The sequence below is a fragment of the Tiliqua scincoides genome, chromosome 5 (genome assembly GCF_035046505.1).
Source record: "Tiliqua scincoides isolate rTilSci1 chromosome 5, rTilSci1.hap2, whole genome shotgun sequence".
Taxonomy (NCBI): Eukaryota; Metazoa; Chordata; class Lepidosauria; order Squamata; family Scincidae; genus Tiliqua; species Tiliqua scincoides.
In genome coordinates this window covers 136,374,531-136,517,258 of record NC_089825.1, presented here as the reverse complement: position 1 = coordinate 136,517,258, position 142,728 = coordinate 136,374,531, and the positions used below count along the sequence as shown (strand labels likewise).

Below are 142,728 nucleotides of genomic sequence, written 5' to 3'. Positions count from 1 at the left end.
GCAATAGATAGGAATTATAGGTGAAACACGAGGTGAGCGTTCTGTGTGACATGCTGGGTTTCATTTTGCAGGGGATATTTTATTTACTGACTAAAAGTGCATTCTAATGTATAACGCATGGCCCCTTGGGCAAGTGGTGCCGTCTCAGACAGTCTTAACTGCTGGATCTTTTGGAATGCAGAGTTTTCTGTTTTGTCCCATTGCGCTTGTGTTTGGCCCCAATCCTACTGAGGTCTTATGCTAATGGAACCAGCATTTCAAGGAGGCAGCTGAAGCCTCGTCCAGTGCTGGTCAGTTGGCAGCAGATGCATGACCTGAGCGGGGAGGGAGAGTTTGGGGGAGGATGGGGGAGGGCGCCCCTTCTTTCTCACTCCACTCTGCCCCCTATCTCTCCTTGGACTGGTAGAGACCCATTGTTGATTTGGTAGCCCCGGTCCTGCTGGCTGCCTTATACAGCTGCCTATCACTGGATACTGAACACACTCTGTTGGTGCTGGGGCATCAGTGCCAATGGTGGGGGATAGGATTGGGCAGCAAGTTTCTTAGTTCCAGCACATTTCAAACTAAACAAAATTTGGAAGGAACAATCCAAATAGATTTTACTTCTGACAATTGTAATCATTGAATTTCATCTTCCTTTCATGTGACAGTTAAGAATTTGCACATGTCAGATAAAAAAAATACATCCGTTTAGATATTTATATCCTATTACTTTCAAATTAACAGATGGCATTGGGAAAAGCGGATAGCTACGAGATCTTTCGATGGCATGAACGCTGAACAACTCCTGGGGCAAGCATGCCTTCAGTCAGATTCAGCAGATGAAAAGGTTTTATTTTAGTGTGAATTACAGTGCATTATGCAGATTTCCAAGCCTCCATGCCTCAGTATGGACTTGCCTGTTTTCAGATATATTCAGTCTCAACTTGAGGAGAAGCAGCCCCATTTCATTAGATCATAAGAACAAAGACATTTTTAATTCATTTGTAAATATGTTCTTATTGCAAAAAATACATATTCTCATCTTTTGCTATAAAAGCAACCCAAGGCAGGTAACGATAATCCTCAGGGCAAATCTCAGTTTGGTCAGAGAGAGAATACTTCCCTCTCAGAGAGAGAGAGAGAGATGACTCTCCATGAGACAGAAACATCATGTTGCTGGATAGACCCACAGGTGATGGAACTTGAACTCTATTCACATCATATCTATCGACATATCTTCTTAATTCTTCTTTCCAATTGTTTTCAGCTCATATACGGCTCTGCTCCAGAGATGAGTAATGAAGCACAAATTCCGTTTCTTCATCAGATGTTTCCAAGTGGGGACCAGCAATACAGGGGGATTCTCCAGTTACTGCTTCATTTCAGCTGGACATGGATTGGGGTGGTTTATATTGATGATAATTCTCTGTATTCATCGGCGATGTGCTTCCCATATTTTCCCATGCTGGCATTTGCTTTGACTTCGAAGAAAAATTCCCATCTTTGACGAGTATGAGTCAAGTCAGTGATATGGTGGAGGAAGGGTTTAAAACAGTACGAGTTGTTTGGAAGAGCAGTGCCAATGTTGTGCTCGTACATGGAGAAATTCACACCATGATGATACTCAGGATGGTGCCTCAGGCATTTGAATTTCAGAATAGAAAAATGACATCGAAAGTCTGTATTCTGACAGCTCAGATGGACTTCACCTCATTTCCCTTCCAAAACAGTTGGAGTCTCGACTTCCTCCATGGCGCTCTGTCTTTTGCCATCCACTCAAAGCAGGTGTTTGGATTCCAGTCGTTCCTTCGGAAGAGAAAGCCCACCTTGCACAAAGAAGATGGCTTCATCAGGGAATTCTGGGAAGAGGCTTTTGCCTGTGCATTCCCCAGCTCTGTAGCAGAGTAGGAGAGCAGGGAGATCTGCACTGGAGAGGAGGAGCTGGAGACTCTGCCTGGGTCTGTGTTTGAAACGAGCATGACCGGCCACAGCTACAGCGTCTACAATGCTGTCTGTGCTGTGGCACATGCTTTGCATTCCATGTACTCATCCCATTTCAAACACAGAACAATGATGAGTTATGCGAGAAGCACATTTTCCAATCACCAGCCGTGGCAGGTAATAACTTGACCCGATAAGCGCCAAAGCAGTCATCGTATTTGTAGAAATGAGCCTAAGATCACATTTTGACTGTCCGTCACTGTGCAAAGAGCGGTCTATCCACACTCTCATCAGGTGCTGTGATTTTCCTGTCTTCTAATGTACTACCAGTTGACCGACTTTCCACATGAGGAGCATAATAGGTATTATAAGCTCACACAGCACCGTCACTGATTCCTCTTACACACCCCTCGAACACTCTGTGAACGCTCATCTTTGCCCATCCTATGGTCACTTTTTAATTGCTCAGAGGATTTGTGCTGGACGCTGTGAGAAACAGGATGCCAGACTAGCTGGACCGTTGACCTTCTAGGGGGGATTTCAAATGCTCTTGTGTTCCCTGCCTTGTATGTCACACATATATGCATTGCTGTTGGTGGAAGAGGGTTGTCAGGATGAGATCTGTGCTGTACTGAATCAGTCATTGAAGGTGTAGAAAGTGTTTCAAGTTGTCCCCAGACTGTTCCTCTGAGAGAGGAGATTTGCCTGTTCTTTACGGTTTAATTACGGTTTATTAGTAATATTTATTATTAAGAATGTCTGTGATTTGCAAGAATTTATTCTCCCTTTCTCTCCTAAGCTCCATGATTTTCTGAGAAGCATATCCTTTAACAACAGTGTTGGGGAAAAAATGTCCTTTGACCAACATGGAGAACTTGTTTTGGCTTTGATAATCTCAACTAGGTGACCTTCCCAAACCAGTCCTTTCAGAGAGTCAACGATGGATCCATGGAACCACAAGCAAACACAGAGAAAGTGCTCAAAATCCACGAGGATATCATTTTGTGGCCCAACTGGTTTAATCAGGTAGGCCTGATGGACTGTTGATGGTGTGACCATTTTGTTTTCCAGTGTGCGCTGTTACTCAGGTGCTGTCAAAACTATGCCTGAAATAAATGTAATGGAGGACACTAATTGGGTGGGTCAGATTGCACTACAAAACTATTACATAAAGTAAAGTGCATGGTGTGTGTGTGTGTGTGTGTGTGTGTGTGTGTGAGAGAGAGAGAGAGAGAGAATATACATACAATCTATTCGTATGTATGTATATATATGTATGTACACTGAACTTCTGAACTTTCTGAAAACGCTTCTATTATTCAAGGTCAGCAGCAACCCAAGGTTTATTGTGAACCTACCAGATACTTACAAATTCCCAAAAAAGCTTTTAAAGAATCAAACCACTCTCCTCTTTCCTTTATGAACAGGCCCGGCCGCTATCTCTTTGCAACAACCTCTGCCTTCCTGGCTATAGTAAGACCAAAATAGAAGGGAAGCAATTTTGCTGTTACAATTGTCTTCCATGTCCAGAAGGAAAGATTTCAAACCAGCTGGGAAAGATATACGATTTCCAATATGAACTATATGTACTGCAACCCAGCATGTGCTCACCGCTGCAGAAGTTGCACAGTAAAGGGGGCCACCAGCATGAATGGGTGGCAACAACCCTGCATGCACACCCACATAGCACCCAGCCAGTACTGGTGCTGATAAATTGCTGGGAGGCATGGGCTATAGGCAGGAAGGGGGGTTATCAGGTAGGGATTGGGGCCAGCTGGAAATGTGTTGGGGGAGGGCAGGATGCGGATATCTGTGAGAGCAGCACCACTTATCTCCTCTGCTTCCTTTCTGTCCTCGACATGCCCCCTTTGGCCAACTGGACTAGTGAAAGTGCTGGCACAGACCTGAATAGACCCATTGGGGACAATGATGCAGTTGAGTAACTCAATCATATCCCCCACCAATGCAGCTGAACCAAGAAGGTTTGGATTGTATCCAGCATGGAGGAGGGAATAGAGAGGTTTGTTTATATTTTCCTTCTACAAATAAAACGGAAGGAAAAGGAAGCATGCCAGTAGATACTGGAGGGCATAGCATCGGCCTCATGTCACCCACATCAGCAGCCACCCTCTCCATCATGCCCTTTAACCTCCACCTCTTCCTTCCCGCACACATTGTATTTTATGTACAGTTTTGTGTACATTAAAAAAAAAATCTTCTCTTACAGACATGGACAACTGTGTTCAATGCCCAGAAGATCAGTACCCCAACAAGGACCAGGATTCATGTACTCCAAAATATATCATCTTCTTATCTTATGAAGAACCTTTGGGGATCTCTTTGTCTACTTGTGCTCTTTCCTTGTCCTTCATCACTGCTTAGGTGCTTGGGATCTTCATGAAGCACCAGGACACTCCCATCGTGAAAGCTAACAACAGGAACTTCACCTACACTCTTCTCGCCTCCCTCCTGCTCTGCTTCCTTTCCGTGTTTCTCTTCATTGGCCAGCCACAAAAGTTATCATGCCTTTTCCAACAAATACTTTTGGTATCATCTTCTCAATGGCTGTTTCTTGTGTGTTGGCCAAGACCATCACGGTTGTTTTGGCATTTGTGGCCACCAAGCCAGGATCCAGGATCAGAACGTGGGTGGGGAAAGGACTGTCAACCTTCATTGTCCTTCCCTGCACCCTTCTTCAAGCCACTCTTTGTACTGTGTGGTTAGCAACCTCTCCCCCATTCCCAGATTTGGACATGCACTCATTTGCTAAAGAAATTGTACTGAAATGTAATGAAGGGTCACCTCTCATGTTTTACTCTGTGTTGGGCTACTTGGGTGTTCCTCTCCCTTGTCAGCTTCTCTGTGGCCTTTCTAGCCAGGAAGTTGCCAGACAGTTTCAATGAAGCCAAGTTCATCACCTTCAGCATGCTGGTCTTTTGCAGTGTGTGGTTGTCCTTTGTTCCTTCTTACCTGAGCACCAAGGGAAAATACATGGTGGCTGTGGAAATTTTCTCTGTTCAAGTATCCAGTTTTAGGTTACTATTTTGTATCTTTTCCCCCAAATGCTACTTTATTATAGTGAGACCTGAATTAAACGGAAAGGAGCAGCTAATGAGAAGGAATATTAAATGAGATGCTAATATTCCACATCGAATGGTATATAGCATAGTGGTATTATTCAAATATACCAATCTTTTCACAATTTTGGCTCCTAGCATCAAGCTCAGGTTGTTGCTTCCTAGCTTGTTGCCCAGAGCAATTGCCACCCTCAGCACCCCTTTAGCTACAGCACTGCTTTTTTTCATTTATTATTATGAGCTACTTCCAATTTTAAAGAGAACAGGACATGCATTTGTTAAAATAAATAAAAATACTTTGTATTGAAGGTGCTTTGGACATATAAAGGGTTAGGATTGGGCCCAACATTGTATTGAAGGTGCTTTCGAAATATAAAATGGTGGAATTGCTTCCTTTCTTGCCTCTGCTAAGCTCAAGCTTTCTGTCCTCAGTCACTATTCAAGGGTTAGGTTTCAACACCATTGCTTTGGGTCATCTTAAACAACATTGAGTTCAGATTTTTGTAATTCAGTCCTCATGGGGCTGCCCCTGAAGATGACCTAGAACAGCCTGTGGAAGCTTTTTATCCAGCCCTCAGGCTCTCAGCTGCAGAGGTGATCTAGCTGAAATGGCAGCCCACTTGAAAATTGGGCTTTCCCAAATCTTGAAATTTGATCAAGATTTGTGTTCTCTCATTTGCAGTTAATGAGTTTCTATATGAGGTCTGATTTCTGATAATTAGCTGCTTAATTAAGTCACTTTCTGCTTAATGACATCACTTCTAGCCCTCAGCTGGAGTCCTGAATGCAAACTTCAGCCCTCTGTATGAAACGTGTTTGACACCCCTGATCTAGAACCTGCTGTTGGGACAGAATGTGGCTGACAAGGTTCTCCCTTAAGTTCATTGCTCTGGCTGCAGACAGCTTCAAGCACATCAGCTAATCATTTGAAAAAAAAAAATGATTGCAGGCCTGTGGAAAAAAATAAATAGTAGGAAAACCTTGATTACTCCCTACGAATGAAACTTCCTAGTTTGAACTTCTGCAAAACACTATGATCTCTTCAAAAAATCTTTTAAAAAAGTTTTTCTTTGAGGTACTTAAAAAAACTATTCTGAATGCCATTCTCCTTACTTAGTTTATTTCACACTTTTTGCTCACCCCCCCCCCCCCGGACGTCAGCAGAAAACTTTTGTGAAGACCCGACCAGCATGTTTTCTGTTGCAATGTCCCAAAGAAATTTCAGCTCTGAGAACGTGATTATCACCCCTGTCATTGTTAAATTAACCCTAACTACTTCTGCTTCTTCACATCCTTAGGGAGAATCACATCCACAATTAGAGAACAACAGTGAAGGATGTTGTCAATATCCCCTGGATCATTCCAAGATGATGCTAGGGACAGGCAGAGTTCTATCAATCTATGACTCTTTAAAGTATCTGAAATCTCAATCAGCGGAATGAATGGTGATTCATAAGAGGCACTAGAGCTGAGGCACCTCTGCAAGACAGTGTGGGATCCGAGGAAATAGTGTCTCAAAGCCACATTTTCCTGTGAGATGTTCATGTTTGCAGTCTTGGCATTTCTGCTGCCTCAGGTGGGGCTCAGTGTTCCTGCTGGTAAATGCACCATCAGTGACCCTCTTCCCATTCTTCACCAATATTATTGGTCCGGAGACCTCGTCATTGCTGCTGTTGTCTCTCAGATCTACAGATTTTCCAACACAATAACTTTTGAAAAAACTCCATCTCAGGAACTCTTTGATGAGCTCATGTAAGGGAGATTCTGTTTTTTATAACCTTGTTTCATCTCTGAGTTGAATTATTCTTCTCCAGCCCACTTCTATCAACTGAAATTAGTTGGAATTTCACATCTGGGGAATGTAGTATTCTTGAAACTATGTATTTCTCTAGTTTAGTGCGTTTAGTGTAGTTTGTGTCAAATAGTGTTAACTACATCTTCTGAACATACTGGACACATGCAGAAAGATGTGCCATTTTCCCTTTGAGTTCCATAAGAACAACAGGATGAAGTCTCCCCACTTTGCTTCCAGGCATTTGGAATAACCACTGATGTTGATCTCACTCTGAGCATCCAGACACATTTATTTTCATTAGTGCAGAACTACGTCTTGGGATCTGTTTTCAGCTTCTTTTCTTTTCCGAAATATAGGTTGTATCAATGATTATTATTCCATTCTGGGATGGTGTTTTGCACAGGCAGAAGTAACAGTGGAAGATTCTTGAATAGATAAATCCAAATTAAATTCTGGCTTTGCTTTCTACTTGAGAAACATGTTTATCAACACAATGCACAAGTTGCCACATAACAAATTTGTGTACACTCTCTTCCTCATGTGCTTGCAGAAGTGCAGATTGGACAATCGAAAAATGTACCTCATTTCCTCTTGTGATCCCTAATATTCAACCCTATATTTACACGGTACAGCACCACTGGGAAATAGATGATCTCACAGAATTCTGTTCCCCCAAATTGTGCCTGCAGTATAGCAATCTGTTTTCCTATCTCAGAGTTTCCAACCAGGAGAAAGTTTCCACCCACAATCCACATCACAATCCAGCATTGTGATGTTCAAGAATTCAAATAACATGATATTTGTCGGTGCAGAACATTCTGAACATACTAATCAACAGGGGCTTGACTCAAGTTGATTCATTGCTCCCCCTACTCTAAAAGGAGTCCTCAAGGGGGTACATTCTGGGCCTCCGAGTCACCTTTTAGTGACTCTAATAGATCTGAGTCAAATTGCCCCCTCTTCAAAAAGCCCCCCTTTAAAAAGTGGGGAAAATGGAGCTACATCAGGGAGTGTGTGCATGTATTGGAGCTCTCTGAACACTGCCCTGCTGTTCCTGCCCATTTGTAGAGAGGGTAGTAGGGGTGGAAGGGACTGAGTGAGAACTGGGACAGAAGCAGCAGCAACTGGGAGGCTTACCAGGACAACCTGATCCTTGAGAGCCCTACTCACAAATATTTCCATTTGCATTGAATCTATATGCTGTTCGTTTCATTAATGGCAGGATGATGACTCAAATTTACCAGCACATCCCAGCTTTGGAATTTGCAGTAAAGGAGATCAATGGAAATCCCCACATCCTCCCCAACCTCACCCTGGGTTTCCACATCTATAATAGCCATTTCCGTCCATGGTGGACCTTTCATGCCTCAATGGAACTTCTCTCCAGACGGGGCAGATTTACTCCTAACTACAAGTGTGATGCTGAGAACATTCCAGCAGCTGTCATTGGTGGTCCTAATTTTGAGGTCGGTCTCCACATGGCAACCATCCTGGGTATTTACAAGATGCCACAAGTAAGGTTTGCACATGAAGTGTTGCAGTTTAGCAAATTGTTCACATCTGTTTTGACTTTCAGGTGTGATTTTGCAATTTGAGGTTCAGAAATGGTGATTTTTTTTTAAGGCAACAGGATGCATCCTGAGTGTCGGTTAAAGATCTGGTTGGTACTTGGGATAAAAGAAAAGAATACTTTGCAGCTTAATCCTGTGCAATGTACTCAGCTACACTGGCGTCCCTAGGGGTGTGCAGGGTGTGTGTGTGTGTGTGTGTGTGTGTGTGGGCTGCAGCAGGTGATGCACCTGGTTATATTTTCTGAGGCAGTTTGGGAGGTTAAATTTGTCACAGCAGCTGCTTGTGTCTTACTATCGTTGCACCATTGAGAGTGTCCTAACCTATGATATCTTGGTGTGGCACGGAAATTGCTCTGCAGGGGACAAAAAAGCTCTGCAGAGAATTATTAAGATTGCGCAGCACATCCTCAACCTTCATCTACCAGCTTTGGAGGACATCTATACATCTGGCTGTCTGCAGAAGTCACATAATATTCTGAGAGACCCCTTTCCATCTGTTTCATAAGTTCTTTGAACTGTTGCCTTCGGGTAGACGATACAGAACTATGAGAGCAGCACCACACAATTCCTGAACAATTTTTATCCCACAGTCATAATTACGTTGAATAAGGCGATATATTTGTTACCATACTGCTGGGCATTATGGTCTGTTATACTGTTTTTATATTATGATGCAGGTCATAAAGAATGTGTGGGTGAGTGTGCAGAGTGTGATTGTTGGAACTGTAGTATATATTTATGCTTGTATCTCAAAGGTGCATAAATTTCGTTGTGCTGTAGCACAATGACAAGGATGTTACTACTACTACTACTACTACTACTACTACTACTACTACTACTACTACTAGGATTGGGCTCACAGGCTGCAATCCTACCAACACTTTCCTAAGAGTAAGCCCCATTGACCACTATGGGACTTACTTCAGAGTAGACATGCATAGGATTGGCCTCACAGGCTGCAATCCTACCCACACTTTCCTGAGAGTAAGCCCCATTGACCACAATAGGACTTACTTCAGAGTAGATTCATTTGGTGGTACAGGACTGGCTTCCTCTTAATTATTTCTTTTATTTTAAGTGAATTATTTATAATTATTTCAATTTGCTTGATGATGTCACTTCTGCCCATGCCATCACTTCCAATGGGTCCTGGACAGATTGTCATTCTAAAAAGTGGGTCCCCGTGCTAAAAGTTTGAGAACTGCTGCAATAAGGTGTTAGTAAGTTGACACGGGGAGGGTGTGTGTGTGTGAGGGGTGTCAACCATTAGGCCCGGGGGCCAGATGCAGCTCGCAGAAGCTTTTTATGCAGCCCTCAGGCTCTCAGCTGTTGAGCACTGCTGAGGAGTTACTGCTGAAAGGGCAGCCCACATGAAAATTGGGCTCTCCCATATCTTGAAATATAATCAAGATTCATATATTTTATCTTCTGTCATTTGCAGCTAATGAGTTCCTAAGTGAGAAAAAAGTGTTTCTTTTTGGTTATGACCTGTTTAATGACATCACTTCTTGCCTAATGACATCACGTCTGACCCTCAGCAGGCATCCTGAATGCTATGTGGCCCTCTGTATGAAATGTGTTTGACACCCCTGCTCTACAAGTTTTCAACATCACTAAAATCAGAATTTGGAGGAATAACATCCTCATGTTATCTATCAATCAATGCGTAATTTCATGCAGAATGCAATGAAACAAACCACATTGAAATATCTGTGTTCTAACAAAAGGTATAGCCACAAAACCAGTGGGGTCGGGGCAATGGCACATCACCACACCCACCATCTGGGGCGTTGCCCCACCCACTGCATGGTGTGACGCGTAGGCCTCCCACACCTGGTGACACAAATCTTAGTGACACAACTGCTCAGCAATAAATGTGACTTTGTTAAATGGGGTTCATGCCCAGCAATGTTTAGATTAATTCAGACCTTTGAAAGGAAATTTGACATGAAATTTCAATGTTTTCATTTTTGAATTCACAGCCGTCGGCATGAGAATGGATAACATTTCTGCAATCCTGAGATTGACCTGAACTGCACCACAGAATCATAGAATTAGAAGGGGACTAATGGGGTCATTTTACAGCTCAATTTTACATACCATTTTGCAGCTCAGTTGCTGGTGCAATCGGCATTGACACAGGCCCTGGAAGGGGGTCTGAATTTGGCAAGCACCACACTTGCCAATGCGGTCCCGATCCCAGGCCTGATTGCCCTCTTCCCTGCCTCATTACCCCCACATTCTGCCCACTCTCTCTTCCGTTCCACCCATCCTGCCTTTCCCCTCCCTGTTCCAACCCTTTCCTGACATGTTTTGTACAGTAGGGCACTGATGATGGCGTGTGGATATATCCACATCCTTAGCTAAAGGAACAGAAATGCTACTTAAAACAGTGTGATATCTAACAACAGATCTTCCTCTTTCTTCTTTTTTTATTGTCTGTAGCTCACATATGGATCTGCTCCAGTGATGAGTACCAAAGAACAACTTGCTTTCTTCTATCGAGTGTTCCCAAGTTCAAATCAGCAATATATGGGGATTCTCAAGTTACTGCTTCATTTCAGCTGGACATGGATTGGAGTGATCTATGTAGATGATGACTGTGGAGAACAGTTTATACAAGATGTGCTTCCCACATTTTCCCAGAAAGGGATTTGCTATGACTTCATAGAAATATCCCCCAAAATAGCATCTGCAAGTCAAGTCACTGAAATGGTGGGAGAAGGGTTTGAAACCGTCAGAGTTGTTTTGGGGAGCAGTGCCAACACTGTGCTTGTACATGGGGGAATTCAAACCATGATGATACTAAGAATAATGCCTCATATTCTTGAATTTGAGAATAGACAAATGATGTCTAAAGTCTGGCTTCTGACAGCCCAGATGGACTTCACTTCATTTCCCTTCCAAAGAAGTTGGGACATCAACTTCCTCCATGGTGCTCTGTCTTTTGCCATCCACTCAAAGCAGGTGCCTGGATTCCAGACGTCCCTTCGGAAGAGAAGCCCCGCCTTGTACAAAGAAGATGGCTTCATCAGGGAATTCTGGGAAGAGGCTTTTGCCTGTGCATTCCCCAGCTCTGTAGCAGAGAAGGAGGGCAGGGAGATCTGCACTGGAGAGGAGAAGCTGGAGACTCTGCCTGAGTCTGTCTTTGAAACAAGCATGACTGGCCACAGCTACAGTGTCTACAATGCTGTCTGTGCTGTGGCACATGCCTTGCATTCCATGTACTCATCCCAATTCAGACACAGTACCAGGATAAGTCTTTGGAGAAGAAGGCCTCTGGATCATCAGCCGTGGCAGGTAATATCTTGGCCAGATAAAGGTAGCAAAGTATAACTGTTTTAAAGTAAGCACATCAATCTATTGCTTACTTTCAACCCCACCGTGGCAGGAGATATTTTGACAGGTGATAAGATCCATGATGAACGTGTAAGAACAGTCCCTTCAGTGTGCACAAAGCTGTTTTCTATCCGCTGCTTTCATATCTTTCATTTTACTGCCACCTAGCTGAATCATTTGAAGATCTTATTAAGAGTTGGGGCAGATGGGAGGCGTTCCTGGGCAGGGAGGGTGTGGAAAGTTGGGGCAGGGGATGGGAGCGGGCCGGGAGGGAGGTGGGACTGGCACAGCTCTGTGCCGCCAGATCCAGAACCCTGCGTTAAGCCTCCTGGTCCAAAACGGGGCCTCTCAACTCTGCCTCAGCTAAATAGCTGGCTCAGACCTGAGTAGCCCATTGCGGGGCATGCTTGCTTACATGGGGGGAGGGGGACAAATGTCCCTTCGCCAGAGGAGTTGGCAATGGCTGTCGGGTGTGCATTGGATACACTCGCAGTCATTTTGGTGCTGCTGTTCCTCTGGGTAGCTCAGGATTGGGCTACGAAACTCCTTGTTCACCTTTTTCTAGTTCTGTTTCTGTTACGATCACCACAAGTACTTTGATCCAGTGAGCCACTATGAATCAGTTAAATCATCAATTCCCCTACGGTTTATTAGTAATATTTATGATGAAGAACATCTATGAGTGCAAACATTTATTGTCCCATTTTCCCTTTAAACAAGCTCCATGGCTTTCTGAGAAGTGTATCCTTTAACAACAGTGCTGGGGAAAAAGAGTCCTTTGACCAAGTTGGAGAACTTGTTGCTGGTTTTGATATTCTTAACTGGGTGGCATTCCCAAACCAGTCCTTTCAGAGAGTCAAACTTGGAACCATTGAACCACAAGCTCCCCCAGACAAAGTGCTCAAAATTCATAAGCATGTCATTGTGTGGCCCAGCCAGTTTAACCAGGTAGGTACTACAGACAATCCATGGGGTAATCATGCAGTCTATACAGTTATTCTGGCACTGATATGACATTTGGAAGGCAGAAGGCTTCCTTGTGCCTCACAAATCTTCCTGGATGAGACGGATTTGCTTCCAAGGACCATGTTCTGCAAGATCCAGCAACAGCTAGATCCACGTGTTCAGTTAAAAATGGTTTGGAGATAGATATTTTCTTGAGTAAGTTCTGCTTCTGAGTAAGATTTAGATAAGGATATATGTACAAGTACTGCTCCAAAAGCTATCTCTTACAGTCATTGGTGCTCATGCAGCACACTTCTCTTTTAGGTATTTGGAAACACCTTGATTTTCTTTTCTGAAGGCATCTGCCTCCACTTGGAGGTCTTCTGAAACTGGGACAAAAACACAGCTCTGGAAGTAGTGTGTAAACACACACTTGGTTGAATGTTAAACCACTGTCCTCTTTCATTTCTGAACAGACACGACCTCTTTCTCTTTGCAACAACAATTGCCCTCCTGGATACAGTAAGACCAAAATAGAAGGGAAGCCCTCTTGCTGTTACGATTGCCTTCCATGTCCAGAAGGAAAGATTTCAAACCAGGAGGGTAAGACCTATTGTGTTCACTATGAGCTAGATGAACTGTAATCCAGCACACACACACCCAGGGACACCGCAGACCAGTGACTTTCAACTTTTTCATGTCAAGGCACACTGACAAGGTGCTAAACTTGTCAAGGCCCGCCACCGGGTTGTTGACCATTGACAAGACACACCAAGCTGCATCCTCTCAACAGTCCTGCGCTGCGATTCAGGAGGCCAGTGCTGCATCCACCACATCCAATGTGGGACTAGAGGCTGCTGGAGGTCAACTTGGGGTAGGAACATTTGTCCCCTTCAGCTTTACTCTATGGGGCTACTCAGATCTGTGACAATGATATTCCTGCTGCAAAATCTGAGCAGCCCCGAGTGGAGCTTTCAGGCCCAAGGGGTTGGATGCTGTGGAAGCTGCAGCTGCCGTTCTCCCAATGTCCCTTGCCTGAACCATCTCCACAACTTTGCTTTCTATACTTTGTCTTTACAGGCATGAGAAAGGAATAATGTATTTTTATTTTCCAATCCAGATTGCAAGTCCCTAATGGCAGAAATTGTTTTTTCCAGTCTATGAACAGCACCTTGCGCACAGATGGAATAATAATAATAATAATTATATTTTTTTCTGCAAGAAACAGTACAGAAAACTTATATTTCTCTTACAGACATGGATGATTGTGTTCAATGTCCAGAGGATCAGTATCCCAACAAGGACCGGGATTCCTGTTTTCCAAAAGATATCAGCTTCTTGTCCTATACAGAACCTTTGGGGATTTCTCTGTCCACTTGTGCTCTTTCCTTGTCCTTCATCACCACTTTGGTGCTTGGGATCTTCATGAAGCACCAGGATACTCCCATCGTCAAAGCCAACAACAGGAAACTCACTTACACTCTTCTCACCTCTCTCCTGCTCTGCTTCCTTTCCGTGTTTCTCTTCATTGGCCAGCCACAAAAGTTATCATGCCTTTTTCAACAGACTACTTTTGGTATCATCTTTTGAATGGCTGTTTCTTGTGTGTTGGCCAAGACCATCACTGTTGTTTTGGCATTCAGGGCCACCAAGCCAGGATCCAGGATCAGGACGTGGGTGGGGAAAGGACTGTCAACCTTCATTGTCCTTCCCTGCACCCTTCTTCAAGCCACTCTTTGTACTGTGTGGTTAGCAACCTCTCCCCCATTCCCAGATTTGGACATGCACTCATTTGTCAAAGAAATTGTACTGAAATGTAACGAAGGGTCACCTCCCATGTTTTACTCTGTGTTGGGCTACTTGGGTGTCCTCTCCCTTGTCAGTTTCTCTGTGGCCTTTCTAGCCAGGAAGTTGCCCGACAGTTTCAATGAAGCCAAGTTCATCACCTTCAGCATGCTGGTCTTTTGCAGTGTGTGGTTGTCCTTTGTTCCTTCTTACCTGAGCACCAAAGGGAAGTACATGGTGGCTGTGGAGATCTTCTCTATCTTAGCCTCCAGTTCTGGGCTCCTGTTTTGTATCTTTTCCCCCAAGTGCTACATTATTCTAGTGAGACCTGAACTGAACAAAAAAGACCAGTTAATGAGAAGGAACCATTAAATAATGGATTAATGTTAAGTAATGCCCTAATATTATGTTGATTTTGATTAAACTGCATTACATACAAGATTTCTGTTACTCAGAAGCGACAATTTCTTTCAGACAGCCTGAATGTTCAGGGAAGCATTAGAAGACCTTCTCTGTGAGGGCCTCTCCTTACAGAACCCCCTCACATGGGGATGATTTCTTGGATTATATTTCATTTTATGCTGCTGCTTTGCAAATATTTTTAATGCTTTTTCATATTATTATTGTCAGTAACTGTGAGGTTGTAGCTTATTGTTACTGGCTCGACAACAGAAGAGGATCCTGGGCAAGTTAATCAGCTGCCTTGTCATCTTTCCCTCAGTCTGCAGTTGGAAGCTCCCACCCACCCAAGTGGCCATCCAGGATTAGGTGGTCATCTGTAGGAGGGAGAGTAGGATATTTTGCTCTCCTACCACCGTGACTGCAGAATGGGAGATTTTTCACCTTAGCCGGACTGGCAAAAGTCCTAGGTGAAATTTCTTAGCTAAGTGCTCCTTGACACTTATGGTAGAGATTAGATTTAGGAATTGATGTGCATTCTGGAGACATCAAGAAGGGGGGGCAAATAGTCCCAATAGCCTTCTCATCTCAGGGAAGTTACCAGACAGTTTCAACGAAGCCAAGTTCATCACCTTCAGCATGCTGGTCTTTTGCAGTGTGTGGTTGTCCTTTGCTCCTTCTTACCTGAGCACCAAGGGAAAATACATGGTGGCTGTGGAGATTTTCTCTGTTCTAGTATCCAGTTTTAGGTTACTATTTTGTATCTTTTCCCCCAAATGCTACATTATTCTAGTGAGACCTGAATTAAACAGAGGGGAGCAGCTAATGAGAAGGACTATTAAATGAAACTCTAATATTCCACATCAAATGGTATATAGCATAGTGGTATTATTCAAATATACCAATCTTTTCACAATTTTGGCCGCTAACGTCAAGCTCAGGTTGTTGCTTCCTAAAGCTTGTTGCCCAGAGCAATTGCCACCCTCAGCACCCCCTTAGCTACAGCACTGCTTTCTTCATTTATTATTATGAGCTACTTCAAATTATAAAGAGGAAAGCAGGACATGCATCTATTAAAATAAATAAAATACTTTTTTATAGATTTCCTCAGTAGCATATTTAGAAAAAACTGCCAATGCTTACAGCTTTCACAACTGTTTCACATCAGCCTTTCCTGCTCTGCCTTCACTGGAGTGACCAGGAAATGTATCTCCATCACTAGTGCTCGGGGATGCCTATTGGCAGAATCATTTCTTCTTCCAAAAACTTGCAGTAGGACACTATATAATGACACAACAGGCCCAATCCTAACCCTTATGTCAGGGCTTTCTAGGGATGTGTGCTGCATGCTGCACTTGGGGGGCACTCATGGAGGCCTCCTCAAATAAAGGGAATGTTTGTTCCCTTACCTCAGAGCTGCTTTGCCCTTATGTCAGTGCTGGAAAGCTGGAGTCCTGAATGCAAACTTCAGTCCTCTGTATGAAACGCCTTTGACACCCCTGATCTAGAACTTGTTGTAGGGACAGAATGTGGCAGACAAGGTTCTCCCTTAAGTTCAGTGCTCTGACTGCAGACACCTTCAAGCACATCGGCTAATCATTTGAAACAAAAAATGATTGCAGTCCTGTGACAAAAATAAATAGGAAAATCTTGATTACTCCCTGCGAATAAAACTTCCTGGTTTGATCTTCTGCAAAACACTATGATCTCTTCAAAAAATCTTTAAAAAAACATTTTTCTTTGAGGTATTTAAAAAAAAACTATTCTGAATGCCATTCTCCTTACTTAGTTCATTTCACACTTTTTGCTCCCCCCCCCCCAGGAGGTCAGCAGAAAACTTTTGTGAAGACCTGACCAGCATATTTTCTGATGCAATGTCCCAAAGAAACTTCAGCTCTGAGAATGTGATTGTCACCCCTTTCATTATTAAATTAACGCTAACTACTTCTGCTTCTTCACATCCTCAGGGAAATTCACTCCCACAATTAGAGAACAACAGTGAAGGATGTTGTCAATATCCTCTGGATCATTCCAAGATGATGCCAGGGACAGGCAGAGTTCTATCCATCCAACAGATTACTCTTTAAAATATCTGAAACCTCAATCAGCTGAATGAATGGTGATTCATAAGAGGCACTAGAGCTGAGGCACCTCTGCATGACAGTGTGGGATCTGATGAAATAGTGTCTCAAAACCACATTTTCCTGCGAGATGGTCATGTTTGCAGTCTTGGCATTTCTGTTGCCTCAGGTGGGGCTCAGTGTTCCTGCTGGTAAATGCACCATCAGTGACCCTCTTCCCATCCTCCACCAATATTATTGTTCCGGAGACCTTGTCATTGCTGCTGTTGTCTCTGAGATCTACAGATTTTCAAACACAATAATTTATGAAAAACATCCGTCCCAGGAACTCTTCAATGAGCTCATGTAAGGGAGATTCTGTTTTTGATGATAACCTTGTCATGTCTCTGTGATGAATTTATTCTTCTCCAGCCCAGTTCAATCAACTGAAATTAGTTGGAATTTCACATCTGGGGAATGTAGAATTCTTGAAACTATGTATTTCTCTAGTTTAGTTTGCTCTAGTTTAGTTTGTTTAGTGTAGTGTGTGTCAAATAGTGTTAACTACATCTTCTGAACATACTGGACACATGCAGAAAGTTGTGCCATTTTCCCCTTGAGTTCCATCAGAACAACAGGATGAAGTCTCTCCACTTTGCTTCCGGGCATTTGGAACAACCACTGATGCTGATCTCATTTTGAGCATCCAGACACAGTTATTTTCATTAGTGCAGAACTACGTCTTGGGATCTGTTTTCAGCTTCTTTTGTTTTCCGAACTATGGGTTGTATCTCTGGTTATTTTTCCACTCCGGGATGGTGTCTTGCACAGGCAGAAGTCATAGTAGAAGATTCTCAAATAGATAAATCCAAATTAAATTCTGGCTTTCTACTTGAGAAATTCTACTTGAGAAACATGTTTATCAACACAATGCACAAGTTGCCACACAACCAATTTGTGTGCACTCTCTTCCTCATGTGCTTGCAGAAGTGCACATTGGACAATCAAAAAATGTACCACATGTCCTCTTGTGATCCCTAATATTCAACCCTATATGTACACGGTACAGCACCGCTGGGAAATAGATGATTTCACAGAATTTTGTTCCACCAAATTGTGCCTGCAGTATAGCAATCTGTTTTCCTATCTAAAAGTTTCCACCCAGGAGAAAGTTTCCACCCACAATTCAGCATTGTGATGTTCAAGAATTCAAATAAAATGATATTTGTCAGTGCAGAACATTCTGAACATACTAATCAACAGGGTCTTGCCTCAAGTTCAGTTGCCGAGTCACTGCCCCCCTACTCTAAAAGCAGTCCTCATGGGGGTACTTTCTGGGCCTCTGAAGTCTATTAGTGACTCTAATAGACTTGAGTCAAACTGCCCCCTCTTCAAAAAGCCCCCCTTTAAAAAGTGGGAAAAATGGAGCTACATCAGGGAGTGTGTGCATGCATTGGAGCTCTCTGAACACTGCCCTGCTGTCCCTGCCCATTTGTAGAGAGGGTAGTAGGGGTGGAAGGGACTGAGTGAGAACTGGGACAGAAGCTGCAGCAGCTGGGAGGCTTGCCAGGACAACCTGATCCTTGGCAGCCCTACTCACAAGTAGTTCCATTTGCACCAGCCATTCCATGAGGGTGCACTCCTCTGCTCCTAGACAGCAATAACAATCCCTACTATTTAAAAAAAAAATGCCCACAAAGGATATCCAAGAGCAATGGAAGCTGACCATTCTGTCACATCTTCAGATGTTCAGTTCAAGCCCTGACAGCATGTGTTCAGAGAGGGGGCTGATTGTCATTGATCCAAGAGGGAATTCCACAACACCAAGAACACCTTCCTGTGAATGCCACCCCCTTGCTTCAGTCCAAAGATTTGACAGTTAAACGTGACAAACTGTAAACTGTGTGGAGGTAGGAAGCAATACAACCCAGTGATGAGAGATATTTGAAAGAATCAGCTGAATTTCCTAAATATGAGATATAGCAAGAAGACAATATACATTGCAGTGACGTGTGTGCAAACACTCCAACTCATAGTTTGCATAGGACAGCCAGGAGACGGGTTGGAGTTCATGGGGGTGCCCAGGATGATGTGCCTTTTTTTCCTCTCTCTTCACTAGGGCACTGACCATAGCAACACAGTAACATTGGGGCTCTTCAGTCTAGAAAAGAGCTGCCTGAGGGGGCATGTGATTAAGACATACAAAATTATACAGGGTATGGATAGAGTGGATAGAGAGAGACACTCTTTTCTCTTTCACATAGCACCAGAACCAGGGGACATCTGCTAAAATTGAGTGTTGGGAGAGTTAGGAAAGAAAAAGAAAATATTTTTTTGCCCAGCGTGTAATTAGTTTGTGGAACTTCTTGCCACAGGAAGTAGTGATGACATCTTGCCTAGATGCCTTTAAAAGGGGATTGGAGAAATTTCTGGAGCAAATAGGATCTAGTGGGCTCTTCTAATGTTCTTATATTCTTACAGATTGCATTCAAATTCAAACTTAGAAAATGGCATTGAATCTATATGCTGTTTGTTTCATTAATGGCAGGATGATGACTCAAATGTACCAGCACATCCCAGCCTTGGAATTTGCAGTAAAGGAGATCAATGAAAATCCCCACATCCTCCCCATCCTCACCCTGGGCTTCCACATCTATAATAGCGATTTCCGTCCAAGGTGGACCTTTCATGCCTCAATGGGACTTCTCTCCAGACGGGGCAGATTTACTCCTAACTACAAGTGTGATGCTGAGAACATTCCAGTAGCTGTCATTGGTGGTCCTAATTTTGACGTCGGTCTCCACATGGCAACCATCCTGGGTATTTACAAGATGCCACAAGTAAGGTTTGCACATGAAGCGTTGCAGTTTAGCAAATTGTTCACATCTGTTTTGACTTTCAGGTGTGATTTTGCAGTTTGAGGTTCAGAAATGGTGATTTTTTTTTTAAGGCAACAGGATGCATCCTGAGTGTCGGTTAAAGATCTGGTTGGTACTTGGGATAAAAAAAAGAATACTTTGCAGCTTAATCCTGGGCAATGTACCCTAGGGGTGTGCAGGGTGTGTGTGTGTGTGTGTGTGTGTGTGTGTGTGTGGGCTGCAGCAGGTGATGCGCCTGGTTATATTTTCTGAGGAACTTTGGGAGGTTAAATTTGTCACAGCAGCTGCTTGTGTCTTACTATCGTTGCACCATTGAGAGTGTCCTAACCTATGATATCTTGGTGTGGCACGGAAATTGCTCTGCAGGGGACAAAAAAGCTCTGCAGAGAATTATTAAGATTGCACAGCACATCCTCAACCTTCATCTACCAGCTTTGGAGGACATCTATACATCTGGCTGTCTGCAGAAGTCACATAGTATTCTGAGAGACCAGTTTGAGTTCTTTGAACTATTGCCTTCAGGTAGACGATACAGAACTATGAGAGCAGCACCACACGATTTCTGAACAGTTTTTATCTCACAGCTATAATTACGTTGATAAGGGGATAAAGTTGTTACCTTGCTCCTGGGCATTATGATCTGTTATACTGTTTTTATATTATGATGTATGTTGTATATTACGTACGGTTGAGTGTGCAGAGTGTGATTGTTGGAACTGTAGTATTTATTTATGCTTGTATCTCAGAGGTGCATAAATTTTGTTGTGCTGTAGCACAATGATAAAAAAGTTACTATTACTACTACTACTACTACTACTACTACTACTACTACTACTACTAGGATTGGGCTCACAGGCTGCAATCTTACCCACACGTTCATGATAGTAAGCCACATTGACCACTATGGGACTTACTTCAGAGTAGAGATCCATAGGATTGGGCTCACAGGCTGCAATCCTACCCACACTTCCTGAGAGTAAGCCCCATTGACTACAATAGGACTTACTTCAGAGTAGATTCACTTGGGGGAACAGGACCTGCTCCCCCATAATTAATTATTTCTTTTATTTTAAGTGAATTATTTATAATTATTTTAATTTGCTTGATGATGTCACTTCTGCCCATGATATCACTTCCAATGGGTCCTGGACAGATTGTCATTCTAAAAAGTGGGTCCCGTGCTAAAAGTTTGAGAACAGCTGCAATAAGGTGTTAGTAAGTTGACACGGGGTGTGTGTGTGTGAGACTCTACAACAGGGGTGTCAAACATAAGGCCCAGGGGCTGGATGCGGCACGCGGAAGCTATTTATGCGGCCCTCAGGCTCTCAGCTGTTGAGCACTGCTGAGGTGTTACTGCTGAAAGGGCAGACCACATGAAAATTGGGCTCTCCCATATCTTGAAATATGATCAAGATTCATATATTTTCTCTTCTTTCATTTGCAGCTAATGAGTACCTAAGTGAGAAAAAAGTGTTTCTTTTTGGTTATGACCTGTTTAATGACATCACTTCTTGCCTAATGACATCACTTCTGGCCCTCAGCAGGCATCCTGAATGCTATGTGGCCCTCCGTATGAAATGAGTTTGACATCCCTGCTCTACAAATTTTCAACATCACTAAAATCAGAATTTGGAGGAATAACATCCTCATGTTATCTATCAATCAATGCGTAATTTCATGCAGAATGCAATGAAGCAAACCACATTGAAGTATTTGTGTCACCTACACAGGGTGACACAAATCCTAGTGTCACCACTGCTCAGCAATAAATGTGACTTTGTTAAATGGGGTTCATGCCCAGCAATGTTTAGATTCATTCAGACCTTTGAAAGGAAGTGTTTTTTATTATTTTTGACATGAAATTTCAATGTTTTCATTTTTGAATTCACAGCCGTCTGCATGAGAATGGATAACATTTCTGCAATCCTGAGATTGACCTGAACTGCACCACAGAATCATAGAACTAGAAGGGGACTAATGGGGTCATTTTACAGCTCAATTTAACATACCATTTTGCAGCTCAGTTGCTGGTGCAATCTGCATTGACACAGGCCCTGGAAGGGGGTCGGAATTTGGCAAGCACCACACTTGCCAATGCGGTCCCGATCCCAGGCCTGATTGCCCTCCTCCCTGCCTCATCACCCCCACATTCTGCCCACCCTCTCTTCTGTTCCACCCATCCTGCCTTTCCCCTCCCTGTTCCAACCCTTTCCTGACATGTTTCGTACAGTAGGGCACTGACGATGGTGTGTGGATATGTCCGCATCCTTAGCTGAAGGAACAGAAATGCTACTTAAAACAGTGTGATATCTAACAACAGATCTTCCTCTTTCTTCTTTTTTTATTGTCTGTAGCTCACATATGGAACTGCTCCAGTGATGAGTACCAAAGAACAACTTGCTTACTTCTATCGAGTGTTCCCAAGTTCGAACCAGCAATATATGGGGATTCTCAAGTTACTGCTTCATTTCAGCTGGACATGGATTGGGGTGATCTATGTAGATGATGACTGTGGAGAGAAGTTTATACAAGATGTGCTTCCCACATTTTCCCAGAAAGGGATTTGCTATGACTTCATAGAAACATTCCCCAAAATAGCATCTGCGAGTCAAGTCACTGAAATGGTGGGAGAAGGATTTGAAACCATCAGAGTTGTTTGGGGGAGCAGTGCCAACACTGTGCTTGTACATGGGGAAATTCAAACCATGATGACACTCAGAATAATGCTTCATGTTCTTGAATTTGAGAATAGACAAATGATGTCTAAAGTCTGGCTTCTGACAGCCCAGATGGACTTCACTTCATTTCCCTTCCAAAGAAGTTGGGACATCCACTTCCTCCATGGCGCGCTGTCTTTTGCCATCAACTCAAAGCAGGTGCCTGGATTCCAGACGTCCCTTCAGAAGAGAAGCCCCACCTTGTACAAAGAAGATGGCTTCATCAGGGAATTCTGGGAAGAGGCTTTTGCCTGTGCATTCCCCAGCTCTGTAGCAGAGAAGGAGGGCAGGGAGATCTGCACTGGAGAGGAGAAGCTGGAGACTCTGCCTGGGTCTGTCTTTGAAACGAGCATTACTGGCCACAGCTACAGTGTCTACAATGCTGTCTGTGGTGTGGCACATGCCTTGCATTCCATGTACTCATCCCAAATCAAACACAGTACCAGGATAAGTTACTGGAGAAGAAGGCCTCTGGATCATCAGCCATGGCAGGTAATATCTTGGCCAGATAAAGGTAGCAAAGTATAAATGTTTTAAAATAAGCTCCTCAATCGATTGCTTACTTTCAACCCCACCGTGACAGGTGATATTTTGACAAGATTCATGAGAAATGTGTAAGAACAGGCCCCTCAGTGTGCAAAAAGCTGTTTTGTATCCGCTGCTGTGATTTTCATATCTTTCATTTTACTGCCAGCCAGCTGAATCACACGAAGATCTTATTAAGAGTTGGGGCAGGTGGGAGGCAGGGAGGGTGGGGGAAGTTGGGGCAGGGGATGAGAGCAGGGCGGGAGGGAGGTGGCACAGCTCTGTGCTGCCAGATCCAGAACCCTGCGTTAAGCCTCCTGGTCCAAAACGGGGCCTCTCAACTCTGCCTCAGCTAAATAGCTGGTTCAGACCTGAGTAGTCCATTGCGGGGCATGCTTGCTTACATGGGGGGAGGGGGACAAATGTCCCTTCGTCAGAGGAGTTGGCAATGGCTGCCAGGTGTGCATTGGATCCACTCGCAGCCATTTTGGTGCTGCTGTTCCTCTGGGCAGCTCAGGATTGGGCTACTAAGCTCCTTGTTCACCTTTTTCTAGTTCTGTTTCTGTTACGATCACCACAAGTACTTTGATCCAGTGAGCCACTACGAAGCAGTTAAATCATCAATTCCCCTACGGTTTATTAGTAATATTTATGATGAAGAACATCTATGAGTGCAAACATTTATTGTCCTATTTTCCCCTTAAACAAGCTCCATAGCTTTCTGAGAAGTGTATCCTTTAACAACAGTGCTGGGGAAAAAGTGTCCTTTGACCAAGATGGAGAACTTGTTGCTGGTTTTGATATTCTTAACTGGGTGGTATTCCCAAACCAGTCCTTTCAGAGAGTCAAACTTGGAACCATGGAAACACAAGCTCCCCCAGACAAAGTGCTCAAAATTCATGAGCATGTCATTGTGTGGCCCAGCCAGTTTAACCAGGTAGGTACTACAGACGATCCATGGGGTAATCAGGCAGTCTATACAGTTATTCTGGCACTGATATGACATTTGGAAGGTAGCAGGCTTCCTTGTGCCTCACAAAACCGCCTGGATGAGACTGGAAGTTGCTTCCAAGGACCATGTTCTGCAAGATCCAGCAACAGCTAGACCCACATGTTCAGTTAAAAATGGTTTGGAGGTAGATATTTTCTTGAGTAAGTTCTGCTTCTGAGTAAGATTTAGATAAGGATGTATGTACGAGTACTGCTCCAAAAGCTATCTCTTTACCATCATTGGTGCTCATTCAGCACACTTCTCTTTTAGGTATTTGGAAACACCTTGAATTTCTTTTCTGAAGGCATCTGCCTCCTCTTGCAGGTCTTCTGAAATTGTGGCAAGAACACAGCTCTGGAAGTAGTGTGTAAACACACACTTGGTTGAATGTTAAACCACTGTCCTCTTTCATTTCTGAACAGACACGACCTCTTTCTCTTTGCAACAACTATTGCCCTCCTGGCTACAGTAAGACCAAAATAGAAGGGAAGCCATCTTGCTGTTACGATTGCCTTCCATGTCCAGAAGGAAAGATTGCAAACCAGGAGGGTAAGACCTACTGTGTTCACTATGAGCTAGATGAACTGTAATCCAGCACACGCACACCAGGGGACACCGTAGACCAGTGACTTTCAACCTTTTTCATGTCATGGCACACTGACAAGATGCTAAAATTGTCAAGGCCCGCTGTCAGGTTTCTGACCATTGACAAGACATACCAAGCTGCTTGTTGGGGGCTCACATCCCCCTATAGCCCTACTAATAATTTACTCTCCCCTGAGTCCTGAAGCACACCTGTGGACCATCTACAGCACATGGATGTGCCACAGGACAGTGGTTGAAAATCACTGCTGTAGACAATCATGATTCCAATGCTTAAAGTGTGGTTCCAAAAGCAGTGGGAAGATGACACAGGTTTTATGCAGAAGATTGTACAAGCTAAATCAAATATGCTTATTAAGCAGGAGTCGCCAGACTATGTCATCTAGCCCTCCACCAAATTTTGACTGGCCCACCATGCTCAGAGGCATAATAAATACACATGTGCCCCCTCCTTCCTCTGTTCCCGAAACCACCACCCACCAACACATACCTTTTCCCTCCTTCTGGGTGAAGTGACTTGTAAACCCCAGACAGTGTGCAGGGTCCCCTGGAGCAAACTTTGATGTCTTGTCGAAAACAGAAGCGCGCCAAAGGAAGCATGTTCCGTGTTAGCAGGCAAGTCAGCCTTCTGTGCATTTCAGAAGTACTGGAGTGTTCCAACAAAACCAGACATGGTGCCCATTCTGGAAATTTGCAGCCATCATGACCCTTTGAAGCTGTAATGGCTGCACCCCCTCAAAAGTCCTGCTCTGTGATTCAGGAGGCCAATGCTGCATCCACCACATCCAATGTGGGACTAGAGGCTGCTGGAGGTCAACTTGGGGTAGGAACATTTGTCCCCTTCAGGCTTACTCTATGGGGCTACTCAGATCTGTGACAATGATATTCCTGCTGCAAAATCTGAGCAGCCCCGAGTGGAGCTTTCAGGCCCAAGGGGTTGGATGCTGTGGAAGCTGCAGCTGCTGTTCCCGCAACATCCCAAGCCATAGCCATCTCCACAACTTTGCTTTCCATACTTTGTCTGTACAGGCATCAGAAAGGAATAATTTATTTTTATTTTCCAATCCAGAATGCAAGTCCCTAAGGGCAGAAACTGTTTTTCCAGTTTATGTACAGCACCATGTACACAGATGGAATAATAATAATAGTAATAATCAGGGCTTTTTTGTAATAGAACGCACCGGAACAGTGTTCCGGCACCTTTTTTTTCCTTTTCACTGAGGGAGGGATTCAAACCTCTGACCTCGTGCTCCCCCCTTTTTTTTGGCACCCCAGGCTCTGACCTTGTGCTCCACCTTTTTTTTAAAACTGTGGGCTAGGGAGGGATTTGAACCTCTGACCTCACGCTCCACAGCCCAGCACTCTCTCCATTGGGCTATAGGAAAGCCTATGGTCAAAGTGCTCAGAACTAATATATAAGGTCTTGAGCTCAGCTGGTGGCCATCAGCGCCTCAAGTATTAGTTCCAAACACTTTGAATCTAAGAGTTTATATGGCTCAATTGTTAAAGTGCTGGTCTGTGGAGCCAGAAGCTAGGGGTTCAAATCCCTATGAGGAAGATTTTTTTTTTAGGAGGGGATGTGCTCCATGGCTGCAAAATATAAAGGTTGGTTGCCAGTTGCCAAAAGGGGAGCCAGTTGAGGCTGCAAAACTCCTCGAAGTTCAGCTTAAAAATAAATAAATAAATAAATAAATAAATAAATAAATAAATAAATAAATAAAAGATTAAGTGAGTGAGTGTTAGTATGAATGTGATTGCATGGCCTGAGTGAGAATCGGGCCAGGAGGGTTGAATGGCGTACCTGCCTCTGTGAGACGGGGCAGGGAGGGACGGGCTAGAGAGCACCTCTGCCTCGGTGAGAGAGAGGCAGAGGGGTGCAGCAGCCCAAGCCTCAGTGTGAGGGGGGTAAGGGTTGCTGCATTGGCTGGTTGTGGTGTGTGTGTGTAAGTGTGTGTGTTTCAGTTTTATATTTGTGTGGCTGTTGTTGGTGTGTAGGTCAGACCCGCCGGAACTATGTGTCTGACACCACGGGGGAGCTCAGGGGAGGGGAGGGAGGCCACCATCACTAGTTACGGGCCATGGAAGATATGGTGGTGGGGGGTTGGCCTGGACATTACAGGAGAAGGAGTGTCAGTCGTAGACAGACTGTCCCTCTTTCTGGCCCTCCTCTCATCCCTCTGACCCTTGGCATGCCTGGCAACAGCCCCCTGAGTTTGAAACTGCTGCTTCTGAATGCTAGGTTGGTGACTAATAAGATCTATTTAATCCAGGATTTAATCCTGGAGGAGAAGGCTGACCTGGTATGTATCATGGAGACCTGGTTGGGTGAGCTGGGGGGGGTAGCCTTTCCTAGATTTGTCCACCGGGTTTCTGGGTTCTGCAGCAGCCAAGGCTACAGGGGCGGGGAGTTGGGGTTGCAATGGTCTACCGGGATTCCATCCATCTTACCAGAAACCCTGTTCAGCAGTTCACCGAGTTTGAGTGTCTTTGTGTTGTGTTGGAGGGGCGAGACAGAACAGGGATTCTGTTGGTGTACCACCCACCTTGCTGCCCAACAGACTCCCTGCCTGAGCTGATGGAGTTGGTCTCGAGCGTGGTGCTGGAGTCCCCCCGCCTATTGGTGTTGGGGGACTTTAATGTCCATGCCGAGGCCCCAGGAACAGCTGCGGCTCAGGATTTCATGGCTTCCATGGCAACCATGGGTCTATCTCAAAGAATATCTGCCCCAACACATGTTGCTGGACATACGCTGGACCTGGTGTTTACTGCTGGACCTGGTGTTTACTGCTGGGCAGGCTGATGGTGATCTGGAGGTGGAGGATATTAAGATCACTCCTTTGTCATGGACAGATCACTTTCTGGTGGGTGCTTGTTGCGGCCTCTCACCTCCGCAATGGTGGGGGATCACATTCTATGATCCACCCTTGGAGGCTGATGGATCCAAATGGATTCCTGAGGGCTCTGGGGGATTTTCCTGCTGCCAGAGCTGGAGACCCACCCGGCGCTCTGGTCAATCTCTGGAATTTGGAGATGACCAGGGCCCTGGATGAGATCGCTCCCAAGCATCCTCTGCTCAGTTGCAGAGTCAGAGCGGCTGCTTGGTTTTCTGAGGAGCTGCGGATGATGAAGCAGCAGGGCAGACATCTAGAGCGTCTGTGGCAAAAGACCCATACCGAATCTGACCGTACACGGGCTAGGGCCCAGTTGAGAGTGTATTCTAAGGCGGTGGTGGCAGCTAAAAGGATGCACCTCTCTGCCACCATTGCATCTGCAGAGAACCATCCAGCTGAGCTCTTTCATGTGGTCCATAGCCTTTTACATCTGGCCCCCCTACTGGTGGGGAGGAGCACACGGAGGCTCGCTGTGACGAGTTTGCAAAACATTTTGCAGAGAAGGTCGATCAGATTCTGCATGACTTGGACGCCGCTGTGGGCATGTCTAGTGATGTCCCCGGGGCACCTGTCTACCCTGCTATTTGGGACTCTTTTCAGCTTGTAGAGCCTGAGGATGTGGACAGGATTCTCTGGAGTGTGAGACCTGCTGCTTGCCCGCTCGACCCATTCCCAGCATGTCTAATTAGGGCTGCCCAGGAAGGGCTGGCCGAGTGGATGGGGAGGGTGGTGAACTCATCTCTGAGGGAGGGGGTGCTTCTTCCTGCCTTGAAGCAGGCGATGGTTTGCCCCCTCCTGAAGAAGCACTCCCTAGATCCCACTAATTTAAATAACTTTCGGCCGGTCTCGAATATCCCATTCCTGGTCAGGGTGATTGAGCAGGTGGTGGCGTCCCAGCTTCAGAGGGTACTGGAGGAAACGGATTATCTGGACCCATTCCAAGCTGGCTTCAGGCCAGGGTTCAGGACGGAGACTGCCTTGGTTGCCTTGGTGGATGACCTTCGCTGGGGGATGGACAGGGGGAGTGCAACCCTGTTAGTCCTGCTGGACCTCTTGGTGACTTTTGACACCATCAACCATGGTGTCCTTCTGGGTCGGCTGGCCGGGTTGGGGCTTGGAGGCACTGTTTTGAAGTGGTTTCGCTCCTTCCTGGCTGACAGATCCCAGAAGGTGGTGCTGGCGGACACCTCTTCAGCACCCCGACCTCTTATGTTTGGCATGCCACAGGGTTCCATCTTATCCCCCGTGCTTTTTAACATCTACATGAAGCCACTGGAAGAGGTCATCCGGGGGTTTGGAGGGGGTTGCCATCAGTATGCTGATGACACCCAGCTTTATCTCTCCTTTCCCCCTGATTCTGAGGAGGCGGTTGGGGTCCTGGATCACTGTCTGGAGGCAGTTAGGGGCTGGATGTGGGCGAACAAGCTGAAATTAAATCCGGATAACCCTTTAAAATCTCCATCAATACAGAGGTGATCTTGGTTCAGAAATCCACAGCTCGGGTGCTGGACTATCATCCTGCTCTGAATGGGGTTGCACTCCCTCTGAAGGAGCAGGTCCGCAGCTTGGGGGTTCTCCTGGATCCACAGCTGCTCCTGGAGTCCCAGGTGGCGGCAGTGGCCAGAGGAGCCTTTGCTCAGCTTCGGCTGATTCGCCAGCTGCGACCGTACCTGAGCTGCATGGACCTGGCCACAGTAACCCATGCCCTAGTGACATCCAGATTAGATTATTGCAGTGCGCTCTATGTGGGGCTGCCTTTGAAGACGGACCAGAAATTACAACTAGTACTGAACGCAGCTGCTCGTGTGGTTGCTGGGGCACTTCGGCTTGACTCTGTCGAGCCGTTGCTCCGGCAGCTACACTGGCTGCCGGTTCTGTTCCAGGCCCAATTCAAGGTGCTAGTTTTGACTTTTAAAGCCCTTTACGGCTTCGGTCCGGGGTATTTGAGGGACTGCCTCCTTCCCTACAATCCTGCCCATGCTCTTAGATCATCTGGGGGGGCCCTTTGGACTGTGCCGCCACTAAGAGATGTGAGAGGGGCGGTGGCCAGGAAGAGGGCCTTCTTGGTGGTGGCCCCCGAACTGTGGAATACCCTCCCCTTAGAACTGAGAACTGCTCCCTCGTTGCTAACGTTTCGGCGTGGACTGAAGACCTTTTTCTTTCAAAAAGCTTTTAATTGTTGACAGGCTGGCTGGTGTTCTTGCTTTTTATATGAAAATCCACGGGGTTTGTTTGTTTTTAGATTTCTAATTATTCTAAGTTGTTTTAAGGATTGTTTTTAATGTTGTATTTTAAATTGTTTGTAAGCCGCCTTGTGTGCCCTTTGGGCAAAAAGGCGGGGTATAAATTAATAACAACAACAACAACAACAACAACAACAACAACAAAGTTGTGAGTTCCTGCACCTTTTTTAAAAATTATTTTTTACAAATAAAGCACTGGTAATAATATATTTTTCCTGCAAGAAACTGTTCAGAAAAGTCATATTTCTCTTACAGACATGGATGATTGTGTTCAATGTCCAGAAGATCAGTATCCCAACAAGATCAAGGATTCCTGTCTTCCAAAAGATATCAGCTTCTTGTCCTATACAGAACCTCTGGCGATTTCTCTCTCCACTTGTGCTCTTTCCTTGTCCTTCATCACCACTTTGGTGCTTGGGATCTTCATGAAGCACCAGGACACTCCCATCGTCAAAGCCAACAACAGGAAACTCACTTACACTCTTCTCACCTCCCTCCTGCTCTGCTTCCTTTCCGTGTTTCTTTTCATAGGCCAGCCGCAAAAGTTATCATGCCTTTTCCAACAAACTACTTTTGGTATCATCTTCTCAATGGCTGTTTCTTGTGTGTTGGCCAAGACCATCACAGTTGTTTTGGCATTCGTGGCCACCAAGCCAGGATCCAGAATGAGGACGTGGGTGGGGAAAGGACTGTCAACCTTCATTGTCCTTCCCTGCACCCTTCTTCAAGCCACTCTTTGTACTGTGTGGGTAGCAACCTCTCCCCCATTCCCAGATTTGGACATGCACTCATTTGTCAAAGAAATTGTACTGAAATGTAATGAAGGGTCACCTCTCATGTTTTACTCTGTGTTGGGCTACTTGGGTGTCCTCTCCCTTGTCAGCTTCTCTGTGGCCTTTCTAGCCAAGAAGTTGCCGGACAGTTTCAACGAAGCCAAGTTCATCACCTTCAGCATGCTGGTCTTTTGCAGTGTGTGGTTGTCCTTTGTTCCCTCCTACCTGAGCACCAAGGGAAATTATATGGTGGCTGTGGAGATCTTCTCTATCCTAGCATCCACTTCTGGGCTCCTGTTTTGTATCTTTTCCCCCAAATGCTACATTATTGTGGTGAGGCCTGAACTGAACAAAAGGGAGCAGCTAATGAGAAGGAAATATTAAAAACACTCTTATTATCATCTTCTCAATGGCTGGGCATGCATCTGTTAAAAGGAATAAAAAATGTATGTTTGCCCATACATAGAAAATTCTGCAAATGCTTCCACCTTTCAGAATTGTTCCACATCAGCCTTTCCAGCTCTACCTTCTCTGGAATGACCAGCAAATGTACCTCCATCACTAGCACTTGTAGATGCTGGTTGGTAGAGTCATCTCTTCTGCCAGAGTCTTGTAGTAGAACACTTTATGATGACACAACATTGTATTGAAGGTGTTTTTGACAAATAATAGGGTGAAATTGCTTCCTTTCTTGCCTCTGTAAAGCTCAAACTTTCAGTCCTCAGTCTCTGTTCAAGGGGTGAGGTTCAGCTTATAAACCAGGCAGTTCCACATGCTCTCATTCATCTGGGTCATGCATCAAGGACTTGATAGAGCATGTTCTTTCCCAAGGTCAACAAGACTTTGCATGTGCTATATGTGCATTTGATATTTCTCCAAATGCTCCCGGTAACAGAATCGTTGGGGCTTCATGTGGGGCCAGCAAAATGGGCCCTTGCTTTGGAAGCCCTTGAAAAGTTGCCTCAGTATATAGGTGTGCTTTCCCTGCATTTCAGCTGGGGCAAAAACTGTGTCCATTCGTAAAAAGTCCAGATCTGGCTACTGTCATCGACAGCTTAGCAACACTGAGTTTGGATTCTTGAAATGAATCTGCATGAGGCTGCCCCTGGAGATGATCCAGAACCTGCTGGTGGGGTATAAGGTGGCAGCCAAGATTCTCCCTTGAGATTCTCCATTGCTCTGGCTACATTGTGCTGATGTTTATTCACTTCTCTGGCTCCCACTATCTTTCCAGATCCAGTTTAAATGTCCTGTCATAATAGTTAATGTGGGGTCCTGAATATTTGAAGGACTACCTTCTACCATATGAACTTGCCCTTGTACTGCATTTGGGAGTATATTTAGCACGCTTTCATTGAAAGAGGTGTAGCTCATAGTGACATGCCTAGAGCCCCTCCGTGGAGCACCGTTGGCAGTGAAACTCACTCCTGAGGTTAGCCTGGTTGTCCAGGTCACTGCCTGCTTTTAGTTGGGTGTAGAAAATTCCGTTCTTTCATTGGGCATTCCTTCGATGCTCCACTGGAATTCCTGATTGTCTTCTAGTTTTAGTTTGCTGGATCTTTTAATCTTTTTTAAACTCCTTGATTTTGTATTTTTATTCTGATTAAAATGTATATATATATTTAAGATATGTTTTTAGGCACCCTGGTGGATGGGAAGAATATACATATATAGAATAGATATAAATATTACAAATGCAAAAAATAATCATATTCAAGATCTATTGACTGAGATGCAGAAAGGTTTGTGCTTGGCCATTTCCATCATATCCTGGCTGTCATTCATGCTCTTTCTTTCAAGGGAATGTGCACATGTGCCCCTCCTCCCCACACACATGTGGTCATCAGACGCCTTGAAGCACACCAGCTAATCATTTACAACAAAAATGCAGACCTATGAAGCTGAAATTACACAGTACAAACATCTTAATTAGAAAGGAAGTTTCCTGGTTCAATCTTGTGCAAAACACTATGCTCCTTTTAAAAAAAAATTCTTTTCAGAGATTTTTCTTTAAGATATTGGTATAGCTTATATATGCATGGATTTTTCACATGTGTTTTTATCTCAACAGATGAGAAGTGCTCTTTAAATTAAAGGGGAAAGGTTGTTTAACAAAAGTCTCATTAATGTGAGAGAGTTCTGGAAACAGAACTCTTGCAAATAATAAGACTCAACCTGCACTGAAGGAAAAAAAGAACACTATTCTAAATGCCTTTCTCCTTACTTATTTTCACAAGTTTTTCTCTTCCCTAAGGTTGTCAGCAGAAGATGTTTGAGAAGACGTGACCAGCATGTTTTCTGATGCAATGTCCCAGAGAAACCTCAGCTCTGAGTATGCAATTGTCACCCCTGTCGTGGTTAAATTAACCATAACTACTTCTGCTTCTTCACATCCTTAGGGAGAATCACACCCACAATTAGAGAACAACAATGAAGGATGTTGTCAATATCCCCTGGATTATTCCAAGATGATGCTAGAGACAGGCAGAGTTCTATCCATCCAACAGGTTACTCTTTAAAGTATCTGAAATCTCAATCAGCGGAATGAATGGTGATTCATAAGAGGCACTAGAGCTGAAGCACCTTTACATGACAGTGTGGGATCCGAGAAAATAGTGTCTCAAAGCCACATTTTCCTGTGAGATGTTCATGTTTGCAGTCTTGGCATTTCTGCTGCCTCAGGTGGGGCTCAGTGCTCCTGTTGGTAAATGCACCATCAGTGACCCTCTTCCCATTCTCCACCAATATTATTGTTCCGGAGACCTCGTCATTGCTGCTATTGTCTCTCAGATCTACAGATTTTCAAACACAATAACTTTTGAAAAAACTCCATCTCAGGAACTCTTTGATGAGCTCATGTAAGGGAGATTCTGTTTTTTATGTTAACCTTGTCATGTTGCAGTAATGAAATTATTCTCCTGCAGTCCATTTCAATCAATTGAAATTGGGTGGGATTTCAGATATGTGGAATGTAGAATTCTTGAAACTATGTATTACTCCACTGATCGGGTTTAGTTTGTGTCAATTAGTGTTAACTATGTTTTGTGAACATACAGTATACATGCAAAACGATGTGACATTTTCCCCATTGAATTCCATTACAACAATTGGATGAAGTCTCTCTACTTGGTTTCCAGGCATTTGGTACAACTGCTGGTGCTGACATTGTTTTGACTATGCAGACACTATTTTTTTTTCCTTTCAAGACTAGATATTTGGGATCTGATTTCAGTTTTGTTTTTCTTTTCTGTTTATAAAGGTTGTATCTCAGGTTATCACTCCGTTCAGGGAGGGTGGCTTGCACAAGCAGAAGTAATAGTGAAAGATTCTTGAATAAATAAATCCTAATTACATTAAATTCTGGCTTGGCATTTTACTTGGGCAACAAGTTTATCAACAAGTTGTCACACATCAAATTCGTGTACACTGTCTACCACACGCACTTGAAGAAGTGCACATGGAACAATGAAAAAAATGCACCTTATTTTCTCCTGTGTTCCATAGGATTCAAGCCTCTATGTGCATGGTGTAGCAGACCCTGGGAAACTGATTATTTTGTAGAATTCTGTTCCCCCAAACCGTCTGTAGTAAAGCAATCTTTCATCCTATCTAAAAACATCCTCCCAGGCGAAAGTGGAATTGTTATAGTCAAGAATTCAATCAAAATGATATTTGTAGGTACAGAACGTTCTTTACATTCTAATCAATAGCACAATACATTGTGAACTATATTCTGCACCTTATATGAAAGGGTAGACAGAAATGATATTCTCTATAATTTTTTTTTTTAAATGCCTACAAAGGATATCCAAGAGTAATGGAAACTGACCATGCTATCACATCATTAGATCTTCAAGCCCTGCCAGCAGGTCTTCAGTGATGGGGCTGATTGTAATTCATCCTACAGGGAATGCTGCATTTGTGGGGGGCCACCACCAAGAACACCCTTCCTTGGACTGTTACTCCCTTGCTTCAGTCCAAAGATTTGACAGTCAGATACTACAAACTAGAGCCTGCATTGAGGTAGGAGGCCATATAACCACAAAAGTCAAAGCATTCTAAAGCATCACATGAATTTCTTAAAGTCAAGTTATAGCAATAATAAGATAATGCACATTGCAGTGATGTATATGTAAACACTTCAACTCGTAGTTTCCATAGAGCAGCCAGGAGATGGGCTGGAATTCATAGAGGTGGAGTGTCCAGGATGACGTGCCCATGTCTCTTCTCTCTTCCCTGCCAGACGGAGCATTAGCAACAGGATATCATTGTCCAGATTGCATTCCGTTTCAATTTAGAAATAGACATTAACACTATAATGCTGTTTGTTACATTAATGGCAGGATGATGACTCAGATCTACCAGCAGATCCCAGCCTTGGAATTTGCAGTAAAGGAGATCAACGGAAATCCCCACATCCTACCCAACCTCACCCTGGGCTTCCACATCTATAACAGTCATTTCCGTCCAAGGTGGACCTTTCGTGCCTCAATGGAACTTCTCTCCAGGAGGGGCAGATTTACTCCTAACTACAAGTGTGATGCTGAGAATCTTCCGGCAGCTGTCATTGGCGGACCTAATTCTAATGTCTGTCTTCACATGGCAAACATCCTGTGTATTTACAAGATGCCACAAGTAAGATTTGTGCAGGAAGCGTCAAAGGTTAGCAAACCATTCACATGTGTTGGTCAGTTGGCAGCAGATGGGTGACCTAGGTGGGGAGGGGGAGTTTTGGGGATGATGGGAGGGGGTACCCCTTCTTTCTCATGCCCCCACTCTCCAAACACCCACTCTCCCCCTTTCTCTCCTTGGACTGGTAGAGACCCATAGGTGACTTGGTAGCCTTGGTCATGCTGGCTGTTAGATTGTACAGCCTGTCACTGGATGCAGCCTGCACTCCTTTGATGCCCGGGTATCTGTGCCAGTGGTGGGGGATAGGATGGGGAAGCAAGTTTCTTAGTTCCAGGACATTTTAAACTAAACAAAATGTGGAAGGAACAATCCAAAAAGATTTTTCTTCTCACACACATAGTAATGGGATTCATCTTCCTCTCATGTGACAGTTAAAGAATTTGCACGTCAGATATAAAAAAATACATCAGTTTCGATATTTATATGACATTACTTTCAAATTAACAAATTACATTGGGAAAAATGGATAGCTAACATCTTTCTATGGCATGAACACTGAACAACTCTCGGGGCAAGTATCCCTTCAGTCAGATTCAGCAGATGAAAAGGTTTTATTTTAGTGTGGACTATAGTGCATTATGCGGATTTCCAAGCCTCCTTGCCTTGGTATGGACTTGCCTCTTTCCAGATGAATTCAGTCTCAACTTGAGGACCATTTCAGTACATCATAAGAACACACAAAGACATTTTTAAAATTAATTTGTAAACAAGTTCTTATTGCAAAAAATGTACATTCTCATCTTTTCCTATAAAAGCAGCCCAAGGCAGCTTAAAATAACCCTCAGGGCAAAAATCGGTTTGGCCAGAGAGAGAATACATTATCCTACAAAATATGGCCAATCTATTACACATCTTTAGCCATCAATTAAAGCTGAGAGAGAGAGAGAGAGAGAGAGCGAGAGCGAGAGAGAGAGAGAGAGAGAGAGAGAGAGAGAGAGAGAGAGAGAGAGAGAGAGAAGACTCTCCATGAGACAGAAACATCATGTTGGCTGGATAGACCCACAGGTGATGGAACTTGAATTCTATTCACAATATAATATATATCGAGAAATCTTAATTCTTCTTTTCAATTGTTTTCAGCTCATATACGGCTCTGCTCCAGAGATGAGTAACGAAGCACAAATTCCTTTTTTCCATCGAATGTTTCCAAGTGGGGACCAGCAATATAGGGGGATTCTCCAGTTACTGCTTCATTTCAGCTGGACATGGATTGGGGTGCTTTATATTGAAGATAATACAGAGAGATTCATTGACGATGTGCTTCCCATGTTTTTGCAGAATGGCATTTGCTTTGACTTCATAGAACGATTCCCACCTTTGACAAGCCTGAGCCGAGTCACTGATATGGCGGGAGAAGGTTTTGAAACCGTCAAAGTTGTTTGGGGGAGCAGTGCCAACGCTGTGCTTGTACATGGGGAGATTCAAACCATGATGACGCTGAGAATGGTGCCTCATATTCTTGAATTTGAGAATAGACAAATGATGTCTAAAGTCTGGCTTCTGACAGCCCAGATGGACTTCACTTCATTTCCCTTCCAAAGAAGTTGGGACATCCACTTCCTCCATGGCGCTCTGTCTTTTGCCATCCACTCAAAGCAGGTGTTTGGATTCCAGATGTCCCTTCAGGAGAGAAAGCCCACCTTGCACAAAGAAGATGGCTTCATCAGGGAATTCTGGGAAGAGGCTTTTGCCTGTGCATTCCCCAGCTCTGTAGCAGAGAAGGAGGGCAGGGAGATCTGCACTGGAGAGGAGAAGCTGGAGACTCTGCCTGGGTCTGTCTTTGAAACGAGCATTACTGGCCACAGCTACAGCGTCTACAATGCTGTCTATGCTGTGGCACATGCTTTGCATTCCATGTACTCATCCCAAGTCAAACACAGAAGAATGATGAGACATGGGAGAAGCACATTTTCCAATCACCAGCCGTGGCAGGTAATATCTTGACCTGATAAATGCCAAAGCAGTACAACATTTGTACAACATGCATGTACAACAACAAAGCAGTACAAATTTTTGTACAACTGAGCTTAAGTTCACATTTTGATTGCCCTTCCCTGAGCAAAGAGCTGTGTCTCCACATTGGCGTCACGTTCCATGATGTTTATATCTTCCAATTTGCTGCCAGTTGACGGACTTTGCACATGAAGAGCATAATAAGAGTCAAATAATTACTTCATTTCTGTTGAGCAGAAGTGAATGTTGTCTGCTTTGGCAACCTTGTATTAGTGGGGAAAAGGGCACAAATATTTTCCCTTTCCCCACTACTATAAGGTTCCCAAAGCAAACAACAGCAGACAACGTTCACTTCTACTCCACAGAAATGAAATAAATATTTGACTCTTATTATGTTCCTCATGTGCAAAGTCTGTCAACTGGCAGCAAACTGGAAGATATAAACATCATGGAACCTGACGTTCTATGAATCAATAAATCTGGAGTTGGTGTCTCTTGTTCTGCCCAAAATCTAAAAATTTAGGGCCCAGTCTTCTCCAGCACAGTGCGGCAGCTCCAAATGGCTACTGCTGGATCTAGCACTAGACCCAAATTGGTTGGAGGACTCCTTGGGGGAAGGTCATTCGTCCCCTTCCCCTAAGTAAAGCTGCAGTCTGCACAATGGGTCTTCTTTGGTCTGCACCAGCTAAATCGTGAGCCCCAAAACCACTGTTGGGATTTGGTAGAAAAGACCCAGTCTGGTTCCTCTTCCACCCTCTCCTCCCCTCCCCCACCAAGACAGGCTTCCTCCGTCCTCCCACAAGCCTCCACGTGCCTGTCATCTGCTCACCAGTAGTGGTTGTGGTCAATCTGCAGTGTTGATGGGACCATGCAGGACTCCACGCCAGTGCTGCTTCCTCTCTGGGAGGCACAAACTTGTCTTGCATGTTTTCAACACCCACCCACGGCACTGGGGCTGTGATGAAGGACACTGCCTATGAAGGGCAGACTAGGTTTGAGCTGCCTGTCTCCAATCTTATTCACACACAGCTAGCTGTTGAATGCAGCATAACACTGAATGTAATGGGACCCACTTCTGGGCAGACGTGCATAGGCTTGTGGTGTTAGGTTGCAATCCTATGCATGCTTATGTAACAGTAACAGCCCAAGCCTATGGACCTACTGCACCCCTGGAACTCATGTTCCAGAGGGAACACAATGCATGACACACCATAGAGCACAGCGGTTCCACCCCTGCGAAAGGTGAGTAGATGCCTGGTGCCACTGAAGTTCCAATGAGACATCATAGAGCACAGCCATTCTGCCCCAGTGAAAGGTGAGCAGATGCCCTGGTGCCACTAATGTGTGTAAGGAAACCTGTAAGTAAATGTATGATAAGATCACGCAGCACAGTCACTGAGGCCTCTTCCACACCCCTCAAACACTCTGTCAACTCTCATCTTTGCCCATCCTAAGGTCACTTTTGAATTGCTCAGAGGATTTGGGCTGGACGCTGTGAGAAACAGGATGCCAGACTAGCTGGACCATTGACCTTCTCCTAGGGGGGACTTCTTGTGTTCCCTGCCTTGTATGTCACACGTATATGCATTGCTGTTGGTGGAAGAGGGTTGTTGGGTTGAGACCTGTGCAGTACTGAATCATACTCATTGAAGGTGTAGAAAGTGGTGCAAGTTGTCCCTAGAAGGTTCCACTGAGAGAGGAGATTTGCCTGTTCCTCCATGTTCTGTCACTAGTCCTGTGTCATGCTTTGCTCTCAGTTTCTTCATTCATTTTCCTTCTAGGGTACAAAGTTCTTTGTCCTTTTTCTACTTTGATGCCTGTTACTTATAACTACACGTGTTTTGATCCAGTTAGCCACTAGGAAGCATTTAAAAGCAGCCATCACCCTACAGTTTATTAGTAATATTTATTTTTAAGAATGTCTGTGATTTGCAAGCATTTATTCTCCCTTTCTCTCCTAAGCTCCATGATTTTCTGAGAAGCATATCCTTTAACAACAGTGTTGGGGAAAAAATGTCCTTTGACCAACATGGAGAACTTGTTGTTGGCTTTGATATTCTCAACTGGGTGACCTTCCCAAACCAGTCCTTTCAGAGAGTCAACGTTGGATCCATGGAACCACAAGCAAACACAGAGAAAGTGCTCAAAATTCACGAGGATATCATTGTGTGGCCCAACTGGTTTAATCAGGTAGGCCCGATGGACTGTTGATGGTGTGACCATTTTGTTTTCCAGTGTGCGCTGTTACTCAGGTGCTGTCAAAACTCTGCCTGAAATAAATGTAATGGAGCACACCAGTTAGGTGGGTCAGATTGCACTACAAAACTGTTCTATAAAGTAAATTGCATGGTGTGTGTGTGTGTGTGTGTGTGTGTGAGAGAGAGAGAGAGAGAGAGAGAGAGAAATATATATACAATCTATATGTATGTAAGTATATATGTATGTATACTGAACATCCGAAACTTTCTGAAATCACTTCTATTATTCATGGTCAGCAGCAACCCAGGTTTTATTGTGAACCTACCAGATACTTACAAATTCCCAAAAAAGCTTTTCAAAAATCAAACCACTCTCCTCTTTCCTTTATGAACAGGCCCGGCCCCTATCTCTTTGCAACGATCTTTGCCTTCCTGGCTATAGTAAGACCAAAATAGAAGGGAAGCAATTTTGCTGTTACAATTGTCTTCCGTGTCCAGAAGGAAAGATTTCAAACCAGCTGGGTAAGATATATGATGTCCAGTATGAACTATATGTACTGCAACCCAGCATGTGCTCACTGCTGCAGAAGTTGCACATTAAAGGGGGCCACCAGCATGAATGGGTGGCAACAACCCTGCATGCACACCCACATAGCACCCAGCCAGTACTGGTGCTGATAAGTTGTTGGGAGGCATGGGCCATGGGTGGGAAGAGGGGTTATCAGGTGGGGATTGGGGCCAGCTGGAAATGTGTTGGGGAAGGGCAGGGGTCAAATATCTGTGAGAGCAGCACCACTTATCTCCTCTGCTTCCTTTCTGTCCTCGACATGCCCCCTTTGGCCAACTGGACTAGTGAAAGTGCTGGCACAGACCTAAATAGACCCATTGGGAACAATGATGCAGTTGAGTAGCCCAATCATATCTCCCACCAATGCAGCTGAACCAAGAAGGTTTGCATTGTATCCAGCATGGAGGAGGGAATAGAGAGCTTTATTTATATTTTCCTTCTCCAAGTAAAACAAAAGGGAAAGGAAGCATGCCAGTAGATACTGGAGGGCATAGCATCTGGCTCATGTCACCCACATCAGTAGCCACCCTCTCCATCATGCCCTTTAACCTCCACCTCTTCCTTCCCGCACATATTGTATTTTATGTACAATTTTGTGTCCATAAAAAAGACACATTTTCTGTTACAGATATGAATGACTGTGTTCAATGTCCAAAAGATCAGTATCCCAACAAAGACCAGGATTCCTGTCTTCCAAAAGATATCAGCTTCTTGGCCTACACAGAACCTCTGGGGATTTCTCTGTCCACTTGTGCTCTTTCCTTGTCCTTCATCACCACTTTGGTGCTTGGGATCTTCCTGAAGCACCAGGACACTCCCATTGTCAAAGCCAACAACCGGAACCTCACCTACACTCTTCTCGCCTCCCTCCTGCTCTCCTTCCTTTCCGTGTTTCTCTTCATTGGCCAGCCGCAAAAGTTATCATGCCTTTGTCGACAAACTTCTTTTGGTATCATCTTCTCAGTGGCTGTTTCTTGTGTGTTGGCCAAGACCATCACAGTTGTTTTGGCATTCATGGCCACCAAGCCAGGATCCAGGATGAGGACGTGGGTGGGGAAAGGACTGTCAACCTTCATCGTCCTTCCCTGCACCCTTCTTCAAGCCACTCTTTGTACTGTGTGGTTAGCAACCTCTCCCCCATTCCCAGATTTGGACATGCACTCATTTGTCAAAGAGATTGTACTGAAATGTAACGAAGGGTCACCTCTCATGTTTTACTCTGTGTTGGGCTACTTGGGTGTCCTCTCCCTTGTCAGCTTCTCTGTGGCCTTTCTAGCCAGGAAGTTGCCGGACAGTTTCAACGAAGCCAAGTTCATCACATTCAGCATGCTGGTCTTTTGCAGTGTGTGGTTCTCCTTTATTCCCTCTTACCTGAGCACCAAGGGGAAGTACATGGTGGCTGTGGAGATCTTCTCGATTTTAGTATCCAGTTTTGGGTTACTATTTTGTATCTTTTCCCCCAAATGCTACATTATTATAGTGAGACCTGAATTAAACAGAAGGGAGCAGCTAATGAGAAGGAATATTAAATGAAACTCTAATATTCCATATCAAATTGTATATAGCATAGTGGTATTATTCAAATATACCAATCTTTTCACAAGCGTCAATCTCAGGTTGTTGCTTCCTAAAGCTTTTTGCCCAGAGCAATTGCTACCCTCAGCACCCCCTTAGCTACAGCACTGCTTTCTTCATTTATTATTATGAGCTACTTCAAATTATAAAGAGGAAAGCAGGACATGCATCTATTAAAATAAATAAAATACTTTTTTATAGATTTCCTCAGTAGCATATTTAGAAAAAAACTGCCAATGCTTACAGCTTTCACAACTGTTTCACATCAACCTTTCCTGCTCTGCCTTCTCTGGAGTGACCAGGAAATGTATCTCCATCACTAGTGCTCGGGGATGTCTATTGGCAGAATCATTTCTTCTTCCAAAAATTTGCAGTAGGACACTATATAATGACACAACAGGCCCAATCCTAACCCCTTATGTCAGGGCTTTCTAGCACTGGCATAGCGGTGCCAATGGGATGTGTGCTGCATGCTGCAGTTGGGTGTCACCCATGGAGGCCTCCTCAAAGTAAGGGGATGTTTGTTCCCTTTCCTCAGAACTGCACTGCCCTTATGTCAGTGCTGGAAAGCACTGGCATAAGGGGTTAGGATTGGGCCCAACATTGTATTGAAGGTGCTTTGGACATATAAGGGCTTAGGATTGGGCCCAACATTGTATTGAAGGTGCTTTCGAAATATAAAATGGTGAAATTGCTTCCTTTCTTGCCTCTGCTAAGCTCAAACTTTCTGTCCTCAGTCACTGTTCAAGGGTTAGGTTTCAACACCATTCCTTTGGGTCATCTTAAGCAACATTGAGTTCAGATTTTTGTAATTCAGTCCTCATGGGGCTGCCCCTGAAGATGACCTAGAACAGCCCCCGGAAGCTTTTTATCCGGCCCTCAGGCTCTCAGCTGCAGAGGTGATCTAGCTGAAATGGCAGCCCACTTGAAAATTGGGCTTTCCCAAATCTTGAAAATATGATCAAGATTTCTGTTCTCTCATTTGCAGTTAATGAGTTTCTATATGAGGTCTGATTTCTGATAATTAGCTGCTTAATTATGTCACTTTCTGCTTAATGACATCACTTCTGGCCCTCAGCTGGAGTCCTGAATGCAAACTTCGGCCCTCTGTATGAAATGTGTTTGACACCCCAGATCTAGAAACTGCTGTTGGGACAGAATGTGGCTAACAAGGTTCTCCCTTAAGTTCATTGCTCTGGCTGCAGACACCTTGAAGCACATCAGCTAATCATTTGAAAAAAAAAAAAATAATTGCAGGCCTGTGAAAAAAATAAATAGTAGGAAAACCTTGATTACTCCCTATGAATGAAACTTCCTGGTTTGATCTTCTGCAAAACACTATGATATCTTCAAAAAATCTTTTAAAAAAACATTTTTCTTTGAGGTACTTAAAAAAAACTATTCTGAATGCCATTCTCCTTACTCAGTTTATTTCACACTTTTTGCTCCCCCCGCAAGGAGGTCAGCAGAAAACTTTTGTGAAGACCTGACCAGCATGTTTTCTGATGCAATGTCCCAAAGAAACTTCAGCTCTGAGAATGTGATTATCACCCCTTTCATTATTAAATTAACACTAACTACTTCTGCTTCTCCACATCCTCAGGGAAATTCACTCCCACAATTAGAGAACAACAGTGAAGGATGTTGTCAATATCCCCTGGATCATTCCAAGATGATGCCAGGGACAGGCAGAGTTCTATCCATCTATGACTCTTTAAAGTATCTGAAATTTCAATCAGCGGAATGAATGGTGATTCATAAGAGGCACTAGAGCTGAGGCACCTCTGCAAGACAGTGTGGGATCCGAGGAAATAGTGTCTCAAAGCCACATTTTCCTGTGAGATGTTCATGTTTGCAGTCTTGGCATTTCTGCTGCCTCAGGTGGGACTCAGTGTCCCTGCTGGTAAATGCACCATCAGTGACCCTCTTCCCATTCTCCACCAATATTATCGGTCTGGAGATCTCATCATTGCTGCTGTTGTCTCTCAGATCTACAGATTTTCCAACACAATAATTTATGAAAAACATCCATCCCAGGAACTCTTCAATGAGCTCATGTAAGGGAGATTCTGTTTTTTATGATAACCTTGTTTTGTCTCTGAGTTGAATATATTCTTCTCCAGCCCAGTTCAATCAATTGAAATTAGTTGGAATTTCACATCTAGGGAATATAGAATTCTTGACACTATGTATTTCCCCACTTTAGTTTAGTGTGTTTAGTGTAGTTTGTGTCAAAGAGTGTTAACTACATCTTCTGAACATACTGGTCACATGCAGAAAGATGTGCCATTTTCCCCTTGAGTTCCATCAGAACAACAGGATGAAGTCTCCCCACTTTGCTTCCGGGCATTTGGAACAACCACTGATGCTGATCTCATTTTGAGCACCCAAACACATTTATTTTCATTAGTGCACAACTATGTCTTGGGATCTGTTTTCAGCTTCTTTTCTTTTCTGAACTATAGATTGTATCTCTGGTTATTATTCAATTCCAGGATGGTGTCCTGCACAGGCAGAAGTAACAGTGGAAGATTCTCAACTAGATAAATCCAAATTAAATTCTGGCTTTGCTTTCTACTTGAGAAACATGTTTATCAACACAATGCACAAGTTGCCACACAACCAATTCGTGTGCACTCTCTTCCTCATGTGCTTGCAGAAGTGCAGATTGGACAATCAAAAAATGTACCTCATTTCCTCTTGTGATCCCTAATGTTCAACCCTATATGTACATGGTACAGCACCGCTGGGAAAGAGATGATCTCACAGAATTCTGTTCCCTCAAATTGTGCCTGCAGTATAGCAATCTGTTTTCCTATCTCAAAGTTTCCACCCAGGAGAAAGTGGCATTGTGATGTTCAAGAATTCAAGTAAAATGATATTTCTCGGTGCAGAACATTCTGAACATGCTAATCAACAGGGGCTTGACTCAAGTTGAGTCGCCGAGTCACTGCCCCCCTACTCTAAAAGCAGTCCTAATGGGGGCACTTTCTGGGCCTCTGAGTCACCTTTTAGTGACTCTAATAGACTTGAGTCAAATTGCCCCCTCTTCAAAAAGCCCCCCTTAAAAAAGTGGGAAAAATGGAGCTACGTCAGGGAGTGTGTGCATGTATTGGAGCTCTCTGAACACTGCCCTGATGTCCCTGCCCATCTGTAAAGAGGGCAGAAGGGGTAGAAGGGACTGGGTGAGTGTTGGGACAGAAGCGTCAGCAGCTGGGAGGCTTATCAGGACAACCTGATCCTTGGCAGCCCTACTCACAAGTAGTTCCATTTGCGCCAGCCATTCAATGAGGGTGCCCTCCTCTGCTCCTAGACAGCAATAACAATCCCTACTATTTTTAAAAAAATGCCCACAAAGGATATCCAGGAGCAATGGAAACTGAGCATTCTATCACATCTTCAGATGTTCAGTTCAAGCCCTGACAGCATGTGTTCGGAGAGGGGGCTGATTGATCCAAGAGGGAATGCCACAACACCAAGAACACCCTTCCTGTGAATGCCACCCCCTTGCTTCAGTCCAAAGATTGGACAGCTAAACGTGACAAACTGTAAACTGTGTGGAGGTAGGAAGCAATACAACCCAGTGATGAGAGATATTGGAAAGAATCAGCTGAATTTCTTAAAGATAAGATATAGCAAGAAGACAATATACATTGCGGTGACGTGTATGCAAACACTCCAACTCGTAGTTTCCATAGGACAGCCAGGAGATGGGCTGGAGTTCATGGGGGTGCCCAGGATGATGTGCCTATTTTTCCTCTCTCCTCACTAGGACACAGACCATAGCAACATTGGGGCTCTTCAGTCTAGAAAAGAGCTGCCTGAGGGGGCACGTGATTAAGACATACAAAATTATACAGGGTATGGATATAGTGGATAGAGAGAGATGCTCTTTTCTCTCTCACATAGCACCAGAACTAGGGGACATCTGCTAAAATTGAGTGTTGGGAGAGTTAGGAAAGAAAAAGAAAATATTTTTTTGCCCAGCGTGTAATTAGTTTGTGGAACTACTTGCCACAGGAAGTAGTGATGGCATCTTTCCTAGATGCCTTTAAAAGGGGATTGGAGAAATTTCTGGAGCAAATTGGATCTAGTGGGCTCTTCTATTGTTCTTATGTTCCTACAGATTGCATTCAATTTCAAACTTAGAAAATGGCATTGAATCTATATTCTGTTTGTTTCATTAATGGCAGGATGATGACTCAGTTGTACCAGCACATCCCAGCCCTGGAATTTGCAGTAAAGGAGATCAATGAAAATCCCCACATCCTCCCCAACCTCACGCTGGGCTTCCACATCTATAATAGCCATTTCCGTCCAAGGTGGACCTTACATGCCTCAATGGAACTTCTCTCCAGACGAGGCAGATTTACTCCTAACTACAAGTGTGATGCTGAGAACATTCCAGCAGCTGTCATTGGCGGTCCTAATTTTGAGGTCGGTCTCCAAATGGCAGCCATCCTGGGTATTTACAAGATGCCACAAGTAAGGTTTGCACATGAAGCGTTGCAGTTTAGCAAATTGTTCACATCTGTGTTGACTTTCAGGTGTGATTTTGCAGTTTGAGGTTCAGAAATGGTGATTTTTTTTTAAGGCAACAGGATGCATCCTGAGTGTCGGTTAAAGATCTGATTGTTACCTGGGATAAAAGGAAAGAATACTTTGCAGCTTAATCCTGTGCAATGTACTCAGATACACTGGGGTCCCTAGGGGTGTGCAGGGTGTGTGTGTGTGTGTGTGTGTGTGTGTGTGGGCTGCAGCAGGTGATGCGCCTGGTTATATTTTCTGAGGCAGTTTGGGAGGTTCAATTTGTCACAGCAGCTGCTTGTGTCTTACTATCGTTGCACCATTGAGAGTGTCCTAACCTATGATATCTTGGTGTGGCATGGAAATTGCTCTGCAGGGGACAAAAAAGCTCTGCAGAGAATTATTAAGATTGCGCAGCACATCCTCAACCTTCATCTACCAGCTTTGGAGGACATCTATACATCTGGCTGTCTGCAGAAGTCACATAGTATTCTGAGAGACCCCTTCCATCTGTTTCATAAGTTCTTTGAACTGTTGCCTTCGAGTAGACGATACAGAACTATGAGAGCAGCACCACACGATTTCTGAACAGTTTTTATCCCACAGCCATAATTACGTTGAACAAGGCAATATAGTTGTCATCATGCTCCTGGGCATTATGGTCTGTTATACTGTTTTTATATTATGATACATGTTGTATATAATGTGCGGGTGAATGTGCAGAGTGTGATTGTTGGAACTGTAGTATATATTTATGCTTGTATCTCAAAGGTGCATAAATTTCGTTGTGCTGTAGCACAATGATAAGAAAGCTACTACTACTACTACTACTACTACTAATACTAATACTAATACTACTACTACTACTACTAGGATTGGGCTCACAGGCTGCAATCCTACCAACACTTTCCTGAGAGTAAGCCCCACTGACCACTATGGGACTTACTTCAGAGTAGACATGCATAGGATTGGGCTCACAGGCTGCAATCCTATCAACACTTTCCTGAGAGTAAGCCCCATTGACCACTATGGGACTTACTTCAGAGTAGATTCACTTGGTGGAACAGGACTGGCTCCCCCTTAATTAATTATTTCTTTTATTTTAAGTGAAATATTTATAATTATTTTAATTTGCTTGATGATGTCACTTCTGCCCATGACATCACTTCCAATGGGTCCTGGACAGATTGTCATTTTAAAAAGTGGGTCCCTGTGCTAAACGTTTGAGAACTGCTGCAATAAGGTGTTAGTAAGTTGACACGAGGTTTGTGTGTGTGAGACTCTACAACAGGGGTGTCAAACATAAGGCCCGGGGGCCGGATGTGGCTTGTGGAAGCTTTTTATGCGGCCCTCAGGCTCTCAGCTGTTGAGCACTGCTGAGGTGTTACTGCTGAAAGGGCAGCCCACATGAAAATTGGGCTCTCCCATATCTTGAAATATGATCAAGATTCATATATTTTCTCTTCTGTCATTTGCAGCTAATGAGTTCCTAAGTGAGAAAAAAGTGTTTCTTTTTGGTTATGACCTGTTTAATGACATCACTTCTTGCCTAATGACATCATTTCTGGCCCTCAGCAGGCATCCTGAATGCTATGTGGCCCTCTGTATGAAATGAGTTTGACACCCCTGCTCTACAAGTTTTCAACATCACTAAAATCAGAATTTGGAGGAATAACACCATCATGTTATCTATCAATCAATGCGTATTTTCATGCAGAATGCAATGAAGCAAACCACATTGAAATATCTGTGTTCTAACAAAAGGTATAGCCACAAAACCAGTGTGGCAGGGCTATGGCACATCACCACACCCACCACCTGGGGCGTTGCCCCACCCACTGCATGGGGTGATACTCACTCCTCCCGCACCAGGTGACACAAATCCTAGTGACGCCACTGCTCAGCAATAAATGTGACTTTGTTAAATGGGGTTCATGCCCAGCAATGTTTAGATTTATTCAGACGTTTGAAAGGAAGTGTTTTTTCATTTTTGAAATGAATTTCATTTCATTTTTGAATTCACAGCAGTCGGCATGAGAATGGACAACATTTCTGCAATCCTGAAATTGACCTGACTTGTACCAAAGAATCATAGAATTAGAAGGGGCCTAATAGGGTCATTTTACAGCTCAATTTTACATACCATTTTGCAGCGCAATTGCTGGTGCAATCTGCATTGACACAGGCACTGGAAGGGGGTCGGAATTTGGCAAGCACCACACTTGCCAATGCGGTCCCGATCCCAGGCCTGATTGCCCTCTTCCCTGCCTCATTACCCCCACATTCTGCCCACTCTCTCTTCCGTTCCACCCATCCTGCCTTTCCCCTCCCTGTTCCAACCCTTTCCTGACATGTTTCTGACAGTAGGGCACTGACGATGGTGTGTGGATATGTCCACATCCATAGCTGAAGGAATAGAAATGCTACTTAAAACAGTGTGATATCTAACAACAGATCTTCCTCTTTCTTCTTTTTTTATTGTCTGTAGCTCACGTATGGAACTGCTCCAGTGATGAGTACCAAAGAACAACTTGCTTTCTTCTATCGAGTGTTCCCGAGTTCGAACCAGCAATATATGGGGATTCTCAAATTACTGCTTCATTTCAGCTGGACATGGATTGGGGTGATCTATATAGATGATGACTGTGGAGAGCAGTTTATACAAGATGTGCTTCCCACATTTTCCCAGAAAGGGATTTGCTTTGCCTTCATAGAAACAATCCCCAAAATAACATCTGTGAGTCAAGTCACTGAAATGGTGGGAGAAGGGTTCGAAACCGTCAGAGTTGTTTGGGGGAGCAGTGCCAACATTGTGCTTGTACATGGGGGAATTCAAACCATGATGATACTAAGAATAATGCCTCATATTCTTGAATTTGAGAATAGACATATGTTGTCTAAAGTCTGTATTCTGACAGCCCAGATGGACTTCACTTCATTTCCCTTCCAAAGAAGTTGGGACATCCACTTCCTCCATGGCGCGCTGTCTTTTGCCATCCACTCAAAGCAGGTGCCTGGATTCCAGACATCCCTTCAGAAGAGAAGCCCCACCTTGTACAAAGAAGATGGCTTCATCAGGGAATTCTGGGACGAGGCTTTTGCCTGTGCATTCCCCAGCTCTGTAGCAGAGGAGGAGGGCAGGGAGATCTGCACTGGAGAGGAGAAGCTGGAGACTCTGCCTGAGTCTGTCTTTGAAACAAGCATGACCGGCCACAGCTACAGCGTCTACAATGCTGTCTGTGCTGTGGCACATGCCTTGCATTCCATGTACTCATCCCAAATCAAACACAGTACCAGGATAAGTCTTTGGAGAAGAAGGCCCCTGGATCATCAGCCTTGGCAGGTAATATCTTGGCCAGATAAAGGTAGCAAAGTATAAATGTTTTAAAGTAAGCACATCAATCTATTGGTTACTTTCAACCGCACCGTGGCAGGAGATATTTCTACAAGATCCATGAGAAACGTGTAAGAACAGGGCCCTCAGTGTGCACAGATTTGTTTTGTATCTGCTGCTATGATTTTCATATCTTTCATTTTACTGCCAGCCAGCTGAACCACACGAAGCTCTTATTAAGAGTTGGGGTAGGTGGGAGGCAGGGAGGGTTGGGGATGTTGGGGCAGGGGATGAGAGCGGGGCGAGAGGCAGGTGGGACTGGCACAGCTCTGTACCGCCAGATCCAGAACCCTGCGTTAAGCCTCCTGGTCCAAAACGGGGCCTCTCAACTCTGCCTCAGCTAAATAGCTGGCTCAGACCTGAGTAACCCATTGTGGGGCATGCTTGCTTACGGGGGAGGGGGAGGGGGACAAATGTCCCTTCGCCAGAGGAGTTGGCAATGGCTGCCAGGTGTGCTTTGGATGCACTCGCAGCCATTTTGGTGCTGCTGTTCCTCTGGGCAGCTCAGGATTGGGCTACGAAACTCCTTGTTCACCTTTTTCTAGTTCTGTTTCTGTTACGATCACTACAAGTACTTTGATCCCATGAGCCACTACAAAGCAGTTAAAAACACCAATTCCCCTACGTTTTATTAGTAATATTTATGATGAAGAACATCTATGAGTGCAAATATTTATTGTCCTATTTTCCCTTTAAACAAGCTCCATGGCTTTCTGAGAAGTGTATCCTTTAACAACAGTGCTGGGGAAAAAGTGTCCTTTGACCAAGATGGAGAACTTGTTGCTGGTTTTGATATTCTTAACTGGGTGATATTCCCAAACCAGTCCTTTCAGAGAGTCAAACTTGGAACCATGGAACCACAAGCTCCCCCAGACAAAGTGCTCAAAATTCATGAGCATGTCATTGTGTGGCCCAGCCAGTTTAACCAGGTAGGTACTACAGACAATCCATGGGGTAATCACGTAGTCTATACAGTTATTCTGTCACTGATATGACATTTGGAAGGCAGCAGGCTTCCTTGTGCCTCACAAATCTGCCTGGATGAGACGGATTTGCTTCCAAGGACCATGTTCTGCAAGATCCAGCAACAGCTACACCCACGTGTTCAGTTAAAAATGGTTTGGAGGTAGATATTTTCTTGAGTAAGTTCTGCTTCAGAGTAAGATTTAGATAAGGGTGTATGTACAAGTACTGCTCCAAAAGCAATCTCTTTACAGTCATTGGTGCTCATTCAGCACACTTCTCTTTTAGGTATTTGGAAACACCTTGAATTTCTTTTCTGAAGACATCTGCCTCCACTTGGAGGTCTTCTGAAACTGTGGCAAAAACACAGCTCTGGAAGTAGTGTGTAAACACACACTTGGTTGAATGTTAAACCACTGTCCTCTTTCATTTCTGAACAGACACAACCTCTTTCTCTTTGCAACAACAATTGCCCTCCTGGCTACAGTAAGACCAAAATAGAAGGGAAGCCATCTTGCTGTTACAATTGCCTTCCATGTCCAGAAGGAAAGATTTCCAACCAGGAAGGTAAGACCTACTGTGTTCACTATGAGCTAGATGAACTGTAATCCAGCACACACACACCCAGGGACACCGTAGACCAGTGACTTTCAACCTTTTTCATGTCAAGGCACAGTGACAAGGTGCTAAACATGTCAAGGCCCGCCACCGGGTTGTTGACCATTGACAAGACACACCAAACTGCATCCTCTCAACAGTCCTGCACTGCGATTCAGGAGGCCAATGCTGCATCCACCACATCCAATGTGGGACTAGAGGCTGCTGGAGGTCAGCTTGGGGTAGGAACATTTGTCCCCTTCAGGCTTACTCTATGGGGCTACTCAGATCTGTGACAATGATATTCCTGCTGCAAAATCTGAGCAGCCCCGAGTGGAGCTTTCAGGTCCAAGGGTTGGATGCTGTGGAAGCTGCAGCTGCCGTTCTCCCAATGTCCCAAGCCTGAACCATCTCTACAACTTTGCTTTTCATACTTTGTCTTTACAGGCATCAGAAAGGAATAATTTATTTTTATTTTCCAATCCAGAATGCAAGTTCCTAAGGGCCGAAATTGTTTTTTCCAGTCTATGTACAGCACCATGCACACAGATGGAATAATAATAATAGTAATAATATTATTTTTCCTGCAAGAAACGGTACAGAAAACTTATATTTCTCTTACAGACATGGATGTTTGTGTTCAATGTCCAGAAGATCAGTATCCCAACAAGGACCGGGATTTCTGTCTTCCAAAAGTTATCAGCTTCTTGTCCTATACAGAACCTTTGGGGATTTCTCTGTCTGCTTGTGCTCTTTCCTTGTCCTTCATCACCACTTTGGTGCTTGGGATCTTCATGAAGCACCAGGACACTCCCATCGTCAAAGCCAACAACAGGAAACTCACCTACACTCTTCTCACCTCCCTCCTGGTCTCCTTCCTTTCCGTGTTTCTTTTCATAGGCCAGCCACAAAAGTTATCATGCCTTTTTCAACAAACTACTTTTGGTATCATCTTCTCAATGGCTGTTTCTTGTGTGTTGGCCAAGACCATCATGGTTGTTTTGGCATTCATGGCCACCAAGCCAGGATCCAGGATCAGGACGTGGGTGGGGAAAGGACTGTCAACCTTCATCGTCCTTCCCTGCACCCTTCTTCAAACCACTCTTTGTACTGTGTGGTTAGCAACCTCTCCCCCATTCCCAGATTTGGACATGCACTCATTTGTCAAAGAAATTGTACTGAAATGTAATGAAGGGTCACCTCTCATGTTTTACTCTGTGTTGGGTTACTTGGGTGTCCTCTCCCTTGTCAGCTTCTCTGTGGCCTTTCTAGCCAGGAAGTTGCCGGACAGTTTCAATGAAGCCAAGTTCATCACCTTCAGCATGCTGGTCTTTTCAAGTGTGTGGTTGTCCTTTGTTCCTTCTTACCTGAGCACCAAGGGGAAGTACATGGTGGCTGTGGAGATCTTCTCCATCTTAGCCTCCAGTTCTGGGCTCCTGTTTTGTATCTTTTCCCCCAAGTGCTACATTATTCTAGTGAGACCTGAACTGAACAAAAAAGACCAGTTAATGAGAAGGAACCATTAAATAATGAATTAATATTAAGTAATGCCCTAATATTGTGTTGATTTTGATTAAACTGCATTACATAAAGCTTTCTGATGTACTCAGAAGTGACAATTTCTTTCAGACAGCCTGAATAAATGAGATATGAGTAGCCAGTGCAAGATAGTCCCATATCACACCACATTTGGGCTATTCTGCATAACCCATCAACATTATGCTCTCAGTCTGTTGTCTGTAGACAACACTGTCTGACAGCACTTTAATCTTTTCCCCAAACCCCTGCAGCAGCATGGACGTTTGATGGGAAGGATTTGGTGTGAAGGAACTTATGGTAGAATGAGTCTCACCATAAGTTTTGGTCACTGCTGGACTATTCTAAGCATGCTCAGAAAAGATCATTTTTTCCAAGAAGCCTGGGAACTCAGGAGTGACCAGGAAATGCACTTGCAGTAGAGCACTACATGATGACACAACATTGTCTTTATGGGGACTTTGGAGAAATAAAAGAGTGGAATGGATCACTTCCAATGTTGACTTTGAGGTCTGTATGGCTGAAGTTCTCAGTCCTCAGTCACTCTTCTAGGAGTGAGGTTCAAGACAGAGATCAGTCACACCTGCTCCCATTCCTCTAGTTCATCTTCCAAGGTCCTGAAAGAGCACACTCATTCCCAAGGTGAAAGAGTCTTTGGACAATCTGGTTGTGCATTTCCCTTTACTCCCAATCACTCCTGCTGCTCCTGTCAAAAAAATGCTGGGTGGTCCACATGGGCCAGCACAATTGTCTCTTGTTTTGAAAGCCCTTGAAATTCTTTTAGCTTCCAACTTGCTTCAGCTGGTGCCTCAGCTACACCCACTCATGGAAAAACAAAACTAACAAATAAAAAATAGAACTGACTGCTCTCATCTACATCTTAGCAACACTGAGTTTGGATGACCGTGGGGCACCCTACATGGGGCTCCCCCTGAAGACGATCCAGAACCTGTGGTTGACAGAATGTGGAAGCCAAGCTTCTCTCTAGAGTCCATTGGTCTGATGCATTATGCCAAGGGATGGGAGGGCTTTTCTTTTCCCCTACAGCAAACACTGGGGGGTCCTGGAAATCCTCCGCAGGGCTCCCCTTTCCTGTAAAAATGTAAAAAAGAAAAAAAGAGGGCACTTCCAGTTTTTTGCCATGAAATTGGATGTGTCCATTTTTCCCGTTTTGTTGACTTTTGTCGGCAAGGGGGGCACTGCGGAGGGCTCCCTGGAATCCCTGGACTCCCCAGGACTGCAGCACTGGCTGCAATGAATTAAAAACCCCTCCTATCCCTGGAGATTGTGTTGCTGTCTTCCAAGCCCCCTCTCAAATTTATAGTTTTATAGTTTTTTATAAAACTATATTATAAAATTTATAGTTTTATAGTTTTTTATAGTGTGTGTGTGTGTGTGTGTATTGATATATATGTATTGATATACATACATACATGTATATGTATGTACCTGTATGTACATACATACATACATACATACATGTATTGATATATATGTATTGATATATATGTAATAATAATAATAATAATAATAACTTTATTTCTACCCCGCCTTTCTCCCCGAAGGGACTCAAGGAGGCTTACAACATATTAAAAACAATTTAAAAAACAAATAAAAACATATTAACACATACTAAAAACAGCAGTCAGAGTAAAAATAGGTAAAAAGAGCATAGAGCAGCAGCAAGTCATAAAAGAATCAGGCCTGTAAAAAATATTAAAAGATGTTAAAAAGATGTTAAAAGGCTGAGAACTCAGAAGGCCTGTTTAAACAGAAGGGTCTTCAGGCCTTGCCGAAAGGTCTCAAGAGAGGGAGCCATTCTTAAGTCAAGGGGAAGGGAGTTCCATAGCGTTGGTGCCACTACTGAGAAGGCCCTATTTCTTGCAGCCGGCCCACGTACCTCCCTAGACGGCGGCACTTGTAAAAAGGCCTTCTCTGATGACCTGAGAGGGCGAGCCGGATTGTACGGGAGCAGGCGATCTCTGAGATACCCTGGTCCAGAGCAGTATAGGGCTTTAAAGGTCAATACCAGCACCTTGAATTGGGCCCGGAAACGAATGGGCAGCCAGTGCAGCCGCTGGAGAAGCGGACTGACAGGGTCGAACCGTCTAGCTCCAGTGACCACACGGGCCGCCGCATTCTGCACTAGTTGTATCAATACATAATAATACATGAAATGTATATGTATACACGATAATAATGAAATACATGATAATATATGTATATACAGTGGTGCCTCGCAAGACGAAATTAATTCGTTCCGCGAGTCATTTCGTCTTGTGAAAATTTCGTCTTGCGAAGCGCGGTTTCCCATAGGAATGCATTGAAATTTAATTAATGCGTTCCTATGGGCAAAAAAAAGTCAGAACAAAGTCAAATTTGGTTTACAAAGTGTTTATTAAGTGCTTTTTAAAGGCATACATACTGTACAGAGGATTTCAAAAATTTCAAGCACAAAACTTCAACTTTTTAAACATGACAGAAAAGCATTTAAAAATCAGCGAACATGAGGCAGGACCATCTGACTTGAGGCTCAACACTGAAACTGAACAGAAACAGTCACGAACAGTCCTTGGACTGTGCAAAACTCTTCAGAAAGTACATTTTTAAGGCATGTAAACAGGGACATCATACAGAAACCAATACAGAAACTTTTTAAAATCACCAAAGGACTCTCTAAGGCTCTAGGGGACAATTTTACACAAACATTTTAAGGTGACCAAGTGAGGCTGAAGTGTCTCAACCTACAGGACCAGTCTTTTAAGTCAGGAAACTGGAGGCAGACAGAACTGTCTCCACATCACAGCAGCAGTCTTTTACGTTCCCAGAGCTGCGGAGGGTCTCTCTGGGGATGGCACAAACGCTGGTCAACTGGGAGAAGGCACAGTAGAGTAGGCAGGGACACTGCCATACGTGGGGGATGTGCATGCAGGAACGGTCTCAGGCTGGCTAGCTAGGACAGAAGCAGTTTACAGTTAGCCAAAGCCAACCTGGAGACAGACCCCTCTGTCCCCCAAGTCTCAGCATCACTGCTCTAAGTTACCAGACAACTTGGACAATGCTGGTCAACTGGGAGAAGGCTTCAAGGCTTGACTTCAAGGCTTCTAGGTGGACGAGGAGGAGGAAGAAGGCAACTGGGCACCATTGGTAGAAGCAGCAGGTTCCTCTTCCACTCTTTGCTTCTTCATGAAGAACCTCTCCATGGTCTGCTGCTTCAGCCGCCTTTTCAGCACCCCTCTGAAAGAGGACATGATCCTTGTATCAAACGTGTTTGCAAGGTCACATGCCAGAGCCTTGTCTGGGTGGTGCTGCTGTGCATAAGTCTGCACGTTTTTCCACTGTTGGCAGATGTCCTTCAGTTCCGTGGAGGACAGCTGTTCCTCACTTGTCGCTTCTTCCTCTTCCAAAGAGGGCTGCTCCTGCGTAGCCTCTGCCTGCAGTTTGACCAGCTCCTGGGTGAACAGCTCCTGGTCGTCGTCCTCCACCAGCTCGCAGACGTCCTCCTCTGTGACCTCGAGGCCCATGGTCCTCCCCAAGGAAACAATGTCCTCCAGCACTATTGACTCTGGTGCAGGTGCAGAAGCATCAGAGTCACTTGTTGCCACACAGTCTGGCCACAGGTTGCGCCAAGTGAAATTCAGATTTCTCTGGCTGATCCCGTCCCAGGCCATGGTGATCATATTTACGCAGCTGATGATGTCGAAGTGGTCTCTCCAGAATTCACGCAGGGTGAGGTTGGTGCAATCGGTCACCTCGAAGCAGCGCCTGAAAAGCTCCTTTTTGTAGAGTTTTTTGAAATTGGCGATGACCTGCTGATCCATTGGCTGGAGTAGTGGGGTGGTGTTAGGCGGCAGGAACATGATGTTTATGAAGCGGAAGTCCTCTAACAAGTCTTCCTCAAGGCCTGGAGGATGAGCAGGAGCATTGTCCATCAGAAGCATGGCCTTCAGCGGCAGGTCATTGTCCAGCAGGTACTGCTTGATAGCAGGGCCAAAAGCCAGATTGACCTACTCCACAAACAGGATGCGTGTGACCCAAGCCTTAGCGTTGGATCGCCACAACACGCTCAGCCGGTCTTTGTTTACCTTGTGCTTCTTGAAGGCCCGTGGGTTGTCGGAGTGGTACACCAGCAGGGGCTTTATCTTCAGGTCCCCGCTGGCGATGGCACAGAAGAGGAGGTCCTTCATGGGCTTGTGGCCAGGCAGCTTGGTCTCCTCTTGAGTGAGGAAGGTCCTTTTGGGCATCCGCTTCCAAAACAGCCTGGTCTCATCACAGTTGAAGACCTGCTGTGGAAGGTAGCCCTGTGTAGTCACAACCTCCAGGAACTCCATGGCAAAGTCCTCAGCCACAGGAACCTCGCAACTGGCAGCCTTTCCATGCCTTGTGGTTGGGCTACTTGGGTGTCCTCTCCCTTGTCAGCTTCTCTGTGGCCTTTCTAGCCAAGAAGTTGCCGGACAGTTTCAACGAAGCCAAGTTCATCACCTTCAGCATGCTGGTCTTTTGCAGTGTGTGGTTGTCCTTTGTTCCCTCTTACCTGAGCACCAAGGGGAAGTACATGGTGGCTGTGGAGATCTTCTCTATCCTAGCATCCACTTCTGGGCTCCTGTTTTGTATCTTTTCCCCCAAATGCTACATTATTGTGGTGAGGCCTGAACTGAACAAAAGGGAGCAGCTAATGAGAAGGAAATATTAAAAACACTCTTATTATCATCTTCTCAATGGCTGGGCATGCATCTGTTAAAAGGAATAAAAAATGTATGTTTGCCCATACATAGAAAATTCTGCAAATGCTTCTACCTTTCAGAATTGTTCCACATCAGCCTTTCCAGCTCTACCTTCTCTGGAATGACCAGCAAATGTACCTCCATCACTAGCACTTGTAGATGCTGGTTGGTAGAGTCATCTCTTCTGCCAGAGTCTTGTAGTAGAACACTTTATGATGACACAACATTGTATTGAAGGTGCTTTTGACAAATAATATGGTGAAATTGCTTCCTTTCTTGCCTCTGTGAAGCTCAAACTTTCAGTCCTCAGTCTCTGTTCAAGGGGTGAGGTTCAGCTTATAAACCAGGCAGTTCCACATGCTCTCATTCATCTGGGTCATGCATCAAGGACTTGATAGAGCATGTTCTTTCCCAAGGTCAACAAGACTTTGCATGTGCTATATGTGCATTTGATATTTCTCCAAATGCTCCCGGTAACAGAATCGTTGGGGCTTCATGTGGGGCCAGCAAAATGGGCCCTTGCTTTGGAAGCCCTTGAAAAGTTGCCTCTGTAGATAGGTGTGCTTTCCCTGCATTTCAGCTGGGGCAACAACTGTGTCCATTCGTAAAAAGTCCAGATCTGGCTACTGTCATCGACAGCTTAGCAACACTGAGTTTGGATTCTTGAAATGAATCTGCATGAGGCTGCCCCTGGAGATGATCCAGAACCTGCTGGTGGGGTATAAGGTGGCAGCCAAGATTCTCCCTTGAGATTCTCCATTGCTCTGGCTACATTGTGCTGATGTTTATTCACTTCTCTGGCTCCCACTATCTTTCCAGATCCAGTTTAAATGTCCTGTCATAATAGTTAATGTGGGGTCCTGAATATTTGAAGGACTACCTTCTACCATATGAACTTGCCCTTGTACTGCATTTGGGAGTATATTTAGCACGCTTTCATTGAAAGAGGTGTAGCTCATAGTGACATGCCTAGAGCCCCTCCGTGGAGCACCGTTGGCAGTGAAACTCACTCCTGAGGTTAGCCTGGTTTTCCAGGTCACTGCCTGCTTTTAGATGGGTGTAGAAAATTCTTTTCTTTCATTGGGCATGCCTTTGACGCTCCACTGAATTTCCTGATTGTCTTCTAGTTTTAGTTTGTTGGATCTTTTAATCTTTTTTAAACTCCTTGATTTTGTATTTTTATTCTGATTAAAATGTGTGTGTGTGTGTGTGTGTGTGTGTGTGTATGTATATATATATATATATATATATATATATATATATATATATATATATAATATTTTAAAGATATGTTTTTAGGCACCCTGGTGGATGGGAAGAATATACATATATAGAATAGATATAAATATTACAAATGCAAAAAATAATCATATTCAAGATCTATTGACTGAGATGCAGAAAGGTTTGTGCTTGGCCATTTCCATCATATCCTGGCTGTCATTCATGCTCTTTCTTTCAAGGGAATGTGCACATGTGCCCCTCCTCCCCACACACATGTGGTCATCAGACGCCTTGAAGCACACCAGCTAATCATTTACAACAAAAATGCAGACCTATGAAGCTGAAATTACACAGTACAAACATCTTAATTAGAAAGGAAGTTTCCTGGTTCAATCTTGTGCAAAACACTATGCTCCTTTTAAAAAAAATTCTTTTCAGAGATTTTTCTTTAAGATATTGGTATAGCTTATATATGCATGGATTTTTCACATGTGTTTTTATCTCAACAGATGAGAAGTGCTCTTTAAATTAAAGGGGAAAGGTTGTTTAACAAAAGTCTCATTAATGTGAGAGAGTCCTGGAAACAGAACTCTTGCAAATAATAAGACTCAACCTGCACTGAAGGAAAAAAAAACACTATTCTAAATGCCATTCTCCTTACTTATTTTCACAAGTTTTTCTCTTCCCTAAGGTTGTCAGCAGAAGATGTTTGAGAAGACGTGACCAGCATGTTTTCTGATGCAATGTCCCAGAAAAACCTCAGCTCTGAGTATGCAATTGTCACCCCTGTCCTGGTTAAATTAACCCTAACTACTTCTGCTTCTTCACATCCTTAGGGAGAATCACACCCACAATTAGAGAACAACAGTGAAGGATGTTGTCAATATCCCCTGGATTATTCCAAGATGATGCTAGGGACAGGCAGAGTTCTATCAATCTATGACTCTTTAAAGTATCTGAAATCTCAATCAGCGGAATGAATGGTGATTCATAAGAGGCACTAGAGCTGAGGCACCTCTGCAAGACAGTGTGGGATCTGAGGAAATAGTGTCTCAAAGCCACATTTTCCTGCGAGATGTTCATGTTTGCAGTCTTGGCATTTCTGCTGCCTCAGGTGGGGCTCAGTGTTCCTGCTGGTAAATGCACCATCAGTGACCCTCTTCCCATTCTCCACCAATATTATTGTTCTGGAGACCTCGTCATTGCTGCTATTGTCTCTCAGATCTACAGATTTTCAAACACAATAACTTTTGAAAAAACTCCATCTCAGGAACTCTTTGATGAGCTCATGTAAGGGAGATTCTGTTTTTTATGTTAACCTTGTCATGTTGCAGTAATGAAATTATTATCCTGCAGTCCATTTCAATCAATTGAAATTGGGTGGAATTTCAGATATGTGGAATGTAGAATTCTTGAAACTATGTATTTCTCCACTGATTGGGTTTAGTTTGTGTCAATTAGTGTTAACTATGTTTTGTGAACATACAGTATACATGCAAAACGATGTGACATTTTGCCCATTGAATTCCATTACAACAATTGGATGAAGTCTCTCTACTTGGTTTCCAGGCATTTGGTACAACTGCTGGTGCTTACATTGTTTTGACTATGCAGACACTATTTTTTTTTTCCTTTCAAGACTAGATATTTTGGATATGATTTCAGTTTTGTTTTTATTTTCTGTTTATAAAGGTTGTATCTCAGGTTATCACTCCGTTCAGGGAGGGTGGCTTGCACAAGCAGAAGTAATAGTGAAAGATTCTTGAATAAATAAATCCTAATGACATTAAATTCTGGCTTGGCATTTTTCTTGGGCAACAAGTTTATCAACTAGTTGTCACACATCAAATTCGTGTACACTGTCTACCACATGCACTTGAAGAAGTGCACATGGAACAATGAAAAAAATGCACCTTATTTTCTCTTGTGTTCAATAGGATTCAAGCCTCTATGTGCATGGTGTAGCAGACCCTGGGAAACTGATTATTTTGTAGAATTCTGTTCCCCCAAACCGTCTGTAGTAAAGCAGTCTTTCATCCTATCTAAAAACATCCTCCCAGGCGAAAGTGGAATTGTTATAGTCAAGAATTCAATCAAAATGAAATTTGTAGGTACAGAATGTTCTTTACATTCTAATCAATAACACAATACATTGTGAACTATATTCTGCACCTGATATGAAAGGGTAGACAGAAATGATATTCTCTTTAATTTTTTTTAAAAATGCCTACAAAGGATATCCAAGAGTAATGGAAACTGACCATGCTATAACATCATTAGATCTTCAAGCCCTGCCAGCAGGTCTTCAGTGATGGGGCTGATTGTAATTCATCCTACAGGGAATGCTGCATTTGTGGGGGGCCACCACCAAGAACTCCCTTCCTTGGACTGTTACTCCCTTGCTTCAGTCCAAAGATTTGACAGTTAGATACTACAAACTAGAGCCTGCATTGAGGTAGGAGGCCATATAACTGCAAAAGTCAAAGCATTCTAAAGCATCACATGAATTTCTTAAAGTCAAGTTATAGCAATAATAAGTTAATGCACATTGCAGTGAAGTATATGTAAACACTTCAACTCGTAGTTTCCATAGAGCAGCCAGGAGATGGGCTGGAGTTCATAGAGGTGGAGTGTCCAGGATGACGTGCCCATGTCTCTTCTCTCTTCCCTGCCAGACGGAGCATTAGCAACAGAATATCATTGTCCAGATTGCATTCCGTTTCAATTTAGAAATAGACATTAACACTATAATGCTGTTGGTTACATTAATGGCAGGATGATGACTCAGATCTACCAGCACATCCCAGCCTTGGAATTTGCAGTAAAGGAGATCAACGGAAATCCCCACATCCTACCCAACCTCACCCTGGGCTTCCACATCTATAACAGTCATTTCCGTCCAAGGTGGACCTTTCGTGCCTCAGTGGAACTTCTCTCCAGGAGGGGCAGATTTACTCCTAACTACAAGTGTGATGCTGAGAATCTTCCGGCAGCTGTCATTGGCGGACCTAATTCTAATGTCTGTCTTCACATGGCAAACATCCTGTGTATTTACAAGATGCCACAAGTAAGATTTGTGCAGGAAGCGTCAAAGGTTAGCAAACCATTCACATGTGTTGGTCAGTTGGCAGCAGATGGTTGACCTAGGTGGGGAGGGGGAGTTTTGGGGATGATGGGAGGGGTTACCCCTTCTTTCTCATGCCCCCACTCTCCAAACACCCACTCTCCCCCTTTCTCTCCTTGGACTGGTAGAGACCCATAGGTGACTTGGTAGCCTTGGTCATGCTGGCTGTTAGATTGTACAGCCTGTCACTGGATGCAGCCTGCACTCCTTTGATGCCTGGGTATCTGTGCCAGTGGTGGGGGATAGGATTGGGCAGCAAGTTTCTTCGTTCCAGGACATTTTAAACTAAACAAAATGTGGAAGGAACAATCCAAAAAGATTTTTCTTCTCACACACATAGTAATGGGATTCATCTTCCTTTCATGTGACAGTTAAAGAATTTGCACGTCAGATATAAAAAAATACATCAGTTTCGATATTTATATTACATTACTTTCAAATTAACAAATTACATTGGGAAAAATGGATAGCTAACATCTTTCTATGGCATGAACACTGAACAACTCTCGGGGCAAGTATCCCTTCAGTCAGATTCAGCAGATGAAAAGGTTTTATTTTAGTGTGGACTATAGTGCATTATGCGGATTTCCAAGCCTCCTTGCCTTGGTATGGACTTGCCTCTTTCTAGATGAATTCAGTCTCAACTTGAGGACCATTTCAGTACATCATAAGAACACACAAAGACATTTTTTAAAATTAATTTGTAAACAAGTTCTTATTGCAAAAAAATGTACATTCTCATCTTTTCCTATAAAAGCAGCCCAAGGCAGCTTAAAATAACCCTCAGGGCAAAAATCGGTTTGGCCAGAGAGAGAATACATTATCCTACAAAATATGGCCAATCTATTACACATCTTTAGCCATCAATTAAAGCTGAGAGAGAGAGAGAGAGAGAGAGAGAGAGAGAGAGAGAGAGAGAGAGAGAGAAGACTCTCCATGAGACAGAAACATCATGTTGGCTGGATAGACCCACAGGTGATGGAACTTGAATTCTATTCACAATATAATATATATCGAGAAATCTTCTTAATTCTTCTTTTCAATTGTTTTCAGCTCATATACGGCTCTGCTCCAGAGATGAGTAACGAAGCACAAATTCCTTTTTTCCATCGAATGTTTCCAAGTGGGGACCAGCAATATAGGGGGATTCTCCAGTTACTGCTTCATTTCAGCTGGTCATGGATTGGGGTGCTTTATATTGAAGATAATACAGAGAGATTCATTGACGATGTGCTTCCCATGTTTTTGCAGAATGGCATTTGCTTTGACTTCATAGAACGATTCCCACCTTTGACAAGCCTGAGCCGAGTCACTGATATGGCGGGAGAAGGTTTTGAAACCGTCAAAGTTGTTTGGGGGAGCAGTGCCAACGCTGTGCTTGTACATGGGGAGATTCAAACCATGATGACACTGAGAATGGTGCCTCATATTCTTGAATTTGAGAATAGACAAATGATGTCTAAAGTCTGGCTTCTGACAGCCCAGATGGACTTCACTTCATTTCCCTTCCAAAGAAGTTGGGACATCCAGTTCCTCCATGGCGCTCTGTCTTTTGCCATCCACTCAAAGCAGGTGTTTGGATTCCAGATGTCCCTTCAGGAGAGAAAGCCCACCTTGCACAAAGAAGATGGCTTCATCAGGGAATTCTGGGAAGAGGCTTTTGCCTGTGCATTCCCCAGCTCTGTAGCAGAGAAGGAGGGCAGGGAGATCTGCACTGGAGAGGAGAAGCTGGAGACTCTGCCTGGGTCCATGTTTGAAACGAGCATTACTGGCCACAGCTACAGCGTCTACAATGCTGTCTATGCTGTGGCACATGCTTTGCATTCCCTGTACTCATCCCAAGTCAAACACAGAAGAATGATGAGACATGGGAGAAGCACATTTTCCAATCACCAGCCGTGGCAGGTAATATCTTGACCTGATAAATGCCAAAGCAATACAACATTTGTACAACATGCATGTACAACAGCAAAGCAGTACAAATTTTTGTACAACAGAGCTTAAGTTCACATTTTGATTGCCCTTCCCTGAGCAAAGAGCTGTGTCTCCACATTGGCGTCACGTTCCATGATGTTTATATCTTCCAATTTGCTGCCAGTTGACGGACTTTGCACATTAAGAGCATAATAAGAGTCAAATAATTACTTCATTTCTGTTGAGCAGAAGTGAATGTTGTCTGCTTTGGCAACCTTGTATTAGTGGGGAAAAGGGCACAAATATTTTCCCTTTCCCCACTACTATAAGGTTCCCAAAGCAAACAACAGCGGACAACGTTCACTTCTACTCAACAGAAATGAAATAAATATTTGACTCTTATTATGCTCCTCATGTGCAAAGTCTGTCAACTGGCAGCAAACTGGAAGATATAAACATCATGGAACCTGACGTTCTATGAATCAATAAATCTGGAGTTGGTGTCTCTTGTTCTGCCCAAAATCTAAAAATTTAGGGCCCAATCCTCTCCAGCACAGTGCGGCAGCTCCAAATGGCTACTGCTGGATCTAGCACTAGATCCAAATTGACTGGAGGACTCCTTGGGGGAAGGACATTCGTCCCCTTCCCCTAAGTAAAGCTGCAGTCTGCACAATGGGTCTTCTTTGGTCTGCACCAGCTAAATCGTGAGCCCCAACACCACTGTTGGGATTTGGTGGAAAAGACCCAGTCTGGTTCCTCTTCCACCCTCTCCTCCCCTCCCCCACCAAGACAGGCTTCCTCTGTCCTCCCACAAGCCTCCACGTGCCTGTCATCTGCTCACCAGTAGTGGCTGTGGTCAATCTGCAGTGTTGATGGGACCATGCAAGACTCCACGCCAGTGCTGCTTCCTCTCTGGGAGGCACAAACTTGTCTTGCATGTTTTCAACACCCACCCACGGCACTGGGGCTGTGATACACTGCCTATGAAGGGCAGACTAGGTTTGAGCTGCCTGTCTCCAATCTTATTCACACACAGCTAGCTGTTGAATGCAGCATAACACTGAATGTAATGGGACCCACTTCTGGGCAGACGTGCATAGGCTTGTGGTGTTAGGTTGCAATCCTATGCATGCTTATGTAACAGTAACAGCCCAAGCCTATGGACCTACTGCACCCCTGGAACTCAAGTTCCAGAGGGAACACAATGCATGACACACCATAGAGCACAGCGGTTCCACCCCTGCGAATGGTGAGGAGATGCCTGGTGCCACTGAAGTTCCAAAGAGACATCATAGAGCACAGCCATTCTGCCCCAGTGAAAGGTGAGCGGATGCCCTGGTGCCACTAATGTGTGTAAGGAAACCTGTAAGTAAATGTATGATATGCTCATACAGCACAGTCACTGAGGCCTCTTCAACACCCCTCAAACACTCTGTCAACTCTCATCTTTGCCCATCCTAAGGTCACTTTTGAATTGCTCAGAGGATTTGGGCTGGACGCTGTGAGAAACAGGATGCCAGACTAGCTGGACCATTGACCTTCTCCTAGGGGGGACTTCTTGTGTTCCCTGCCTTGTATGTCACACGTATATGCATTGCTGTTGGTGGAAGAGGGTTGTTGGGTTGAGACCTGTGCAGTACTGAATCATACTCATTGAAGGTGTAGAAAGTGTTGCAAGTTGTCCCTAGAAAGTTCCACTGAGAGAGGAGATTTGCCTGTTCCTCCATGTTCTGTCACTAGTCCTGTGTCATGCTTTGCTCTCAGTTTCTTCATTCATTTTCCTTCTAGGGTACAAAGTTCTTTGTCCTTTTTCTACTTTGATGCCTGTTACTTATAACTACACGTGTTTTGATCCAGTTAGCCACTAGGAAGCATTTAAAAGCAGCCATCACCCTACGGTTTATTAGTAATATTTATTTTTAAGAATGTCTGTGATTTGCAAGCATTTATTCTCCCTTTCTCTCCTAAGCTCCATGATTTTCTGAGAAGCATATCCTTTAACAACAGTGTTGGGGAAAAAATGTCCTTTGACCAACATGGAGAACTTGTTGTTGGCTTTGATATTCTCAACTGGGTGACCTTCCCAAACCAGTCCTTTCAGAGAGTCAACGTTGGATCCATGGAACCACAAGCAAACACAGAGAAAGTGCTCAAAATTCACGAAGATATCATTGTGTGGCCCAACTGGTTTAATCAGGTAGGCCCGATGGACTGTTGATGGTGTGACCATTTTGTTCTCCAGTGTGAGCTGTTACTCAGGTGCTGTCAAAACTCTGCCTGAAATAAATGTAATGGAGGACACCAGTTAGGTGGGTCAGATTGCACTACAAAACTGTTCTATAAAGTAAATTGCATGGTGTGTGTGTGTGTGTGTGTGTGTGTGTTTGTGTGTGTGTGTGTGTGTGAGAGAGAGAGAGAGAGAGAGAGAGAGAGAGAAATATACATACAATCTATATGTATGTAAGTATATATGTATGTATACTGAACATCCGAAACTTTCTGAAATCACTTCTATTATTCAAGGTCAGCAGCAACCCAAGGTTTATTGTGAACCTACCAGATACTTACAAATTCCCAAAAAAGCTTTTCAAAAATCAAACCACTCTCCTCTTTCCTTTATGAACAGGCCCGGCCCCTATCTCTTTGCAACGATCTTTGCCTTCCTGGCTATAGTAAGACCAAAATAGAAGGGAAGCAATTTTGCTGTTACAATTGTCTTCCGTGTCCAGAAGGAAAGATTTCAAACCAGCTCGGTAAGATATATGATGTCCAGTATGAACTATATGTACTGCAACCCAGCATGTGCTCACTGCTGCAGAAGTTGCACATTAAAGGGGGCCACCAGCATGAATGGGTGGCAACAACCCTGCATGCACACCCACATAGCACCCAGCCAGTACTGGTGCTGATAAGTTGTTGGGAGGCAAGGGCCATGGGCAGGAAGGGGGGTTATCAGGTAGGGATCAAGGCCAGCTGGAAATGTGTTGGGGAAGGGCAGGGGGCAGATATATGTGAGAGCAGCACCACTTATATCCTCTGCTTCCTTTCTGGCCTTGACATGCCCCCTTTGGCCAACTGGACTAGTGAAAGTGCTGGCACAGACCTGAATAGACCCATTGGGAACAATGATGCAGTTGAGTAGCCCAATCATATCTCCCACCAATGCAGCTGAACCAAGAATGTTTTGATTGTATCCAGCATGGAGGAGGGAATAGAGAGCTTTATTTATATTTTCCTTCTCCAAGTAAAACACAAGGGAAAGGAAGCATGCCAGTAGATACTGGAGGGCATAGCATCTGGCTCATGTCACCCACATCAGTAGCCACCCTCTCCATCATGCCCTTTAACCTCCACCTCTTCCTTCCCGCACATATTGTATTTTATGTACAATTTTGTGTCCATAAAAAAGACACATTTTCTGTTACAGATATGAATGACTGTGTTCAATGTCTAAAAGATCAGTATCCCAACAAAGACCAGGATTCATGTCTTCCAAAGGATATCAGCTTCTTGGCCTACACAGAACCTCTGGGGATTTCTCTGTCCACTTGTGCTCTTTCCTTGTCCTTCATCACCACTTTGGTGCTTGGGATCTTCATGAAGCACCAGGACACTCCCATTGTCAAAGCCAACAACCGGAACCGGAACCGGAAGATAGGATCTCAAAACACATAGACGAACAGGCCTTGCTGAGGGAGAGTCAGCATGGCTTCTGTAAGGGTAAGTCTTGCCTCACGAACCTTATAGAATTCTTTGAAAAGGTCAACAGGCATGTGGATGCGGGAGAACCTGTGGACATTATATATCTGGACTTTCAGAAGGCGTTTGACACGGTCCCTCACCAAAGGCTACTGAAAAAACTCCACAGTCAGGGAATTAGAGGACAGGTCCTCTCGTGGATTGAGAACTGGTTGGAGGCCAGGAAGCAGAGAGTGGGTGTCAATGGGCAATTTTCACAGTGGAGAGAGGTGAAAAGCGGTGTGCCCCAAGGATCTGTCCTGGGACCGGTGCTTTTCAACCTCTTCATAAATGACCTGGAGACAGGGTTGAGCAGTGAAGTGGCTAAGTTTGCAGACGACACCAAACTTTTCCGAGTGGTAAAGACCAGAAGTGATTGTGAGGAGCTCCAGAAGGATCTCTCCAGACTGGCAGAATGGGCAGCAAAATGGCAGATGCGCTTCAATGTCAGTAAGTGTAAAGTCATGCACATTGGGGCAAAAAATCAAAACTTTAGATATAGGCTGATGGGTTCTGAGCTGTCTGTGACAGATCAGGAGAGAGATCTTGGGGTGGTGGTGGACAGGTCGATGAAAGTGTCGACCCAATGTGCGGCGGCAGTGAAGAAGGCCAATTCTATGCTTGGGATCATTAGGAAGGGTATTGAGAACAAAACGGTTAGTATTATAATGCCGTTGTACAAATCGATGGTAAGGCCACACCTGGAGTATTGTGTCCAGTTCTGGTCGCCGCATCTCAAAAAAGACATAGTGGAAATGGAAAAGGTGCAAAAGAGAGCGACTAAGATGATTACGGGGCTGGGGCACCTTCCTTATGAGGAAAGGCTACGGCGTTTGGGCCTCTTCAGCCTAGAAAAGAGACGCTTGAGGGGGGACATGATTGAGACATACAAAATTATGCAGGGGATGGACAGAGTGGATAGGGAGATGCTCTTTACACTCTCACATAATACCAGAACCAGGGGACATCCACTAAAATTGAGTGTTGGGCGGGTTAGGACAGACAAAAGAAAATATTTCTTTACTCAGCGCGTGGTCAGTCTGTGGAACTCCTTGCCACAGGATGTGGTGCTGGCGTCTAGCCTAGACGCCTTTAAAAGGGGATTGGACGAGTTTCTGGAGGAAAAATCCATTATGGGGTACAAGCCATGATGTGTATGCGCAACCTCCTGATTTTAGGAATGGGTTAAGTCAGAATGCCAGATGTAGGGGAGAGCACCAGGATGAGGTCTCTTGTTATCTGGTGTGCTCCCTGGGGCATTTGGTAGGCCGCTGTGAGATACAGGAAGCTGGACTAGATGGGCCTATGGCCTGATCCAGTGGGGCTGTTCTTATGTTCTTATGTTCTTATGTTAACCTCACCTACACTCTTCTCGCCTCCCTCCTGCTCTCCTTCCTTTCCGTGTTTCTCTTCATTGGCCAGCCGCAATAAGGGTGTATGTACAAGTACTGCTCCAAAAGCAATCTCTTTACAGTCATTGGTGCTCATTCAGCACACTTCTCTTTTAGGTATTTGGAAACACCTTGAATTTCTTTTCTGAAGACATCTGCCTCCACTTGGAGGTCTTCTGAAACTGGGGCAAAAACACAGCTCTGGAAGTAGTGTGTAAACACACACTTGGTTGAATGTTAAACCACTGTCCTCTTTCATTTCTGAACAGACACGACCTCTTTCTCTTTGCAACAACAATTGCCCTCCTGGCTACAGTAAGACCAAAATAGAAGGGAAGCCATCTTGCTGTTACGATTGCCTTCCATGTCCAGAAGGAAAGATTTCAAACCAGGAGGGTAAGACCTACTGTGTTCACTATGAGCTAGATGAACTGTAATCCAGCACACGCACACCCGGGGACACCGTAGACCAGTGACTTTCAACCTTTTTCATGTCAAGGCACAGTGACAAGGTGCTAAACTTGTCAAGGCCCACCACCGGGTTGTTGACCATTGACAAGACACACCAAGCTGCATCCTCTCAACAGTCCTGCGCTGCAATTCAGGAGGCCAGTGCTGCATCCACCACATCCAATGTGGGACTAGAGGCTGCTGGAGGTCAACTTGGGGTAGGAACATTTGTCCCCTTCAGGCTTACTCTATGGGGCTACTCAGATCTGTGACAATGATATTCCTGCTGCAAAATCTGAGCAGCCCCGAGTGGAGCTTTCAGGCCCAAGGGGTTGGATGCTGTGGAAGCTGTAGCTGCCGTTCTCCCAATGTCCCTTGCCTGAACCATCTCTACAACTTTGCTTTTCATACTTTGTCTTTACAGGCATCAGAAAAGAATAATTTATTTTTATTTTCCAATCCAGAATGCAAGTCCCTAAGGGCAGAAATTGTTTTTTCCAGTCTATGTAGAGCACCATGCACACAGGTGGAATAATAATAATAGTAATAATATTTTTTTTCCTGCAAGAAACGGTACAGAAAACTTATATTTCTCTTACCGACATGGATGTTTGTGTTCAATGTCCAGAAGATCAGTATCCCAACAAGGACCGGGATTCCTGTCTTCCAAAAGATATCAGCTTCTTGTCCCATACAGAACCTTTGGGGATTTCTCTGTCCACTTGTGCTCTTTCCTTGTCCTTCATCACCACTTTGGTGCTTGGGATCTTCATGAAGCACCAGGACACTCCCATCGTCAAAGCCAACAACAGGAAACTCACCTACACTCTTCTCGCCTCCCTCCTGCTCTGCTTCCTTTCCGTGTTTCTTTTCATAGGCCAGCCACAAAAGCTATCATGCCTTTTTCAACAAACTTCTTTTGGTATCATCTTCTCAATGGCTGTTTCTTGTGTGTTGGCCAAGACCATCACTGTTGTTTTGGCATTCATGGCCACCAAGCCAGGATCCAGGATCAGGACGTGGGTGGGGAAAGGACTGTCAACCTTCATCGTCCTTCCCTGCACCCTTCTTCAAGCCACTCTTTGTACTGTGTGGTTAGCAACCTCTCCCCCATTCCCAGATTTGGACATGCACTCATTTGTCAAAGAGATTGTACTGAAATGTAACGAAGGGTCACCTCTCATGTTTTACTCTGTGTTGGGCTATTTGGGTGTCCTCTCCCTTGTCAGCTTCTCTGTGGCCTTTCCAGCCAGGAAGTTGCCGGACAGTTTCAATGAAGCCAAGTTCATCACCTTCAGCATGCTGGTCTTTTGCAGTGTGTGGTTGTCCTTTGTCCCTTCTTACCTGAGCACCAAGGGGAAGTACATGGTGGCTGTGGAGATCTTCTCCATTTTAGCCTCCAGTTCTGGGCTCCTGTTTTGTATCTTTTCCCCCAAGTGCTACATTATTCTAGTGAGACCTGAACTGAACAAAAAAGACCAGTTAATGAGAAGGAACCATTAAATAATGAATTAATTTTAAGTAATGCCCTAATATTACGTTGATTTTGATTAAACTGCATTACATACAAGCTTTGTGATGTACTCAGAAGTGACAATTTCTTTCAGACAGCCTGAATGTTCAGGGAAGCATTAGAAGACCTTCTCTGTGAGGGCTTCTCTTTACAGAACCCCCTCACATGGGGAATGATTTCTTGGATTATATTTCATTTTATGCTGCTGCTCTGCAAATATTTTTAATGCTTTTTCATATTATTATTGTCAGTAACAGTGAGGTTGTAGCTTATTGTTGCTGGCTTGACAACAGAAGAGGATCCTGGGCAAGTTAATCAGCTGCCTTGCCTTCTTTCCCTCAGTCTGCAGTTGGAAGCTCTCACCCACCCAAGTGGCCATCCAGGATTAGGTGGTCATCTGTAGGAGGGAGAGTAGGATATTTTGCTCTCCTACCACCATGACTGCAGAATGGGAGATTTTTCACCTCAGCCAGACTGGCAAAAGTCCTAGGTGAAATTTCTTAGCTACGTGCTCCTTTACACTTATGGTAGAGATTAGATTTAGGAATTGATGTGCATTCTGGAGACATCAAGAAGGGGGGGCAAATAGTCCCAACAGCCTTCTCATTTCAGGGATGCTGGTACCAGAATCCCTTGTCCATTAATTGCAAAGTGAACCTCAGAGCTACTTTAGCTTGGGGGGGGGGGTGCTAACTAGATATTCCCCAGTCCCCATAAGATGAAGATGTATTCTATATTGGTTTACACTGCAGTGTTATTGGGCTGTATCTTTTCCTCTCTCACGTCATTTTTCTGAGCCCCCAATTTGGAAATACTTCCAACCACTGAGAGTTAATAAAAAGGAAGAATTAAAGAATACAAGAAGTTTGTATGTATTTGTCCAGCTATACTAGCTTCTATATTAGGTGCAGGCGTGCGTCGCTTAACAACTGTTTGCTTAATGACGGACCACATATATGACGGTGGTCAAAGCACAACAAAGATACTCTTAATGAGGCAATCACTTCTCCCATAGCTTGCAGCAGAGGGTCTGTTTACACAACAGAGAAGCTCTTATTGCAAAGAAGAGGCAATCTATCTCCAGTAACCTGTGAGGCCAGCTCGTGCCTGACAGGGAATGTCTGTTTATGCAACAAAGGCAATAGATTGGACTGAATGCTCACTTAATGACCTAATCGCATAACAATGGGATTGGAGAACGTATCCCTGTCATTATGTGGCACACACCTGTAATTTGATTGTGCAGACAAAATCTGTATATAGGCTTACCCCCGCACCCGCAATAAAGATACCAGACTTCGGCTTGGATGAAAATGGGCCACTTTATTAAGCTTCAACTGCAGCAGGGCAATAAACACTGAACATCAAAACATGTGGGGCTATATGGGGGAAACTGTCCTAGCCGTCTGCCTCCCCCTGCAATCTCATTGGGCTTACCACCTGGCTCGAGGCCCCAGTCATCAATTGCCAGCTTAGGCCTTTCAACACCACCCCCAAAGGGGGCAAGACAGCCGGACTACAGGCCAGCCGGCAGAGCCGCACTATCCTGTCAGTCCAGGCTAGGGGTTTGCCTGCCTGCCTCCTGGAGCCGGTCAGGCATCATGGGAGCGGTTCAGACTTACCCCTCACCCTGCTGCCTTGGACAGACACCAAGCCAAGTCCCTACCTACCCAGCCCCGCACGTAACCTGCCCACAATGGGAGTGACCAGCCCAGCCTAACCTAAACCGCACCGCCTGTTCGCCAGTCTGAGGTAGGCGAAAAAACAGCCAACCAAGGCCAATCAGTCCTTGCGGCCAATCAGACTGCAAAAAATTCCTACCCGGCCCTAAAAAGCGACCAGCTAATCCAAGACTGGTTAATAGGGCGGGGTTGCCAGCTGGGAACGCTCTGAGCCTGGCTGGGGCATGCGCTCCATACCAGGGCTCTAGTCCCGCCTCCCCAGCCGCAAGCCGCAAGCCTCAGCCTCGGTGCACGAGGCAGGGAGAGGGCAATTGGCTGCTAGCACCTGATTGGCGCTAACAGCTTTTACTCCCACACCCGCAATAAAGACACCAGACTTCGGCTTGGATGAAAATGGGCCACTTTATTAAACATTAACTGCAGCAGGGCAATAACACTGAACATCAATCGTGCGGGGCAATATGGGGGAAACGGTCCTAGCTGTCTGCCTCCCCTACATTCTCATTGGGCGTACCACCTGGCTCGAGACCCCAGTCGTCAATCGCCAGCTTAGGTCCTTCAACACCACCCCCAAAGGGGGGCAAGGCAGTCGGACTTCAGGCTAGCCGGCCGAGCCGCACCATCCTGTCTGTCCAGGCCAGGGGTTCGCCTGCCTGCCTCCTGGAGCCGGTCAGGCATCATGGGAGCGGTTCAGACTTACCCCTCACCCTGCTGCCTTGGATAGACACCGAGCCAAGTCCCTACCTACCCAGCCCCGCACGTACCCTGCCATAGGGGAGGACAGCCTAGCACTTGTCCTCACCACTCCCCACGAGGATAAAGTCCTTCAAACCCTGCTGCAGGTCTGCCCAAAACAAATCTTTGCCGACTGGGGACAGATGCACCCAATCACTGTGGAATAGGGCAGGCTCCTTAAACCCAATAGCTGGGTGCCTAATGATTGCCCCGCCCTGCTCGACTACTACCCTCCCCAGGTAATCATTGACCCTCTTCCTTGTAACGTCTATCATATGGACACTACGCGCACCGTGCCAAACGCGCCGCGGGAGGAGGTTGGACCAGAGGATAGCCATCCCCAGGAACCAGCTACGAAGAAGTGAGAACTCCCTACGTGCCTGGAGCCTCAAGGACATCGAAGTTCTCTGGCCCAGGTCGTTCTCGCCAAGATGTACCACAATTACCTGGGGAGGGGGATGCCATTCCAAATAGTGCAGCAGCGTAGGCATGAACTGGCCCCAGCGCATGCCCCTTCTGGCAACCCAGGTGACACTGGCAAGACCCCCCAGTCCCAACTGGGAGCCAAAGCTGCTGGACAATGCTCTTTTCTGGGCCCAAAAGATAATCGAGTATCCGCAGATCAGGACCCTCACTAGAATCAATCAACGCAGACCTGAAACAGAAAAGGCAACATAAGCCATGTGTCAACAACTCACAAGATGCCTGTAGGCAACCCAACCAGGGACCCCCTCCTGACAGTCCCAACTAACACACCAAGGCTGGCCATGCCAGTCAACACACCCCCCCAACCACTGGGGGAAACCGCAGCACCACTGTCCCGGCCCTTCCTACCCACGGGCCTAGCACACATAATACTGAAAGGCACCGGAGCGCCACTGGCCGATCCTTTGAATGGCTCCCGCCAGGAAACCAAGCCTAGCTGCAGTAGACGTGGCACCAATCTGAAGGAGTGCAGGCCGAAGAGGCCAGGCGCAATGCCACGCCTTTGCAAGGCAGCATTAAACACAGCCCTGAACTGATACACGGTCAAAGGATGGGCGTTCTGTCCTTAAGGGTGATAATAAACCTCATCAGGTGTGCAACAGGCAGAGGCCATGCGTCCTCGAGATGCTGCTGCCTGCGAAAAACCAAAAACTCTTGAATCTTCCTTGCATAACTAACCCTGGTGGCGGCAGCCAGAGAAGCCCAGATCATGTCCTGGGTGGTGCTGAGCCAAGGCTCCACAGCCATAGGGGCATGGGTTCTGGGTCCGGCCGTGCCTCTGGTGCCAGCTGCCGGAAACGCTCCTCCTGAAAACAAGAAAGAGCGTCGGCAATGCTGTTTCGCACTCCGGGCACGTGCCTAGCTGGAAAAAAGGACATTAATTGAAAGGCACTGGAGAACAAAAGCTCTCACCAAGCACATGACCCTAGGGGACTTGGAAATCTGGCTATTAATGATCCTGACCACAGCCTGGTTATCACACCAGAAGTGGACAGAGGAATTAGCACACTCCTCTGCCCACACATGCACTGCGACTAAAATGGGAAAAAACTCGAGGAACGTTAAGTCCCGAGTGATGTCCTCCTGCACCCATTCTCCAGGCCATCGGGCAGCACACTACCTACCCCTAAAATAAATTCCAAACCCATGGCCCCCAGCTGCGTCAGATTGTACCTGCAGCTCATCTTCCACCAGGGACTGTGTCCTCCAGAACGACACCCCATTAAACTGGTCTAGGAACGTGAGCCCTACCACCATGTCCTCCTGGAGAGCCGCCGTGACCCGTATACAGTGGGATGGCCTACGCAACCCTGCCATCGCCTCACACATACGCCTGAATAAAGCCCTACCCGGAGCCACCACCCAACAAGCGAAGTTGAGGTGCCCCCACGAGCACCTGCAACTCCCTCAGGGTCAGCTTTTTGGCTTTATGGGCCCCCCGAAGCAAGCCAGACAGCTTGGCTAGCTTAGCCTCCAGGAGCCTACTACATTGATTGATGGTGTCCAACTCTATGCCGAGGTAAGTCAACCTGGCTACAGGGCCCTCAGTCTTGTCATGTGCCAGGGGAACACCCAATTATTCATACAGCGCCACAAACGACGCAAGCAGCATTTCGCATGTCCCAGAACCCGCTGGTCCCATAAATAAAAAATCATCGAGATAATGGGCAGTGGTCACGTGGCCAGTCTGAAATTGGACCACTCACTCCAGAAAGGTGCTGAAACATTCGAAATGGGCACAAGATATCGCACAGCCCATCGGCAACACCCGATCAATGTAGTAGGTGCCCTCAAAGCAAAAACCCAAGCGGCAAAAATCATCAGGGTGGACCGGCAATAGGCGGAACGCTGACTCATTGTCCGCCTTCGCCATCAATGCTCCCACGCCACATGACCGCAACCTCCCCATAGCCTGGTCTAGAGATGTATACCTGACCAAGCATAGCTCGCTGGGGATACCGTCGTTCACAGATGAACCCTCCGGGAAAGACAGGTGATGAATTAGTCGAAATTCCCCGGGAGCCTTCTTAGGGACCACCCCGAGAGGGGAGACCTGCAATTTGGGAATAGGCGGGGCTGAAAGCGATCCAACCACTCTGCCCAGGTCCAACTCCTTACCAATCTTCTTCCTGACCACATGCTCTAACCCTTTAACAGAACGCAAATTCTCGGCTAGCACAGGCGCAACGGGCCGTGCTGCCGGAATTCGAAAACCCTTTGAAAACCCCTCCACCAAACGACCGGCAGCAACTCTGTCCGGATAAACTCGCAGCCATGAACACAGCTGTGGTAACTTAATCGGCGTTGGCCCCCTTTCCATCGGGAGGATAGAATGGGGGCACGCCACCCCGACGGCTGCGCCCTGCCTGCTGCCCAGGGGCCTGTCTTGGTCCGCCCAGTTTAGGGCATGAGGACACGGGGTGTTTTGCACCACATAGGCCGCAGGCGTGCAAGAAGGTGCAATTGTTCCTTCCACACTTTCCTGAGGCGCTGTATTCAAAACAAGTCCGTGGGTTCTGAACCCACTGAGCACCTCTAGGTGCCTTGCTGGGATCAGCCTTGTTCCTTGCGATGAGGTGCCCGCTATCAGAACGGTCACCCCACGCAGGCCAGGATGGAAGGACTAGCTGCGTCCACAATTCCCACTGTGGAACGAGCCAGTCCAGCGCAGGATCATGCGCCACGTGTAGTCTGAAATGGTGGTCATACGCCACCCAAGCTGTACCAGTGTAGTCCCTAAACGCCCTGTGCACTATGTCCAGATATTTAAACAATGCTTGGGCGCGCTTGGGGTACATTTGGAGCACAACAGAGGCATAAATGACGAAGCCATTTAGCCAGTTGGCCCAATTCTTATCAACCTTACGCCTCCTCCCTGACTCCTGATCCCTTATTGGCTCCCCTACCTTTGGCACAGGCTCAGGCTCTATCTGCAAAAGGCTAAACATATCCACATACTCACCTCTCCAGATTTTCTCTTTCACAGACAGAGCCAGATACCCACCAAGAGGAAGAGCAACATCCCCGTATGACACCCAGGGGTGCTCACCTGCCTCAACACAGCCTCCCACTTGCAGCCCGGGGGTAGCCAGCGGGCCCATCAGCTGACCCAGAGGGGGAAAGCCCGGCACACCTGGTCCACCATGCGCCCAAGAAGGAGGCGGGGGGGCGCCAGCCCCGACAGCGGCTGCCGGGGCCAGTGCCCCACCACCAAACACGCCCTGCTGGTAGGCACCCTATGGGTAGTAAGAATTGGCATTCCCCCACTGAGGCCACGGAAACCACTGGGGAGCAAGGGTTCCTCCCCACGCTGAACGTGGGGGAAGAGGGGAGAGGCCGCACGCTGCTCAGAGGCTCCCTGCCGAGGACGCAACCATCCTCGATGCCAGCCGGGAATGCTCTGAGCCTGGCTGGGGTGTGCGCTCCGCCCCAGGGCTCTAGTCCCGCCTCCCCAGCCGCAGGGACCAATTGCAGCTCAAGGCTCAGCCTCGGTGCACGAGGCGTGGAGGGGGCAATCGGCTGCTAGCGCCTGATTGGCGCTAAAAGCTTTTCTTATAAATCAATGGGAAAGGATCAGGAAATAAATGAGATGCGAGGAGCCAGTACAAGATAGTCCCATATCACACCACATTTGGGTTATTCTGCATAACCCGTCAACATTATGCTCTCACTCTGTTGTCTGTAGACAACACTGTCTGACAGCACTTTGATCTTTTACCCAAACCCCTGCAGCAGCATGGACGTTTGATGGGAAGGATTTGGTGTGAAGGAACTTATGGTCGAATGAGTCTCACCATGAGTCTTGGTCACTGCTGGATTATTCTAAACATGCTCAGAAAAGTTCATTTTTTTCCAAGAAGCCTGGGGACTCAGGATGACCAGGAAGTGCACCTTCATTTTTATTGAGGATGCTGGTTGAACTGTGTCATTTTTTCCCCCTGCTGGAGACTTGAAGTACAGCACTACATGATGACACAACATTGTCTTTATGGGGACTTTGGAGAAATAAAAGAGTGGAATGGATCACTTCCAATGTTGACTTTGAGGTCTGTATGGCTGAAGTTCTTGGTCCTCAATCACTCTTCTAGGAGTGAGGTTCAAGACAGAGATCAGTCACACCTGCTCCCATTCCTCTCGTTCATCTCCCAAGGTCCTGAAAGAGCACACTCATTCCCAAGGTGAAAGAGTCTTTGGACATTCTGGTTGTGCATTTCCCTTTACTCCCAATCACTCCTGCTGCTCCTGTCAAAAAAATGCTGGGTGGTCCACATGGGCCAGCACAATTGTCCCTTGTTTTGAAAGCCCTTGAAATTTTTAAGCTTCCAACTTGCTTCAGCTGGTGCCTCAGCTACACCCACTCATGGAAAAACAAAACTAACAAATAAAAAATAGAACTGACCGCTCTCATCTACATCTTAGCAACACTGAGTTTGGATGACCGTGGGGCACCCTACATGGGGCTCCCCCGAAGTCGATCCAGAACCTGTGGTTGACAGAAAGTGGAAGCCAAGGTTCTCTCTAGAGTCCATTGGTCTGATGCATTATGCCAAGGGATGGGAGGACTTTTCTTTTCCCCTACAGCAAACACTGGGGGGTCCTGGAAATCCTCCGCAGGGCTCCCCTTTCCTGTAAAAATGTAAAAAAGAAAAAAAGAGGGCACTTCCAATTTTTTGCCATGAAATTGGATGTGCCCTTTTTTTCCTGTTTTTTAGACTTTTGTCGGCAAGTGGGGCACTGCGGAGGGCTCCCTGGAATCCCAGGACTCCCCAGGACTGCAGCACTGGCTGCAATGAATTAAAAACCCCTCCTATCCCTGGAGATTGTGTTGCTGTCTTCCAACCCCCCTCTCAAATTTTTAGTTTTATAGTTTTTATCTGTATTTTATTGCTTTTAGTATTCTATCTATCTATCTATCTATCTATCTATCTATCTATCTATCTATCTATCTATCTATCTATCTATCTATCTATCTATCTATATTCAACACATCCAAGCCCTGTTGATTGGGTTGCAGAAAGCTGGGTACTTTGTCATCCCCATCATGTCCTGGCTGTGACCAATGGCCCGCTCCTATCCCTCCTGCTGATGCAGCCATGCCAAAATGACTACTGCCGTATTCTGTGATGGGGGAGTTGCAGAGGTCTTCTCCAAGAAAGGGAATAATGGCTCCCTTATCTAGAGATGAACCTTCACAACACTGGGGGAGGGGTGACTTGAACCTGCACTAGATAAATCACTACTGCAGGTTCATGTTTTCATACTGTGGGATCAGGTTCAGGAAGGGATTTAGGATTCAGTGTCCATCTCTACCACAGACCCCTCCCCTTTCTGGGAATCGATCTGCCCAATTAACGTCCCAGCTTGCCCCCCCTTCCTCCACCAGACTTTCAGTGGCAGGAGCCTGTGAATCTGCTAGTGCCATGAACCACACTCTCAGGGTGCCTTTTTTGACTGCTTTACTACAGTCAGGACAAGCAGAAGATGCTGGACAATGTCACAAAGAAAGTTTAGGATTGGGTTCTCACTCTCCTTTCAAGAGAATATGTGCCCATGTAATCCCTCCCCACACACACACACACACACACACACACACACACAGAGTCATCAGGGAAGCAGTCACTTTGAAGCACATTGACTAACAATTTCAAACAAAAATGATTGCATATTTCTGTTGCTGAAAACAGAGCGGAAAAATCTTGATAATTCCCCCAAATTGAAACTTCCTGGTTTCAGTCTTGACCAAACAAGAGGCAACCTTAGAGAACAGATATCATCAATGTTCTTTGTCTTTAAAGTTTTTGAAATCTTCTTTCTCCTGTTTCTTTTTAGAGATTGGTTTTTTCCAAATGTCATTCTCTTTCTTGGGTTCCTGTCACACTTCCTACTCTCCGTCCTCCTCAGAGTTCTTCCTCTGTAGACATTCGTAGTTGTTTGTGAAGATGTGATCAACATTTTTTTTTTACATGTAACGTCCCAAACATTCAACTCTGACTAAGTGATTGTCACCTCTTTAATTATCCAATTAGCCACAGCTGCTTCTTCACATCCTTGGGGAATTTCAGCAGCCACTTACAAAACTTCAAAGCAACACTAAAGGATGTGATTAATATCCCCTGCATTATTCTGAGAAGGGGCTGGAGAGTCAGGGCTCTGTACACCAGACAGGTTATTCTTTAAAGGGTACAGTCTGGTACCTGAACCGGCAGAGAGGATTGTGATCGATATGAGCCTCCGGAGCACCAGAATGTCAACATGGAGACGATGGAAGATGGTCTCAAAGACACATTTCCCTGTGAGATGCTTGTGTTTATAGCCTTGGCACTTTTCATGCCTCAGCTGGGGCTCAGTGTTCCTGCTGGTAAATGCACCATCAGTGACCCTCTTCCCATTCTCCACCAATATTATCGGGCAGGAGACCTCATCATTGCTGCTATTGTCTCTCAGATCTACAGATTTTCAAACACAATAATTTATGAAAAACATCCATCCCAGGAACTCTTCAATGAGCTCATGTAAGGGAGATTCTGTTTTTTATGATAACCTTGTTTTGTCTCTGAGTTGAATTATTCTTCTCCAACCCAGTTCAATCAATTGAAATTAGTTGGAATTTCACATCTGGGGAATATAGAATTCTTGAAACTATGTATTTCCCCACTTTAGTTTAGTGTGTTTAGTGTAGTGTGTGTCAAATAGTGTTAACTACATCTTCTGAACACACTGGACACATGCAGAAAGATGTGCCATTTTCCCCTTGAGTTCCATCAGAACAACAGGATGAAGTCTCCCCACTTTGATTCATTTGGCATTTGATGCCACTGATGTTGATCCCATTTTGAGCATCCAGACAGTTATTTTCATTAAGGCAGAACTAGATCTTGGAATCTGTTTTCAGTTTCTTTTCTTTTCTGAACTATAGATTGTATCTCTGGTTATTATTCCATTCCGGGATGGTGTCCTGCACAGTGGAAGATTCTCAAATAGATAAATCCAAATTAAATTCTGGCTTTGCTTTCTACTTGAGAAACATGTTTATCAACACAATGCACAAGTTGCCACACAACCAATTTGTGTGCACTCTCTTCCTCATGTGCTTGCAGAAGTGCAGATTGGACAATCAAAAAATGTACCTCATTTCTTCTTGTGATCCCTAATGTTCAACCCTATATGTACATGTACAGCACCGCTGGGAAAGAGATGATCTCACAGAATTCTGTTCCCCCAAATTTTGCCTGCAGTATAGCAATCTCTTTTCCTATCTAAAAGTTTCCACCCAGGAGAAAGTTTCCACCCACAATTCAGCATTGTGATGTTCAAGAATTCAGATAAAATATTTGTCGGTGCAGAACATTCTGAACATACTAATCAACAGGGGCTTGACTCAAGTTGAGTCGCCGAGTCACTGCCCCCCTACTCTAAAAGCAGTCCTAATGGGGGCACTTTCTGGGCCTCCAAGTCACCTTTTGGTGACTCTAATAGACTTGAGTCAAATTGCCCCCTCTTCAAAAAGCCCCCATTTAAAAAGTGGGAAAAATGGAGCTACATCAGGAAGTGTGTGCATGTATTGGAGCTCTCTGAACACTGCCCTGCTGTCCCTGCCCATCTGTAAAGAGGGCAGCAGGGGTGGAAGGAACTGAGTGAGAACTGGGACAGAAGCGTCAGCAGCTGGGAGGCTTGCCAAGACAACCTGATCCTTGGCAGCCTTACTCACAAGTAGTTCCATTTGCACCGGCCATTCCATGAGGGTGCCCTCCTCTGCTCATAGACAGCAATAACAAACCCTACTATTTAAAAAAAAAAAAATGTCCACAAAGGGTATGCAAGAGCAATGGAAACTGAGCATTCTATCACATCTTCAGATGTTCAGTTCAAGCCCTGACAGCATGTGTTCAGAGAGGGGGCTGATTGTCATTGATCCAAGAGGGAATGCCACAACACCAAGAACACCCTTCCTGTGAATGCCACCCCCTTGCTTCAGTCCAAAGATTTGACAGTTAAACGTGACAAACTGTAAACTGTGTGGAGGTAGGAAGCAATACAACCCAGTGATGAGAGATATTTGAAAGAATCAGCTGAATTTCTTAAAGATAAGATATAGCAAGAAGACAATATACATTGCGGTGACGTGTATGCAAACAGTCCAACTCGTAGTTTCCATAGGACAGCCAGGAGATGGGCTGGAATTCATGGGGGTGCCCAGGTTGATGTGCCTATTTTTCCTCTCTCCTCACTAGGACACAGACCATAGCAACATTGGGGCTCTTCAGCCTAGAAAAGAGGTGCCTGAGGGGGCACATGATTAAGACATACAAAATTAGTCAGGGGGTGGATAGAGAGAGACGCTCTTTTCTCTCTCACATAGCACCAGAACCAGGGGACATCTGCTAAAATTGAGTGTTGGGAGAGTTAGGAAAGAAAAAGAAAATATTTTTTTGCCCAGCATGTAATTAGTTTGTGGAACTCCTTGCCACAGGAAGTAGTGATGGCATCTTTCCTAGATGCCTTTAAAAGGGGATTGGAGAAATTTCTGGAGCAAATTGGATCCAGCGGGGCTCTTCTAATGTCCTTATGTTCTTACAGATTGCATTCAAGTTCAAATTTAGAAATTGGCATTGAATCCATATGCTGTTTGTTTCATTAATGGCAGGATGATGACTCAAATGTACCAGCACATCCCAGCCTTGGAATTTGCAATAAAGGAGATCAATGAAAATCCCCACATCCTCCCCAACCTCACCCTGGGCTTCCACATCTATAATAGCCATTTCCGTCCAAGGTGGACCTTTCATGCCTCAATGGAACTTCTCTCCAGACGGGGCAGATTTACTCCTAACTACAAGTGTGATGCTGAGAACATTCCAGCAGCTGTCATTGGTGGTCCTAATTTTGATGTCGGTCTCCACATGGCAGCCATCCTGGGTATTTACAAGATGCCACAAGTAAAGTTTGCACATGAAGTGTTGCAGTTTAGCAAATTGTTCACATCTGTGTTGACTTTCAGGTGTGATTTTGCAGTTTGAAGTTCAGAAATGGTGATTTTTTTAAGGCAACAGGATGCATCCTGAGTGTCGGTTAAAGATCTGGTTGGTACTTGGGATAAAAGAAAAGAATACTTTGCAGCTTAATCCTGTGCAAATGTACTCAGCAACACTGGTGTCGCTAGGGGGTGCGGGGGGGCTGTGGGCCGCACCAGGTGATGTGCCTGGGGGGTGACCTGCCCTGTGGGAGGAGGAGGTGCCCTGTGGGAGGAGGAGGAGCTAGCCCATCATGCCATGCACCCTTGGATGCGAAATGTCCAACAGAGTGCAGTGCAAAAAACAGAATTGAAATTGCTCCTTTCATTCCAAAGTTATGGCCAAAAAACTGGAAGGAAAAAATGAATGGATCCCTAAGGAATGTGAAAGTGAGCCGTATTGCGCGTTTACTTGCAAATAGGCATATGTGCCATAGTCCAGCAGGAAGGGCAGGCAGAGAGGAATCCAGAATGATCCCGATCCAATGAATGCAACCCCTAAGAACACCCCAGGAGTTCCCTGCCTCCTTCCCAGCTGCGTCTATAGTGCCAGAAACGAAACCACAAGGTCGTGTATACTCGCGAGTAGGCTATGTGCCTTAGTTCATCGGAGATGGCAGGCAGAGAGGATCAAGGACTGCAGAATGCTCCTGATTCAATGAGTTCAGTCCCCCAAAACACCTCCCTCCCAGCTGCAGTCTATGGAGCCCTATGAAAAGCAAAGCAGCCTCACAGTCATGTTTACTCATGAGTAGGCAGATGTGCCTTGGTTGGTGCCTTGGTTGGTGGTCAGGCCAGGCAAAGGGGAATGTGAGGACACCAGAAGGGTCCTGATCCGATGGAGCTGGAACGCAACAGAAGGCAGCCTCCCCACCAATAAAAAGGACAAAAAAGAGGCTTCAGCTGGTAAGGGGAAGTTTTCTATTTTGTACTTGCAGCACCACACGATTCCTGAACAGTTTTTATCCCACAGAGAAAATTACGTTGAATAAGGCGATATAGTTGTTACCATGCTCCTGGGCATTATGGTCTGTTATACTGTTTTTATATTATGATGCAGGTCATATGTGTGGGTGAGTGTGCAGAGTGTGATTGTTGGAAATGTAGTATATATTTATGCTTGTATCTCAAAGGTGCATAAATTTCGTTCGGCTGTAGCACAATGATAAGAAAGTTACTACTACTACTACTAGGATTGGGCTCACAGGCTGCAATCCTACCAACACTTTCCTGAGAGTAAGCCCATTGACCACTATGGGACTTACTTCAGAGTAGACATGCATAGGATTGGGCTCACAGGCTGCAATCCTACCCACACTTTCCTGAGAGTAAGCCCCATTGACCACAACAGGACTTACTTCAGAGTAGATTCACTTGGTGGAACAGGACTGGCTCCCCCTTATTTAATTATTTCTTTTATTTTAAATGAATTATTTATAATTATTTCAATTTGCTTGATGATGTCACTTCTGGCCATGATATCACTTCCAATGGGTCCTGGACAGATTGTCATTCTAAAAAGTGGGTCCCCGTGCTAAAAGTTTGAGAACAGCTGCAATAAGGTGTTAGTAAGTTGACACGGGGTTTGTGTGTGAGAGACTCTACAACAGGGGTGTCAAACATAAGGCCCGGGGGCTGGATGGGGCTCGCGGAAGCTTTTTATGCAGCCCTCAGGCTCTCAGCTGTTGAGCACTGCTGAGGTGTTACTGCTGAAAGGGCAGCCCACATGAAAATTGGGCTCTCCCATATCTTGAAATATGATCAAGATTCATATATTTTCTCTTCTGTCATTTGCAGCTAATGAGTTCCTAAGTGAGAAAAAAGTGTTTCTTTTTGGTTATGACCTGTTTAATGACATCACTTCTTGCCTAATGACATCACTTCTGGCCCTCAGCAGGCATCCTGAATGCTATGTGGCCCTCCATATGAAATGAGTTTGACACCCCTGCTCTACAAGTTTTCAACATCACTAAAATCAGAATTTGGAGGAATAACACCATCATGTTATCTCTCAATCAATGCGTAATTTCATGCAGAATGTAATGAAGCAAACCACATTGAAATATCTGTGTTCTAACAAAAGGTATAGCCACAAAACCAGTGGGGGCAGGGCTATGGCACATCACCACACCCACCACCTGGGGCGTTGCCCCACCCACTGCATGGGGTGACGTGCAGGCCTCCCGCACCGGTTGACATGAATCCTAGTGACTCCACTGCTCAGCAATACACATGACTTTGTTAAATGGGGTTCATGCCCAGCAATGTTTAGATTCATACAGACCTTTGAAAGGAAGTTTTTTTTTTAATTATTATTTTTGAAATGAAATTTCAATGTTTTCATTTTTGAAATGAGTTTCAGCTCATTTTTGAATTCACAGCCGTCGGCATGAGAATGGACAGCACTTCTGCAATCCTGAGATTGACCTGAACTATACCAAAGAATCATAGAATTAGAAGGGGCCTAATAGGGTCATATTGCAGCTCAATTGCTGGTGCAATCTGCATTGACACAGGCCCTGGAAGGGGGTCAGAATTTGGCAAGCGCCACACTTGCCAATCCTTTCCCAATCCCAGGCCTGATTGCCCTCCTCCCTGCCTCATCACCCCCACATTCTGCCCACCCTCTCTTCTGTTCCACCCATCCTGCCTTTCCCCTCCCTGTTCCAACCCTTTCCTGACATGTTTCTGACAGTAGGGCACTGACGATGGTGTGTGGATATGTCCACATCCTTAGCTGAAGGAACAGAAATGCTACTTAAAATAGTATATCTACAATAGATCTTCCTCTTTCTTCTTTTTTTATTGTCTGTAGCTCACATATGGAACTGCTCCAGTGATGAGTACCAAAGAACGACTTGCTTACTTCTATCGAGTGTTCCCAAGTTCGAACCAGCAATATATGGGGATTCTCAAGTTACTGCTTCATTTCAGCTGGACATGGATTGGGATGATCTATGTAGATGATGACTGTGGAGAGCAGTTTATACAAGATGTGCTTCCCACATTTTCCCAGAAAGGGATTTGCTTTGACTTCATAGCAAAGATCCCAAAAATAGCATCTGCGAGTCAAGTCACTGAAATGGTGGGAGAAGGGTTTGAAACCGTCAGAGTTGTTTGGGGGAGCAGTGCCAACACTGTGCTTGTACGTGGGGAAATTCAAACCATGATGATACTAAGAATAATGCCTCATATTCTTGAATTTGAGAATGGACAAATGATGTCTAAAGTCTGGCTTCTGACAGCCCAGATGGACTTCACTTCATTTCCCTTCCAAAGAAGTTGGGACATCCACTTCCTCCATGGCGCGCTGTCTTTTGCCATCCACTCAAAGCAGGTGCCTGGATTCCAGACGTCCCTTCAGAAGAGAAGCCCCACCATGTACAAAGAAGATGGCTTCATCAGGGAATTCTGGGAAGAGGCTTTTGCCTGTGCATTCCCCAGCTCTGTAACAGAGAAGGAGGGCAGGGAGATCTGCACTGGAGAGGAGAAGCTGGAGACTCTGCCTGGGTCTGTGTTTGAAACGAGCATGACCGGCCACAGCTACAGTGTCTACAATGCTGTCTGTGCTGTGGCACATGCCTTGCATTCCATGTACTCATCCCAATTCAAACACAGTACAAGGATAAGTCACTGGAGAAGAAGGCCTCTGGATCATCAGCGGTGGCAGGTAATATCTTGGCCAGTTAAAGGTAGCAAAGTATAAATGTTTTAAAATAAGCACATCAATCGATTGCTTACTTTCAACCCTGCCATGGCAGGAGATATTTTGACAAGATCCATGAGAAACATATAAGAACAGGCCCTTCAGTGTGCACAGAGCTATTTTGTATCCGCTACTGTGATGTTCATATCTTTCATTTTACTGCCAGCCAGCTGAATCACATGAAGATCTTATTAAGAGTTGGGGCAGGTGGGAGGCAGGGAGGGTGGGGGAAGTTGGGGCAGGGGATGGGAGCGGGGCAGGAAGGAGGTGGGGCTGGCACAGCTCTGTGCCGCCAGATCCAGAACCCTGCGTTAAACCTCCTGGTCCAAAACGGGGCCTCCCAACTTTGCCTCAGCTAAATAGCTGGCTCAGACCTGAGTAGCCCATTGCGAGGCATGCTTGCTTACCTGGGGGGTGGGGGACAAATGTCCCCTTCCCCCGAGGAGTTGGCAATGGCTGCCAGGTGTGCATTGGATGCACTCGCAGCCATTTTGGTGCTGCTGTTCCTCTGGGCAGCTCAGGATTGGGCTACTAAGCTCCTTGTTCACCTTTTTCTAGTTCTGTTTCTGTTACGATCACCACAAGTACTTTGATCCCGTGAGCCACTACGAAGCAGTTAAAAACACCAATTCCCCTTTATTTATTTATTAGTAATATTTATGATGAAGAACATCTATGAGTGCAAACATTTATTGTTCTGTTTTCCCTTTAAACAAGCTCCATGGCTTTCTGAGAAGTGTATCCTTTAACAACAGTGCTGGGGAAAAATTGTCCTTTGACCAAGATGGAGAACTTGTTGCTGGTTTTGATATTCTTAACTGGGTGATATTCCCAAACCAGTCCTTTCAGAGAGTCAAACTTGGAACCATGGAACCACAAGCTCCCCCAGACAAAGTGCTCAAAATTCATGAGCATGTCATTGTGTGGCCCAGCCAGTTTAACCAGGTAGGTACTACAGACAATCCATGGGGTAATCAGGCAGTCTATACAGTTATTCTGGCACTGATATGACATTTGGAAGGCAGCAGGCTTCCTTGTGCCTCACAAATCTGCCTGGATGAGACCGGAAGTTGCTTCCAAGGACCATGTTCTGCAAGATCCAGCAACAACTAGACCCACGTGTTCAGTTAAAAAGGGTTTGGAGGTAGATATTTTCTTGAGTAAGTTCTGCTTCTGAGTAACATTTAGATAAGGATGTATGTACAAGTACTGCTCCAAAAGCAATCTCTTTACAGTCATTGGTGCTCATTCAGCACACTTCTCTTTTAGGTATTTGGAAACACCTTGAATTTCTTTTCTGAAGACATCTGCCTCCACTTGGAGGTCTTCTGAAAGTGGGACAAAAACACAGCTCTGGAAGTAGTGTGTAAACACACACTTGGTTGAATGTTAAACCACTGTCCTCTTTCATTTCTGAACAGACACGACCTCTTTCTCTTTGCAACAACAATTGCCCTCCTGGCTACAGTAAGACCAAAATAGAAGGGAAGCCATCTTGCTGTTACAATTGCCTTCCATGTCCAGAAGGAAAGATTTCAAACCAGGAGGGTAAGACCTACTGTGTTCACTATGAGCTAGATGAACTGTAATCCAGCACACGCACACCCAGGGACACCATAGACCAGTGACTTTCAACATTTTTCATGTCAAGGCACAGTGACAAGGTGCTAAACTTGTCAAGGCCCGCCACCGGGTTGTTGACCATTGACAAGACACACCAAGCTGCATCCTCTCAACAGTCCTGCACTGCGATTCAGGAGGCCAGTGCTGCATCCACCACATCCAATATGGGACTAGAGGCTGCTGGAGGTCAACTTGGGGTAGGAACATTTGTCCCCTTCAGACTTACTCTATGGGGCTACTCAGATCTGTGACAATGATATTCCTGCTGCAAAATCTGAGCAGCCCTGAGTGGAGCTTTCAGGCCCAAGGGGTTGGATGCTGTGGAAGCTGCAGCTGCCGTTCTCGCAATGTCCCAAGCCTGAACCATTTCAACAACTTTGCTTGTCATACTTTGTCTTTACAGGCATCAGAAAAGAATAATTTATTTTTATTTTCCAATTCAGATTGCAAGTCCCTAATGGCAGAAACTGTTTTTTCCAGTCTATGTACAGCACCATGCACACAGGTGGAATAATAATAATAGTAATAATATTTTTTTTTCCTGCAAGAAACTGTACAGAAAAATCATATTTCTCTTACAGACATGGATGATTGTGTTCAATGTCCAGAGGATCAGTATCCCAACAAGGACAAGGATTCCTGTCTTCCAAAAGATATCAGCTTCTTGTCCCATACAGAACCTTTGGGGATTTCTCTATCCACTTGTGCTCTTTCCTTGTCCTTCATCACCTCTTTGGTGCTTGGGATCTACATGAAGCACCAGGACACTCCCATCGTCAAAGCCAACAACAGGAAACACACCTACACTCTTCTCACCTCCCTCCTGCTCTGCTTCCTTTCCGTGTTTCTTTTCATAGGCCAGCCACAAAAGTTATCATGCCTTTTTCAACAAACTACTTTTGGTATCATCTTCTCAATGGCTGTTTCTTGTGTGTTGGCCAAGACCATCAGGATCCAGGATCAGGACGTGGGTGGGGAAAGGACTGTCAACCTTCATCGTCCTTCCCTGCACCCTTCTTCAAGCCACTCTTTGTACTGTGTGGTTAGCAACCTCTCCCCCATTCCCAGATTTGGACATGCACTCATTTGTCAAAGAAATTGTACTGAAATGTAATGAAGGGTCACCTCTCATGTTTTACTCTGTGTTGGGCTACTTGGGTGTCCTCTCCCTTGTCAGCTTCTCTGTGGCCTTTCTAGCCAGGAAGTTGCCGGACAGTTTCAATGAAGCCAAGTTCATCACCTTCAGCATGCTGGTCTTTTCAAGTGTGTGGTTGTCCTTTGTTCCCTCTTACCTGAGCACCAAGGGGAAGTACATGGTGGCTGTAGAGATCTTCTCCATCTTAGCCTCCAGTTCTGGGCTCCTGTTTTGTATCTTTTCCCCCAAGTGCTACATTATTCTAGTGAGACCTGAACTGAACAAAAAAGACCAGTTAATGAGAAGGAACCATTAAATAATGAATTAATATTAAGTAATGCCCTAATATTATGTTGATTTTGATTAAACTGCATTACATACAAGATTTCTGTTACTCAGAAGTGACAATTTCTTTCAGATAGCCTGAATGTTCAGGGAAGCGTCAGAAGACCTTCTCTGTGAGGGCCTCTCCTTACATAACCCCCTCACATGGGGGATGATTTCTTGGATTATATTTCATTTTATGCTGCTGCTTTGCAGATATTTTTAATGCTTTTTCATATTATCATTGTCAGTAACTGTGAGGTAGTAGCTTATTCTTGCTGGCTCGACAACAGAAGAGGATCCTGGGCAAGTTAATCAACTGCCTTGTCTTCTTTCCCTCAGTCTGCAGTTGGAAGCTCCCACCCATCCAAGTGGCCATCCAGGATTAGGTGGTCATCTGTAGGAGGAAGAGTAGGATATTTTGCTCTCCTACCACCGTGACTGCAGAACGGGAGATTTTTCACCTCAGCCAGACTGGCAAAAGTCCTAGATGAAATTTCTTAGCTAAGTGCTCCTTGACACTTATGGTAGAGATTAGATTTAGGAATTGATGTGCATTCTGGAGACATCAAGAAGGGGGGGCAAATAGTCCCAACAGCCTTCTCATCTCAGGGATGCTGGTACCAGAATCCCTTGTCCATGAATTGTAAAGTGAACTTCAGAGCTACTTTAGCTTGGGGGGGGGGGTGCTAACTAGATATTCCCCAGTCTCCACAAGATGAAGATCTATTCTATATTGGTTTACACTGCAGTGCTGTTGGGCTGTATCTTTTCCTCTGTCACATCATTTTTCTGAGCCCCCAATTTGGAAATACTTCCAAACACTGAGAGTTAATAAAAAGGAAGAATTAAAGAATACAAGAAGTTTGTATGTATTTGTCCAGCTATACTAGCTTCTATATTAAGTCCAGGCATGCGCCGCTTAATGACTGTTTGCTTAATGACGGACCACATATATGACGGTGGTCAAAGCACAACAAAGATGCTCTTAATGAGGCAATTGCATCTCCCATAGCTTGCAGCAGTGGGTCTGTTTACACAACAGAGAGACTCTTAATGCAAAGAAGAGGCAATCTATCTCCAGTAACCTGTGCAGTCAGCTAGTGTCTGGCAGGGAATGTCTGTTTATGCAACAAAGACAATGGATTGGACTGAATGCTCACTTAATGACCTAATCACATAACAATGGGGATTGCAGAACGTATCCCCATCGTTAAGTGGCACACACCTGTAATTTGATTTTGTACACAAAATCTGTATATAACCTTCTTATAAATCAATGGGAATTATTTGGGATTACCCCACAGTCTGAATTGAAAGGTTCAGGAAATAAATGAGATATGAGTAGCCAGTGCAAGATAGTCCCATATCACACCACATTTGGGCTATTCTGCATAACCCGTCAACATTATGCTCTCACTCTGTTGTCTGTAGACAACACTGTCTGACAGCACTTTGATCTTTTCCCCAAACCCCTGCAGCAGCATGGACTATTGATTGGAAGGATTTAGTGTGAAGGAACTTATGGTAGAATGAGTCTCACCATAAGTCTTGGTCACTGCTGGACTATTCTAAGCATGCTCAGAAAAGATCATTTTTTCCAAGAAGCCTGGGGACTCAGGAGTGACCAGGAAATGCACTTGCAGTAGAGCACTACATGATGACACAACATTGTCTTTACGGGAAATAAAAGAGTGGAATGGATCACTTCCAATGTTGACTTTGAGGTCTGTATGGCTGAAGTTCTCAGTCCTCAGTCACTCTTCTAGGAGTGAGGTTCAAGACAGAGATCAGTCACACCTGCTCCCATTCCTCTCGTTCATCTCCCTACATGGGGCTCCCCCTGAAGACAATCCAGAACCTGTGGTTGACAGAATGTGGAAGCCAAGCTTCTCTCTAGAGTCCATTGGTCTGATGCATTATGCCAAGGGATGGGAGGGCTTTTCTTTTCCCCTACAGCAAACACTGGAGAAAGTTTCAACTGGAGCAAACACAGGAGAAAGTTTCCACCCACAATCCAGCATTGTGATGTTCAAGAATTCAGATAAAATGATATTTGTCGGTGCAGAACATTCTGAAAATACTAATCAACAGGGGCTTGACTCAAGTTGAGTCGCCGAGTCACTGCCCCCTACACTACCCCTAAAGCAGTCCTAATGGGGGCACTTTCTGGGCCTCCAAGTCACCTTTTGGTGACTCTAATAGACTTGAGTCAAATTGCCCCCTCTTCAAAAAGCCCCCCATAAAAAAGTGGGAAAAATGGAGCTATATCAGGAAGTGTGTGCATGTATTGGAGCTCTCTGAACACTGCCCTGCTATCCCTGCCCATCTGTAAAGAGGGCAGCAGGGGTGGAAGGAACTGAGTGAGAACTGGGACAGAAGCGTCAGCAGCTGGGAGGCTTGCCAAGACAACCTGATCCTTGGCAGCCTTACTCACAAGTAGTTCCATTTGCACCAGCCATTCAATGAGGGTGCCCTCCTCTGCTCCTAGACAGCAATAACAATCCCTACTATTTAAAAAAAAATGCCCACAAAGGATATCCAGGAGCAATGGAAACTGAGCATTCTATCACATCTTCAGATGTTGTTGAAGCCCTGACAGCATGTGTACAGAGAGGGGGCTGATTGTCATTGATCCAAGAGGGAATTCCACAACACCAAGAACACCCTTCCTGTGAATGCCACCCCCTTGCTTCAGTCCAAAGATTTGACAGTTAAACGTGACAAACTGTAAACTGTGTGGAGGCAGGAAGCAATACAACCCAGTGATGAGAGATATTTGAAAGAATCAGCTGAATTTCTTAAATATGAGATATAGCAAGAAGACAATATACATTGCAGTGACGTGTATGCAAACACTCCAACTCGTAGTTTCCATAGGACAGCCAGGAGATGGGCTGGAGTTCATGGGGGTGCCCAGGATGATGTGCCTATTTTTCCTCTCTCCTCACTAGGACACAGACCATAGCAACATTGGGGCTCTTCAGTCTAGAAAAGAGCTGCCTGAGGGGGCACGTGATTAAGACATACAAAATTATACAGGGTATGGATAGAGTGGATAGAGAGAGATGCTCTTTTCTCTCTCACATAGCACCAGAACTAGGGGACATCTGCTAAAACGGATTGTTGGGAGAGTTAGGAAAGAAGAAAATATTTTTTTGCCCAGCTTGTAATTAGTTTGTGGAACTTCTTGCCACAGGAAGTAGTGATGGCATCTTTCCTAGATGCCTTTAAAAGGGAATTGGAGAAATTTCTGGAGCAAATTGGATCCAGCGGGGCTCTTCTAATGTTCTTATGTTCTTACAGATTGCATTCAAGTTCAAATTTAGAAATTGGCATTGAATCTATATGCTGTTTGTTTCATTAATGACAGGATGATGAAACCTGTACCAGGTTGTACCAGCACATCCCAGCCTTGGAATTTGCAGTAAAGGTTAGTTGGCAACCTTCAGTCTCGAAAGACTATGGTATCGCGCTCTGAAAGGTGCTTCTGGAACAGCGTCTAGTGTGGCTGAAAAGGCCGATTCGGGAGTGACAATCCCTTCCACACTGGGAGCAAGTGCAGTCTGTCCCTGGCCTGTCTCCCTGGCTATGGGCCTTCCTTCTTTGCCTCTTAGCCTCAGACTGTTGGCCAAGTGTCTCTTCAAACTGGGAAAGGCCATGTTGCACAGCCTGCCTCCAAGCGGGCTGCTCAGAGGCCAGGGTTTCCCACTTGTTGAGGTCCACTCCTAAGGCCTTCAGATCCCTCTTGCAGATGTCCTTGTATCGCAGCTGTGGTCTACCTGTAGGGCGCTTTCCTTGCACGAGTTCTCCATAGAGGAGATCCTTTGGGATCCGGCCATCATCCATTCTCACGACATGACCAAGCCAACGCAGGCGTCTCTGTTTCAGTAGTGCATACATGCTAGGGATTCCAGCACGTTCCAGGACTGTGTTGTTTGAAACTTTGTCCTGCCAGGTGATGCCGAGAATACGTCGGAGGCAGCGCATGTGGAAAGCATTCAGTTTCCTCTCCTGTTGTGAGCGAAGAGTCCATGACTCGCTGCAGTACAGAAGTGTACTCAGGACGCAAGCTCTGTAGACCTGGATCTTGGTATGTTCCGTCAGCTTCTTGTTGGACCAGACTCTCTTTGTGAGTCTGGAAAATGTGGTAGCTGCTTTACCGATGCGTTTGTTTAGCTCGTTATCGAGAGAAAGAGTGTCGGAGATCGTTGAGCCAAGGTACACAAAGTCATGGACAACCTCCAGTTCATGCTAAGAGATTGTAATGCAGGGAGGTAAGTCCACATCCTGAACCATGTCCTGTGTTTTCTTAAGGCTGATTGTCAGTCCAAAATCTTGGCAGGCCTTGCTAAAACGATACATGAGCTGCTGGAGATCTTTGGCAGAGTGGGTAGTGATAGCTGCATCGTTGGCAAAGAGGAAGTCACGCAGACATTTCAGCTGGACTTTGGACTTTGCTCTCAGTCTGGAGAGGTTGAAGAGCTTTCCATCTGATCTGATCTGGTCCGGAGATAGATGCCTTCTGTTGTAGTTCCAAAGGCCTGCTTCAGCAGGACAGCGAAGAAGATCCCAAACAAGGTTGGTGCAAGAACACAGCCCTGCTTCACGCCACTTCGGATGTCAAAGGGGTGTGATGTGGAGCCATCAAAGACAACAGTGCCCTTCATGTCCTTCTGGAAGGATCTGATAATGCTTAGGAGCCTGGGTGGACATCCAATCTTGGGGAGAATCTTGAAGAGGCCATCCCTGCTGACCAGGTCGAAAGCCTTCGTGAGATCTATGAAGGCTATAAAGAGTGGCTGTCGTTGTTCCCTGCATTTCTCCTGCAGTTGTCTAAGGGAGAATACCATATCAGTGGTGGACCTGTTGGCTCGGAATCCACACTGCGATTCTGGATAAACGCTCTCTGCAAGTACCTGGAGCCTCTTTAGTGCAACTCGGGCAAACAACTTTCCTACAACGCTAAGGAGAGAGATGCCACGGTAGTTGTTGCAGTCACCCCTGTCACCTTTGTTCTTGTACAGCGTGATGATGTTTGCATCCCTCATGTCTTGAGGTACTCCACCTTCTCTCCAGCAGAGACAAAGGATTTCATGCAGCTCAGTGATGATGATCTCTTTGCAGCACTTTAGGACTTCAGCAGGGATGCTGTCTTTTCCAGGTGCCTTGCCAAAGGCAAGGGAGTCCAGGGCCACGTGAAGTTCTTCTAGGGTTGGTTCACTGTCAAGCTCCTCCAGCACAGGCAGGCACTCAATGTTGTTCAGCGCTTCTTCGGTGACTACATTTTCTCTGGAATATAGCTCAGAGTAGTGCTGCACCCAGCGTTCCATCTGCTGCGCCCGATCCTGGATGACCTCGCCTGTTGCAGACTTCAGAGGGGCAATTTTCTTCTGTGTTGGGCCTAGGGCCTGCTTGATACCATCATACATCCACTTGATGTTGCCCGTGTCAGCTGCTATCTGTATCTCGGAACAGAGCTGGAGCCAGTAGTCGTTAACACATCTCCTGGCAGTCTGCTGGACTTTGCTGCGAGCACCTTGGAGGACCTGCAGGTTGCGCTCACTGGGACAGGCCTTGTATGCTGCTTGAGCTCTCCTCTTTTCCTCAATGACTGGTGTCAACTCCTCAGAGTGGGCTTCAAACCAGTCTGCTGTCTTGTTGGTCTTCTTGCCAAATATGGACAGGGCGTTGTTGTAAACGGCATTCTTGAAATGTTCCCATCTGTTGGATGCGTTTGCATCGACCGGGCCTGGAAGAAATTCCTCAAGCGCTCATGCAAATTCCTCCACTTTTCTCTGATCCCGTGTCTTGCTCGTATCAATGTGAGGTCTTCCTTCCCTTTTCGTGTGATACAGTCGCTTTGTTTGCAGTTTCACTCTGCTGCACACCAGCGAGTGGTCGGTGTCACAGGCAGCACCCTGATAGCTGCGTGTGATCTTGATGCTGGAAAGGCTGGAGCGTCTGGTGAGAATCAGGTCGAGCTGGTGCCAGTGCTTTGATCTTGGGTGTCTCCAAGAGACTCTATGTTGGAGCTTCGTGTTGAAGAACGTGTTGCTGACACAGAGACCGTGATGACAGCAAAACTCTAGCAGGCGTTGGCCATTTTCGTTCATCTTCCCAGTGCCGAACTGACCTAAGCAAGTGGGCCACGAACTGTTATCAGCACCAACTCTAGCGTTGAAATCGCCGAGGATGAACAATGGCTCTTTTACGGGGATCTTCTTGATAGTGGTGGCCAGGTCATCATAAAATTTGTCTTTGGCTTCTGCTGGAGAAGACAGAGTCGGTGCATAAGCACTGATGAGAGTGACAGGTCCTGCTGATGACTGGAGCTGCAGGGACAAAATTCTTTCACTTCCCACAGTAGGTGGGATGATGGATTTCAGCAGGGTATTTCTGACAGCAAAGCCAACACCATGTTCCCTGGTTTCGTTTGGTGGTTTTCCCTGCCAGAAGAATGAGAAATTTCGCTCCTTGACAGATCCGGAATCTGGCAGCCTTGTCTCTTGAAGGGCGATGATGTCCATCTGCAGTCTGCTCAGCTCCATGTCGATGACAGCTGTTTTGCGTGCATCGTCTATTGCTTGCAGGTCATCAGAGAAGCCAGGTGTCATTGTCCTTACATTCCAGGTGCCCAGCTTTAGGGCAGGAGTTTTCTGTTTTCTATTGCATGGTGCAGAGTTGTCATCCGCTTGTCGGTTTTCACCCTAAACCCCACGCACCCCGTGAGGTTAACGGACCGTGGCGAGGCAACACCTTACTGGCTGGGGACTGCCCAGCTTAAGGCGGGCGGTAGCTGCCCAATGAGATGCAATGATCTCTCCCACCTTCGGAAGCAGCCCCTGGCGTCATGCCCTACGCCAATCGAGCAAAGACTTATAACCGGTAACTGCTGCTTCCCGTGTTGTGCCGACGACGTATGGCGAAGTTGGAGTGTCCTCTCCAGTGCGCGAAGCCTGGGTAAAGAAGGCGTGGAGGATAGGCTGTTACCCATGCAGCAAATCCCCCCTCTCCACGTCGCTGGAATGGTCCAATGGAAAGGCAGAAGCCAATACGGTTGGTTCCAGCAGCGTCGCAGGAGTTGCCAGAACATGACTGTGTGCAGCCACGAACCGCCTGAGGGACTCCAGCTCCTGATTTTGCCTCGAGGTTGACTCCTGAAGCCTTTTCCACAACTGGATGTAGCCACAAGGCAGTGGAGGTTTGGAATCAGAGTTTTCCTTCTCTTAGATGGAAACCCCTCTCGTGCCCCTCCCCCTGCATCCCGTCTGCCTCACCACTGCTCCCTTTTCAACTTCCTGATAGCCACAAACCCCTCTCCTGCCCCTCCCACTGCATCCCGTCTGCCTCACCACTGCTCCCTTTTCAACTTCCTGATACACAGAAACCCCTCTCCTGCCCCTCCCCCCTGCATCCCGTCTGCCTCACCACTGCTCCCTTTTCAACTTCCTGATACACACAAACCCCTCTCCTGCCCCTCCCCCTGCATCATAAGAACATAAGAACATAAGAACAGCCCCACTGGATCAGGCCATAGGCCCATCTAGTCCAGCTTCCTGTATCTCACAGCGGCCCACCAAATGCCCCAGGGAGCACACCAGATAACAAGAGACCTCATCCTGGTGCTCTCCCCTACATCTGGCATTCTGACTTAACCCATTTCTAAAATCAGGAGGTTGCGCATACACATCATGGCTTGTACCCCGTAATGGCTTTTTCCTCCAGAAACTTGTCCAATCCCCTTTTAAAGGCGTCTAGGCTAGACGCCAGCACCACATCCTGTGGCAAGGAGTTCCACAGACCGACCACACGCTGAGTAAAGAAATATTTTCTTTTGTCTGTCCTAACCCGCCCAACACTCAATTTTAGTGGATGTCCCCTGGTTCTGGTATTATGTGAGAGTGTAAAGAGCATCTCCCTATCCACTCTGTCCATCCCCTGCATAATTTTGTATGTCTCAATCATGTCCCCCCTCAAGCGTCTCTTTTCTAGGCTGAAGAGGCCCAAACGCTGTAGCCTTTCCTCATAAGGAAGGTGCCCCAGCCCCGTAATCATCTTAGTCGCTCTCTTTTGCACCTTTTCCATTTCCACTATGTCTTTTTTGAGATGCGGCGACCAGAACTGGACACAATACTCCAGGTGTGGCCTTACCATCGATTTGTACAACGGCATTATAATACTAACCGTTTTGTTCTCAATACCCTTCCTAATGATCCCAAGCATAGAATTGGCCTTCTTCACTGCCGCCGCACATTGGGTCGACACTTTCATCGACCTGTCCACCACCACCCCAAGATCTCTCTCCTGATCTGTCACAGACAGCTCAGAACCCATCAGCCTATATCTAAAGTTTTGATTTTTTGCCCCAATGTGCATGACTTTACACTTACTGACATTGAAGCGCATCTGCCATTTTGCTGCCCATTCTGCCAGTCTGGAGAGATCCTTCTGGAGCTCCTCACAATCACTTCTGGTCTTTACCACTCGGAAAAGTTTGGTGTCGTCTGCAAACTTAGCCACTTCACTGCTCAACCCTGTCTCCAGGTCATTTATGAAGAGGTTGAAAAGCACCGGTCCCAGGACAGATCCTTGGGGCACACCGCTTTTCACCTCTCTCCATTGTGAAAATTGCCCATTGACACCCACTCTCTGCTTCCTGGCCTCCAACCAGTTCTCAATCCACGAGAGGACCTGTCCTCTAATTCCCTGACTGTGGAGTTTTTTCAGTAGCCTTTGGTGAGGGACCGTGTCAAATGCCTTCTGAAAGTCCAGATATATAATGTCCACGGGTTCTCCCGCATCCACATGCCTGTTGACCTTTTCAAAGAATTCTATAAGGTTCGTGAGGCAAGACTTACCCTTACAGAAGCCATGCTGACTCTCCCTCAGCAAGGCCTGTTCGTCTATGTGTTTTGAGATCCTATCTTTGATGAGGCATTCCACCATCTTACCCGGTATGGATGTTAGGCTGACCGGCCTATAGTTTCCCGGGTCCCCCCTCTTTCCCTTTTTAAAAATAGGCGTGACATTTGCTATCCTCCAATCTTCTGGTACCGTGGCCGTTTTGAGGGACAAGTTGCATACCTTAGTCAAGAGATCTGCAACTTCATTCTTCAATTCCTTAATAACCCTTGGGTGTATGCCATCAGGGCCCGGTGACTTATTGATCTTTAATTTATCAATGAGGTCTGAAACATCTTCTCTTTTAACCTCTATCTGACTTAACTCCTCGGTTAGGAGGGGCCGTTCGGGCAGCGGTATCTGCCCGAGGTCTTCTGCCGTGAAGACAGATGCAAAGAACTCATTTAATTTCTCTGCCATCTCTAAGTCTCCTTTTATCTCCCCTTTCCCTCCCTCACCATCCAGAGGGCCAACCGCTTCTCTGGCGGGTTTCCTGCTTCTAACATATTTGAAGAAGCTTTTATTATTCCCCTTAATGTTGCTGGCCATGCGTTCCTCATAGTCTCGCTTGGCCTCCCCTATCACCTTCTTACATTTCTTTTGCCACAGTTTATGTTCCTTTTTATTCTCTTCATTAGGGCAAGACTTCCATTTACGGAAGGAAGCTTCCTTGCCCTTCACAGCCTCTCTAACTTGGCTGGTTAGCCATGCGGGCACTCTCCTGGATTTAGTGGAACCCTTCTTTCTTTGCGGTATACACCTCTGCTGGGCCTCTATTACTGTTGTTTTAAGCAGCCTCCATGCACTCTGGAGAGACTGGACTCTTTTTACCCTCCCTTTCAACCTCCTTCTAACCAGCCTCCTCATTTGAGGGAAGTCCGCCCGTCGGAAGTCAAGGGTTTTTGTTAGAGATTTGCCTGGTATTCTTCCCCCAACGTGCACATCAAAACGGATCGCAGCATGATCACTGTTCCCCAATGGCTCAGTAACGTTTACATCTCTAACCAGGTCCTGCGTACTGCCAAAATTAAATCCAGAGTCACCTGGCCTCTGGTGGGCTCCTTGACTAGCTGATCTAAGCCACAGTCATTTAGCACGTCAAGAAATCCGGTTTCCTTATCGTGTCCAGAACACAAATTGACCCAGTCAATATGAGGATAATTGAAGTCCCCCATGATTACAACCCTGTCCTTCCTTGTCACCTCCCTGATCTGTTTCCTCATTTCAAGGTCCCCATCAGATTTCTGGTCTGGAGGACGATAGCACGCCCCCAGTATTACATCGCTGCACAAGCCTGGTAATTTAACCCACAGAGATTCTACGGTGGAGTCGGACCCACCTTCAATCTCTACTTTGCTGGATTCTATCCCTTCCTTAACATAAAGGGCCACCCCACCTCCAACACGCCCCTGCCTGTCCCTCCTGTAGAGTTTATAGCCCGGGATTGCGGTATCCCACTGATTCTCCGCATTCCACCAGGTTTCCGTTATGCCCACTATGTCAATATTTTCCCTTGTCACCAGACATTCCAGTTCTCCCACCTTTGCTCGTAGACTTCGGGCATTCGCATAAAAGCATTTATACACGGAATGCCCCAGGATGGGCTGCTTATTTGCTCCTTTGTCCCCGCATCCTCTCATTGTGCCAAACCGTCTATCACATCCCATCACCCTACCTTTCCCAATTTCTTCTCCTACCCTGCCTTTGTCTTGTTGTTCTCTAACCTCCCCATCCTCATCCCATAGGGATGAGGAGTCCCGAACCGGATGCCCCTCGGCTCCTGTCGGCCTTCCCCCAGGGATCAGTTTAAAAGCTGCTCTGCCACCTTTTTAATGTTATGCGCCAGCAGTCTGGTTCCATTCTGGTTCAAATGGAGCCCGTCCCTCTTGTACAGGCCCTGCTTGTCCCAAAACGTTCCCCAGTGCCTAACGAATCTAAACCCCTCCTCCCTACACCACCGTCTCATCCACGCATTGAGACCCCTGATCTCCGCCTGCCTAGCTGGCCCTGCGCGTGGAACAGGTAGCACTTCAGAGAACGCTACCTTTGAGGTCCTGGCTTTCAGCTTCCTGCCTAAAAGCCTAAATTTGGCCTCCAGGACCTCCCAGCTACACTTGCCCACGTCGTTGGTGCCGACATGCACCACAGCCGCTACCTCTCCCCCAGCACTGTCTACTAGCCTGTCTAGACGAGAAGTGATGTCCGCAACCTTCGCACCAGGCAGGCAAGTCACCATGCGGTCCTCACATCCGTCGCAAACCCCCCTCTCTATGTTTCTAATAATCGAATCCCCCACTACAAGAAGCCCCCGACCCCCCTCCCGCCGAGGAGTATCCCGAGTGCGCTCGGATACGGGCCCATCCCCTGGAGAAGGGATCCCCCCTAGGGGATTGTTTCCCTCCTCTCCAGGATGACGTCCTCCAGTCCCGAGACTTCCCACCCGGGCAGCCGAGGAGCTGCACGCCTGAGGTTGGGATGAAGCCTGATCGTCCCCGGAAGTCTCCCCACGGTCCTCCTCTGGCTGCCTGCGCTTCTCCAGGTCGGCCACCAAGGCTTCAAGGGAGCGGACGCGTTCCCTGAGAGCCTGGAGCTCCTTGCACCGAGGACACACCCATGACTTATGCCCCAGAGGCATATAATCATACATGTGGCACTCCATGCAGAACACTGGATAGCCCCCACCCTGCTGCTGGCTGTCTGACTGCATAGCTTTTTTGTTATTGTTTTGTTGTTTTATTTAGGGGTCCTTTTAAAAACCGTACACTGGATAGCAGCCCTCTTCTCAAGGGAAGAGGAAGGGCAGTGTATGGGGCCCTGGCCTCCTCGCCCTGCTGCTGAACTCGCCCAGATGCTAAACTCTTGTGCCTTACCTGGCACTTAGTTCCCAGAGGCACTGGGTTCCCAGAGGCCACACGCGTCTGCAGAGAGCCTCACGCGATGGCCCGCCTAGCTTTATACTCCTGGCTGGCTCCTCCTCCCTCCTTCCTTCCTGATTGAAAGGGGGCTGGCCTTCCCAGGTGAGTTTACAAAAGCTCAGGAAGGCAAATGGCTGCTGATGGGCGTGACCTACTCTGCAGGCTCCTGAATGGACTGCTTGGATTAGCCTAATGGGGCTCTTAATGGGTTGGGAATTGGCCCTTCCTAGGTCCTTTCCCTCCTAGTTCTGTTCTCTTAGGCTGGACTGTTTTTGTAACCTCAAGCTAGTTTTTATTTGGGTTTGTTTAATTATTTATTGCTCTCTAGATCCTGTGTCCCAATTTACTGACCTGTTTAGGTTATGTTCTAACTTAGATTAGGTTTAACGTGGGTTAAGTATAGGTTTAATTTAAACAAGTAGAAAACCTGCTTTTCACTTTATCCTCCTCCCTTCCTTCGATTAAGTGCTACCTTAGGTGCAGCTAACTTTCAATTTTGATTTAAATGCCTGACCCTTGGGCACTTACTCACGAGTAGGACTCTGCTCTTACTCACGAGTAGGACTCTGCTCCTGCTCACGAGTAGCCCTATGTACCTCCCTTAGGTGCTAACTTTCAATTTTGATTTAAGGTTGCTTTAAAGGTAAGGTTAAGGTTAGAAGACAGGGAGTTAGAAAGACAAAGCGTTAGAATGAGTACACTTACCTCCTCCTCCTGCTCCTGCTCCTCCTCCTCTCCTTCTCCAAAACTCAGAGGTCTAATTGCCTTCTCCTCTCCCAGATGCTAAACTCTTGTGCCTTACCTGGCACTTACTTCCCAGAGGCACTTGGTTCCCAGAGGCCACACGCGTCTGCCTCACCACTGCTCCCTGTTCAACTTCCTGATACACACAAACCCCTCTCCTGCCCCTCCCCCTGCATCCCGTCTGCCTCACCACTGCTCCCTATTCAACTTCCTGATACACACAAACCCCACTCCTGCCCCTCCCCCTGCATCCCGTCTGCCTCACCACTGCTCCCTGTTTAACTTCCTGATACACACAAACCCCTCTCCTGCCCCTCCCCCTGCATCCCGTCTGACTCACCACTGCTCCTTGTTCAACTTCCTGATACACACAAACCCCTCTCCTGCCCCTCCCCCTGCATCCCGTCTGCCTCACCACTGCTCCCTGTTCAACTTCCTGATACACACAAACCCCACTCCTGCCCCTCCCCCTGCATCCCGTCTGCCTCACCACTGCTCCCTGTTTAACTTCCTGATACACACCAACCCCTCTCCTGCCCCTCCCCCTGCATCCCGTCTGACTCACCACTGCTCCTTGTTCAACTTCCTGATACACACAAACCCCTCTCCTGCCCCTCCCCCTGCATCCCGTCTGCCTCACCACTGCTCCCTATTCAACTTCCTGATACACACAAACCCCACTCCTGCCCCTCCCTCCTGCATCCCGTCTGCCTCACCACTGCTCCCTGTTCAACTTCCTGATACACACAAACCCCTCTCCTGCCCCTCCCCCTGCATCCCGTCTGCCTCACCACTGCTCCCTATTCAACTTCCTGATACACACAAACCCCACTCCTGCCCCTCCCCCTGCATCCCGTCTGCCTCACCACTGCTCCCTGTTCAACTTCCTGATACACACAAACCCCTCTCCTGCCCCTCCCCCTTCATCCCGTCTGCATCACCACTGCTCCCTGTTCAACTTCCTGATACACACAAACCCCTCTCCTGCCCCTCCTCCTGCATCCCGTCTGCCTCACCACTGCTCCCTGTTTAACTTCCTGATACACACAAACCCCTCTCCTGCCCCTCCCCCCTGCATCCCGTCTGCCTCACCACTGCTCCCTGTTCAACTTCCTGATACACACAAACCCCTCTCCTGCCCCTCCCCCTGCATCCCGTCTGACTCACCACTGCTCCCTGTTTAACTTCCTGATACACACAAACCCCTCTCCTGCCCCTCCCCCCTGCATCCCGTCTGCCTCACCACTGCTCCCTGTTCAACTTCCTGATACACACAAACCCCTCTCCTGCCCCTCCCCCTTCATCCCGTCTGCCTCACCACTGCTCCCTGTTTAACTTCCTGATACACACAAACCCCTCTCCTGCCCCTCCCCCTGCATCCCGTCTGACTCACCACTGCTCCCTGTTCAACTTCCTGATACACACAAACCCCTCTCCTGCCCCTCCCCCTTCATCCCGTCTGCATCACCACTGCTCCCTGTTTAACTTCCTGATACACACAAACCCCTCTCCTGCCCCTCACCCTGCATCCCGTCTGACTCACCACTGCTCCCTGTTCAACTTCCTGATACACACAAACCCCTCTCCTGCCCCTCCCCCCTGCATCCCGTCTGCCTCACCACTGCTCCCTGTTTAACTTCCTGATACACACAAACCCCTCTCCTGCCCCTCCCCCTGCATCCCGTCTGCCTCACCACTGCTCCCTGTTTAACTTCCTGATACACACAAACCCCTCTCCTGCCCCTCCCCCTGCATCCCGTCTGCCTCACCACTGCTCCCTGTTCAACTTCCTGATACACACAAACCCCTCTGCTGCCCCTCCCCCTGCATCCCGTCTGCCTCACCACTGCTCCCTGTTCAACTTCCTGATACACACAAACCCCTCTCCTGCCCCTCCCCCCTGCATCCCGTCTGCCTCACCACTGCTCCCTGTTTAACTTCCTGATACACACAAACCCCTCTCCTGCCCCTCCCCCTGCATCCCGTCTGCCTCACCACTGCTCCCTGTTCAACTTCCTGATACACACAAACCCCTCTCCTGCCCCTCCCCCTGCATCCCGTCTGACTCACCACTGCTCCTTGTTCAACTTCCTGATACACACAAACCCCTCTCCTGCCCCTCCCCCTGCATCCCGTCTGCCTCACCACTGCTCCCTGTTCAACTTCCTGATACACACAAACCCCACTCCTGCCCCTCCCCCTGCATCCCGTCTGCCTCACCACTGCTCCCTGTTTAACTTCCTGATACACACCAACCCCTCTCCTGCCCCTCCCCCTGCATCCCGTCTGACTCACCACTGCTCCTTGTTCAACTTCCTGATACACACAAACCCCTCTCCTGCCCCTCCCCCTGCATCCCGTCTGCCTCACCACTGCTCCCTATTCAACTTCCTGATACACACAAACCCCACTCCTGCCCCTCCCTCCTGCATCCCGTCTGCCTCACCACTGCTCCCTGTTCAACTTCCTGATACACACAAACCCCTCTCCTGCCCCTCCCCCTGCATCCCGTCTGCCTCACCACTGCTCCCTATTCAACTTCCTGATACACACAAACCCCACTCCTGCCCCTCCCCCTGCATCCCGTCTGCCTCACCACTGCTCCCTGTTCAACTTCCTGATACACACAAACCCCTCTCCTGCCCCTCCCCCTTCATCCCGTCTGCATCACCACTGCTCCCTGTTCAACTTCCTGATACACACAAACCCCTCTCCTGCCCCTCCTCCTGCATCCCGTCTGCCTCACCACTGCTCCCTGTTTAACTTCCTGATACACACAAACCCCTCTCCTGCCCCTCCCCCCTGCATCCCGTCTGCCTCACCACTGCTCCCTGTTCAACTTCCTGATACACACAAACCCCTCTCCTGCCCCTCCCCCTGCATCCCGTCTGACTCACCACTGCTCCCTGTTTAACTTCCTGATACACACAAACCCCTCTCCTGCCCCTCCCCCCTGCATCCCGTCTGCCTCACCACTGCTCCCTGTTCAACTTCCTGATACACACAAACCCCTCTCCTGCCCCTCCCCCTTCATCCCGTCTGCCTCACCACTGCTCCCTGTTTAACTTCCTGATACACACAAACCCCTCTCCTGCCCCTCCCCCTGCATCCCGTCTGACTCACCACTGCTCCCTGTTCAACTTCCTGATACACACAAACCCCTCTCCTGCCCCTCCCCCTTCATCCCGTCTGCATCACCACTGCTCCCTGTTTAACTTCCTGATACACACAAACCCCTCTCCTGCCCCTCCCCCTGCATCCCGTCTGCCTCACCACTGCTCCCTGTTTAACTTCCTGATACACACAAACCCCTCTCCTGCCCCTCCCCCTGCATCCCGTCTGCCTCACCACTGCTCCCTGTTCAACTTCCTGATACACACAAACCCCTCTGCTGCCCCTCCCCCTGCATCCCGTCTGCCTCACCACTGCTCCCTGTTCAACTTCCTGATACACACAAACCCCTCTCCTGCCCCTCCCCCCTGCATCCCGTCTGCCTCACCACTGCTCCCTGTTTAACTTCCTGATACACACAAACCCCTGTCCTGCCCCTCCCCCTGCATCCCGTCTGCCTCACCACTGCTCCCTGTTCAACTTCCTGATACACACAAACCCCTCTCCTGCCCCTCCCCCTGCATCCCGTCTGCCTCACCACTGCTCCCTGTTCAACTTCCTGATACACACAAACCCCTCTGCTGCCCCTCCCCCTGCATCCCGTCTGCCTCACCACTGCTCCCTGTTCAACTTCCTGATACACATAAACCCCTCTCCTGCCCCTCCCCCTGCATCCCGTCTGCCTCACCACTGCTCCCTGTTTAACTTCCTGATACACACAAACCCCTCTCCTGCCCCTCCCCCTGCATCCCGTCTGCCTCACCACTGCTCCCTGTTTAACTTCCTGATACACACAAACCCCTCTCCTGCCCCTCCCCCTGCATCCCGTCTGCCTCACCACTGCTCCCTGTTCAACTTCCTGATACACACAAACCCCTCTCCTGCCCCTCCCCCCTGCATCCCGTCTGCCTCACCACTGCTCCCTGTTCAACTTCCTGATACACACAAACCCCTCTCCTGCCCCTCCCCCTGCATCCCGCCTGCCTCACCACTGCTCCCTGTTCAACTTCCTGATACAAACAAACCCCTCTCCTGCCCCTCCCCCCTGCATCCCGTCTGCCTCACCACTGCTCCCTGTTCAACTTCCTGATACACACAAACCCCTCTGCTGCCCCTCCCCCTGCATCCCGTCTGCCTCACCACTGCTCCCTGTTTAACTTCCTGATACACACAAACCCCTCTCCTGCCCCTCCCCCTTGCATCCCGTCTGACTCACCACTGCTCCCTGTTCAACTTCCTGATATACACAAACCCCACTCCTGCCCCTCCCCCTGCATCCCGTTTGCCTCACCACTGCTTCCTGTTTAACTTCCTGATACACACAAACCCCTCTCCTGCCCCTCCCCCTGCATCCCGTCTGCCTCACCACTGCTCCCTGTTCAACTTCCTGATACACACAAACCCCTCTCCTGCCCCTCCCCCTGCATCCCGTCTGCCTCACCTCTGCTCCCTGTTCAACTTCCTGATAGCCACAAACCCCTCTCCTGCCCCTCCCCCTGCATCCCGTCTGCCTCACCACTGCTCCCTGTTCAACTTCCTGATACACACAAACCCCTCTCCTGCCCCTCCCCCCTGCATCCCGTCTGCCTCACCACTGCTCCCTGTTCAACTTCCTGATACACACAAACCCCTCTCCTGCCCCTCCCCCTGCATCCCGTCTGCCTCACCACTGCTCCCTGTTCAACTTCCTGATACACACAAACCCCTCTCCTGCCCCTCCCCCTGCATCCCGTCTGCCTCACCACTGCTCCCTGTTCAACTTCCTGATACACACAAACCCCTCTCCTGCCCCTCCCCCTGCATCCCGTCTGCCTCACCACTGCTCCCTGTTCAACTTCCTGAAACACACAAACCCCTCTCCGGCCCTCCCCCTGCATCCCGTCTGCCTCACCACTGCTCCCTGTTCAACTTCCTGATACACACAAACCCCTCTCCTGCCCCTCCCCCTGCATCCCGTCTGCCTCACCACTGCTCCCTGTTCAACTTCCTGATACACACAAACCCCTCTCCTGCCCCTCCCCCCTGCATCCCGTCTGCCTCACCACTGCTCCCTGTTCAACTTCCTGATACACACAAACCCCTCTCCTGCCCCTCCCCCCTGCATCCCTTCTGCCTCACCACTGCTCCCTGTTCAACTTCCTGATACACACAAACCCCTCTCCGGCCCTCCCCCTGCATCCCGTCTGCCTCACCACTGCTCCCTGTTCAACTTCCTGATACACACAAACCCCTCTCCTGCCCCTCCCCCTGCATCCCGTCTGCCTCACCACTGCTCCCTGTTCAACTTCCTGATACACACAAACCCCTCTGCTGCCCCTCCCCCTGCATCCCGTCTGCCTCACCACTGCTCCCTGTTCAACTTCCTGATACACACAAACCCCTCTCCTGCCCCTCCCCCTGCATCCCGTCTGCCTCACCACTGCTCCCTGTTCAACTTCCTGATACACACAAACCCCTCTCCTGCCCCTCCCCCTGCATCCCGTCTGCCTCACCACTGCTCCCTGTTCAACTTCCTGATACACACAAACCCCTCTCCTGCCCCTCCCCCTGCATCCCGTCTGCCTCACCACTGCTCCCTGTTCAACTTCCTGATACACACAAACCCCTCTCCTGCCCCTCCCCCCTGCATCCCGTCTGCCTCACCACTGCTCCCTGTTCAACTTCCTGATACACACAATCCCCTCTCCGGCCCTCCCCCTGCATCCCGTCTGCCTCACCACTGCTCCCTGTTCAACTTCCTGATACACACAAACCCCTCTCCTGCCCCTCCCCCTGCATCCCGTCTGCCTCACCACTGCTCCCTGTTCAACTTCCTGATACACACAAACCCCTCTCCTGCCCCTCCCCCTGCATCCCGTCTGCCTCACCACTGCTCCCTGTTCAACTTCCTGATACACACAAACCCCTCTCCGGCCCTCCCCCTGCATCCCGTCTGCCTCACCACTGCTCCCTGTTCAACTTCCTGATACACACAAACCCCTCTCCTGCCCCTCCCCCTGCATCCCGTCTGCCTCACCACTGCTCCCTGTTCAACTTCCTGATACACACAAACCCCTCTCCTGCCCCTCCCCCCTGCATCCCGTCTGCCTCACCACTGCTCCCTGTTCAACTTCCTGATACACACAAACCCCTCTCCTGCCCCTCCCCCCTGCATCCCTTCTGCCTCACCACTGCTCCCTGTTCAACTTCCTGATACACACAAACCCCTCTCCTGCCCCTCCCCCTGCATCCCGTCTGCCTCACCACTGCTCCCTGTTCAACTTCCTGATACACACAAACCCCTCTCCTGCCCCTCCCCCTGCATCCCGTCTGCCTCACCACTGCTCCCTGTTCAACTTCCTGATACACACAAACCCCTCTCCGGCCCTCCCCCTGCATCCCGTCTGCCTCACCACTGCTCCCTGTTCAACTTCCTGATACACACAAACCCCTCTCCTGCCCCTCCCCCTGCATCCCGTCTGCCTCACCACTGCTCCCTGTTCAACTTCCTGATACACACAAACCCCTCTCCTGCCCCTCCCCCCTGCATCCCGTCTGCCTCACCACTGCTCCCTGTTCAACTTCCTGATACACACAAACCCCTCTCCTGCCCCTCCCCCCTGCATCCCTTCTGCCTCACCACTGCTCCCTGTTCAACTTCCTGATACACACAAACCCCTCTCCGGCCCTCCCCCTGCATCCCGTCTGCCTCACCACTGCTCCCTGTTCAACTTCCTGATACACACAAACCCCTCTCCTGCCCCTCCCCCCTGCATCCCGTCTGCCTCACCACTGCTCCCTGTTCAACTTCCTGATACACACAATCCCCTCTCCGGCCCTCCCCCTGCATCCCGTCTGCCTCACCACTGCTCCCTGTTCAACTTCCTGATACACACAAACCCCTCTCCTGCCCCTCCCCCCTGCATCCCGTCTGCCTCACCACTGCTCCCTGTTCAACTTCCTGATACACACAAACCCCTCTCCTGCCCCTCCCCCTGCATCCCGTCTGCCTCACCACTGCTCCCTGTTCAACTTCCTGATACACACAAACCCCTCTCCTGCCCCTCCCCCCTGCATCCCGTCTGCCTCACCACTGCTCCCTGTTCAACTTCCTGATACACACAAACCCCTCTCCGGCCCTCCCCCTGCATCCCGTCTGCCTCACCACTGCTCCCTGTTCAACTTCCTGATACACACAATCCCCTCTCCGGCCCTCCCCCTGCATCCCGTCTGCCTCACCACTGCTCCCTGTTCAACTTCCTGATACACACAAACCCCTCTCCTGCCCCTCCCCCTGCATCCCGTCTGCCTCACCACTGCTCCCTGTTCAACTTCCTGATACACACAAACCCCTCTCCGGCCCTCCCCCTGCATCCCGTCTGCCTCACCACTGCTCCCTGTTCAACTTCCTGATACACACAAACCCCTCTCCTGCCCCTCCCCCTGCATCCCGTCTGCCTCACCACTGCTCCCTGTTCAACTTCCTGATACACACAAACCCCTCTCCTGCCCCTCCCCCCTGCATCCCGTCTGCCTCACCACTGCTCCCTGTTCAACTTCCTGATACACACAAACCCCTCTCCTGCCCCTCCCCCCTGCATCCCTTCTGCCTCACCACTGCTCCCTGTTCAACTTCCTGATACAAACAAACCCCTCTCCTGCCCCTCCCCCTGCATCCCGTCTGCCTCACCACTGCTCCCTGTTCAACTTCCTGATACACACAAACCCCTCTCCTGCCCCTCCCCCTGCATCCCGTCTGCCTCACCACTGCTCCCTGTTCAACTTCCTGATACACACAAACCCCTCTCCTGCCCCTCCCCCTGCATCCCGTCTGCCTCACCACTGCTCCCTGTTCAACTTCCTGATACACACAAACCCCTCTCCTGCCCCTCCCCCTGCAACCTGTTTGCCTCACCACTGCTCCCTGTTCAACTTCCTGATACACACAAACCCCTCTCCGGCCCTCCCCCTGCATCCCGTCTGCCTCACCACTGCTCCCTGTTCAACTTCCTGATACACACAAACCCCTCTCCTGCCCCTCCCCCTGCATCCCGTCTGCCTCACCACTGCTCCCTGTTCAACTTCCTGATACACACAAACCCCTCTCCTGCCCCTCCCCCCTGCATTCCGTCTGCCTCACCACTGCTCCCTGTTCAACTTCCTGATACACACAAACCCCTCTCCTGCCCCTCCCCCCTGCATCCCTTCTGCCTCACCACTGCTCCCTGTTCAACTTCCTGATACACACAAACCCCTCTCCGGCCCTCCCCCTGCATCCCGTCTGCCTCACCACTGCTCCCTGTTCAACTTCCTGATACACACAAACCCCTCTCCTGCCCCTCCCCCCTGCATCCCCTCTGCCTCACCACTGCTCCCTGTTCAACTTCCTGATACACACAATCCCCTCTCCGGCCCTCCCCCTGCATCCCGTCTGCCTCACCACTGCTCCCTGTTCAACTTCCTGATACACCCAAACCCCTCTCCTGCCCCTCCCCCCTGCATCCCTTCTGCCTCACCACTGCTCCCTGTTCAACTTCCTGATACACACAAACCCCTCTCCGGCCCTCCCCCTGCATCCCGTCTGCCTCACCACTGCTCCCTGTTCAACTTCCTGATACACACAAACCCCTCTCCTGCCCCTCCCACCTGCATCCCGTCTGCCTCACCACTGCTCCCTGTTCAACTTCCTGATACACACAATCCCCTCTCCGGCCCTCCCCCTGCATCCCGTCTGCCTCACCACTGCTCCCTGTTCAACTTCCTGATAAACACAAACCCCTCTCCTGCCCCTCCCCCCTGCATCCCGTCTGCCTCACCACTGCTCCCTGTTCAACTTCCTGATACACACAAACCCCTCTCCTGCCCCTCCCCCTGCATCCCGTCTGCCTCACCACTGCTCCCTGTTCAACTTCCTGATACACACAAACCCCTCTCCTGCCCCTCCCCCCTGCATCCCGTCTGCCTCACCACTGCTCCCTGTTCAACTTCCTGATACACACAAAACCCTCTCCGGCCCTCCCCCTGCATCCCGTCTGCCTCACCACTGCTCCCTGTTCAACTTCCTGATACACACAATCCCCTCTCCGGCCCTCCCCCTGCATCCCGTCTGCCTCACCACTGCTCCCTGTTCAACTTCCTGATACACACAAACCCCTCTCCTGCCCCTCCCCCCTGCATCCCCTCTGCCTCACCACTGCTCCCTGTTCAACTTCCTGATACACACAAACCCCTCTCCTGCCCCTCCCCCCTGCATCCCGTCTGCCTCACCACTGCTCCCTGTTCAACTTCCTGATACACACAAACCCCACTCCTGCCCCTCCCCCCTGCATCCCGTCTGCCTCACCACTGCTCCCTGTTCAACTTCCTGATACACACAAACCCCTCTCCAGCCCCTCCCCCCTGCATCCCGTCTGCCTCACCACTGCTCCCTGTTCAACTTCCTGATACACACAAACCCCTCTCATGCCCCTCCCCCTGCATCCCGTCTGCCTCACCACTGCTCCCTGTTCAACTTCCTGATACACACAAACCCCTCTCCTGCCCCTCCCCCCTGCATCCCGTCTGCCTCACCACTGCTCCCTGTTCAACTTCCTGATACACACAAACCCCACTCCTGCCCCTCCCCCTGCATCCCGTCTGCCTCACCACTGCTCCCTGTTCAACTTCCTGATACACACAAACCCCTCTCCTGCCCCTCCCCCCTGCATCCCGTCTGCCTCACCACTGCTCCCTTTTCAACTTCCTGATACACACAAACCCCACTCCTGCCCCTCCCCCTGCATCCCGTCTGCCTCACCACTGCTCCCTGTTCAACTTCCTGATACACACAAACCCCTCTCCTGCCCCTCCCCCCTGCATCCCGTCTGCCTCACCACTGCTCCCTGTTCAACTTCCTGATACACACAAACCCCTCTCCTGACCCTCCCCCTGCATCCCGTCTGCCTCACCACTGCTCCCTGTTCAACTTCCTGATACACACAAACCCCTCTCCTGCCCCTACCCCTGCATCCCGTCTGCCTCACCACTGCTCCCTGTTCAACTTCCTGATACACACAAACCCCTCTCCTGCCCCTCCCCCTGCAACCTGTTTGCCTCACCACTGCTCCCTGTTCAACTTCCTGATACACACAAACCCCTCTCCGGCCCTCCCCCTGCATCCCGTCTGCCTCACCACTGCTCCCTGTTCAACTTCCTGATACACACAAACCCCTCTCCTGCCCCTCCCCCTGCATCCCGTCTGCCTCACCACTGCTCCCTGTTCAACTTCCTGATACACACAAACCCCTCTCCTGCCCCTCCCCCCTGCATTCCTTCTGCCTCACCACTGCTCCCTGTTCAACTTCCTGATACACACAAACCCCTCTCCTGCCCCTCCCCCCTGCATCCCTTCTGCCTCACCACTGCTCCCTGTTCAACTTCCTGATACACACAAACCCCTCTCCGGCCCTCCCCCTGCATCCCGTCTGCCTCACCACTGCTCCCTGTTCAACTTCCTGATACACACAAACCCCTCTCCTGCCCCTCCCACCTGCATCCCGTCTGCCTCACCACTGCTCCCTGTTCAACTTCCTGATACACACAATCCCCTCTCCGGCCCTCCCCCTGCATCCCGTCTGCCTCACCACTGCTCCCTGTTCAACTTCCTGATACACACAAACCACACAAACCCCTCTCCAGCCCCTCCCCCCCTGCATCCCGTCTGCCTCACCACTGCTCCCTGTTCAACTTCCTGATACACACAAACCCCTCTCCTGCCCCTCCCCCCTGCATCCCGTCTGCCTCACCACTGCTCCCTGTTCAACTTCCTGATACACACAAACCCCACTCCTGCCCCTCCCCCTGCATCCCGTCTGCCTCACCACTGCTCCCTGTTCAACTTCCTGATACACACAAACCCCTCTCCTGCCCCTCCCCCCTGCATCCCGTCTGCCTCACCACTGCTCCCTGTTCAACTTCCTGATACACACAAACCCCTCTCCTGCCCCTCCCCCCTGCATCCCGTCTGCCTCACCACTGCTCCCTGTTCAACTTCCTGATACACACAAACCCCTCTCCTGCCCCTCCCCCCTGCATCCCCTCTGCCTCACCACTGCTCCCTGTTCAACTTCCTGATACACACAAACCCCTCTCCTGCCCCTCCCCCCTGCATCCCGTCTGCCTCACCACTGCTCCCTGTTCAACTTCCTGATACACACAAACCCCTCTCCTGCCCCTCCCCCCTGCATCCCGTCTGCCTCACCACTGCTCCCTGTTCAACTTCCTGATACACACAAACCCCTCTCCTGCCCCTCCCCCCTGCATCCCGTCTGCCTCACCACTGCTCCCTGTTCAACTTCCTGATACACACAAACCCCTCTCCTGCCCCTCCCCCCTGCATCCCGTCTGCCTCACCACTGCTCCCTGTTCAACTTCCTGATACACACAAACCCCTCTCCTGCCCCTCCCCCCTGCATCCCGTCTGCCTCACCACTGCTCCCTGTTCAACTTCCTGATACACACAAACCCCTCTCCTGCCCCTCCCCCCTGCATCCCGTCTGCCTCACCACTGCTCCCTGTTCAACTTCCTGATACACACAAACCCCTCTCCTGCCCCTCCCCCCTGCATCCCATCTGCCTCACCACTGCTCCCTGTTCAACTTCCTGATACACACAAACCCCTCTCCTGCCCCTCCCCTCCCTGCATCCCGTCTGCCTCACCACTGCTCCCTGTTCAACTTCCTGATACACACAAACCCCCTCTCCTGCCCCTCCCCCTGCATCCCGTCTGCCTCACCACTGCTCCCTGTTCAACTTCCTGATACACACAAACCCCTCTCCTGCCCCTCCCCCTGCATCCCATCTGCCTCACCACTGCTCCCTGTTCAACTTCCTGATACACACAAACCCCTCTCCTGCCCCTCCCCCCTGCATCCCGTCTGCCTCACCACTGCTCCCTGTTCAACTTCCTGATACACACAAACCCCTCTCCTGCCCCTCCCCCCTGCATCCCGTCTGCCTCACCACTGCTCCCTGTTCAACTTCCTGATACACACAAACCCCTCTCCTGCCCCTCCCCCCTGCATCCCATCTGCCTCACCACTGCTCCCTGTTCAACTTCCTGATACACACAAACCCCTCTCCTGCCCCTCCCCCCTGCATCCCGCTCTGCCTCACCACTGCTCCCTGTTCAACTTCCTGATACACACAAACCCCTCTCCTGCCCCTCCCCCCCTGCATCCCGTCTGCCTCACCACTGCTCCCTGTTCAACTTCCTGATACACACAAACCCCTCTCCTGCCCCTCCCCCTGCATCCCGTCTGCCTCACCACTGCTCCCTGTTCAACTTCCTGATACACACAAACCCCTCTCCTGCCCCTCCCCCTGCATCCCGTCTGCCTCACCACTGCTCCCTGTTCAACTTCCTGATACACACAAACCCCTCTCCTGCCCCTCCCCCCTGCATCCCGTCTGCCTCACCACTGCTCCCTGTTCAACTTCCTGATACACACAAACCCCTCTCCTGCCCCTCCCCCTGCATCCCGTCTGCCTCACCACTGCTCCCTGTTCAACTTCCTGATACACACAAACCCCTCTCCTGCCCCTCCCCCCTGCATCCCATCTGCCTCACCACTGCTCCCTGTTCAACTTCCTGATACACACAAACCCCTCTCCTGCCCCTCCCCCCTGCATCCCTTCTGCCTCACCACTGCTCCCTGTTCAACTTCCTGATACACACAAACCCCTCTCCTGCCCCTCCCCCTGCATCCCGTCTGCCTCACCACTGCTCCCTGTTCAACTTCCTGATACACACAAACCCCTCTCCTGCCCCTCCCCCTGCATCCCATCTGCCTCACCACTGCTCCCTGTTCAACTTCCTGATACACACAAACCCCTCTCCTGCCCCTCCCCCTGCATCCCATCTGCCTCACCACTGCTCCCTGTTCAACTTCCTGATACACACAAACCCCTCTCCTGCCCCTCCCCCTGCATCCCGTCTGCCTCACCACTGCTCCCTGTTCAACTTCCTGATACACACAAACCCCTCTCCTGCCCCTCCCCCTGCATCCCATCTGCCTCACCACTGCTCCCTGTTCAACTTCCTGATACACACAAACCCCTCTCCTGCCCCTCCCCCCTGCATCCCTTCTGCCTCACCACTGCTCCCTGTTCAACTTCCTGATACACACAAACCCCTCTCCTGCCCCTCCCCCTGCATCCCGTCTGCCTCACCACTGCTCCCTGTTCAACTTCCTGATACACACAAACCCCTCTCCTGCCCCTCCCCCTGCATCCCATCTGCCTCACCACTGCTCCCTGTTCAACTTCCTGATACACACAAACCCCTCTCCTGCCCCTCCCCCCTGCATCCCTTCTGCCTCACCACTGCTCCCTGTTCAACTTCCTGATACACACAAACCCCTCTCCTGCCCCTCCCCCTGCATCCCATCTGCCTCACCACTGCTCCCTGTTCAACTTCCTGATACACACAAACCCCTCTCCTGCCCCTCCCCCTGCATCCCGTCTGCCTCACCACTGCTCCCTGTTCAACTTCCTGATACACACAAACCCCTCTCCTGCCCCTCCCCCTGCATCCCATCTGCCTCACCACTGCTCCCTGTTCAACTTCCTGATACACACAAACCCCTCTCCTGCCCCTCCCCCTGCATCCCGTCTGCCTCACCACTGCTCCCTGTTCAACTTCCTGATACACACAAACCCCTCTCCTGCCCCTCCCCCCTGCATCCCTTCTGCCTCACCACTGCTCCCTGTTCAACTTCCTGATACACACAAACCCCCTCTCCTGCCCCTCCCCCCTGCATCCCATCTGCCTCACCACTGCTCCCTGTTCAACTTCCTGATACACGACAAACCCCTCTCCTGCCCCTCCCCCCTGCATCCCTTCTGCCTCACCACTGCTCCCTGTTCAACTTCCTGATACACACAAACCCCTCTCCTGCCCCTCCCCCCTGCATCCCGTCTGCCTCACCACTGCTCCCTGTTCAACTTCCTGATACACACAAACCCCTCTCCTGCCCCTCCCCCCTGCATCCCTTCTGCCTCACCACTGCTCCCTGTTCAACTTCCTGATACACACAAACCCCTCTCCTGCCCCTCCCCCTGCATCCCATCTGCCTCACCACTGCTCCCTGTTCAACTTCCTGATACACACAAACCCCTCTCCTGCCCCTCCCCCCTGCATCCCTTCTGCCTCACCACTGCTCCCTGTTCAACTTCCTGATACACACAAACCCCTCTCCTGCCCCTCCCCCCTGCATCCCGTCTGCCTCACCACTGCTCCCTGTTCAACTTCCTGATACACACAAACCCCTCTCCTGCCCCTCCCCCCTGCATCCCTTCTGCCTCACCACTGCTCCCTGTTCAACTTCCTGATACACACAAACCCCTCTCCTGCCCCTCCCCCTGCATCCCGTCTGCCTCACCACTGCTCCCTGTTCAACTTCCTGATACACACAAACCCCTCTCCTGCCCCTCCCCCCTGCATCCCTTCTGCCTCACCACTGCTCCCTGTTCAACTTCCTGATACACACAAACCCCTCTCCTGCCCCTCCCCCTGCATCCCGTCTGCCTCACCACTGCTCCCTGTTCAACTTCCTGATACACACAAACCCCTCTCCTGCCCCTCCCCCCTGCATCCCTTCTGCCTCACCACTGCTCCCTGTTCAACTTCCTGATACACACAAACCCCTCTCCTGCCCCTCCCCCCTGCATCCCGTCTGCCTCACCACTGCTCCCTGTTCAACTTCCTGATACACACAAACCCCTCTCCTGCCCCTCCCCCTGCATCCCATCTGCCTCACCACTGCTCCCCTGTTCAACTTCCTGATACACACAAACCCCTCTCCTGCCCCTCCCCCCTGCATCCCTTCTGCCTCACCACTGCTCCCTGTTCAACTTCCTGATACACACAAACCCCTCTCCTGCCCCTCCCCCTGCATCCCGTCTGCCTCACCACTGCTCCCTGTTCAACTTCCTGATACACACAAACCCCTCTCCTGCCCCTCCCCCCTGCATCCCGTCTGCCTCACCACTGCTCCCTGTTCAACTTCCTGATACACACAAACCCCTCTCCGGCCCTCCCCCTGCATCCCTTCTGCCTCACCACTGCTCCCTGTTCAACTTCCTGATACACACAAACCCCTCTCCTGCCCCTCCCCCCTGCATCCCGTCTGCCTCACCACTGCTCCCTGTTCAACTTCCTGATACACACAAACCCCTCTCCTGCCCCTCCCCCCTGCATCCCTTCTGCCTCACCACTGCTCCCTGTTCAACTTCCTGATACACACAAACCCCTCTCCTGCCCCTCCCCCTGCATCCCGTCTGCCTCACCACTGCTCCCTGTTCAACTTCCTGATACACACAAACCCCTCTCCTGCCCCTCCCCCCTGCATCCCTTCTGCCTCACCACTGCTCCCTGTTCAACTTCCTGATACACACAAACCCCTCTCCTGCCCCTCCCCCCTGCATCCCTTCTGCCTCACCACTGCTCCCTGTTCAACTTCCTGATACACACAAACCCCTCTCCTGCCCCTCCCCCCTGCATCCCGTCTGCCTCACCACTGCTCCCTGTTCAACTTCCTGATACACACAAACCCCTCTCCTGCCCCCTCCCCCCTGCATCCCGTCTGCCTCACCACTGCTCCCTGTTCAACTTCCTGATACACACAAACCCCTCTCCTGCCCCTCCCCCTGCATCCCGTCTGCCTCACCACTGCTCCCTGTTCAACTTCCTGATACACACAAACCCCTCTCCTGCCCCTCCCCCCTGCATCCCGTCTGCCTCACCACTGCTCCCTGTTCAACTTCCTGATACACACAAACCCCTCTCCTGCCCCTCCCCCTGCATCCCGTCTGCCTCACCACTGCTCCCTGTTCAACTTCCTGATACACACAAACCCCTCTCCTGCCCCTCCCCCCTGCAACCTGTTTGCCTCACCACTGCTCCCTGTTCAACTTCCTGATACACACAAACCCCTCTCCTGCCCCTCCCCCTGCAACCTGTTTGCCTCACCACTGCTCCCTGTTCAACTTCCTGATACACACAAACCCCTCTCCAGCCCCTCCCCCTGCATCCCGTCTGCCTCACCACTGCTCCCTGTTCAACTTCCTGATACACACAAACCCCTCTCCTCCTGCCCCTCCCCCCCTGCATCCCGTCTGCCTCACCACTGCTCCCTGTTCAACTTCCTGATACACACAAACCCCTCTCCTGCCCCTCCCCCTGCATCCCGTCTGCCTCACCACTGCTCCCTGTTCAACTTCCTGATACACACAAACCCCTCTCCTGCCCCTCCCCCTGCATCCCGTCTGCCTCACCACTGCTCCCTGTTCAACTTCCTGATACACACAAACCCCTCTCCTGCCCCTCCCCCCTGCATCCCGTCTGCCTCACCACTGCTCCCTGTTCAACTTCCTGATACACACAAACCCCTCTCCTGCCCCTCCCCCCTGCATCCCGTCTGCCTCACCACTGCTCCCTGTTCAACTTCCTGATACACACAAACCCCACTCCTGCCCCTCCCCCTGCATCCCGTCTGCCTCACCACTGCTCCCTGTTCAACTTCCTGATACACACAAACCCCTCTCCTGCCCCTCCCCCCTGCATCCCGTCTGCCTCACCACTGCTCCCTGTTCAACTTCCTGATACACACAAACCCCTCTCCTGCCCCTCCCCCCCTGCATCCCGTCTGCCTCACCACTGCTCCCTGTTCAACTTCCTGATACACACAAACCCCTCTCCTGCCCCTCCCCCCTGCATCCCGTCTGCCTCACCACTGCTCCCTGTTCAACTTCCTGATACACACAAACCCCTCTCCTGCCCCTCCCCCTGCATCCCGTCTGCCTCACCACTGCTCCCTGTTCAAACTTCCTGATACACACAAACCCCTCTCCTGCCCCTCCCCCTGCATCCCGTCTGCCTCACCACTGCTCCCTGTTCAACTTCCTGATACACACAAACCCCTCTCCTGCCCCTCCCCCCTGCATCCCGTCTGCCTCACCACTGCTCCCTGTTCAACTTCCTGATACACACAAACCCCTCTCCTGCCCCTCCCCCCCTGCATCCCGTCTGCCTCACCACTGCTCCCTGTTCAACTTCCTGATAGCCACAAACCCCTCTCCTGCCCCTCCCCCCTGCATCCCGTCTGCCTCACCACTGCTCCCTGTTCAACTTCCTGATACACACAAACCCCTCTCCTGCCCCTCCCCCTGCATCCCGTCTGCCTCACCACTGCTCCCTGTTCAACTTCCTGATACACACAAACCCCTCTCCTGCCCCTCCCCCTGCATCCCGTCTGCCTCACCACTGCTCCCTGTTCAACTTCCTGATACACACAAACCCCTCTCCTGCCCCTCCCCCCTGCATCCCATCTGCCTCACCACTGCTCCCTGTTCAACTTCCTGATACACACAAACCCCTCTCCTGCCCCTCCCCCCTGCATCCCGTCTGCCTCACCACTGCTCCCTGTTCAACTTCCTGATACACACAAACCCCCTCTCCTGCCCCTCCCCCCTGCATCCCTTCTGCCTCACCACTGCTCCCTGTTCAACTTCCTGATACACACAAACCCCTCTCCTGCCCCTCCCCCCTGCATCCCATCTGCCTCACCACTGCTCCCTGTTCAACTGCCTGATAGCCACAAACCCCTCTCCTGCCCCTCCCCCTGCATCCCGTCTGCCTCACCACTGCTCCCTGTTCAACTTCCTGACACACACAAACCCCTCTCCTGCCCCTCCCCCTGCATCCCGTCTGCCTCACCACTGCTCCCTGTTCAACTTCCTGATACACACAAACCCCTCTCCTGCCCCTCCCCCCTGCATCCCATCTGCCTCACCACTGCTCCCTGTTCAACTTCCTGATACACACAAACCCCACTCCTGCCCCTCCCCCCTGCATCCCGTTTGCCTCACCACTGCTCCCTTTTCAACTTCCTGATACACACAAACCCCACTCCTGCCCCTCCCCCTGCATCCCGTCTGCCTCACCACTGTTCCCTGTTCAACTTCCTGATACAAACAAACTCCTCTCCTGCTTTATATGGAGTCAGACCATTGTCTTTGTCTATGCTGGCTGGCAGTGACTTCTCCAGGCCTCTGGCAAAGAAGGGTATTTTCCTGCCCTGCTAGAGACACTGAGGATGAACCCGGAATCTTCTACATACAAAGTAGGTGCTCAACTGCTGAGTTGTAGTCCAGTTATGTATAGTGTAGCAGACAGAAAGTTGTCTTGGACAGAGACTCAAATCCCTGCTCAACAATGAAGTCCCCAGGGCTCACAGCTATTTCTCTAGCTAGCTTAACTCATAGAATCACTAGAATATCATAACCCCACAAATGGTTTGAAGGAGTTGGCTCTCTCTCTCTCTCTCTCTCTCTCTCTCTCTCTCTCTCTCTCTCTCTCTCTCTCTCTGTATGTTTACACGAATTTTGTGCCCTTTTTAATAAAATAAAATAAAATTTGTCTCATTTGTCTACTCTAGCATGTCCAAAAAACTTAGCCCAGCATGAAGCTATGCAGGTAACAGGTGGTTGGATTCTTAATGGCAAGAGCCACCAAGAAAAGGTTTAGCCATCACCCTAGTGTGGTGTCTGTAACTGCGCCCTTTAAGTTTTGGCCATTTAAATGAATGTCACACATTCCTATGGGGAAAAAAGTGAAGGTTTGTATTTGGAGATACTGTTATGGCAAGTACAAAACCTGCCTCACCAACAAGGTTCCCAGAAAGTAGTACAATGCTTGTGCCTGTGTACAGCATACAACTGCACTCTAAAGCGGTCCTTAAAAAATCTACAAATAACCCATCCAACTAGGCAGCAGGAATTTCCCTAGAAAATGTAATGTAACTGGCTCATACCACCCTACAAACTGTGGGTAGGGAAAGCAGCCTGAACCCATGCACTCTGAGTTCTCCTTTCCCAGCTCTAGTATGAAGCTGTGATGTTTTTAGGTAAAGCAGCCTCTCTGTGTGTCAGAGCCCAGAACTGTTATTTAACTGAAGTAGTTTTACTTAGCCAGGATGTTAGTGACAAGTGAAAGAAGAGAAAAGGGAGGGGCAGGAATGAGGAAGAGCACAGGTCCAGAAAAATTCAGGCTATATTTCCAACAAACCAGTCTGAGCCAGCTCACTGTGAACATCTAATTGGAGGGAAAAGTTTAGGCTTCCACAAGTTGCTTATTTATACTATAATTTTGGAAGTTATTTTACACACCTGAAACTCAGTTGCATACTCTGTTCAATATTCCACCCATGTCCCCCATCAGCCTGGGCTATAATTTGAACCGAGGTTCCAGAGAGAATAGAAGAAAAAATAATCAAACCACCTAAGCTCAAAGAAGACACACAAGCGGTTCAGGAGTAACTTTAGATCACTGTTGAAGCTACTGATAGTTCTGGAGTGACCTTCCGCCTGACCCATGTGCAATATATCCAATACAAATGATGAAGAAAATATACCTTCCCCTCTGGACAACAACAGAGGCACCAGATATACTCCAAATATCACACACAAATGCTAACTAGAAAATATTCTTCCATTCTTCTTCAATACAGTTATTAAGGCAAAATACTGAGTATCTGTTACTTCTTGCTGTCCAATCTGGACATTCAGGATTAAGAGAGACTATTTCCTTCCCTTTTCACAGACAGCTCCAGGACTGGAGTTAAACCATAGGTCAAACACAACGCTCGATACATTGGCCCAAGAACAATACTTCTCATTCAAACCCACAAGCCAGAGCCCCCTCGCCTGCTCTCCCCTCCCAGCTCTAGTCATCCCCAGCAATTAATCCCCCAAGAAACACGTTTGATTAAATCTTTTCAAACAAATCCTTTGCTTTGCTTTTGTTAGTTCACTTCTTGCCAACATCTATTAAAATATGCCTTTAATTCTCCCACAATCTTAAAAAAACACCGATTCCACTGTCTTCAACTTTAATCAACTGTATGGCCGGCATTTTTCATTTCATAATAATGCGCTGCTTGGAATTCAAGAGGCAAGCTCAACATCAATCATTCCGCAAGAATTTTTCCACTGCAATAAATATGCAAATGAGCAAAAGCCAGTCAGTTGTATTTCAGGCCCGACTTGCTAGTGTTTTAAAAAAAGACACAAATTTATTAATTGCCGTTGGCCAGCGGAATCCTATTACTTTGGGCATTGATTACAAAGCTGTGTGAGTGATTATCGTGCAACTCGCAGGCTATCCAGGCATGAGGAAAAATTATTAAAGCAAGGGAGAGATTATCAACTCGGAATAACAATAAGCTTTAACATTTTAAGGCCTCTAACTTCGGCAACAAAGAATTACACCCACCACTCCAGCATGGCACCAGTCATGAAGTTGGGCGCAAAGACACTTTATGGTTCATTCTAGAATTGGGCACTGTCCTGCCATCATCCATGCTCCTCCAGAGGTAAGCATGTGAAAGGAAGTGTACAGGTTGCTTATTCTTTACTACAACCATTTGGAGAATAACTTCAGTCTTCTTTCCACAGTAAGGGCAGCTGGAGGAAAATGAAGCCAATATGGAGTTCCTAAGATTTTTCATTAATTACATTTGTATTCTGCCTTCTTCCATCACAGAACTGACAGCTACATATATGGGATTCTTAGATGATCTCCCAGGTACAGGGAGATGTACTGTCTGGTCAGTACACAGGTAGTGACCAGACCAAAGTCTTGGCTTCAGCAAGGTGACTATAGTGTGCCCTTAGACCTTGCTCTGTGACATGGGGGAGGGAGGGGAAGGAGGAAGACAGAGGGGAAAAATATCCAATGCTGTTCAAGGACAGCTTGCCTATGTTCACTTCCACTCAAGTTTTCAGACAGGAATCTACTGTTCTTCTATATCAGGGGCGAGCAAACCCTGGACTGCAGTCCATTTGCAGCCCTCGGGGCCCCCAATCCAGCCTGCAGGGAGCCACTAGTCTCCAATGTCTGTTGGAACCCGCGCTGGTCCACAACTCCCAGTCGCAACTGCCAGATGCAAGCTGCAGGTCAAGTTAGAGCAAGGCCTTTTATAGTCTCCATGTGTTTTCTGCTTTTCCCTGGGCGTTATTTAACACCACCACCCCCATTGCCTCTGAACAACTTGTGTCTCCACAGGTTTTGGCTTGGTCTGTATGTGGTCTGTGCAAGAGGTGTGTGACAAACAGTTCATAGTTCTCATTTGGTTCTACATGCCTGTATTATAATTCTCATGTGTATTATAAATAAGTTCAGTAAAATTCATTCATTCATATAAGTTTTATATTTAATATATTCATTTATGTAATTTTATGTAATTTTATGAAAATTTATTCAAATTTGAAATGTAAATTAATTTTTTCCCCAACCGCTGACACAGAAACAGAGAGATGAAGTGACCCACCTGCCAAAATGTTTGCCCACCCCCTGTAAAATAATTACTAAGAGCCAGGCAAAAAAATGTGTTTCAAAATTCCTAGCAACCAATGAAATGTGTAGTCATCTTGGAATCGCTGACTATCCTAACACTGGTTTCTCAGCTTTTGCTAAATACAACTTTTTGCTATCTCAGCTTTTTCACTCCAACTTATTTAATTTGGTGGAAGTATACATAAGGCTCCACATGAGGCCACTACCGAAAAAGACAGCTCAATGTGGAGTTCTCTCCATGACACCTAGGCAAACATACCTGAGATGGACATAACTGCATCATGACATTTCCGTGTCCTTCTCAGCCAATGACAAATAGTGGGGCAAGGCAACACCAAACAGTGATGCCAAGCAAGGGAAGCCTGGCTTATCCCTAACATAGATAGGTGTGCCTAAACAATACAGGCTGATGGAGGGAAAATCCAAAACAGGCCTGTCTATAGCAACCCTGTCAAGCATAATACAGATTCACTCTCAGAATTCTGTTGATGATACAAGTCAAAAGCCTCAGAAATATTTGCTACAATATCCACTCTCAAGACTGCTTACAAATACAAATGGTTTATCATAAAACAACATAACATGAAGGCCTATACAAATTAAAACAAATATGAGTTATGCCCAGATATGGAATTTGTAGGACACAAGGCAAATCTGGTTCTCTTCTTGCCCAGCAGCAGCTTTCTTCAGAGAATGTCTTCTCCTAGATGACGAGCTGGTCTTGATATTAAATGAGAAGGGACAGAAGGGCTTGTTTATGTGCAAGTAGAGGAGTTTTAAAACTGGCAGTGTGGCAACCAATGTGTGCACGCATATGCATATGCAAAAATATTCCACACTTCAGTGTATGCCACACAGCATATGTGTGGTTCAAATCGTATACTCCTCCTGGACCTGGCTCTGCATTTTAAAAATACTTTGTCAAGCACATTCCGGAGAACTCTGCAGCTCAAGCATGAGGATTTTGCTTCTGCTATTCTGAGCCACAAGTTGCATGCTTCACTCTTCTCACAATCCTGGGGACCACTAAAATTCCATTCTGTGGTTGTCCCCAAGCTTCAGGAAATGTAACCAGTATTGCACCAGACACAGTGTGGAATTGTGGCATCAGTAGGAGGAAAGGAAAAAATGACAAGCTAATGAAAGAATGTCTTAGACTTAGAAGGTACAATTTTTATTATTTCTTCAAACACACACACAGACCTATGTTACGAGCTCAACATGAGGCTTTGTGGGTCTACAAAGTATGTTCACTGGGGCTCTCTAAAGTCACAGTGTGCCCAATAACCGGCAAGTTCATGCCAATAACATAGTTGCCACATTTGTCTCCAGAGAAAACCAAAAGCTGACAACTATTTATTTAAATTTAAAACTGAATTATATGTATATTTTTATATTATACCTTTTACCATTTGATAGTTTTCTAAACCATTTTGTATTTGTTGTACATTGCCCTAGTGGCCCCCTGTCATGAATATGTACATGTTAGGCCTGGGTTAGCATGTGGAGCCTGAACCAAACTAAGTCAGTAACAGAGAAGTCGCTAGCAGTTCCTAGCTGCAAGAATGTGAGTAAACAAACAAAAAGATTGTTGTCTCTCCTCTGCTGGCCAGAAAGGACAGACAACAAGAATTACAACCCATTGGAATGTTAGCACCTCTGCAGACAGAAAGGCGCCTATCAAGCTGATGAAGTGCAGCTGTGGATCTCGAGTTGGGAAGGGTAAGAACTAAGAGGGCTAGCAACAAGGCCCACTTGGAGAAGGTTCTGTCCTCAAAAGTTTCTGATGCGACAGTCTAAATAAGTATGAAGTCACCTCAGTACTATTAGCATAAGAAGTATAATAATGAGTGCCCCAAGGGGTGTGTGCGGTTCTTCTTGAACAGAGTTTTTTGGGTGCAACATCCTGGACGCTTTGGAGCTCCATTGTCCGCCATGGGCATCTGGCCTCACAGGTAGCCTGGAGCTAAAAGATCTACAAGAGAAGCTGACCCAGGTGAGAGTTAGGGATTAATAGAGATAGCCAGTTAGCTTTATTATTTTATTGCTGATATGTTTCCTAGATGTTTATGCCTCTAGCATTTGCTGCCTTATGTAACCTTATGTACTTAATAAACTAAAACCTCTTTTACAAAGTTGTTTCATTGTCTGTTGGGGACAAAGATTCAAAATCCTGCCTAGCCGTTCAGCAAGCTACCAAGTGCTCATTGAGGTCTAGTAACTTGAGGACTGAAGCTTTAATTGGAGAAAGAGCTCAGTGCCTGCAAGGGACAGAGTTAAGCCTAGAGGGTCTCAGCGTCCCTGGACTGAGGCACTGGCACATACAGGGTGGTGGCAGTGCTACTGGACGGGGGGCCTTGAGGGTTTTAGGGTTCAAGAACTCTGAGCACCCCGAAACCCCCTAAGTTTACGACACCACCCTAGAACCAGAAGGATGGCATAAAAATTTCTTAAAATAAACTATTGAGAATTTCATCATGATGCTCACTATTTTGAATGGTAGAGAAAATTGCATTTTGGAGGTTTGTCTGGCAGCCTTACAGCTGAATTTGATTAGACTCATGGATAATAATGAGAGAATGGGGTTTAAAATATGACCATAATTTGAGAGGGGAAAGGGTTCTGAAACACAAAATATACCAGAGGGTTGCAGCTAAAACTGAGGTGGGGAATGATTATTTGGAATCATTTCAGACTTCTTCACTTTTACATCTCCTAGCCACAGGTATCTCTTTCTCTCTGGTCACTCCATGTATTGGTTCTCCTTTGCCTCTCCAATACTTGCCTTCTTCAGGACCATACCTTCTTTCCTAGTCTGCACCCTGCGTTTCAGGGCCATTTGCCTGTTCTTTATTAACCCCCTTCAACAAAACCTATCCCCCCACAAAGCATCAGAGCAGTTCAACCAATGGTAGTCAAGACTCCCTTTACCTGCCCTGCCATTCTGTGATTTTTATATTATACATTCTTAAAAGGGTGCACACACATGTTAAGACAGTTTGGAACTGTTGGGAAATAAGTTCTATTTGCATTTCTATCCACCCTAATTCCAACGAGTTTGAGGCAGTATAAATGGTTCTCACTCCCTCACAATCACTGTGTGAAGTAGGTCAAGCTGAGAGACTGCCCCAGTGGACATCATGAGTAAGAGGGAATTTGAGTAAGAGGGAATTTGCAGTAAAGGAGATCAATGAAAATCCCCACATCCTCCCCAACCTCACCCTGGGCTTCCACATCTATAATAGCCATTTCCATCCAAGGTGGACCTTTCATGCCTCAATGGGACTTCTCTCCAGACGGGGCAGATTTACTCCTAACTACAAGTGTGATGCTGAGAACATTCCAGCAGCTGTCATTGGTGGTCCTAATTTTGATGTCGGTCTCCACATGGCAGCCATCCTGGGTATTTACAAGATGCCACAAGTAAGGTTTGCACATGAAGTGTTGCAGTTTAGCAAATTGTTCACATCTGTGTTGACTTTCAGGTGTGATTTTGCAGTTTGAAGTTCAGAAATGGTGATTTTTTTAAGGCAACAGGATGCATCCTGAGTGTCGGTTAAAGATCTGGTTGGTACTTGGGATAAAAGAAAAGAATACTTTGCAGCTTAATCCTGTGCAAATGTACTCAGCAACACTGGCGTCGCTAGGGGGTGCAGGGGGGGGCTGTGGGCCGCACCAGGTGATGTGCCTGGGGGGTGACCTGCCCTGTGGGAGGAGGAGGTGCCCTGTGGGAGGAGGAGGAGCTAGCCCATCATGCCATGCACCCTTGGATGCGAAATGTCCAACAGAGTGCAGTGCAAAAAACAGAATTGAAATTGCTCCTTTCATTCCAAAGTTATGGCCAAAAAACTGGAAGGAAAAAATGAATGGATCCCTAAGGAATGTGAAAGTGAGCCGTATTGCGTGTTTACTTGCAAATAGGCATATGTGCCATAGTCCAGCAGGAAGGGCAGGCAGAGAGGAATCCAGAATGATCCCGATCCAATGAATGCAACCCCTAAGAACACCCCAGGAGTTCCCTGCCTCCTTCCCAGCTGCGTCTATAGTGCCAGAAACGAAACCACAAGGTCGTGTTTATTCGCGAGTAGGCTATGTGCCTTAGTTCTTCGGAGATGGCAGGCAGAGAGGACCAAGGACTGCAGAATGGTCCTGATTCAATGAGTTCAGCCCCCCAAAACACCTGAGAAGAAGGTTCCTCCCTCCCAGCTGCAGTCTATGGAGCCCTATGAAAAGCAAAGCAGCCTCACAGCCTTTACTCATGAGTAGGCAGATGTGCCTTGGCTGGTGGTCAGGCCAGGCAAAGGGGAATGTGAGGACACCAGAAGGGTCCTGATCCGATGGAGCTGGAACGCAACAGAAGGCAGCCTCCCCACCAATAAAAAGGACAAAAAAGAGGCTTCAGCTGGTAAGGGGAAGTTTTCTATTTTGTACTTGCAGCACCACACGATTCCTGAACAGTTTTTATCCCACAGAGAAAATTATGTCGAATAAGGCGATATAGTTGTTACCATGCTCCTGGGCATTATGGTCTGTTATACTGTTTTTATATTATGATGCAGGTCATATAGAATGTGTGGGTGAGTGTGCAGAGTGTGATTGTTGGAAATGTAGTATATATTTATGCTTGTATCTCAAAGGTGCATAAATTTTGTTCTGCTGTAGCACAATGATAAGAAAGTTACTACTACTACTACTACTACTACTACTACTAGGATTGGGCTCACAGGCTGCAATCCTACCAACACTTTCCTAAGAGTAAGCCCCATTGACCACTATGGGACTTACTTCAGAGTAAACATGGATAGGATTGGGCTCACAGGCTGCAATCCTACCCACACTTTCCTGAGAGTAAGCCCCATTGACAGGACTTACTTCAGAGTAGATTCACTTGGTGGAAAAGGACTGGCTCCCCCTTATTTAATTATTTCTTTTATTTTAAATGAATTATTTATAATTATTTCAATTTGCTTGATGATGTCACTTCTGGCCATGATATCACTTCCAATGGGTCCTGGACAGATTGTCATTCTAAAATGTGGGTCCCAGTGCTAAAAGTTTGAGAACTGCTGCAATAAGGTGATTGAGATTGAGAACTGCAACGTCCCAAGCCTGAACCATCTCCACAACTTTGCTTTCCATACTTTGTCTTTACAGGCATCAGAAAGGAATAATTTATTTTTATTTTCCAATCCAGATTGCAAGTCCCTAAGGGCAGAAACTGTTTTTTCCAGGCTAGGAACAGCACCTTGCGCACAGATGGAATAATAATAATAATAGTAATTATATTTTTTTTCTGCAAGAAACGGTACAGAAAACTTATATTTATCTTACAGACATGGATGATTGTGTTCAATGTCCAGAGGATCAGTATCCCAACAAGGACCCGGGATTCCTGTCTTCCAAAAGTTATCAGCTTCTTGTCCTATACAGAACCTTTGGGGATTTCTCTGTCCACTTGTGCTCTTTCCTTGTCCTTCATCACCACTTTGGTGCTTGGGATCTTCATGAAGCACCAGGACACTCCCATCATCAAAGCCAACAACAGGAAACTCACTTACACTCTTCTCACCTCCCTCCTGCTCTGCTTCCTTTCCATGTTTCTCTTCATTGGCCAGCCACAAAAGTTATCATGCCTTTTCCAACAAACTACCTTTGGTATCATCTTCTCTCAATGGCTGTTTCTAGTTGGCCAAGACCATCACGGTTGTTTTGGCATTCGTGGCCACCAAGCCAGGATCCAGAATGAGGACATGGGTGGGGAAAGGACTGTCAACCTTCATTGTCCTTCCCTGCACCCTTCTTCAAGCCACTCTTTGTACTGTGTGGTTAGCAACCTCTCCCCCATTCCCAGATTTGGACATGCACTCATTTGTCAAAGAAATTGTACTGAAATGTAATGAAGGTTCACCTCTCATGTTTTACTCTGTGTTGGGCTATTTGGGTGTCCTCTCCCTTGTCAGCTTCTCTGTGGCCTTTCTAGCCAGGAAGTTGCCGGACAGTTTCAATGAAGCCAAGTTCATCACCTTCAGCATGCTGGTCTTTTGCAGTGTGTGGTTTTCCTTTGTTCCTTCTTACCTGAGCACCAAGGGGAAGTACATGGTGGCTGTGGAGATCTCTCCATCTTAGCCTCCAGTTCTGGGCTCCTGTTTTGTATCTTTTCCCCAAGTGCTACATTATTCTAGTGAGACCTGAACTGAACAAAAAAGACCAGTTAATGAGAAGGAGCCATTAAATAATGAATTAATATTAAGTAATGCCCTAATATTATGTTGATTTTGATTAAACTGCATTACATACAAGATTTCTGATGAACTCAGAAGTGACAATTTCTTTCAGACAGCCTGAATGTTCAGGGAAGCATTAGAAGACCTTCTCTGTTAGGGCCTCTCCTTACAGAACCCCCTCACATGGGGATGATTTCTTGGATTATATTTCATTTTATGTTGCTGCTTTGCAAATATTTTTAATGCTTTTTCATATTATTATTGTCAGTAACTGTGAGCTTGTAGCTTATTGTTGCTGGCTCGACAATAGAAGAGGATCCTGGGCAAGTTAATCAACTGCCTTGTCATCTTTCCCTCAGTCTGCAGTTGGAAGCTCCCACCCATCCAAGTGGCCATCCAGGATTAGGTGGTCATCTGTAGGAGGGAGAGTAGGATATTTTGCTCTCCTACCACCGTGACTGCAGAACGGGAGATTTTTCACCTCAGCCGGACTGGCAAAAGTCCTAGGTGAAATTTCTTAGCTAAGTGCTCCTTGACACTTATGGTAGAGATTAGATTTAGGAATTGATGTGCATTCTGGAGACATCAAGAAGGGGGGGGGCAAATAGTCCCAACAGCCTTCTCATCTCAGGGAAGTTACCAGACAGTTTCAACGAAGCCAAGTTCATCACCTTCAGCATGCTGGTCTTTTGCAGTGTGTGGTTGTCCCTTGTTCCTTCTTACCTGAGCACCAAGGGGAAGTACATGGTGGCTGTGGAGATCTTCTCTATCCTAGTATCCACTTCTGGGCTCCTGTTTTGTATCTTTTTCCCCAAATGCTACATTACTGTGGTGAGGCCTGAACTGAACAAAAGGGAGCAGCTAATGAGAAGGAAATATTAAAAACACTCTTATTATGTTGACACTGGTTAAACACCATCTCATATTAATATTTCTGAAATAAATGAGGCCTTCATATCTGTGAATTGCATATCTGTGGTTTCACTTAACCATGGATAGAATTAGCGAGCGCCACTTGCCTCTGGAGAGTCTTCTGAGGCCTGCAGAGGCCACATGGATCAGACCTTGGTGGCTGTAGGCCTCAGAATGGCCAAAAAGGCCAAAACAACTTCCAGTTTTAACACCAAACTTTTACACAAAACATAAAAGTTTAACTTAAAACTGAAAGTAACATTTAAACGTAAACACCTAAAACTAGATGTCAGGTTTTTTTCCCCTTTTCGATCATTCTGAGGCCCGCAGCAGCAAAGGGCAGTTGCACATGACCTCTGCAAACCTGAGAAATAGGTGAGAGAAGCCCAGCTCCCCTCACATCTTGAGGGTGGGGGATGTCCCCACTTATTCCCAGATTCAAGTATCTTCTGAGGGTTAGAGAAGATACAGTGACGTTCCTTTCAAAAAGCCTGCATAATAGATTTCCAAGTGCTTCTCATCATAACTGGTTGATCCAAGAGGAAAAGGGACCTTGTGTATGTCGCTGCCTTCTGCGGTGTGGTTTCAGTGAAGCCTGAGTGGGCCTTCTCTGTGGTGGCCCCCTCCTTGCAGAACTCCCTCTCATTAGGTGCGATGGGGCCAGTCCCTTCCAGAATTCCAGTGAGGGCTGAGGACATTCATTTCAAGCTTGCCTTATTGGACCATGTTTTGTTTTATGCTGATATTTTGTATATATTTCAATTTTTCCTGTTTCCATCTGTTTTATTATGGTGAGCTGCTTCAAATTATACAGAGAAAGGAAGGGCATGCATCTGTTCAAATGAATAGAATACTCTTTTCTAGGTTGCCCAGGTAACAGAAAAATCTGCAAATCATTACATCTTTCAGAACTGTTTCACATCAGCCTTTCCAACTCTACCTTCTCTGGAGTGACCAGGAAATGTACCTCCATCACTACTGCTTATGGATGCTGTTTGGTTGGCAGATTCATTTCTTCTGCCAGAGACTCACTAGAACACTGTATGATGACACAACATTGTACTGAAGGTTCTTTGGATACATAAAATGGTAGAATCGCTTCCTTTCTTGCCTCTGTAAAGCTCAAGCTTTCAGTCCTCAGTCACTTTTCAAGAGGTGAGGTTCAGAATATAAACCAGGCAGTAGCATGTGCTCCCATTCATCTTGGTCATCCATCAAGGACTTGATAGAGCAAGTCCTTTCCCAAGGTCAACAAGACTTTGCATGTGCTATGTGTGCATTTGATATTTCTCCCATTGCCCCAGGTAAAAGAATGCTTGGGGGTTCATGTGGGGCCAGAAAAATTGGACCTTGCTTTGAAAGCCCTTGAAAAGTTGATTCTGTAGTTAGGTGTGCTTTCCCTATGTTTCAGCTGGGGCAAAAACTGTGTCCATTCCTAAAAAGCCCAGATCTGGCTACTGTCATCGACAGCTTAGCAACACTGGGTTTGGATTCTTGTAATGAATCTGCATGAGGCTGCCTCTGAAGATGATCCAGAACCTGCTGGTGGGGTATAATGTGGCAGCCAAGATTCTCCCTTGAGATTCTCCATTGCTCTGGCTGAATTATGCTGATGTTTATTCACTTCTGTGACTCCCACTATCTTTCCAGATCCAATGTAAGTGTCCCGTCCTAATTGTTAATGTGGGGTCCTGAATATTTGAAGGACTACCTTCTACCAAATGAACTTGCCCATGTACTGCAATTGGGAGTAAGTTTAGCATGCTTTCATTGAAAGAGGCGTAGCACGTAGGGACATGCCTAGAGCCCCTCCATGGAGCACCATTGGCAGTGAAACTCACTCCTGAGGTTAGCCTGGTTGTCCAAGTCACTGCCTGTTCTTAGTTGGGTGCAGAAAATTCTGTTCTTTCATTGATTATTCCTTCGACGCTCCACTGAAATTCCTGATTCTAGTTTTAGTTTGTTGGTTCTTTTAATCTTTTTTAAACTCATTGATTTTGTATCTTTATTCTTATTAAAATGTATAGTTTTTTTTGCCAGTATTTTTAAAGATATGTTTTTAGGCACCCTGGTGGATGGGAAGAATGGGATATAAATATTACAAATGCAAAAAACAATCTCCTTCAAGATCTATTGACTTAGATGCAGAAAGATTTGTGTTTTGCCATTCCCAGCATGTCCTGGCTGTCATTCATGCTCTTTATTTCAAGGGAATGTGCACATGTGCCCTCCCTCCCCACACACATGTGGTCATCAGAGGAGCAGACACCTTGAAGCACACCAGCTAATCATTTGAAACAAAAATGCAGACCTATGAAACTGAAATAACACAGTACAAACATCTTAATTAGAAAGGAAGTTTCCTGGTTCAATCTTGTGCAAAACACTATCCTCCTTTAAAAAAAAAAATTCTTTTCAGAGATTTTTCTTTAAGATATTGTATAACTTAATTATCCACGGATTTTTCACATGTGTTTTTATCTCAACATGATGAGAAGTGCCCTTTAAATTAACGGGAAAAAGTTGTTTAAAAAGTCTCAATAATGTGAGAGAGGGCAGCCAGCCAACAATTCATCAATCATTCTCTCTCCAGGCACTTCAAACAGCTTCACTTCAAGGCAAACGACCCCTCCCTTCCAGTTGCGAACCTACCAAAGGTCCGACGGGGCAAAAGCCACAGGCTCGAGGCATTACGGCCCCACAGAAGCTTCTCTGAGGCTCCCAATGGGAGCGGAAACTGTGCTTCTGATTTCCTGGAAGTACAGTTTATAGTTCTGGAAACAGAACCCTCGCAAATAATAAGACTCAACCTGTACTTAAGGAAAAAAACAACTATTCTGAATGCCATTTTCCTTACTTAGTTTATTTCACACTTTTTGCTCTTCCCCCCCCCCAAGGTCTGCAGAAAACGTTTGTCAAGACCTGACCAGCATGTTTTCTGATGCAATGTCCCAAAGAAATTCAGCTCTGAGAATGTGATTTTCACCCCTTTCATTATTAAATTAACACTAACTACTGCTTCTCCACATCCTCAGGGAAATTCACTCCCACAATTAGAGAACAACAGAGAAGGATATTGTCAATATCCCCTGGATCATTCTAAGATGTTGCTAGAGACAGGCAGAGTTCTATCCATCCAACAGATTACTCTTTATAGTATCTGAAATCTCAATCAGCGGAATGAATGGTGATTCATAAGAGGCACTAGAGCTGAGGAACCTCTGCAAGACAGTCTGGGATCCGAGGAAATAGTGTCTCAAAGCCACATTTTCCTGTGAGATGTTCATGTTTGCAGTCTTGGCATTTCTGCTGCCTCAGGTGGGGCTCAGTGTTCCTGCTGGTAAATGCCCCATCAGTGACCCTCTTCCCATTCTCCACCAATATTATTGGTCCGGAGACCTCGTCATTGCTGCTGTTGTCTCTCAGATCTACAGATTTTCCAACACAATAACTTTTGAAAAAACTCCATCTCGGGAACTCTTTGATGAGCTCATGTAAGGGAGATTCTGTTTTTTTATGTTAGCCTTGTCATGTCTCAGTGATGAAATTATTCTCCTGCAGTCCATTTCAATCAATTGAAATTGGTGGGATTTCAGATGTGTGGAATGTAGAATTCTTGAAACTATGTATTTCTCCACTGATCGGGTTTAGTTTGTGTCAATTAGTGTTAACTATGTTTTGTGAACATACAGTATACATGCAAAACGATGTGACATTTTCCCCATTGAATTCCATTACAACAATTGGATGAAGTCTCTCTACTTGGTTTCCGGGCATTTGGTACAACTGCTGGTGCTGACATTGTTTTGACTATGCAGACACTATTTTTTTTTTTCCTTTCAAGACTAGATATTTGGGATCTGATTTCAGTTTTTTTTTTTCTTTTCCGTTTATAAAGGTTGTATCTCAGGTTATCACTCCGTTCAGGGAGGGTGGCTTGCACAAGCGAAGTAATAGTGAAAGATTATTGAATAAATAAATCCTAATTAAATTAAATTCTGGCTTGGCATTTTACTTGGGCAACAAGTTTATCAACAAGTTGTCACACATCAAATTCGTGTACACTGCCTACCACACGCACTTGAAGAAGTGCACATGGAACAATGAAAAAAATGCACCTTATTTTCTCCTGTGTTCCATAGGATTCAAGCCTCTATGTGCATGGTGTAGCAGACCCTGGGAAACTAATTATTTTGTAGAATTCTGTTCCCCAAAACCGTCTGTAGTATAGCAGTCTTTCATCCTATCTAAAAACATCCTCCCAGGCGAAAGTGAATTGTTACATTCAAGAATTCAATCAAAATGATATTTGTAGGTACAGAATGTTCTTTACATTCTAATCAATAGCACAATACATTGTGAACTATTTGCTTTTTCAATATATTCTGCACCTGATTTGAAAGGGTAGACAGAAATGATATTCTCTATAATTTTATAAAAAATGCCTAAAAAGGATATCCAAGAGTAATGGAAACTGACCATGCTATCACATCATTAGATCTTCAAGCCCTGCCAGCAGGTCTTCAGTGATGGGCTGATTGCAACTCATCCAATAGGGAATGCCACATTTGTGGGGGGCCACCACCAAGAACTCCCTTCCTCGGACTGTTACTCCCTTGCTTCAGTCCAAAGATTTGACAGTTAGATACTACAAACTAGAGCCTGCATTGAGGTAGGAGGCCATAAAACCGCAAAACTCAAAGCATTCTAAAATATCAGATGAATTTCTTAAAGTCAAGATAAAGCAATAATAAGATAATGTACATTGCAGTGATGTATATGTAAACACTTCAACTCATAGTTTCCATAGAGCAGCCAGGAGATGGGCTGGAGTTCATAGAGGTGGAGTGTCCAGGATGATGTACCCATGTTTCTTCTCTCTTCCCTGGCAGACGGAGCATTAGCAACACAATATCATTGTCCAGATTGCATTCTGTTTCAATTAGAAATAGACATTAACACTATAATGCTGTTTGTTACATTAATGGCAGGATGATGACTCAGATCTACCAGCACATCCCAGCCTTGGAATTTGCAGTAAAGGAGATCAATGGAAATCCCCACATCCTACCCAACCTCACGCTGGGCTTCCACATCTATAATAGTCATTTCCATCCAAGGTGGACCTTTCGTGCCTCAATGGAACTTCTCTCCAGGAGGGGCAGATTTACTCCTAACTACAAGTGTGATGCTGAGAATCTTCCGGCAGCTGTCATTGGTGGACCTAATTCTAATGTCTGTCTCCACATGGCAAACATCCTGTGTATTTACAAGATGCCACAGGTAAGATTTGTGCAGGAAGCATCAATGGTTAGCAAACCATTCACATGTGTTGGTCAGTTGGCAGCAGATGGGTGACCTAGGTGGGGAGGGGGAATTTTGGGGAGGATGGGAGGAGCACCCCTTCTTTCTCATTCCACTCTGCCCCCTTTCTCTCCTTAGACTGGTAGAGACCCATTGGTGATTTGGTAGCCCCGGTCCTACTGGCTGTCATATACAACTGCCTATCACTGGATACTGCACACACTCTGTTGGCACTGGGGCATCAGTTCCAATGGTGGGGGATAGGATTGGGCAGCAAGTTTAAATTGCCATCATTTACAGCAGAGAGGGAGAGAGAGAGAGAGGGAGAGAGAGAGAGAGAGATGACTCTCCATGAGACAGAAACATCATGTGTGCTGGATAGACCCACAGATGATGGAACTTGAACGCTATTCACAACATAATATCTATCGAGAGATCTTCTTAATTCTTCTTTCCAATTGTTTTCAGCTCATATACGGCTCTGCTCCAGAGATGAGTAACGAAGCACAAATTCCTTTTTTCCATCGAATGTTTCCAAGTGGGCACCAGCAATATAGGGGGATTCTCCAGTTACTGCTTCATTTCAGCTGGACATGGATTGGGGTGCTTTATATTGATGATAATACAGAGAGATTCATCGATGATGTGCTTCCCATATTTTCGCAGAATGGCATTTGCTTTGACTTCTTAGAACGATTCCCAGCTTTGACAAGCGTGAGTCAAGTCACTGATATGGTGGGAGAAGGTTTTGAAACCGTCAAAGTTGTTTGGGGGAGCAGTGCCAACACTGTGCTTGTACGTGGGGAAATTCAAACCGTGATGATGCTGAGAATGGTGCCCCATGTGGCTGAATTTGAGAATAGGCAAATTAAGATGAAAGTCTGGATTCTGACAGCCCAGATGGACTTCACTTCATTTCCCTTCCAAAGAAGTTGGGACATCCACTTCCTCCATGGCGCTCTGTCTTTTGCCGTCCACTCAAAGCAGGTGCCTGGATTCCAGACGTCCCTTCAGAAGAGAAAGCCCACCCTGCACAAAGACGATGGCTTCATCAAGGTATTCTGGGAAGAGGCTTTTGCCTGCTCATTCCGCAGCTCTGTAGCAGAGAAAGTGGGCAGGGAGATCTGCACTGGAGAGGAGGAGCTGGAGACGCTGCCTGGGTCTGTGTTTGAAACGAGCATTACTGGCCACAGCTACAGTGTCTACAATGCTGCCTATGCTGTGGCACATGCTTTGCATTCCATGTACTCATCCCAAGTCAAACACAGAAGAATGATGAGTCATGAGAGAAACACATTTTCCAATCACCAGCCGTGGCAGGTAATATCTTGACCCGATAAACGCCAAAGCAGTCTTCATTTTTCTACAACTGAGCCTAAGGTCACAATTTGATTGCCCTTCCCTGTGCAAAGAGATGTGTCTCCACATTGGTGTCAGGTTCCATGATGTTTATATCTTCCTATTTACTGCCAGTTGACGGACTTTGTACATGAAGAGAATAATAAGAGTCAAATATTTATTTCATTTCTGTTGAGTAGAAGTGAACGTTGTCTGCTTTGGCAACCTTATATTAGTGGGGAAAAGGGCACAAATATTTCCCCTTTCCCTACTACTATAAGGTTCCCAAAGCAAACAGCAGCAGACAACGTTCACTTCTACTCAACAGAAATGAAATAAATATTTGACTCTTATTATGCTCCTCATGTGCAAAGTCCGTCAACTGGCAGCAAATGGGAAGACATAAACATCATGGAACCTGACGTTCTATGAATCAATAAATCTGGAGTTGGTCTCCCTTGTTCTGCCCAAAATCTAAAAATTTAGGGCCCAATTGTCTCCAGCACAGTGTGGCAGCTCCAAATGGCTACTGCTGGATCTTGTGCTGGATCCAAACTGGCTGGAGGACTCCCTGGGGGAAGTACATTTGTCCCCTTGCCCTGAGTATAGCCCCATCCTGCACAATGGCTCTTCTTTTGGCTGCACCAGCTAAATCATGAGCCCCAACACCACTGTTGGGACTTGGTGGAAAAGACCCAGTCTGGTCCCTCTTCCATTCTCTCCTCCCCCTCCCCCACCTAGACAGGCTTCTTCCGTCCTCCCACAGGCCTCCACGTGCCTCTCATCTGCTCACCAGTAGTGGCTGTGGTCAATCTACAGTGTTGATGGGACCATGCAGGACTCCACGCCAGTGCTGCTTCCTCTCTGGGAGGCACAAACTTGTCTTGCATGTTTTCAACACCCACCCACGGCACTGGGGCTGTGATACACTGCCTATGAAGGGCGGCCTAGGTTTGAGCTGCCTGTCTCCAATCTTATTCACACACAGCTAGCTGTTGAACATAACATAACACTGATTGTAATGGGACCCACTTCTGGGCAGACGTGCATAGGCTTGTGGTGTTAGGCTGCAATCCTATTCATGCTTAAGTAACAGTAACAGCCCAAGCCTATGGACCAACTGCGCCCCTGGAACTCATGTTCCAGAGAGAACACAATGCATGATACACCATAGAGCACAGCAGTTCCACCCCTGCGAAAGGTGGGGAGATTCCTGGTGCCACTGATGTTCCAAAGAGACATCATAGAGCACAGCCATTCTGCCCCAGTGAAAGGTGAGCGGATGCCCTGGTGCCACTAATGTGTGTAAGGAAACCTGTAAGTAAATGTATGATAAGCTCACACAGCACAGTCACTGAGGCCTCTTCCACACCCCTCCAACACTCTGTCAACTCTCATCTTTGCCCATCCTAAGGTCACTTTTGAATTGCTCAGAGGATTTGGGCTGGGCGCTGTGAGAAACAGGATGCCAGACTAGCTGGACCGTTGTCCTTCTCCTGGGGGGAATTCAAATGCTCTTGTGTTCCCTGCCTTGTATGTCACACATATGTGCATTGCTGTTGGTGGAAGAGGGTTGTCGGGTTGACACATGTGCAGTACTGAATCATACTCATTGAAGGTGTAGAAAGTGTTGCAAGTTGTCCCTAGACAGTTCCACTGAGAGAGGAGATTTGCCTGTTCCTAAATGTTCTGTCACTAGTCCTGTGTCATGCTTTGCTCTCAGTTTCTTCATTCATTTTCCTTCTAGGGTACAAAGTTCTTTGCTCTTCTTTTTCTAGTTCTATGCCTGCTAATTATAACTACATGTGTTTTGATCCAGTTAGCCACTATGAAGAATTTAAAAGCAGCCATCACCCTACAGTTTACTAGTAATATTTATTGTTAAGAATGTCTATGAATGCAAGCATTTATTCTCCCACTCTGACCTAAGCTCCATGATTTTCTGAGAAGCATATCCTTTAACAACAGTGTTGGGGAAAAAATGTCCTTTGACCAACATGGAGAACTTGTTGTTGGATTTGATATTCTCAACTGGGTGACCTTCCCAAACCAGTCCTTTCAGCGACTCAACGTTGGATCCATGGAACCACAAGCAAACACAGAGAAAGTGCTCAAAATTCATGAGGATGACATTGTGTGGCCCAACTGGTTTAACCAGGTAGACCCAATGGACTGTTGATGGTGTGACCATTTTGTTTTCCAATGTGCACTGTTATTCAGGTGCTGTCAAAACTCTGCCTGAAATAAATGTGATGGAGGACACCAGTTAGGTGGGTCAGATTGCACAACAGGACTGTTCCATAAAGTAAATTGCATGTTGCTAATAGCTAATAGTGGGCACATATAACGGTAACTCTGCGTGGGAGGAATTTAGTTTGGGGAGAAGGTCCTCGCAGGAAGTGGTCTATGGGGCTGGGTGATAGCAAGGGCTCCTCAGTATCTCAAACATGTGAGGCTTCCTCCTCTGTGGTGGGTACCCTTCGACTCGTTGAAGGTTGCTGGCCCACTCATGAGAACACGCTCTCTCTCTCTCTCTCTCTCTCTCTCTCTCTCTCTCTCTCTCTCTCTTTATACATATAAACCCAGTTTACATTTACATAAACACAGCAACCCAGTAGCTGTTACTTACAAATTCCCAAAACATGTTTTCTGAGGTTAAACCACTCTCCTCTTTCCTTTATGAACAGGCCCGGCCCCTATCTCTTTGCAACGACCTCTGCCTTCCTGGCTATAGTAAGACCAAAATAGAAGGGAAGCAATTTTGCTGTTACAATTGTCTTCCGTGTCCAGAAGGAAAGATTTCAAACCAGCTGGGTAAGATATTATGCCCAGTATGAGCTATACGTACTGCAATCCAGCATGCGCTCAATGCTGCAGAAGTTGCACATTAAAGGGGGCCACCAGCATGAATGGGTGGCAACAACCCTGCATGCACACCCACATAGCACCCAGCCAGTACTGGTGCTGATAAGTTGTTGGGAGGCAAGGGCCATGGGCAGGAAGGGGCGTTATCAGGTAGGGATCAAGGCCAGCCAACACTGGCGCTGATAGGTTTTGGGCAAACATGGACCATGGGCAGGAAGGGGGTTTATCAAGTAGGGATCGGGGCCAGGTGGAAATGTGTTGGGGGAGGGCAGGAGGGGGATATCAGTGAGAGCAGCACCACTTATCTCCTCTGCTTCCTTTCTGGCCTCGACATGCCCCCTTTGGCCAACTGGACTAGTGAAAGAGCTCGCACAGATCTGAATAGACCCACTGGGGACAATGACACAGTTTCATAGTCCAGTCATATCCTCACCCCGTCAATGCAGCTGAACTGAGAAGCTGATACTGAAGGGCACAGCATCTGGTTGATATCACCCCCACTAGCAGCCACCCCCTCCTACCTCCGTCACGCCCCTTAACCTCCACCCATTCCTCCCCATACATATTGTATTTTATGTACAGTTTTGTGTACATTAAAAAAAATCTTCTCTTACAGACATGGATGACTGTGTTCAATGTCCAGAAGATCAGTACCCCAACAAGGACCAGGATTCATGTCTTCCAAAAGATATCATCTTCTTATCTTATGAAGAACCTTTGGGGATCTCTTTGTCTACTTGTGCTCTTTTCTTATCCTTCATCACTGCTTGGGTGCTTGGGATCTTCATGAAGCACCAGGATACTCCCATCGTCAAAGCCAACAACCGGAAACTCACCTACACTCTTCTCACCTCCCTCCTGCTCTGCTTCCTTTCCGTGTTTCTTTTCATTGGCCAGCCACAAAAGTTATCATGCCTTTTTCAACAAACTACTTTTGGTATAATCTTCTCAGTGGCTGTTTCTTGTGTGTTGGCCAAGACCATCACTGTTGTTTTGGCATTCGTGGCCACCAAGCCAGGATCCAGGATGAGGACATGGGTGGGGAAAGGACTGTCAACCTTCATTGTCCTTCCCTGCACCCTTCTTCAAGCCACTCTTTCTACTGTGTGGTTAGCAACCTCTCCCCCATTCCCAGATTTGGACATGCACTCATTTGCTAAAGAAATTGTACTGAAATGTAATGAAGGGTCACCTCTCATGTTTTACTCTGTGTTGGGCTACTTGGGTGTCCTCTCCCTTCTCAGCTTCTCTGTGGCCTTTCTAGCCAGGAAGTTGCCGGACAGTTTCAACGAAGCCAAGTTCATCACCTTCAGCATGCTGGTCTTTTGCAGTGTGTGGTTGTCCTTTGTTCCCTCTTACCTGAGCACCAAGGGGAAGTATATGGTGGCTGTGGAGATCTTCTCTATCCTAGTATCCAGTTTTGGGCTACTATTTTGTATCTTTTCCCCCAAATGCTACATTATTGTGGTGAGGCCTGAACTGAACAAAAGGGAGCAACTTATGAGAATAACATATTAAAAACACTCTTATATTAACGCTGGTTCAACGCCATCTCATAAAATATTTCTGAAATAAACGTGGCCTTCATAGCTGTGAATCGCATAGTTGCAAATTCACTTAATCATGGATCGAATTAGCGAGGGCCCACTTACCTCTGGAGAGTCTTCTGAGGCCCTCAGAGGCTACATGCCACAGCTGCAGAAAAAGGCCAAATCACAACTTCCAGTTTTAACACAAAACTTTTACATAAAACATAAAAATTTAACATAAAACTGGAAGTGATGTTTTAAATGTAAAAACGTAAAACTAGATGTTGGGTTTTTGGCCTTTTCGATCATTCTGAAGCCTGCAGCAGCCACCAGCAGTCGCGTAAGACCTCTGTAGTCCTCAGAAAGCCCAGCTCCCCTCACATCTTGAGGCTGGGGGATGTCCCCACATGTCCCGTTTCAAGTATCTTCTGAGGGTTGCAGAAGATACGGTGACGTTTCTTACAAAAGCTTGCATAATAGATTTCCTAGTGCTTCTCAGCATAACAGGTTGATCCAAGAGGAAAAGGGACCTTGTGTATCTCACTGCCGTCTGCGGTGTGGTTTCAGTGAAGCCTGAGTGGGCCTTCTCTGTGGTGGCCCCCTCCTTGCAGAACTCCCTCTCACGGGAGGTACAGTGGGGCCAAACCCTTCCAGAATTTCAGTGAGGGCTCGTCCATTTCAAGCTTGCCTTATTGGACCATGTTTTGTTTTATGTTGATATTGTTTATATATTTCATTTTCTCCCTGGTTTCTTCTATTTTATTATTGTGAGCAGCTTCAAGTTATATAGAGAAAGGCAAGGCATGCATCTGTTCAAATGAATAGAAAACTATTTTCTAGGTTGTCCAGGTAGCAAAAAAATCTACAGATCATTACATCTTTCAGAACTGTTTCACATCAGCCTTTCCAACTCTACCTTCTCTGGAGTGACCAGGAAATGTACCTCCATCACTAGTGCTTGTGGATGCTGGTTGGTAGATTCATTTCTTCTGCCAGAGACTCACTAGAACACTGTATGATGACACAACATTGTACTGAAGGTGCTTTGGATATAAAAAGGTAGAATCACTTCCTTTCTTGCCTCTGTAAAGCTCAAGCTTTCTGTCCTCAGTCACTGTTCAAGGGGTGAGGTTCAGAATACAAACCAGACAGTTCCACATGCTCCCGTTCATCTTGGTCATCCATCGAGGACTTGATAGAGCAAGTCCTTTCCC

The 142,728-nt window shown here is 47.0% G+C and overlaps 5 protein-coding genes and 1 pseudogene across 5 annotated transcripts; all 6 read left to right on the top strand.

The window, feature by feature from the left end:
* The first annotated feature begins 4,152 nt into the window (after positions 1–4,152).
* On the top strand, positions 4,153–14,807 carry LOC136653764 (vomeronasal type-2 receptor 26-like; annotated as a pseudogene).
* Positions 14,808–34,860: 20,053 nt separating this feature from the next.
* On the top strand, positions 34,861–41,460 carry LOC136653763 (vomeronasal type-2 receptor 26-like). The gene is made up of 5 exons (XM_066630644.1): positions 34,861–35,151; positions 36,289–37,140; positions 39,124–39,351; positions 39,755–39,881; positions 40,556–41,460. The coding sequence occupies exons 1-5, from the start codon at positions 34,861–34,863 to the stop codon at positions 41,458–41,460; spliced, it is 2,403 nt and encodes an 800-aa protein (XP_066486741.1).
* Positions 41,461–43,344: 1,884 nt separating this feature from the next.
* On the top strand, positions 43,345–52,509 carry LOC136653762 (vomeronasal type-2 receptor 26-like). The gene is made up of 6 exons (XM_066630643.1): positions 43,345–43,559; positions 45,810–45,987; positions 48,518–49,372; positions 50,125–50,352; positions 50,827–50,953; positions 51,608–52,509. Exons 1-6 carry the CDS (start codon positions 43,345–43,347, stop codon positions 52,507–52,509), a joined length of 2,505 nt encoding a protein of 834 aa, XP_066486740.1.
* Positions 52,510–61,240: 8,731 nt separating this feature from the next.
* Positions 61,241–70,584, top strand: LOC136653761 (vomeronasal type-2 receptor 26-like). Its single transcript, XM_066630642.1, has 5 exons — positions 61,241–61,531; positions 62,642–63,493; positions 65,472–65,699; positions 66,129–66,250; positions 69,678–70,584. The coding sequence occupies exons 1-5, from the start codon at positions 61,241–61,243 to the stop codon at positions 70,582–70,584; spliced, it is 2,400 nt and encodes a 799-aa protein (XP_066486739.1).
* A 9,165-nt stretch (positions 70,585–79,749) lies between these two features.
* Positions 79,750–130,448, top strand: LOC136653760 (vomeronasal type-2 receptor 26-like). The gene is made up of 9 exons (XM_066630640.1): positions 79,750–80,009; positions 82,142–82,433; positions 85,323–86,177; positions 86,931–87,158; positions 87,635–87,761; positions 88,418–88,765; positions 93,067–93,071; positions 129,028–129,438; positions 130,311–130,448. Exons 1-9 carry the CDS (start codon positions 79,750–79,752, stop codon positions 130,446–130,448), a joined length of 2,664 nt encoding a protein of 887 aa, XP_066486737.1.
* Positions 130,449–135,470: 5,022 nt separating this feature from the next.
* Positions 135,471–141,503, top strand: LOC136653759 (vomeronasal type-2 receptor 26-like). Its single transcript, XM_066630639.1, has 5 exons — positions 135,471–135,761; positions 136,251–137,102; positions 139,051–139,278; positions 139,808–139,934; positions 140,602–141,503. Exons 1-5 carry the CDS (start codon positions 135,471–135,473, stop codon positions 141,501–141,503), a joined length of 2,400 nt encoding a protein of 799 aa, XP_066486736.1.
* Positions 141,504–142,728: the final 1,225 nt, after the last annotated feature.

Coding starts and splice junctions, on each gene's coding strand:
- LOC136653759 (XM_066630639.1), top strand. CDS start 135,471: ATGATGACTCAGATCTACCAGCACATCCCAGCCTTGGAATTTGCAGTA. Junction 137,103..139,050: donor CCAATCACCAGCCGTGGCAG/GTAATATCTTGA, acceptor CTCTGACCTAAG/CTCCATGATTTTCTGAGAAG. Junction 139,279..139,807: donor GGCCCAACTGGTTTAACCAG/GTAGACCCAATG, acceptor CTTTATGAACAG/GCCCGGCCCCTATCTCTTTG.
- LOC136653761 (XM_066630642.1), top strand. CDS start 61,241: ATGATGACTCAGATCTACCAGCACATCCCAGCCTTGGAATTTGCAGTA. Junction 63,494..65,471: donor CCAATCACCAGCCGTGGCAG/GTAATATCTTGA, acceptor TTCTCTCCTAAG/CTCCATGATTTTCTGAGAAG. Junction 65,700..66,128: donor GGCCCAACTGGTTTAATCAG/GTAGGCCCGATG, acceptor CTTTATGAACAG/GCCCGGCCCCTATCTCTTTG.
- LOC136653762 (XM_066630643.1), top strand. CDS start 43,345: ATGTTCATGTTTGCAGTCTTGGCATTTCTGCTGCCTCAGGTGGGACTC. Junction 49,373..50,124: donor TGGATCATCAGCCTTGGCAG/GTAATATCTTGG, acceptor CCTTTAAACAAG/CTCCATGGCTTTCTGAGAAG. Junction 50,353..50,826: donor GGCCCAGCCAGTTTAACCAG/GTAGGTACTACA, acceptor ATTTCTGAACAG/ACACAACCTCTTTCTCTTTG.
- LOC136653760 (XM_066630640.1), top strand. CDS start 79,750: ATGGAGACGATGGAAGATGGTCTCAAAGACACATTTCCCTGTGAGATG. Junction 80,010..82,141: donor GAACTCTTCAATGAGCTCAT/GTAAGGGAGATT, acceptor CATTAATGGCAG/GATGATGACTCAAATGTACC. Junction 86,178..86,930: donor TGGATCATCAGCGGTGGCAG/GTAATATCTTGG, acceptor CCTTTAAACAAG/CTCCATGGCTTTCTGAGAAG.
- LOC136653763 (XM_066630644.1), top strand. CDS start 34,861: ATGATGACTCAGATCTACCAGCAGATCCCAGCCTTGGAATTTGCAGTA. Junction 35,152..36,288: donor GTATTTACAAGATGCCACAA/GTAAGATTTGTG, acceptor AATTGTTTTCAG/CTCATATACGGCTCTGCTCC. Junction 37,141..39,123: donor CCAATCACCAGCCGTGGCAG/GTAATATCTTGA, acceptor TTCTCTCCTAAG/CTCCATGATTTTCTGAGAAG.